The 112374-nt window shown below is 39.8% G+C and overlaps 4 protein-coding genes across 5 annotated transcripts; 2 read left to right on the top strand and 2 right to left on the bottom strand.

Moving 5' to 3' along the window:
• Positions 1-1351: 1351 nt before the first annotated feature.
• On the bottom strand, positions 1352-75309 carry LOC119798635 (Fc receptor-like protein 5). The gene is made up of 6 exons (XM_038308189.1): positions 75274-75309; positions 21402-21670; positions 7531-7776; positions 7262-7456; positions 4311-4438; positions 1352-1562 (listed from the first exon to the last, which is right to left on the bottom strand). Exons 2-5 carry the CDS (start codon positions 21571-21573, stop codon positions 4341-4343), a joined length of 711 nt encoding a protein of 236 aa, XP_038164117.1. The 5' UTR covers positions 21574-21670; positions 75274-75309; the 3' UTR covers positions 1352-1562; positions 4311-4340.
• On the bottom strand, positions 70233-75298 carry LOC119798644 (low affinity immunoglobulin gamma Fc region receptor II-like). Its single transcript, XM_038308201.1, has 6 exons — positions 75274-75298; positions 74854-75123; positions 74529-74774; positions 74285-74437; positions 71112-71275; positions 70233-70363 (listed from the first exon to the last, which is right to left on the bottom strand). The coding sequence occupies exons 1-6, from the start codon at positions 75296-75298 to the stop codon at positions 70352-70354; spliced, it is 870 nt and encodes a 289-aa protein (XP_038164129.1). The 3' UTR covers positions 70233-70351.
• A 2277-nt stretch (positions 75310-77586) lies between the features above and the next one.
• Positions 77587-82788, top strand: LOC119798629. Its single transcript, XM_038308183.1, has 7 exons — positions 77587-77724; positions 78005-78040; positions 78573-78833; positions 78913-79158; positions 79260-79427; positions 81850-82013; positions 82692-82788. The coding sequence occupies exons 1-7, from the start codon at positions 77694-77696 to the stop codon at positions 82692-82694; spliced, it is 909 nt and encodes a 302-aa protein (XP_038164111.1). The 5' UTR covers positions 77587-77693; the 3' UTR covers positions 82695-82788.
• A 2781-nt stretch (positions 82789-85569) lies between these two features.
• LOC119798633 (Fc receptor-like protein 3) lies at positions 85570-89730 on the top strand. 2 transcript variants are annotated; one of them, XM_038308186.1, is made up of 6 exons: positions 85570-85631; positions 85917-85952; positions 86172-86444; positions 86524-86769; positions 88786-88949; positions 89597-89730. In XM_038308186.1, the coding sequence occupies exons 1-6, from the start codon at positions 85601-85603 to the stop codon at positions 89612-89614; spliced, it is 768 nt and encodes a 255-aa protein (XP_038164114.1). In that variant the 5' UTR covers positions 85570-85600; the 3' UTR covers positions 89615-89730. The 2 variants fall into 2 exon arrangements, with proteins under 2 accessions (XP_038164114.1, XP_038164115.1); XM_038308187.1 differs by having other exon boundaries at positions 85586-85631; positions 86181-86444.
• Positions 89731-112374: the final 22644 nt, after the last annotated feature.

Below are 112374 nucleotides of genomic sequence, written 5' to 3'. Positions count from 1 at the left end.
GTCTAAGTCTAAAATGTAAGGAGTAGAAAGTAGAGATATTTCTAAATAACAAATTCGAGGAGTAGAAGTAAAAAGATGTCTAAAAGAAAAAGAAAAAAAAAGACTCCAGTAAAGTATAGATAGGCAACATTTCTACAAGCTAAAGAACTTTGTTACTTGATACCAAACTGTAGATATTATCAGTGGAAGTTATTTATCTTGTCCCAAAATAAAGAGAGTTCTCTCTGTAATGATTGGTTCTCTAAGTTTTGTGCGGGAAAGAAATGATTTGGAAAAAAATATTTCTTCTCCATGGATTTGTTCTTTTATAGTTATGACATTTATTTGTTTTCTTTATGCATTTGAGTCTTAAAAATACCAAACTTGCACATAAAGTCTGTCAGTCTGCATCATTGCAAAACATTAAATCAGATTTTACTATACAGCAATTATTCAGAACTCAAGTTGCCTTTTTACCAAATAGTTTTAACTTTACTCCAGTAAAAAAGCATTCTGGAAAATGATGAATAAAATAAAATACTTTAAAAAACAGCAGATAAATCAGTGACGGAAGAGATGAATTAATATAAAATCTGACATCTAACTAAATATGTCTATGAAACATAAATAATAACAGATTATGATTCTCAGTATAAAGAGGACATTTAGAAACAGATGTTGTTTTATAAAGGCAGGCTTTAACCTTCCAGATTCAGACTGTAGCTCTGAGAGTAGTCCAGATATTTTATAAATGCAGGGCAGAATTATTCTGGTTCTTAAAGCAGAAAAAGGATATTTGATGATGGTTGTTATCTAGTGGATTTTCTACATGTTTGTTGATTCTATATCCTCATTTCTTTCTGTTTTGGCGTCTTTCTCCATTTATTTCTTCTATTTAGAATCAGGTTGCTGCCAGTAGGGGGCAGCATGGAGTCAGACCTGCACCAATGATGTTTGCCTGTTGCTCCTGGATGTGAATAATTAAGCAGAAACTCCTCAGCAGCTTTTTCTAAACCCTCCAGCTGTTTCTAACAGTCATCATGTTCTGACCTGAAATGTTCCTGACATGTAAAGTCTAAATGATCTTTATCTGTTCTCAGCAGGGAGGAGCATCAGTTCATCTGGAGCAGAGCAGCTCTGATGTTCCTCAGAGAGAACAGGACTCTGGAGTTGTTCTCAGAAGCTCTCCTCTTGTTCATCTCCTCAGAGGTTGGTCTGGTTCTAAGTCTTAGTGGAGCAGAGCTGCAGATGATGAACTGGTTCCAAACATCTACAGATGTTTCCAGAAGGTCAGCTCAGCCGGGAGCTGCAGGAAAACCCAGCTGGAGCTGAGATGCTCCAGGATGAAAGACATGATGCAGTCAGACATCAGTGAGGACAAAAACAGGATTTTATTTTCAACCACAGTCACTATCTGAAGTTATATGTACATCAGATTAGATCTGCTTCAATTAAAAAAGGAAATTGATCTTCAAGGTGTCATGGAGCAGCTGTGTCTCTGTTCCTGGTTGCTCTGCAGGTGATTTGTCCCTGATGGACGTCTCCTGTCCTCACTGCTGAGTAAACTACAGATGTTGACATTTCTGCAAAAGAAAAGAGTCGATTAGAGCAGCTGCTGCAGCTGGAAGACTGTTCTTAGTCTGCAGGAGCTCAGAGCGCTGATAGCTCTGATGTCATTATTTAAAGGAACAGGACAGTCAGAGTTACTTCATGCTGATTGGATGTCAGCAGCTGCTCTTTTTTAACTGCTTTAAACAAACTTAATGTGTTTAATGTCGGTTAGTGAAGCACAAACATGATCTCTGCTGCAGAGGGAAGAAAACAAACCGACCCGCCTTGAGAACCTAAATAACCGCCATCAGAGCTCATGGAGGGGAACTCTGACACCTCAGAGTCGGTTTGACCTGAATCTAAACATCAGGCTGCTTTCGACCAATCAGAGCCAACCAAAGTGGTGCTTGTCTACACCACTGACCTGTATTTATTCACTGGATTGTTAATGGCCGAAAAAACTGAACTCCCCTGCCGCCATTTTAGTACTCCCCACTCTCACGAAGAGTACAATTCTAATACACGTGTAACACTAATATCTATCACACACGTACACGCACAGTGTGTGTGTGTGTGTGTGTGTGTGTGTGTAATATTCTTGATATTTAAGTGCAGTATTATTATGATACATTAACACATTAATTCTGTTCTGATTGATTTGTATAATATGTTCTATTTCATGATTTATAGACTTTATAATGACTATGAAATGTGATGGGCCTATTTATTTTATTCTAAGTTAAAGTTAATCTACTGATGCTGTGAAACAGCCAATGTTTTTTTAAAGTGATGAATTTATCTTTATTTTAAAAGTCTTAAGTCCCCCTGAAAATGAGAAAATCATAGTTGTTTGATGCTGTAGCGCACAGATTGTTTACATTGCGACCGGTCTGACTAGGGAGTACCAATATGGTGTCTGGTGGCTTCACCCCACCCTCACTGAAAAAAATAATGCAACTGTTTTTGGCAGTTACTTAATCATATTTAGTTACTTTAACACAATAATTTCATGTTAGCGGGATAGGAAATCAAACAATTGTGTTAAAGTAACTAAATCTGATTAAATAAAGGCCAGAAGTGGTTGCATGAGATCAGTGGTCTAACCTCATTAACAAGCAGCATGTTTTAACAGCATCAGACCAGCAGGTCTGCTTCTGCAGCTCCAGCCTACAGCTGCAGGGTCTCATCAAAACCAGGAAGCTGGACGACCACAGAGAAACTCCCAGAATGAGCAAGAAGAACAGCAATTTCTGTTAAAGATGGCGGCATGAGTGTCTTTATGTCCGCCGCCATGCTTTTATACCTTTCTAAGCAGTGATTTAATAAAAAAGGACTGAACTGTTTGAACTGAGGGACTTTACAGATTGTCCAAACTGAATGAGATCCACCAGAACCGCAGGGGGACACAGAAGCTCTAGAGATGGCTCTCCTTTGGCCACAGACACAGAGTAGGCATCGTAAACATGTCTGTGGGGTGAAGGCAGCGGGATGGGCTCCGTTTCTGTCTGGATTTAAAAAATATCCAAGTTTATTTATAACTCTGTACTAATAAAACTAATACTTATAATTTATTCTGATGTCTCAGCTGCGTGCAGCCAGATGTTAAACCCAATACTGACTGTTAACCTAAAAGGTGAGTACCCCTCCATGTGGTTTATTGGAACCGTTGGTACAGGAAGCCACACGGCCTCCTTCCTATGACACAGTTAAGGCATTAAAATGCTTGACCACACTTCCTGTTAAGACAAATAAATCTTTATATTTAAAACTAACAAGTCTATTTTTTAAATGTAAGGAGAAGAAAGGAGAGATAATTGCAAAAAAGAAGAAAAAGGTTTTCTAAAAAATAATTACTCCAGTAAAGTATATAATGCCCCAAATTCTGCTTAAGTAAAGTAACAAAGTATTTGTGTTTTTTTACTTTACTTCTCTGGTCTTAAGATTCATTCCCATAAAAGGAAACAAAAATGAAACCGCCCCGTCTGCAACTGTCCAGAGCTTCCATCTGTAAAACGTTTCCTCCTCTAGAAAACGTTTTACAGACGGTAGCATGAATGCTGCTTGATTCAGCATTTATGTCCAGACAGATTTCTTATAATAAACTGGGTCATTTTATATTTATTTAAGATTACATTTTAGAATAATCTAATAGCACAGGAGTATTTCAGGCCTCAGGGTGTGAATACTTTACTCTTTGATTTTGAGTCTATTATAAATGTTACATGGAAACATGGACCGATCTGACTGTACTTTGACTTATTTTGACAGGCTTAAAATGTAAAGTTTCAGCTGCAGAAACTCCAGGATAAATATTAAATGCTCAGTGTAAAGAACAGTGGAGGATTCATGGTGCTGTGGGCCTGTGTTTAATCCATTAATACAATAGGAATGCATAAGCAGTTTAAAATGCAGATCCATTTTTATACTAATACTGTGAACTCAGAAGCTCAGTGAAAATGGGTCATTACTGAGCAGCAAGAGGATCTGAAACTTGTGGTTTTATCAAAATGGCTGTTTGGGTTCCATCTAATTCAGGCATGTCCAAAGTCGGCCCTCGAGGGCCGCTGTCCTGCAGGTTTTAGAGGTTTCTCTGCTTCAGCACAGCTGGTTTCCACTGATAAATGATCAACAGGCTTTTGTTGAACTGCAATAATCAGAATCATCTGTGTTGAAGCAGAGAATCCTCTAAAACCTGCAGGACAGCGGCCCTCCAGGACTGACTTTGGACACACCTGATCTAAGTAGTTCTGTTAGTGAAAGGCTGTTGTAAAAGGTTTTACCAGCAGGGGGGGCAGAGCGATGTCTCTGAGTCACTGAGTCTCAGCTCTGTCTTCAGCCATCTGCGCTCTGAAAATCACTTGTTCCTGATGGACGTCTTCCTTCCTCATTCTGGCGTAAACCGAAGTTTCTAAGGAATAAAACACAGATAACCACAGCTGCCACCAGACTGGAAATGTGCAGAAGTTTACATCTACTAAAAAGAAGTGGTCAGAATATTTTAAATCAATGAGACTAAGTTATCTGGGGCATTTTAGCTGTTTGGGGTTTTAGTGCAACACCGTTTGCCCACTGATACCAAACCCACTCTGCCAAGTAGGTCAGACCGTTTGTAATATTCAGTCTGACCTTCATCAAACCACACTGAGATGAAAATTGGGACACATAAATGTATTGTGTGATGAGATAAGATTAGTTCTGATTTTAACTAAGGAGGACAATCCTAGAATCAACAACAGTGAGCTGAGATCCAATCAAACAACATCAAAGAGAGGGACTCTTAGCAGGTACATCTGATCAAGGTAGACCACTGCTCTATTTCCATCAGACCTATGCAGTTATTTCACAGTGCTGTTATCAATCAGACAGGAAGAAATAAAATACATCTGTTTTGAGCACATACAAAGAAAGATGTCTGATTAGCTAAACCAGCCAACTTGGCCCCTATCTGGAAGAAAAACACTGTTTAAATGAAGCTGAGGGACACTCTTTGATATACGCAACCATTGAAACATTTTGGTAAACAGTATGTTTAACTCAGCAGTATGGCTCTTCCTGCTCTCGCTACTTAATAAACAATACAGGTCCTTCTCAAAACATTAGCATATTGTGATAAAGGTTAATTATTTTCCATAATGTAATGATAAAACCCGAACATTCATATATTTTAGATTCATTGCACACTATCTGAAATATTTCAGGTCTTTTATTGTCTTAATACGGATGATTTTGGCAAACAGCTCATGAAAACCCAAAATTCCTATCTCACAAAATTAGCATATTTCATCCGACCAATAAAAGGAAAGTGTTCTTAATATAAAAAAGTGAACCTTCAAAATTTATATACAGTTATGCACTCAATACTTGGTCGGGAATCCTTTTGCAGTCCATTCACCTCTTCTGGTTGTGCAGCGTTTTCTGCCACACTTTTTCCTTCCCACTGAGGTACCTTGATACAGCAGTAGGGCTGGGTACCGAACTTCGGTTCTTTTATGGTACCGACCGAAATGCTTCGGTTCTACAGGGTATCGAAACATGCCTCGTCTTTCGGTACCAAGTTTCGGTGATTGGCTGTAACACTTAACGTGATTGTCATTACATTATGTAAAATAATGAACTTTATCACAATACGTTAATGTTTTGAGAAGGACCTGTATGTGACTGATCATCCTCTGCCAAGCTTGAAGAATAATTTTGTCTAACTATCAAGATTTTCTTTCTTGCAATTCATCAGAGGTAATGCAAAACATTTTTTAACTTCTACAAAAAGGAATCCCTAAATTATTTATAAAGAAAATATTCAATTGCATACTGTTTATTTTTGGATAAAGAGCCTGATGAAAGGGTACTTAGACCTTTGGGTATTTCTCTATCATAGTTCTGTTTTCAATCAATTTAAATATTTCATCATTTTAGTAAACATATTAAATTTATTAGAGCCGTTTTTCAATATGTGTGCTTGTAGATCTCATGTGCTCATGTTCTTATGACACTTCATCAGCCTCATGCCTAGTACTGTTCCAATTCACAAGAAAAAGAAGACCAAGTCCCCGGATGTTGTTCTCGCCACCTCCCATTTTACCCAGCATGCATCAGAGCAGATTTGCTGTTCTTGAGATTTAAAGATATCCCAGCATGCATCGCGGCAGGAGCAGCTTCCAGGGGAGCACGCACGTAGCTCAGAGTATTAAGGTTCTATTAAAGTAGGTTTTAAGATCATTAGGGGTGAGAACGTTACACTTTAATGCATTTGTATATGGCCAATTTATTGAATTACTGTGTAAAAAAAAAAAAACGAAAAAAAAAAAACGTTTCGATGTTAAGAGGACCGTGGCAACCAGCGGACCTCCGCGGCTAACGGCAGCCAGGGCTAACGTTAGCCCGTCTATAGTAGCCCTCTCTCTGCAGAGCCATTTGTGAAGTCCTGCTGTTCTGATAGAGGTTTTTTTGTTTTTTTTGACAAAATGTTCATTTAATTCGTGTTTATCTGACTGTGTTAATCATTATTCCCCCACTAAATTAAAAAGTAATAATTTATTATTACCTACAGACAATTAATAACAGTAGGTGAAATTTAGCTCCAGACAAGTGGTGACGTAACGAGTATCCATCTGCTCCAAGTGACCCATATTCATGCTGTGTGCTCCTGTTCTCCCCAGGTCCAGACTTTCCTGTGTTCTTACCTGGTGAGGACACCAGTCCGTACTCGCCTTCTTGTGAATTGAGAAATGGCCTAAGACTAAATCTATGACGGCTTTAAAGAAAAAAAAACTGTGGTTTTACCTAACAAAAACATCGTTTAGATTTGCTGCATTTAATCGTCCATCTATTTTCTGTCACACTTATCCCAAGTGGGGTCGCGAGGAATGCTGGTGCCTCCAGCTGTTTATGGGCAAAATCAGTCCATCACAGAGAAACACAGAGACAAACAGGACAAACAACCATTCATGCACACTCACACCTAAAGAGAATTTAGAGAAACCAATTAACCTGACAGTCATGTTTTCAGACTGTGGGAGGAAGCTGAAGTACCTGGAGAGAACCCAAGCATGCACCAGGAGAACATCAAAACTCCATGCAGAAAGACCCCGGGCCGGGAATCGAACCCAGATACAAAGCAGCAGTGCTACACAAAGAACCTTCACAGCTGCATTGTTTAGAAAGCTTATCTGATATCTCTACTGGGTTTATTTTACTCCCATTTCAGAATAAAATCCTGCAGTTTGTGTCTCACCTTCATGTTTCCTCTGAATAAGCTGTAGAACCAGTAGAACCAGTAAGAGTAGAGAAACAGCAACATTAAAGGATGTGAAGCACAGGAGGGTATGGAGAAGAGACTGGGAATCAGTAGGACAGATTGATGTAGGAGGAGGAGTGGAGACAGGAGGTGGAGGAGTGGAGACAGGAGGTGGAGGAGTGGTGGGTTCCTCTGAAATAAACAGGAAGTAATTATTTAGTTTTTGTCTCATAATGAAGGTTGAAGCAGAGAGAGAAGCTGCTGACCTTCAACAGAGATCCAGCTGGATGGAGACTCTCCATGACCCCTGATGTTACACCTGTAGAGGCCTTCATCAGAGCTGGTCACATGGTGGAGGGTCATGTGACCTTTGGGCTCAGTCCTGATGAAGGAGCCATCTTTATAGAAAGCAGCTGGGAGGTTGGAGGGAGTGGTCTTTGTTAGACAGCTCAGAGTGACGTCATCTCCCTCCATCACAGGGAGGACAGGACTCTGCAGGATCACTGATCCACCTCAACACAGAGACAAACTACAGCATTTCATCCATTTCCACACAGCTTCATCAACACTAACTCCACAGTCTGATCTTACCAGAGACAGTGAGCTGGATGCTGCTGCTGGCTGCTCCCTCTCTGGACGAACACCAGTAAACTCCACTGTCTCTTTCTAAAACATAACTGATGTTACAGGTAGAACCAGCTGGTTTCCCCCATCCATCTCAACACTGAGTCCTGGTTCCTCTGGTTGTGTTCCTCCATACAATCCATCCAGCAGAGCTGTTGTTCTCCTCACAGCTCAGAGACACAGAATCTCCTTTAAAGAACTGAGATCTGCTGGGACTCACAGTCAGAGCAGCTGAGAGGACTAGAAAAGTGTTCAGAAGTCATTATTTTTTGCAGATTCTTCACAAACTTATGAATTAATGGTCACTACATTTTTAAATAAAAATGTTATCCAGACTATCATACAAATAAAATATTTTGCAGATAATAAAAAGACTTCAGCAGTAATCATCACTGACCTTGGTTGGTTATAAAACACAGCATGAAGCTGAAAACTACAGAAATAAAAACACTGAGGTTAGACTGAGGAAACAGCAATGTTTCAACTTCCTGCTATTTAATGTTAAATTATAGAATGTGACTGATGTGATCAGATAAATACCCAAATATATTTATTTTTAGTTTATTTCTACATCTGTCTGCTATTATAAAGCTACATTTCTTAATTAGAAACATGTGTGGATCAGATATTCTATTACACACATTTGATGAATCTAGACATGCTTTACTGAAATAAAATATTTGTAGTTCTTTTCAATAGGAAAATCTCTTCATGTGTTGAAATTTTAGTCTAACTTATTTTTTCTCTCTTATTTTAATTTTGAGAATCAATAAAAGCCAAAAAGTTAAAGAACTTACAAAGTAAATATGGTTGAGATGTTTTCCTCCTCATCCTCTCAGTGAAATAACTGAACCTTCTGACTTCTGTCTCGTCTCTCCTCCCCAGATAAAGACCGCCCTCTTCCTCTATGTATGAAACATTTTCCCTGATGCCTGGACCTATCTAACTAAATAATACACAAAATAATGAATAAAACAAATAAAACTAGGGTAACACTAGTTATACACACAGAGTGATTAAATTATTTTTTATTAATAAAGAATAAAAAGCTGAACAGCTCCCTCATCGTCATTTTGTTGTCAAACACATCTGTTTTTCATTAAATAGTTTTGTTCAGAGCTTTATGGTCCAGCTGAGCCATTATAGAGCTATGAAACTAGAATATATGTGGAAAAGTTATAAAATAGATTGAACTCTATGAACAAATAATTTATCAATAAACCCAGCCTGTTATAACCTGTATGTCCACCAGAGGGAGAAGTTTCTTCAAACTGCATTTCATTTCAGGTTGATTACCTGCAATCTCTCTCAGAAGCTCTATTTACATTGAACATGTATAGATGTATAGATTTAACTAACTTAGTTTCTTATTTCCTCGTGATGTTTATTGTCTGCCTTAATAAACATGTGAGGTGAATAAAACATCAGGGGGATGAATAGAAAACAGCATCAGCTGAATGGATGAGCTCCAGCTGGGGTCGTCTTCACAAAGCTGTCTGAACCCATTTCAGGAATGTTATTCAGCATTACTGGTTTGTTGTTGTTTGGAAATAATGGGTCTAATTGCTCATTTGTGTGTTTTTTAGATAATCTTAGACCACATGTTGTCATCAAAGTGGGCAGGCAGACCAATAGTATCACAGCTGATGCATCCAGGAGGTGCAGAGATACCTGAAAGAGGCCAATGATGCATCATCACAGGATCCTATGAGCTATAGGAACGACCAAAAGACAATCTATCTAAAACTTTTCTACTTTAGTAGTACAGACCCTCGTTACTCTCCCAGTTTATCCAACTCACCACCAGGTGGTCATCAACTCCAAGTCTCTCTTCACCTAAATACACTTAAATAGAAGTATTTACAAAAATAGAAACACTAAGCAGTAAAGCAACATCTAGAGAGAAAAACTTTGCCTTTAACCAGTTGACCTTTAATGGTGGATGAAGATGAGAAACTCAAAGAAACTGATGGTTCTAGAGTTTTACCAGCAGGTAGTGGAGAAAGTGGGACTCAGAGAAAGTTTAAAGTCTGATTCTAGTTTTCTAAGATCCATCTGCTCCATACAGTCCATCAAGCAGAGCTGTTGTTCTCCTCACAGCTCAGAGACACAGAGTCTTCCTCAAAGAACTGAGATCTGCTGGGACTCACAGTCAGAGCAGCTGCTGGAATGAAAAATTATTTCACAAGTCATTACTTAGGGACCCAGAGTGGCAGTCTCATTCCCACAGACTGCCACTCTGGGTCCTTGAGCAAGACCCTTAACCATGCTCCTTGGGTGCCGCACAGTGGCAGCCCACTGCACCCTAGGGGATGGGTTAAATGCAGGGAGTGAATTTCCCCATTGTGGGACAATATAGGGATTTACATTAAAATAAAAACATTTACAACAAATTAGATCTCAAATATAAGATTTTATTAAAAAGGATCATTCATTCATCTCTAGGTCAAACATTTCAGGTAAAAAAAAACATTACTATTAACTAACGGATGGATTTTATGTTTGAGGACCAAACTTTACATTAAAGACATAAAAATTGATTTTTCCTAGAAGTTAACAGGCTGAGATTCTTATAAAAACATTCAAAGTAAGTAATAAAGGGGAGATATTAGTAGGTGACATATTTAGATAAAACATTTCCTGAAACAAGTGATCAGATCTTATCAAAGCGTTAGTGAAGTCAGACCCTCTCAGCTGCCCACAGCCACTGTGGTTCTTCTCTGGAAGTTTCCACTGCAGCTTGTTGTTATCTGTGGTTCATTAGTGCATCAGTTATTTTCTATATTCTCTCTAAAACCCACAGAGAACATGAAACCACAGTTCTCAGCTATGACCGCCAAAATACTTTAGAGGAAAATGAAAAGACTAAACTGTGACAAAGACATAAACTATTTTATAAACACAGAGAAATGTACTGCTGCTTATTGAGATCAGAAAGGACATGAAATCATAAATAAATTAAATGAACAGAGTCTGTTGGATGCAGCAGTCAGAAGGCAGCAGCTGGAGGTCAGAGGTCAGATGGTGGACTACCTCACTGAGGAGTAGATGATGTCTGATTCTACTGGAAGCTCTGCAGAACATAAACACATTCTGGTTAGAAAACAACAGCTGCAGGTGAATTTAAAACAGCAGGAAGGTTCCAGTCTAACCTCATCAGTCAACATATTAGTCACTACAGTAAAGCAAGAAGGGGCTTAAAGCTGAGAGTTGATGCAGCCCTGCTTCCACTTTGATCCCTTTAACAGCCAGAGCCCCCCTCACTGTCTCTCCACCCTCATAGTTTTCCTTCACCAGTCTAGCATGTAATGCTACGTTCACACCGCACCGCTTTGGGGAGCAAAAAGCTCCTGCTTCATTATTGATGCTTGTCCACACTAAGGTCAGACGTCCAGTAAAATGTGTCCAGATGCTTGTGCTGCTCCTGTGTTCAATGACAGAGAGCAGCTTTGCTATATTTGCTGTCATTTGCTTTTAATATGTTTTTAAGCAATTAAGTCCACCTTAAAACCTTTTCTGTGCAGTCAGTTCATCAAGATTACAATCTTCCTTAAAATATTATTTCTCTTTGGGAGCTGCTCAGACCACATACCAGCAGTGCGCTGTCACATATATATCTCACTTTGAGCTGCAGACAGCCCACTCTCCGTACAGACTGTCCTCATAGTTAAATAAAGCTCCCATGATGCTTTTCAGCAGTTTATGTCAGGGATGCATTATTTATCTTTGCCAGAGGACGTTACACTTAGGACCACTACAATAGGTATGGGTAGGAGGCTGCCCTGTTTCTAACATGTTGACATGACTACCAGCTGGGTCAACCAATCCAACATCAGAAGCAGGCAGGCGCAGCAGTGGAGATTAATAAACAGATAATCCTAATGTAGAATTTTAATAGATTAATAAATTTCCACTATAATTGTTTGTGCTCATATTTAAACCTGCCAGAACCAGAAGTTGAGGAATAATTGTGACTGCAGGTATGGAAAGCAAAAAGTTCACATGTGTCAGGATTCCTGTCTGTGTATGTGTTTTTTCTGTGTTTATTTCCCTTCTTCCACCAGGAGCCGCCTGGTTCTGGTCCGCCTCCCTACACACCTGCTGTGAGTTACCTCATTAACGGAGCGCCCTTAAACGAATAGTACACCCAAAACATGATTAGCCTTCATTTTCTACTCACCCCCATGCTGAACAACACTCTGGAGTACTTTTTTGATATCTCAAATGCATCTGGAGATCTGGGAGGCTTCTTACTGTCTGCTGACATTCAAATAATGGAGGTCTATGGCGCCCGAGACAGAAAGGTCCATAAAAGTCCACAAAAAACGTGTCAATATTCCTCCACACTGCTCGTCCAATGTAATCCAACTGAACTGAATGATAAACATCTTCTGATGAATATATCAATTCAATTCATTTTATTTATATATGTTGGGATCTGGAGGTCTGTCCACCTTTCTCCAGCAGAGGGCGCCCTAGGTCACCTGGAGCTGAAGATGACTACCACACCTGCGGCTCGTTTGCTCATCAGGAGACCAGCATTTAAGGAGAGGCAGAGCAACACTCCAGTGCCAGAGTGTTATGCCAGTTATGGTTAGCAAGCCTGAGCAGACCTGCCTGTCTGATTCTCTGACTCCCCTGAAACCTGAACCAGAACCTAACCTGTTTTTGTCCTCTCTGCTTCCTAGGAAGAACCTGTCTGAACCCAGAAACTCAGGAAGAGTTTCTCAGTCGGAAACCAGCCTGTCTGATCTCCGAAAACCCCTGGAAAGTCAATCTGTCAGTAACCTGCCTACCCGCTCTCAGAAGAAACTGGAAGAGAAACTCAGATCAGAAACTGCAATATCAGAAATCAAGTCTCTGCCTCTACCAAGCCCTCTGCCTTCCTTCTGCCTCTGGACCCTCCTGGTTCCCCTCCTCTGCCGCTCAGCTCAAACCACTGAACAGGTACAGACCTGTACTCATTCAACCAGCAAGCATACTTGGACATCAGCTAACCATTCTGTCCTTCTCTGCAGAGAAACCAGTCGTGACCAGTCTTGGACCTGTATCCCCCTGAATCAGTTCTTTATGAACATTGTGTATCTAAATAAACTGTTGAACTTTTCCCTCTGAGTCCGTGTGTTCTGCATGTGGGTTAGAAACCTTGCTACCAACATGACAGAACACTCTGGCCAACAAACTAACCCAGCAGTCCAACTCCGGAGGATGATAGAGCAACAAGGAGCTCAAATCCAAGGCCACGACACCACCCTACGTGAGTTTAACACACGTTTGGAGCAAACTAACCAGACTTTACAGGAATTAGCCGGCTATCTCCGAGATGCTACTCCCAGAGCGGAGCCAACTCAACTTCCGGTTCCGGAGCCAAACCCTCCTGAAAGGTCTGAGCCCGTTCTGTCATTTCCTGAATTCCCTCCTTCACTTCCTGAAAGGTTTTCTGGCATTTCTAGTAAGTGCAAAGGATTTTTATTCCAATGCAAGTTGATTTTCGAACATTCCCCGTCCAGTTTTCTCAACGACAAGAGGAAAATAGGTTTAATTATTTCTCAATTAACTAGAAAAGACCTCGAATGGGAAGAGGCCAGATTTCCTTCAGAATCCAGTTTCACTTGCACTTTTGAACAATTCTTTAAAGAATTCTCAAAAGTATTCAATCAGGACACCGATCAATCAATTGAATCTCGAGCTCTGTTAAACCTTAAACAAGGAAATTGGAGCGTAGCCGATTTCTCAATCGACTTCCGGGTCAAAGCCGCTGCTTCCGGGTTGAATGAGTGCGCGCTTAAAAGCACTTATTTCAAGGCATTTGATGAAGAAATTAAGGATGAATTGGCCACAATCGATGAACAGGCAACCCTGGAAGAATTAATCAGAATAACTATTCGTCTGGATAACAGACTACGAGCCAGAGCCGAGTCTAAAGTAAGAAGCCATGTTTTTTTTGTACCTGCCCCAGCAACTAACAACACCTCTGTTTTTTCTGTGTCATCTGAAACGGATTCCAGTCCAAGGAGCCGTAACCAACCTGTTTCTGTTCCCGTTTCTCAGACTCATTACGTCTCTCCCTCCACTGAAGCCTCTGAAGTAGAGCCTATGCAGATCGGTCATACCAGACTCACAACCGAGGAAAGGCAAAGAAGATACAAGGGGAATTTGTGTATGTATTGTGGAGAGCCTGGCCATTTTGTTTCTACCTGCCCAGCTAAGGTAAAAGCCGGGGTCCGCCAGAGGAAATGAGGAGTCTGGCAGACCATCTGCAATCTGAAAAGTCTCCTCATCTGCTGTTTCCAGCTACCTTGTTTGTTTCTGATCAATCCCTCACCTTATCCGCCTTTATTGATTCTGGTTGTGAGAAGAATTTAATAGACTCTAACCTGGTTCAACAATTAAACATCAAAACCATTCCTTTGAAAAAACCTCTAAGAGTTTCAGCCATCAATGGAAAGAAGTTACATCAGGTTACACACCAGACTCAGTCACTCGAGCTTCTGATCTCCGGAAATCACAGAGAGACTATATCTTTTTTGTTTTTCCATCTGCCTGTTCATCTCTAGTCCTTGGTTATGAGTGGTTAGAGCTACACAACCCTCACAAAAATTGGGCTAAAAGACATATTGAGTCTTGGTCTACCTCCTGCCATGTTTCCTGTCTCCGTTCCGCAGCACCCTCAATTCAGTCACCGGTGTGTCGTCAGGAGGCTGATCCACCTGATTTATCCTCTGTACCCTCTGACTACCACGATCTGGCACCAGTCTTCAGTAAGGTCAGTGCTATGTCTCTTCCTCCTCATAGACCATATGACTGTGCCATAGATCTGTTACCTGGGGCTCCCCTCCCCAGCAGTCGACTCTTTAATATCTCCAAACCAGAGAGAAACCATGGAGAAATACATTAATGAGTCCTTAGCCACCGGGATTATTCGGCCGTCCTCATCCCCTCTTGGTGCCGGTTTCTTCTTTGTGGGAAAAAAGGATGGATCTCTTCGACCATGTATTGATTACAGAGGACTGAACCAAAATGACAATTAAAAACAAGTATACCTTGCCTCTGCTAGCATCAGCTTTTGAACCCGTTCAAAGGGGCTCTGTTTTCACCAAGTTGGATTTAAGAAATGCCTACCATCTCCTCAGAATAAGAGAGGGAGAAGAGTGGAAGACGGCTTTCAAAACCCCGTTAGGCCAATTCGAGTATCTGGTTATGCCTTTTGGTCTGACTAACGCTCCTGCCCGTTTCCAAGGCCTAGTTAACGACGTGTCGAGAGATTTTCTCAACATCTTTGTTTTTGTTTACATTGACGACATCCTGATATACTCCAAGAATCTGTCAGATCACAAGAAACATGTTCGTTTGGTTCTCCAAAGACTTCTCGAAAACAAACTTTTTGTCAAGGCTGAAAAATGTGAGTTTCACTAATCTTCTGTCACCTTTCTAGGATTTGTGCTCGAGGGCGGGCAGGTGAAGCCATCAGAGGACAAGATCAAAGCAGTTCTGGACTGGCCTACCCCCGACAATCGCAAGCAACTGCAAAGGTTTCTGGGTTTTGCAAACTTTTACAGGAGATTTATCAGAAATTACAGTCAGACAGCTCAGCATCTCACTGCCTTGACATCTGTCAAAAGAACTTTCCACTGGTCTGCTGAGGCTGCATTCAATAAACTCAAGGCTCTTTTTTCCAGAAAGTCAATCTGTCAGTAACCTGCCTGCCCGCTCTCAGAAGAAACTGGAAGAGAAACTCAGATCAGAAACTGCAATATCAGAAATCAAGTCTCTGCCTCTACCAAGCCCTCTGCCTGCCTTCTGCCTCTGGACCCTCCTGGTTCCCCTCCTCTGCCGCTCAGCTCAAACCACTGAACAGATACAGACCTGCACTCATTCAACCAGCAAGCATACTTGGACATCAGCTAACCATTCTGTCCCTCTCTGCAGAGAAACCAGTCGTGACCAGTCTTAGACCTGTATCCCTCTGAATCAGTTCTTTATTAACATTGTGTATCTAAATAAACTGTTGAACTTTTCCCTCTGAGTTTGTGTGTTCTGCATGTGGGTTAGAAACCTTGGTACCAACATGACAATATAGCACCAAATTCACGTCATCTCAAGGCACTTTACAGTTCAACCAGATCATACAATCAAATTGTTTCAAAGTTTTCTATCTAAGGAAAACCAGTTAATTCTATTGACATATTGACTCGAATACAATCCCTCACACTAAGCATGCTTGTAACGACAGTGGAGAGGAAAAACTCCCTTTTAACAGGAAGAAACCTCCAGCAGAACCAGGCACACTATACAGCACATTCTTTTTTATTTTCTTTTTTTGATATTGTAATAATGTGATAATATTTTATTCTTACCCAAGTATTGTGATGCGTATGGTATTGCAACATCCTAGTGTCCTCCCATCTAATTTCCATACAAAAACTAGATGCATCAGACATAAACCAAGCCTAACAGCTGCTGGGAGGAAGGATCTGTGATAAAGCTGTTTAATACATCCAGGTGCAGCTGTCTGTCACTAAAGGAGCTCTAAAACGTGGGATGCATTGCAGAATAGTGAAGCGTTTTTTGCTAGAGTCCTTCTGTCTCCCACACACACACCCACAGTGAGGAGTCATCCTAGCACAGAGCTGGCCTTCCTACCTCAACATATTCAACTATTTCCTTTAAGCTAACACACCAACAATTCATAAAAGTGAAAGTCAGGAGTGAGCAAAGACGTGCTGAAATTGTCTGTCTAATCTCTGTGTCGTTGGGACAACGAATCAGGAGCAGTTTTACCTCTGGTTCCTTGTTTTCTGGTCTTGACTTGTCCATAAATGAGCCCCTCTGTTCTCACACCAGAGTAAAATGGAGATGGTGATTTCTCTGTAAGTAGATACAGATCAAATGAGTTCAAACACTGCACCTGTAGTATTACCACCTTCTCCAGAGGCTGATACTAATGTTTTTAATACCATTTATGTTATACTGTCCATAGAGTTTATTTTTCTTTTACGCATTTACAGCAAAAAGCTGAAAAAAAGGTTGCAAGAACTGCGAAAACACTTTGACCACAGAGCTTCACAGCACAATCAATTTAAGCTGACACTTTTAACCACATAGATAAAAATGAACATCCTGTCACAGTACACAGGCTGAGACACACATCTGCAGACCACTGTGCAGTGAAACCATCACCACTCGCAAACAACAGCCCACCAACACCTACAGGAGGAAGGTGCAGCTGTGGTTTAACATGCAGAGCTAGAAAACAATGAACTGGAACAAAGGCTGGGGGCTGAAAACACATTTAGAACCATCTCAAAGGCGCTTTTTAAACAGATTATTACTCTAAAATTACTTTATGAATACAGAGTACTTAGGTATCTTAGGTAATCTATAATTATTATCTAGTATTATGATCATAATAGACAGGGTTATGGGTGGGACAAGTTTCCCCCACTTTCGATATCTGTGCTCTATGTCTCCTTCACTTTTTTTTGCTGCTACAGTGGCTCAATCCCTTAATCACACGTAGTAATGGGGTTTTCTGAGGAGCCATTAAATGCACAGTAAGCATACATTACTAATCACTTGGATCAGGACAGGAGACCTGCTCCTAAGGCTGTGCCTTGCCTCAAAGTGCCAGGATGTTCAGGAAGCAGCCTGTCCAGTAAAAGGCTGAAAACTATAAAGTTTTTTTTAAACAAACCTTGAAATTTGAGTAATGTTGTTTCATGCAGATAAAGATAGGTAAATCACTTGTTAACAAAGACCAGTATATGATGTCAACCTAACTTGTAAGTTTGTAGTGAGATACAGAGTCCCCGTGTAGAACCTGTGCTTATTATCGCTTTACCACATATTTAAAAGAAATCGCTATTGCCACAATAGAAAGATCTGAATCAGGACGAATAACGGCCAAAAGCAGTGATGCTGAGTCTTTAAAAGAAAAGGTAGTTAAAGATATTTATCTACGAGCAGAAACCAAGGGGCCTTTGGTGGTATCTCCTCTGCATCAGAAGGGCGGGCGAAGAGTGTATTCAAACCGTTGGGGGATCACACTTCTCAGCCTCCACAGGAAGGCCTTTGCCAGGGTGCTGAGGAGAGTCCAGTGGACTGTCCAACCCCAGCTTCAGGACGAGCAGTGTGGTTTTCGTCCTGGCTGTGGAACAGTGGACCAGCTTGACACTCTCTGCACAGTGGTTGAGGGTGCTTAGGGGTTTGGTCAACAGGGTTTACATGTGTTCTGTGGACCTGGAGAAGGCAATCAACTGTGTCCCTCCTGGTGACCTCTGGGGGACGCTTCAGGGGTACAGAATCGGGGCCCTTTACTAGAGGTCGGGCCAGTATTAAGTAGAGACTCCCATACATTTTTCTCCTCAGACACCTCCTCTAACTCTGCTGGGGGGGGGGACAGCAGAGAGACAAAGTCCCTCCGGCGTATCCTGGTCATTCCCTGGGCCACCTCCCAATAGGATGTGCCTGGAACACCTTGTGAGGGAGGCAACCAGGGGACATCTGGAAAAGATGTCCGAGCCCCCTCTACGCCTCTAGATGTGGAATCAGCTGAGATGTGGATAGCTTACCCTATCTCTGAGGGACTGCCCTGCAACCTGAAGAGAAAGCTCATTACAGGCGCTTGTATCCAGGATCTCATACTTTTGGTCATGATCCACATTTCATGACCGTAGATGAGGGTAGGAATGTATACCGATCGGTAAATCTGGAGATTTACTGAAATCAGTTCACTCTTCACCACAACAGACTGGTGCAGCTCTGCATTATAGCAGCAACTGAACTGATCAATCCATCCATCTATCAATCTATTCATCCAATTTCTGTCACACTTATCCCAAGCGGGGTTACGTGGGGTTGCTGTTGCCTCCAGCTCTCTACGGGTGAGACGCGGGGTACACCCTGGACAGGTTGCCAGTCCATTGCATCCATCTATCAATCTCCCTTTTAATTCTTCCCTCACTCTTGAGTAGGACCACAAGATAGTTGATCTCCTGAAGTACTTCCCAGAGGGTACTTCGGTCGTTGAATGCCTTCTCCAGGTCAACATCTGCAAGCTCTACACGCTCTGGAGGGTGCTGGAGGGTTCATAGGAGTTTGTCCAACTAGTCCACATGTGCTTTGTTGACCTATCCTCACCTATGGCCATGAAAACAAGATCCAAGCGGTTATATGCAGCTGAATTAGCTTTCTCCACAGAGTAGATGGGCCCTCCCTTTAAAATAGGCTGACGAGATCGGTCATTTTGGAGAGGCTCAGAGGAGAGTCAGCGTCAACTGAGGTGGCTTGGACATCTTTGTCGGATGCCCCCTAGATGCATCCCTTGGGAAGTGTTACAGGCACATTCCACTGGGAGGAGGACCAGGGGACAACCCAGGATACTCTGGAGGAGCTGGGGAGGTGTCTTAGGGGAGGGAAGACTGCTGATATCAGAGTACTATTATATGGAGTATGATTTTTTTTTGTTCCTGTGATAGAGGATTAGATGTAGACACCCAAATATAACAGATACATTTGTGTATTTCATTCCATTTTTAGTTTTTGTGGTTTTTGCTCTGACAGATATTTGATTAAAAGTTTTAAGGATTAACAACAAAGAGACTTTGTTTCTATAGTTATCTTATGTTTTAGTACAGTAATCCAGAGAGAGAGAGAGAGTATTTTTAAAGACTTATTTTATTAAGACATTTTCTTTAATTGTTAAATATTATTTTGAATTATTTCTTGCCTTCTACATTATCTGTGTTTTTAAAGAAGCAGGTATAGGTTCTACCAGGTCAGATTAAAATTAAAAAAATTGTTTTCCTGGGTTGTTGGAGCCTGTTGTTTTGAATGAGTTTTGTGTAGCTATGGTTTCTCTCTTGTAGGAATCTAATTACTTTACTAAAAAATCATGTCTGTAGTGTCGGCCGTGATATAGAGTTAAGCTGCGTGCATAGAGCCCCAGAGGAACTGATAAAGCTGTAGAGAGCTGCAGCTGTATATTGCTTCTTGCTCACTGTAGCAGAAACTAACTGACCTAGATTTTCTAAAACCACAGGTGGAACATAGAGACCCACCAGCATGACTGAATGCATTGATCACAGGAATTAAAACAAAGGGTAATCAGAGTTAGAGCATTTAACAAATGTATTAATTTGGTAGGATTTTATACCTTTTACAAACCAAAATTGAATGTGGAAATGTAGGTATATCATGCAGGAATGAAACTGAATCCTTTCTGATTGAGCTCCTTTTATCAAATATGAATAATTTCATAAAGGCTGCAGCTTCTAAACATGTTTAAGTTTCTAATCTTTCTTTCTTGTACTTTTGGGGCAGTTTATATTCTGCAGTTCGTCTTTCTGCGGAAATGTTTCAATCAGAAACGGGAAACTGGACGACCACAGAGCTGCTAGCCTGTTAAACAGAACAACCACAGCCTGCAGAGACAGACGCTCCAACATGTTAACCTGGGTCCTCACTGACTGCTTTAAACACACCAAGTCAGTGGATTAACTGGACTCGATCAGAAGAATTAAAATATTTAACGTCTGACTGGTTGAGAGTTATGCACCTTTATACTATAGTGACCAGGAAGAGGTTTTTACGTGTTCTTTAGACTAAAATGTCAACCTAGTCTGATGGCAAGTAGTCATCATCATCATCATCATAATCATCCTCCTCACCTCTGCTGGGTTTGACTTCATGCTGCTGAATTTGAGTTATTTGGACGTCGCTGTATATGATGTCATCTCCTTTATCAGCTGAAATAAAACAAATAAATAAAACAACATCAGTGCTGCACAAAATCAATAACAAATAAATTAATACAATGACTGAAATGCCTGACTTTCTATTAATAGTAATATTTTGTCTTAAAACAATAAGGTAGATTAAGTATAAGCAGCTTTGGGTGAATAATGTATTTTTAATTCAAGGCATTTAACCTTCTGACTTGTGAAAGTGTTTCTTCACCAGTAGCACCAGTAAAAACACCACACATAGAGATGCAAGAGGCAACAAGATGGCAGGAAGAGATGAAGGGGAGGCAAGATGAGGAGAGGCAGGTGTGGTTCGAGGTGCAGAGGCGTTGGTGGTGGGTGGAGCTGAAATAAAGATAATTCTTAAGGTATCATTAAGCTTTGAATGATGAGACTTTATGAACTGAAGTCAGGAAACAAAAAGATGAAGATCAGTGATCCTGACCTTCAACAGAGATCCAGCTGGATGGAGACTCTCCATGACCCCTGATGTTACACCTGTAGAGGCCTTCATCAGAGCTGTTCACATGGTGGAGGGTCATGTGACCTTTGGGCTCAGTCCTGATGAGGGAGCCATCTTTATAGAAAGCAGCTGGGAGGTTGGAGGGAGTGGTCTCTGTTAGACAGCTCAGAGTGACGTCATCTCCCTCCATCACAGGGAGGACAGGACTCTGCAGGATCACTGATCCACCTCAACACAGAGACAAACTACAGCATTTCATCCATTTCCACACAGCTTCATCAACACTAACTCCACAGTCTGATCTTACCAGTGACAGTGAGCTGGATGCTGCTGCTGGCTGCTCCCTCTCTGGACGAACACCAGTAAACTCCACTATCAAAGCGATGTAAGGTGATGTTACAGGTAGAACCAGCTGCTTCCCCCATCCATCTCCACACTGACGACTGGTTCCTTTGGTTGTGTTCCTCCATACAGTCCATCCAGCAGAGCTGTTGTTCTCCTCACAGCTCAGAGACACAGAGTCAAACTGAAAGAACTGAGATCTGCTGGGACTCACAGTCAGAGCAGCTGGGTGGGCTGGAAATGAAAGTCTGTCTTTTAGGATAAAATATATATTTTTTCATTAATTGACACAGTAAAACCAAAATCAGCTATCAACAATGTGGCACCCATGACCACCAAATTGTCCATAAGGAACACATGGGGTGCTGTCAGGATCTTCTGGAAACACCATAACTCACCAGTGGGCAAAGTTTTAAATTGTATCTTATTCTGTCGCTATTTTTTTTTATTATGTTTAAAGATATTTCAAGGTGAAAACAGAAAAGTATTAATTCAGAGAAACATTATAAATATGTTTATTATGCAAGAAGTTTAGCTGAACGGTGACTGCTTTAGTTTATAGATCAGTATTGGTAACCCTTCATATGACTTATAACCCATCAAGTACTGTAGTTCTAAGCCAAAAAAAGGTTGTGACCACTGACCTAAATCAAATAATCTATATACAAAACAAAGATATTTAATGTTTTAATTCTTCCTTTAGAAAACCCAGAATAAATATTTAATGTTCATCTAAGAGACCATTCAAGAAGTTCAAGTGAAAATGTTTCTAACCTTTGTTTGTTCTGCAGCACAGCAGGAAGCTCAGACCTACAGAAAACACATTCAGACGGATTTAAATCAAAGTTTATATTATGATATTAAACTGATGTCTGTGATGTAGAAGTAGACATCTAAGAGGTTCTTAATGACCAAGTTCTACTGTAGTTTACTATCTCTTTCTAAGCTAGGTTCATGTGTTTAGTTCACAGTTTAACATAATCTTTATGTTGCACATTTCACCTCTTTCATTAACTCAGTCTAACTTGTTTCTCCTCCTTCTGTTCCTCCATCAATCATCATCAGAGCAGCCAGTAATAATCTTTCTAACTCAGATGTTCTGTACTTACAAAGCAGCAGGCTCTGAGGTGTTTCCTTCATGGTTCCTCTCACTCATCTGACGGCTTTTCATTTCTGGCTGGAAACACAGAATTAAGCCCGCCCTCTTCCTTTACGTAGACTGGTTCTCTTTTTTCATCGTGGTGCTGAAAAAACTGTTCAACACCACAACAATCATCATAACAAAAGCTTTAAAATAATCTCAGAATTAAAAAAAAAAGATGTTTGTTGTTGGAATCCTGCAAAACTAGCAAGTTGAAATACTAACCTGGTTGTGTCTTAGTGGGGTATCCAAAGTCTCCCTGATATAATTTAGGTTTATCCAACATTCCAGAACAAAGCATTAAGAACAGTAGGTGGCAGTGGCGGCTGGTGAAAAATATTTTTGGTGGGGCTGATATAGCCTAGTGTATGTCTCCAACTAATCCAGAATAAGAATTCAAATAAACAATTGGACCATAAATACAATTTAACAGTAGTGATTTAATTTACTATATATTAACAGTAACAGTGATGATTTGGGTCACTGTGACGGGGTTCTTTGGCCGCCAAGAATCCAGGCTCAGTCGGTTACCGGTGTTGGTGATTTATTGTGCTCAAAAACTCAAAACAGGGTGCAAAAGAAACTAAACATATACAAGATCCTCTGGGCCTCAGCCTCCCTCCAGTTACCAGCAATGTAAAACAAACAAATAATTTTTACAACTTCATTCCTTTACACAGATTCATTGACTTATTCAATTACACCAAACTTTTAAACATAAAATAAAAAAAATAATAATCTGATAAACATTTAGCGAGTCACGTGTTGGTGACGTCACTTCCGCATTCCAACAACTCTGGCGTTTTAACCGCTTACTGAGCGTTGCCTCGGGTTTGAACCCAGCAAAGACGCCGCCAGACTGAAGATGACAAGTCCCCGTAGCATACACACGTACACACCCACACACACACACACACACACACACACACGGTTAACCTCACTGAAATATTAAATGTGCACCCTCAATACGCCAGCAGGTACGGAAGAGGATTAGGGCCACTGGAAAAAAAAAAAGTTAACTGATTTTTTTTATTTTATTTCAGTATAGTATGGGAAAAAAGTCAGAATTGTTGGGATCTGGAGCTGTACCACCTTCCTCCAGCAGAGTGCGCCGTGGGTCCTCCTGAGCTGAGCCTCCAACACACCTGTGGCCCATCTCATCATCAGAGGATCCACCACTATATAACCTGCCTTCAGACCTTGCCTCAACGCCGCAGTGTTGATCTAGTTTGGTTAGCAACCTGAGCCTAGTAAACCTGAGAATCTTTACTATCTCTTGTAGAGATAAGATTCTAACTCTTCCTTGTTTTTGCCTCACAGGAATCCTGTCTCTCCTTGAAGCTCTGGATGAGCTTAACCTGCCAAGCCTGCCCTCCCCTCGTGAGCCAAACCTGAAGACTCTTCTCTGGATTCCCCTGCAGCTCTTGGTTAAGAGCTGGAAACCCAAATCAAGGTCTGCCCTCAAAGTCAGAAGTAAGACGCTGAAGCAGTTATTGGACTCTGCTGAACAAACAGTCTCTGGATCCAACAGTTACCTCTCTCAAAGAGAAACCCGGACTCCTTCAAGGCATTATTCAGCAAACTCTAAGTCTCATGACTCATCAGTTCCTGTGCTAACTGAACTATCATCCCTGCAGACTCCAGTGAACCTGCCCCCAGGCCTGAACCAGTTCCTGTTGCAATATTCATGTGCTTGTGTAACAATAAACCTTGTTAAACTTTTCATCAGCCTCCGTTTGTGTTCTGCATATTGAGTTTACTCTGTAACCAATCATGACAAGAATTCTGACTTTTTTCTCAGAATTCTGACTTTTTTCTCAGAATTCTGACTTTTTTCTCAAAATTCTGACTTTTTTTTAGAATTCTGACTTTTTTCTCAGAATTCTGACTTTTTTTTATTGTCAGAATTCAGTCAGAATTCTGGGATTAAAGTCAGAATTCTGAGAAAAAAGTCAGAATTCTGAGATTAAAGTCAGAATTCTGAGAAAAAAGTCAGAATTCTGGGATTAAAGTCAGAATTCTGAGAAAAAAGTCAGAATTCTGACTTTAATCTCAGAACTCTGAGAAAAAAAAGTCAGAATTCTGAGATTAAAGTCAAAATTCTGAGAAAAAAGTCAGAATTCTGACTTTAATCTCAGAATTCTGACTTTTTTTCCCATGTTGAACTGAAATAAAATTTAAAAATCAATATACTTTTTTTTTTCAGTGGCCCTAATCCTCTTTCGTAAGCAGGTAACCAGGAACAGCTTGTGTGTTTTACAGTTTTTTTGGATTGCTTAAGCACGATTTTCAAAACAGGGCCCGTGTTTTCAAAACACTACACACAATTAGCACAACCACACACCCAATTAGCAAAACACTACAGACCCTTTGCATAATTAAACACTCTTGTAAAAACTATACACTTCTGTTTAAAAACCACACTTTGTTACCATATGAAACACACACGTTTCACATTACTATACTCTGTTTGCACGAGTTACACTCTGCTGTGATAAACCTAAAACACTTTTAGCACTTCTACTTCCCTATGATTAGAGTTCGCTACCATCAACAAAGTACAAATATAATGTAAATTTACCAAACACTACACAAGACCAATGTTGCAGACTGAAGAAACTCATTTATTTCTCAACACGCCCAAAATGTTGACATGGAGATTCATAATACTGTAACAAAATGTCACTTTACGTATTGTACTGTAATTTTACTGTAAAAAACAAAACAAAAACTAGACATCGTCTCTTCGCCTAGCTGGATCTGGCCAGAGAATTTCATCAACATCGCAGGCAATGTTGTCATTAGCAAGACACCTTGGAAAGAAACGTCTTGAATGACGAATCCATCCTTGAATTGCTGCTACCTCCATCTGCTCACAGGCCTCCTCCATGGCCTGGATGAGGGGTACCTCAGCCTGGAGACAGAGATCATATACCTTCCACCGCCATGCCGAGAAAAACTCTTCTATAGGGTTGAGAAATGGAGAGTATGGTGGAAGATATAGGACGGTGAAATGTGGATGTTGCTGAAACCAGTTCTGAACCAGAGCAGAGCGGTGGAAAGACACATTGTCCCAGACAACAATGTATTGCATATGATCGGTTTGATTTGCTGCTGTTATGTTGTGCAATTGGTCCAAGAATGTAAGTATGAGTGCTGTGTTGTAAGGGCCCATATGGGCATGGCGGTGGAGGACCCCATTCTGTGTAATGGCTGCACAGAGTGTTATATTATCCCCACATTGCCCTGGGACATTGACTATAGCTCTGTGGCCAATGATGCTTCTTCCCCTCCTTCGTGTTTTCGTCAGGTTGAACCCAGCCTCATCTACGTAAATGAACTCATGCTGGATCTCCTCTCCATCCATTTCTAAAACTCTCTGAAGAACAGTGTCAGGCAAAATTGTGTTCAGTGTAGATCTAGTATACATATCACAGTACAGTAAAAGATTATTAGACAGTATGCAAGATCACAATGCTTAGGTGAATACATACCTCTGCATAATCATGCCGCAGTCGTTTCACCCTTTCGGAATTGCGCTCGAAAGGCACTCGATAAATTTTCTTCATTTGAATATGGTTTTTTGTTAGGATGCGTGCCAGTGTTGATGTTGAGACCTGATGGATATTGTTGAAACCGACGTGGTTATTGACAATGTTAGCTTGGAGCTGTTTGAGGGTTATAGCATTGTTGGCCAAAACCATGTTTACTATCTCCCTCTCTTGCCGTTCTGTGAACATAGGAGGCCTTCCCCCTCGTTGTTCCTGACCCTCAATCCTATGTAGAAAAAAAAACAGTAAACAATAGTACAGTAATTTCTTAGGAAAAGGTAACAGAAGTGCTGATAGTGCATAGAATACAGTACTGTAAGCAGTTGCTGAAACCGTGCAAATGTTTTTGATATGATGATATTTTTACAATACCTATTTTCCAGTCGAAATGTTCTTATCACACTTGCCACTGTGTATCGGCTTAGATTTGGCTGTACTCTCAGTCCAGCCTCCCTCATCGTCAGCCCGTGATTGACAACGTGGTCAACCAGTATTGCACGGATCTCATTTGTCAGATTCGGTCCTCTTTGAGCACGTTCTTGTCTTCCTCTTACTCTACCTCTACCTCCAGCATGGCCTCCATCTCTTCCTCTTCCGTTGATTCCTCCTCTGTTGATTCCTCTTCCTCCCCTTCCTCCTCTTCCTCCTTGTCCTTCTCCTCCTCCTTGTCGTCCTCCTCCTTGTCCTTGTCCTCCTCCTTCTCCTCCACCTCATCCTCCACCTCGTCTTACTGTTTCTCTGACTCTTTCCATTGTGCTTGAAGACCGATTAACTCACCTGCTGCTTTTTATAGTGCTTATACACCTGATTGGTGTGTCTACAATTAAGCAAACAAGTGTTTGCACACCTGATGACTGTGTTGAATCAGTTGGTTGGAAGATGTGGTAATTTGACAGTCAGTGCTTTGGTATTGCAAGGAAGTGACTTCATAATAGATTTTGTGTGTAATGTATGTTAAGTGTGTTTAGTGTTTTGCAAATCACAGTGTGTAGAGTTTTGCAACAAGTGTGAGGTTGACAATGTGCTTATAGTTGTGCAAATAAGGGCTGATGTTTTGCTTCTTGGGTGTAAGGTTTTGCTAATAGTGTACTACTTTTAACTTTAGTGTGTAAGCAGTCCAAAAAAACTGTAAGTTAATGGTCCGCTACTGGGCTCGGCGCGAGCGTATTGGTCCTCACAAGCACAGTATAACAAGAATGTGTGTGTGGCACGCAAAGTAAGAGAGGTTATTTTAAGTGACGAGGTGGATTCGTCACAGTCACAATAACCATGACATGAAATTTTCATACTCTACAACAGGGATGTTTTTCTGGCAAACGGGTAGATAAATAACAGTGACGTGCGGTCAGGGGAGGCAGGTGAGGCAGTGCCTCACCAGCCATCATGGAAAGAAAGAAAATATATAATCATAAAGTAATTTAAATTGTTATATTCATCCGGTGGTTTGTACTAAAAAATATTCATTTTTCATGTAGCTTCACCAATTTCGATTTTTATTTGTTCAAAATCGCTGAATTTTCTTATTTTCCCATTCAAATGCTTGGAAGCGATGCCGGTGAGGCAGCAGCGAGCTCTGCCTCACCTTGGATTGCGCAACCCCTGGCTCTGCGCTGGCTGCAAAGCGGAGAGAGCATGTTGCTGTACGGCGTCAATAAAATGGTTTAAACAAATGTAATATGTGAACTTATTTCTAATAATTTGGCTTATGTATATAATGTACAGAGCTTTTTGTCACCAACTGTGTTTGTGTAACGTGTTTCGTGTAATGAGCGATTATAAACGGCAGAGAACAAGTTCGAGGTGAGGCAGGCAGTTCTCTTGCCTCATGGCAGGGGGTGCTCAAGAGACTGAAAACATAAGGCAGGAACAGGACGGATCAAGGAAGGCTTTCTTCCCTGGCAGTGATCTCCATTGAGACAGAGAGACTTTTAAAACTGAAGGAAGATAAGGAGGACTTCTATTCATTTATAAGTAAAGGTAAGACAGTAATAACATTTATTTTGTTTTGTTTTTTAAGGAAATGTGTGTTTTGTGAGCTACAGTTTGTATGTGTAAGGATGCAGAAGTGAAACATAACCTGTAAACTGCTGTCAATCTATGCATCTATTTGCAAATCTGATTCTGATGACGTCAGTGCCTCACCAGCTATGAACCTCACCGCACGTCACTGATAAATAAGGATCTTTGGTGGAAGCTGCACCTCGCTCGTTACATTTGCCATCGTCCCTCTAATTGTCTGCACCTGCGCATTGGGTGCAGAAACCTGTTAAAGGGCAGTATTTTCAGAGCCCCAAGACCATAAAATTCTGAGACGCTGATTGGCCATTAAATTATTAAATTCACCTAGCAATAGTACATGATTGGCATTTTCTCTGCACATGTGGGGCAGTCTGATCAGCGCCCCAAGACAGAGATGGTAGGAGTCTGTCTGTGGAAATCCACAAATGAATGACAGTAGGTAGGGAAATGTAGTTTATATAATTTGTTTTGCTTATAGGTACACACTTTAGAGAGTAAAACTGACATTTATGAGTTAATTTCTAAAAATATATTTTACGTTTCTCTCTTCTTATCAGGGAGGCAGTGCCCCAGCGCCCCCTATGGGCCGCCCGCCACTGGTGGGTGGACTTTATCTTTCGGTATTAATGGCCACATGCCCACCTCTGCTCCATTATTGTGTGGTGTCATGCAGTGCTTATTGTTGGGCCCTCTGCTTTCCATGTTGTACCTATGGGAAATAGGGGATTTCTTTTCACTGCAATGCAGATGACACACAAATATATGTCCCACTGATTAAAATGGACTTCACTTTAGTTTCTGCTATTATGCTTGGAAGATTTGAAAGCCTGGATTTCCCCAAGTTTATTAAAACTCAATGCAGACAAAAAATGAATGACTGACAATGAATGCGTTCAATAATCTGGCACCAAAACTCTGGATGAGAGGTTTATGCAAAGGCGGTGAGGCAGGTGAGCTGAATGGAAAGATCATGGAAGGATACAGGTGATGGTATGGAGGGTAATTAGTGACAGCTGCCTGAAGGGAACAATAGGACATTGCAAGATGAATATTACACATCTGGCTTATTACAAACTCTTCCATTCCATGACCGTGGCCCAAACTTTGCCATGGATTTCATGACTGGTTTACCCAGCTCGAAAGGCAACACCTTTAATCTGACAATAATGACAGGTTTTCTAAGATGGTGCATTTTGTTTTTCTGCCTAAACTCGGCAGACCAAACCAGATGAAAGTGCGCATTCAGCTCGGCAAAGAACTCATGCTCTTCCTCAACACTGAAGTCCTCAGACATTTTTCTTTTGTTGTTTCTTTCTTTGCACAGGTAAACAGCACATTTCTTCTTCTACGCTTGCATTATCGGCAGAGCAGACACTGAATGCGCACTTTCATCTGGTTTGGTCTGCCGCGGTTTCCGTAGGCTCGTGAACGCGCTTTTAGGAAATCCTATACACTACTGTTTATGCTCTAAAAACATTCTAAATAACCTTGTTTCGAGTAAATTCTGGACGCTACCCACTCAGGACACTTGGAATACATTGGACGAGCAGTATGGAGGAATATTGACACGTTTTTTGTGGACTTTTATGGACCTTTCTGCCTCGGGCGCCATAGACCTCCATTATTTGAATGTCAGCAGACAGCAAGAAGCCTCCCAGATCTCCAGATGCATTTGAGATATCAAAAAAGTACTCCAGAGTGTTGTTCAGCGTGGGGGTGAGTAGAAAATGAAGGCTAATCATGTTTTGGGTGTACTATTCCTTTAAAATATTACTTCTTATTTGAAGGACTCGCACCCTCCAAGGTCCACAAGGTTAGTGCTTATTTGATAAGACATGTTTAATGTGTGTTCATGTGTTTGAAATGCTTGTGAAGACCTTTTTTCTGTTTGTCATTAAGTCTCTGTAGCTTACGTATAACGGGCGGATTTTACGTAGTATCAGCCAGTACCGTAATACTTTTTTTAATTTTTTTTTTTTTTTCTCTTCTGTGCTTTGCCTAGCTCTTACCTTGGTCGGTTAAAAGGATTATTGTGGACAACGCTGAGACTCTAATAAACAATAAAAACATCAGTCAAGTGCTGACCATCATTCGAGGGAGATGCTACAGTAAGTGTTTCACCTGCACCTGCTTCAAAGAGCTGCTTACACAATCTACGGATAGCACGGCGCGAACAGCAGTGAGTCGTAGCAAGTGTAAGAAGGAAGAAATAAAGAAGCTACAAACGGAAATAGAAGAAAGTAGAGGCTTACTTCATCAAGGAGAATGCGAAGGCATATAAAGGCAGGAATTAAAGAAGTTAATTGAAAGCAAAGAAAAACAAATAGCCGAACTTAAACATGAAATGAGTGAAAAGGGGGAGGAGCTTTTTTCACCGCGACGTACACAACGTCTTCATAAACCTACTGAAAGAATGCAGGAATATCAAATGGAGGAATTAACTAAAAAGGAAAAACGTATGCTCAGCCTGTATGAACAATGGAAAATTCTAATTAGAGCTTTCAGAGAGAATTTAAAGAGAGACATATCAGAGTCTGAACTGGCCACTATGGCAGATGATGTGGAGAAAGGAATTAATGAAATAATGAAACCTTATGGATAAATAAGAGAAAGAGTTACACCAAGCACTGAACTTAGAAGAAAAAATTGATGCATGTGAGGCTGTAACAAAAGACATTATGAAAATAGTTTTAGAGCGTCTCTCAGCAATAAGTGGAGATTTTGATGAAGAAAATGAAAGGCGCCGTCTCCACCAGGAACTAGCCCATGACTATGCTCACTCAATATATGGAACTGCCTCTCAGTCACGAGCTAGTCATTCCGACTTCATAAGCGTAGCTGCTAAAAGAGCCGAAGCAGCCGCTGAATTTGCTGCTAAGGAAGCTCAATGCAGGGTAATGCAAGAAGAAATAAAGCAAAAGGAAAAAATAAGGTTAAGAGCAGCACAATTGAATTGGACATTGTTGTGGGAAAAAAGTATTCAACTATTCATCCTAGTTAAATAAACGGAGATCGATGGATTTCACTCAGTCGGCACATTTATTCAGATCTTTGCAAAGAGAGAACAGTCATCATGGCACAGCATTCTGCTCTGTTCTTATCTGGGCAGGGTTCGTCCCCCCCTACTTACAACAATGGAAAGCAGTCAGAGTCATAACAAATTACAAACACTTTGCTTAACAGTAACATGTTATGAATAAACCTTGAGAAAGAATCTGGATTGTTATGGGAAGAAGCAATGTCTGGTCTACAAACAACATTCTACAGGGAATGGTGTGGCCTTGAGAGAGAAAGAGACTGAGTGAAAACTTTTATAGTGAGTAAATATGAATATTAATATATAATTAGAGAAAGATATACATTTTCCCACAACAGTCCACCCTTTCGATTATAAAAGGACATCATCCTTGTGTGATCGATATCATAAAAAAAAGGAAAATTTATGAATATAAAAAACTAAGAAACTAAAATTGTGAGTATATGTAAAGAAAGCTAAAACTAAGAAACTGAATATATGTAAAGAAAGCTAAAATCTAAGACATTAAAAATATTAAAAAAATAATAATAAGAAGAAAAATAATGATAATTAAAAAATAATGAATCAAAAATCCACAACTGCATTAAGTCGGTGGACAATGTTAAATGATTATAATAGATGGAAAATTATGGAAAGGATTATGATAGCTAAATTATGTTGCCAATAAAAAGAGCCCTGGAATCACATCTTAGTTGGCAAAAATATTTACTGTTTTTCCCCATTATGATACTTTTATGGTAAAATATCTATTTGCTGAAAATTTTAATTTTTAGTTCTTATCATTATCAATTACCCTTTTTGTTTCCCTGGAAAGAGAAAAGTTCAAATCAGTCAAAACAATAGATCCCTTCATGTCTACAAACTGTAAGTCAAATTATTAATCTGAATTTAATTAAAAGTAAAAAAAAGATCAATCTCTATGCAAAATGTTAAAATCAGAACACAAAGATGTTTCACGCAGATGACGAGTTCAGCTCTTCAGAATCAGGGTCAGTCAAAGCTCACATTGAAAAGTTGGAGGATTAAATCTCAGCGCTCCTCTTTCCCAATGGTAGCTGAGATTACCCGATCATCAGAGTTCATTCTCTAATCCAGAAATCTCTGCCAATACTGACCATCAGCCATCAGGTGGTCATCTAACACTTGGACTTTCTTTTATTATCAAGAAAAGTAATATCAAACACTTAGATACTAAAAATGTTAATCTTTGATTAAAATACAACACATCACAACACATTTCCCTTCTCATTCATGTTGTATGATTAAAAAATCAAAAAGCCAAAACTGATGTCAGACATCTTTAGGTGGGCGTCTTCATCTTTCTGTTGATGTTGGTCCCTTATACAGGCGACATTTTGTACGCGGTTCAATGGGTGGTCTGCAGAGCAGCTGGTCCTCAACACATCAGGTGGACTACTGATGTGTTAATTAACCAATCAGAGAGGATTATTCTGCCCCTTTATTCTGATTGTTGAAGCTTTTCCTGGTTCCTTCCAGATGAGCTCAGATGAGCTCTGATCACTTTCTTTTGATGACTTTGAGCCACACCTCCTCCTGCTGAAGGATGGAAGGATGGCTGAGATGGTTCCCCATCAGGGTCTCCAGGCTCCTTGGTCCCTCTGTAAAGCCGTCTCTAAGGGAAAAAAATGTCTTGTAGGTCATTTTAATGTGTCACCTGTCAGTCCCAGTCTGGCGAGAGGTCAGTGGTCTGGCCCGTTCTGTGGTCCAGGAAAGGGTCGACCTGTCATTAGCTCATATGGAGGAAAACTGGGAGTCAAAGTTACCAACATGCTGAATTAAAGGAGCTGAGGGAAGGACAGATCAGATGTTATCTTACCCTTTCACAAACAATAGTAGATAAAAAATAAGTTCATGTAGCTTAAAGAACTCTAGATTAAAATTTGAACTTTAAACTTTGTCACAAATCATTGAATTATTCCGTAATTTCAAACTTACCCAGTAAATGTACTTCCTTAGTGTTCGGTACCCTTATCACTTCTGCACCTGCAGAAATCCAAACAAGCTTCTCCTCAGCAGAGGAGGGAGGGAGGACAGTGTGTGTCAGTGGGCTGCAGCAATGTAAACAAGGGGAGACGCTGCAGCACAGCCTTCTGTTGCTTCCACCAGACATGATGTGTGTGGAAGAAGAAAATAGGCTTTCCATCCGATTTCAAGAACGATGTTTCCAAGGCGAAGCAAAATCAAAGAACCAGAAACAAGAGTTTCATGAGGTGAAGAAACAGCGAACCAGGGGTGCAAGAAGCTGAACCATCAACAAACATCAACAAAGCTGGTTTTTCCCAAACGCACATCAGACAGTCAGGCTGAGGTGTTCAAACTTCATCCAGCAGTCTAGCAGTCGTTTCTGTCCTCTGCTGCTAAGAATTACCTTAATAGATCATTTTCCTTTATAAGGCCATTTTATTCCCATATTTATTTACTTTACTGGTTTAGTCATAATTTAGTATTTTATTTAGGTTGTTTATTTATTCTGCTCTCAATTATCAACCCAAATTCCACATGGACTGTTCCAGATGGAAAAATAAACAGCATCTATTTTGATCCTTATTAGTTTAGCTTTGCTGTTTTTCTCTTGTTTTATCTTCTTTCCACCCTTTTCCTCATCAGAACAAATCACATATGTTCTGTTGAAGAAACAACAACATAATGTTTCAGTCAATTTAACCTCCAGATATATCTGAGCTATGGATTCATTGAGAATAGATCCTTTTAAAGTCTCCACCATTCATCTTAATGTAGGAATCAAATCCTGTTATTTATATCCTCTATCATTGTAATCATTATTATTAATGTTATCGTTATTATTATTATTAAATAATGTTATTATCATCATTATTTCCAATTGAGTCATTTGAACACGGTGTAATTATTAACCAATACTTATGTTAAATAAATTTGCATATTTGTTCCAGATCAGCTTAAGATAGATTTACTTCTTAAAGAATTGTAAATAATTTAAAAGCAAATTCAATCAGCCTAATTTATTTTTATACAAGCTATTTACGCTACACACATATAGATTTATTTACCCTTAAAGCTTAATCTAAATCTTAAAGAATTAAGGTTAAAAAATTAAACTTTAGCATTTAGCATTTAAATAATGACACAGGTCCTTGATTATTTGAAGAAATGCCCAATTATTGTTAAACAAGCAAAATCTGTTCATTTGATTTAATTTTTAAAAATCTGTCTCATTAAACTTTATTAGTGGTGATATTTGAACCTTATCTCAATCCCCTTTATTACCAATTTAAACAGCTGTGCATTATCTTTAACACATTTAACTCCTGCTTTGTTTTGAAAACAGGTTAGGGGGAAGAATGAGCCACAGAAACTAGAAACTGTCCTTATTTTACAGTTTAACCTTAATTATTCCCTCATTTCTATTTTTACCAAGACAAAAAATAACTAAACTATAATTTCACAAATGGACAACATACAATAGTTAGAGTGGATCCACAGACACTACAGACAACATATAAGACAAACAAAACACAAACAAATGGCCATAACATAAATGATTAAACGTAATTGTTGCATGCAAACCTTCATGTGTGTCAGGCCCTTTTCTGTCATTGGGGGGGGGGGACCGTTAGCCCGCCCATCTTTACCGAACCTCCTGTAACTGGGTCACCGGTAAAATGGACGCTTTTCAGTCTATTTATAGGCAGGTACTTTAACTCTAGTCAATAAACAGCGAATCAGTTACTATTCTGCTGTAAGCCAACCATTTATAACTTTATGTCAGGTGCTATTTCAGTCCTAATTCTGAAAGTTAGGATGTTTTTCTTTGTTTTTATCATCCTTGATTTAAATCCATTAAGCAGGTTTTAGGTTTTATTTATTTTAAAACATACTTGTTTTAAATGTGCCAAAAAAAAAATATTATTAATATTTCACTCTCTCAGGAAAATATGCCACTTTGATTCAAATCTTTCAGGAATTAATTATTTATTTTTGAAATCTATAATTTTAGTTAATAAACTCATAGCTTTTATATAGTTTAGTTGCATTTTCCCAAACTTCATCCCATATATTTGGTAAAACTGTAAGGTTTATTTATTTTAAACACTTAAGGGATGAAAATTGCTGTTTTCATTGTTTATATGTTTTAAATGATATACATGTGTATTCATATTTTTGGAGGAAAGGGAAATCACATTCTCTTAGTTTTTCATTTAGTGAAATCTAATTCAGATTAAACTGACACATAACTTTAGATTTTATCATACTGGATTATATTATTCATTCTTTTTCCTCTATAAGTTGCTGTTTGGTTTACATTTTCATAAGTCAGAGCAACCATCACCTTCTCTCTGTCTTAGTCAGAACCTCAGACATTCATGGCACAGAGACAAAGCAACATACCACAAAATCATGAAGAGATGAAGCTAATCTCTCCGAGTGGCTGCTGTGGAAATAGAGAATTTGGTTTGTGACTAAAACCTGTGCGATTTTACTACTACTGTGTCAGACCATGTTTGGACCCTTTTCTCTCTCTGGATTTGCCGAAGTTTTCATATCCAGGTCCGTCCATAACATCATGGAACATGGTGACAGCAGGAAATGAACAAAACGAGACCCGTCCTGTTTTTAAACAACCACAGGCCTGATAATAAACGTTTTGTTTTCCAGTCCTGAAGCCGACATAGGAAAAGGCAGTTGCTGCTGAGTTTTTCTCTTTTAAAAAGATAATTTTTGGTTTAGATACTTAAGGTTGGTTCTAATTTGATCAGAAATTACTCTAAAACAATCATGGTTTAGTGAAAGCCAACCAGGCCGTACATTATCACCCTCATTAGACATTTTCCCAAAGATAAAGTCATGTCAGTCAGAAAGTCTGTCAGCAAGCATTTTCTTCATTGCAAGATGCAGAAAGGAATCTAATAAGAGAAAGTTATCAATTTTTTCTTGAATAGTTGGAAGTCTATGGAAATGGAAAATGAAATAAAATAAAAGTAAAGAAAAGAAAATATATAATCGATCACTTTACCCTTTACTGATTTCTGCCAACAGGCGGTTTCAGTCCTGGAGCTCCACCACCTCAGTCCAAAAGGTCAGCCACTCCTCAAACAAACAAAAAAAAAAAATATTCACTAATTAAAAAAAAATAATTTAGCACCGGAGAGAAGGAAAGCCTTATGTTGGTGCACCTCCTCCGCGTTTCCCCACAAAAAAAAATTCCCCAGTGTCTCTGTCCTCATGGTTTCTGCACACACACACATTGTGGCGCAGGTTGCAGCTCAGGTGAGCTATTAGGGTCAGGGGTTCAGAGCAGATGAAAATCCTTTTGTGTTGCTTTCCCCAGATTTTAACCCATCATTTCCATCCGGTTGCTGTGTCGGTGTGTGTGCGTTGGGGGGTGGGGGGACATTGATGCTTGAAGCAGGCTGTCTTTCTCCGGTGGGCTGATAGGAGGGGGGGCATCTCCTCCAGGTCTGAATTCCACAAGGAGCGACTCCGATCAGGGAGTCCATGTTTGAAGGGCAGGGAGTAAAAAAAACAATGATTAGTTTAAGTTTCAATATTTCAAATGAATAATAATAATAAAAAAATAATAAAATAAAGTTGTTCATCTTTACCATATAAAAGAAGAAGCCTTTTCAGGAAAGGAATGTCATCTCGTCAGTCGCCCCACTTCATCCTTCAGTCACTTTAAGTCACGTTCCCGTCTCGTCACAAACTCTTCTCATCTAATTTTCTCAAATTTTGTTTTTATCATCAACCTTACTTTTCTCTATTTAATTTTGTATGTTTTCTTTATTTAATTTTAGGTTAATTCCTCCATTTCATTCTATTTTAAGTTTTTAAACTTTTAATTTGACCTTATTTTATGCCCTACTTACTTTTTTTTCTGTAATAATATAATAGTTTTTTTATTTTTAGCTATGAGTTATTAACTTCCTGTAAAAATTGAGAGAGTTTTGTTTCTTTAAAAGCACCATTGAAATTAAAATTCATTATTATAACTTAGTATAGTGTAAGTTTAATATGTAATACAGTGTAAATATGTTTAGTATCAGGTTTAAACACTTTTTTTTGACTTCTTATTTTAACCCATTTCTTTTTGAAGCTGAGAGTTTCTTTGAACTCTCCTTTTAACCATCCATCATTTTAAACAGTTTTTTTTCTTTTTTCTTTTTCCCTTTTTTTGCTTTTTTTTTCCAAATCTGTACATTTCTTACCTTACCTTCTTTTAGCCTCTAACTTTTCATGATATCTGTTTATCTTATCTTTAACATTTTTGTTTTTTGCGACATTAAAAGAACCCTACTTTCTTTGCAATTGATCAAAAATTTCTCCTTGGGCAGTTGACAATTCCCCGGAACCTTGCCTTTTGTTCTACTACCATACTGTAGAACTGCAAAACCTTTCCCATTATCTACAGGTAATATAACTCTGCCCGATATGCAATTTCACTCTGCCAGAGACACACCAATCCTATGGTGCTGACCTGGATAACTGGGGGGGATCCCACTCTAGATTACCGACGTCTCAGTAAAATTAAGTACCTTCTGGTGGCACCTACAACCTTCCTCTCAGTCTTAGAGAGAGCCTCACGTTCCTATGCGAGGTCTTTAGGTTCACAGGTGGAACAAAAACCTGAATTGCCTTTCTGCTCCCCAAAAAGAAAAGTTATCTTTTATTTTGTATGTATATTCTTTAGCATTATACTAATTTTAGTGCATTAAAAATGATTAACCTATTAATCTTTAATTTAGTTTCTTGCTAGATTATAATTTTGATGGAGAAGAAGAGGACTTTGTTTAAACAAATTTTCCAGTATTTGATTTCTAATTATCTTTAAATCTGTAAACAACCTGTTGTTTTGTAATTTAGTTTTTTAAATTTAATTTAAACTGTGCCGACAAAAGATTCATCTCACCGTCTCAAAAAAAATGGTTCGTTTTGATCCTCCTGCTGACCTCCAGGGACCTCGATGCCAGAAGTCCTCACTCCCTTAACCTTCTAACCGGGGTATTGAGGCTGGAAGACTGCTTCCTCCAGGTGGTACCTGACACTTCTGACAATCGCTGTCCTCAGAAAAATCAGTCAAAGAGAATCCTGCATTGACAACGCCAAATTGTTGTGGGAAAAAAGTATTCAACTATTCATCCTAGTTAAATAAACGGAGATCGATGGATTTCACTTAGTCGGCACATTTATTCAGATCTTTGCAAAGAGAGAACAGTCATCATGAAGCCTTCATGTCACAGCATTCTGCTCTGTTCTGATCTGGGCAGGGTTCGTCCCCCCCTAGTTACAACAATGGAAAGCAGTCAGAGTCATAACAAATTACACACACTTTGCTTAACAGTAACATGTTATGAATAAACCTTGAGAAAGAATCTGGATTGTTATGGGAAGAAGCAATGTCTGGTCTACAAACAACATTCTGCAGGGAATGGTGTGGCCTTGAGAGAGAAACAGACTGAGTGAAAACTTTTATAGTGAGTAAATATGAATATTAATATATAATAGGAGAAAGATATAAATTTTCCCACAACAACATACAGAGGGCTCACTTAGAGCGCCTACAAGCAGAAAGAGACAGGGATGTGGCTCGTGCCAGACTTGAGATTTATGATCGAGAAATCGAACAGGAAAGTATGTATCAGCCTACACAGCCAGACACCAGACAGCTTACTGTCCACACACATGCAGATCCTCAATCCCTTCACACAGTTAGGCCAGCACCCCCAACTGATGCCTCCTATCTGGCTCAAGCAATTCAAGAGAGCATAGCCACACACAGACTCCCAATTCCAACACCTACAGTGTTCAGTGGTGATCCAATCCACTTCATTGAATGGAGAGCCTCATTCCAGTCGCTCACTTACCAAAAGAATATTTCCTCTGCTGATAAACTCTATTAATTAAAAAAATATATCAGCGGCGCAGCTCAAAAATGTCTTGAAGGCACGTTCTACAGAAGTGATGAGGAAGCATACAGAGATGTTGGAATAACCTTAAGCAAGATATGGGCAGCCATTCTTAATCCAACGAGCTTTTAGAGACAAGCTGTCAAAATGGCCAAAAATTCAACCTAAAGATGTTGAGGGGCTAAGGACATTTTCTGATTTTCTGAACGCATGCTTACAAGCAATGCCCCACGTGAGAAGCCTAGAAATATTAAACGACTGTGAAGAGAATCAAAAGCTGATGCTTAAAATACCAGATTGGCTGTCGACTTGTTGGAACCGTCAAGTCACTAAGATCCTCATGGATGGTAGAGAGTTTCCTTCCTTTAATGAGTTTGCCAACTTCCTGTCTCTGGAAGCAGAGATAGCGTGTAATCCTGTCACTTCTCTTCATGCTCTCCACTCATCTAATGAAAAAAAAGGGGCAAAGGACTTAAAGGGAAACAAAGCTAACGTTCTCAGCACACAAGCGGCTACAAATGATAATTCGTCAGTTAGCAATGTAAAGTCTAAACACCCCTGCATGTGGTGCAAAAATGACAAACATCAACTACATAAATGCCCAAACTTCATTGAACAGTCTTTAAATGATAAACGGAAATATGTGAAGGAAAAAAGGTTATGTTACTGTTGTCTCAAGCCAGGTCACAATGCCAAGGAATGCCGTTACCGTCTTACCTGTGACGTATGTAAGGGCAGACACCCCACCTGTCTCCATGATGACAACTACAAGGCATGTGAAAGGCGAACTGGGCAACATTCTACAGTGAACATAGATTCTAACGCCACAGAAACTACAGAAGTCAAAACCCTCATGTCACTGCAGGAGGACAGTCATGCAACACCTCCATGATTGTTCCTGTTTGGGTGTCTCTGGCCACCAATCCTTTAAAGGAGAAGCTCGTCTACGCATTGCTGGACACTCAAAGCAACAACACATTCATCAACAACGAGGTGAGCAATGAGCTGCAAGCATGCATGTAACCTGTTAAGCTAAAGCTTACCACCATGCTAGGAGAGAACATGATCGTGAAATGTGAGCGAGTAATTGGACTCAGAGTGAGAGGCTACCATTCAGGCACCCACATCGACCTTTCTCCTGCATACACAAAAGACTGTATTCCAGGCAACCGCGATCATATACCTACTCATGACACTGCACATCGATGGCCTCACTTAAGTTCCATTGCTGACAAGGTTCCCCCTCTTCTTGCCTGTGATGTTGGACTTCTGATCGGGTACAATTGTCCTAGAGCTTTAACACCTAGACAGGTATTAACAGGAAAGGACAGTGAGCCGTATGCAGTTTGTACGGATTTAGGTTGGAGCATTGTGGGCAAATCAATACCAAGCTCAGATGAAGCAGAGACTAGCATGTGTCACAAAGTCTCTGTAAAAGAGCTTCCTCCAATAACACCAATGGATGTGATTAGCACACTAGAGTCAGACTTTAAGGACATGAAAGGGGACAATCTAAACAGTATCACAAGAAGATCTTGTTTTCCTGGAAAAACTGAAAGAAGGCATAAGACAAAATGAACAGGGACACTACGAGATGCCATTACCTTTTAGGCACGACCACACCTACCTGACAATAGGAAACTCGCAGAAATCAGACTTAGTCACCTGCGAAAGAAGTTTTACAGAGATTAGAAATATAAAAGAGACTACACATTGTACATAAAAGAAAGCATAGAAAGAGGTGACGTGGAAGAGGTGCAAACTGATGGAATTCCAGGGGAGCGATGGTACATCCCCCATCATGGCATATACCACCCAAAAAAGCCGGGCATGCTGCATGTTGTATTCGACTGCTCTGCGAAGTATTGTGGCACAAGCCTCAACAAACATCTTCTCCCAGGGCCCGATATGATGAATAACCTCACTGGTGTGCTCCTACGGTTCAGACAGCATCCAATTGCACTTATGTGTGACATAGAGAAAATGTTTCATCAATTCAATGTGCCTGAACAGGATCACGACTACCTGCAGTTCGTGTGGTGGAAAGAGGGAGATGCCAGCACAGAGCCTCAAGACTACCGAATAAAGGTCCATCTATTTAGCGCAGTGTCATCCCCTGGTTGCGCAAATTATGGGTTGAAGAACCTTGCTAATGAGAACAGACACTCACACCCAGTTGGGTCACAGTTTGTGGCAAGGGACTTTTATGTAGACCATGGCGTCACAAGTGCGGACACGGTTGAAAAGGCCATTCGATTGGAGCAAGAGGCAAGGGAGATATGTGGCAAAGGGGGGCTCCGTCTCCATAAATTCATCTAAAACAGTGAAGCTGTTCTACAGAGTATACCCCAGACATGGGCAAACTACGGCCCCCGGGCTGTATACGGCCCGTTAGGCTTTTTAATCCGGCCCGCCGAACTTGTCCAAATTACCGTATTTTCACGACTATAAGGCGCACATAAACGTGTTTTTTTTCCCCCTCAAATGTGCGGTGCACCCTTTGGTGCGGTGCGCCCTATGTGTGTTGTAACTGCAACTTTTGAGACCACCTCATTGAGGAAATGATGAAAGAGTGGCTGAGGGAGGTGAATGTAAGGAGACCAGGTGGTTTTTTCCACTCATCACCATCGCTGTTAATCTGTGACTCCATGCGTGCCCATCTCACAGCTGATGTGAAAAACATGGTGAAACAAATGAATGCTGTGCTCGCTGTTCAACCGCTTGACATCTGTGTGAACCGGACGCAGCAGAAGCAGCGAGTTTACATGCAAAGTCAATGGTTGACGCGGGTATAGGCGCAGCAAAAGGTCCCGCAGCGCGATTTGAGCAGCAGGCGCAGCGTGTCGGGAGCGTTTAAGCATCTGACACGCCGCCAACGCGCTGCTGCTGCTCGAGATGGAAAAATTGAAGTTTTGCTGCTGGAAGCGCCGCATCAACCAATCAGTGAAGCTGATCTGGGAGCTGACAGCGAGAAAGACACATCGCTCTGATGACATATGATATTAGGGCAAATGAAAAGGGCTGGATGGATGAGGAGATGATGAAAGCGTGGCTGAGGCAGGTGTATGTAAGGAGACCAGGTGGTTTTTTCCACTCATCACCATCGTTGTTAATCTGTGACTGCATGCGTGCCCATCTCACAGCTGATGTGAAAAACAAGGTGAATCAAATGAACGCTGTGCTCGCCGTTATCCCGGGAGTCTGACAAAGGAACTTCAACCGCTCGACATCGGTGTTAACCGGCCGTTCAAAGTAAGGCTGCGAGCGGCGTGGGAGCGATGGATGACCGACGGAGACCACAGTTTAACAAAAAGTGGAAGGCAGCGCCGGGCAAGTTACGCCACAGTTTGCGGATGGATTGTTGATGCTTGGACTAACGTGTCTGCTGGCACTATTGTTCGAGCTTTCGCAAAAGCCGGCATGATTTCTGAGGAGCCGCGCGGCACGGAAAGTGACTCTGACAGCGAAGAAGGGGAAATTGGCATGTCTGATTTAGCTCAGCTGTTTAATTCAGAAACAGAGGATGATGACTTTGATGGGTTTGATTAATACTTTGTAATAAATACATGAATAAAGCACAATCATACTCAGTCCCGCTCTATTTTTCTACCTGAAAACTTAATTCAACAGCAGCCTCTGGGCCGGGTCTCCTCCGGTTTCACTGCGGCGGCTGGCAGGTGTTTTTCATCTAAATAATCTAAATCTTGCAGCTATATTTGCTGTGATCAGTGGGAATAAAGTAGTTTTAATATGTTTTTAAGTGAGAAAGTCCATCTGAAAACTTAATAATTGCAGTCAGTTCATCCAGATTATCATCCTGCCTATACTATTTCTGTCGGAGGCGCAGAATTGCCACAACGAAACTAACTCCAGACTTTGATGCACTGGCAAAAAAAGGAGAACAACAACACTGTTCCCACTGAAATGTGAGTTTTTCTACTGTGTTATGAAAAAAATAGCAACTTGCGCATTTACGCACAGCAGCGGTACAGTAGCTTAATTAACATGCCGCACATCGCTCTCATTTTAAAGACCCCTTCCTTTCATTGGGTAATAATATGTTCTGAATGTTGAAAGTGATTCCATTGATTTTTTTTTCCACTAAATTTTGATTTCTTTAAATTTGCACCTTCAATTGTCTGTTTTTTTTTTATACAGTTCAATCCCCAGGTTTAATAAATTACATTGCTTGTCCAAATGCTCCTGGCCCGGCCCTTCTGTCAAATTTTAGAACCCATTCTGGCCCGCAAGTCAAAACGTTTGCCCACCCCTGGTATACCCTCATCAGAACGGGGCATGGACAAAAGAATTAACTTTCTCAGACACCCAGCTAGAGCAAGCTCTTGGGATTCACTGGAGCATTGAAGATGATAGTTTTAGATTCAGCAACACTCTGGCAAACCATCCAGGGACACATAGAGGCATATTGGCTACAGTCGCCTCCATATACGACCCTCTCAGATTCCTGTCGCCGTACGTCCTTAGTGGAAAGAAGATTTTAGAGGGAAATGTGCCAGCAAGGTGCCAGCTGGGACAAACCCCTACCTGAAGCACAGAAGCCACGGTGGCAGAGTTGGCAATATGACTTTGCAAACCTAGAAAAGATCCATATAGCTTGATGTCACGTACCTCTTGATTTCAGAGACATCATAGAAAAGGAATTGCATCACTTCTCTGATGCAAGCACAAATGGATATGAACAATGCTTTTATTTAAGAGTTAAAAATCACAAAGGAGAGATTTACTGCTCTCTGGTGATGGGGAAAGCTAGAGTTTCTCCAACAAAGTTAACAACAATACCAAGGCTTGAATTAACAGCAGCCATAGTCTCAGTTACTGTCAGCAACTTGCTCAGAGAACAGCTTAGCTGTGCTAATACAAAGGAGTACTTCTGGACTGACTCCAAAGTAGTGTTAAGCTACATTAACAACGACTCCAGGCGTTTTCATACGTTCGTTGCCAACAGGGTCCAGAGGATCCGCAATAGCACAAGCCCCCAGCAGTGGCATTACGTGCCAACAGATAGGAATCCAGCTGATGGAGCTTCACGAGGAAGAACAGTGAATGAACTGATCAAATCAGAATGGTTTTCCGGTCCCAGGTTCTTGTGGGAAAGTGACATACCTACACCTGAAGATGTGACACCAGATTTGGAGATAGGAGATCCGAAAGATTCAAACACTGCAGACATCTGCGTTACTGAAATTAGAACCAGTAAGCATTGCAGACCGTCTGTCAAAGTTTTCATCATGGTCCCGGGGCATCAAAGCAGTGGCCCGTCTGATTAGGAGAGCTAAGCAGATAAAGTCAAATGCGCCCTCTACAGTGAGTGAACAAAAAGGCTCAGAATGTGTCATAATTAGAGACCTGCAGAGACAAGCATATGAAAATGAAATTGGACAATTAAAGAAAGGAAATCAATTGACAAAAGGCAACAAACTACATCACCTGGATGTCTTTATTGACACAGACGGCATTGTGAAGGTTTGAGGAAGACCTCTGCTTTCATCTCTCTCAGGCCCCGTCCACACGAAGTCAAAACGAACACGAAACGCTAATATTTTCCAGAACGTTTGTCGTAAAGACGGAGACGTAAAATAAATGTCATCGTCCACACGAATGCATGAAAACGCTGCAAAATGTATGCCAGGCCTGTAAGTGGCGCTGTCGTGCCAAAGCAAAAATAGGCGACGAAATGTTGGGCATGCGCACTAATATTTATACATGGTTGCCCTGCGGGTCCATTTTCGTGGTTCAGTCAAATTCAGGTGCTGAACTATGTGGTCGATATTGCTCTGTTCTTCCTGGAGATATTCCAGAAGAAGAAGATTCTATTGTAAGCCCGACAGCAGGGTGAGTAGCATGAGCAGCAACCATTCAACACAGTACGGCACCATTGTTGTTGTGATACTGTGTCGCGCATGCGTGTTTATAGCGACGCTATGACGCATGCGTGTAAAAAAAGAAATGCGGTTAGAGCTTAAAGATGGAAACGCGAAAACGGCGTTTCAAAATCTTTCCACTCTGAAGGCTGAATAAAAAAAAGATCGTTTACAGACCCCCAAAACGCCGGCTTCGTATGGATGATAGGCTGGTTTGGTGAAAAATTTGTGCGTTTAGGCCAGGGTTCGGCTTCGTGTGGACGGGCCTCAGATTTATTTAAACATCCCATTATCATTCCTCAAAACCACCATGTTACTAAACTAATAGCACACAGGCATGAAATAACCAAGCATCAAGGCAAGGGCTTCACTGCAAATGAAATCAGATCCAGTGGATATTGGATTCCAGGTATGAGCAGAGTAGTGTCTTCATTTATTCGTCAGTGTGTCATATGTTGCAGACTTAGAAGACCAGCAGAGGGTCAGCGAATGAGTGATCTGCCGGAGCAACGTATGGAGCCTTCCCCTCTTTTCACTTATTGTGGCAGGGACTGTTTTGGTCCCTTTGTCAGGATAGAAGGAAGAAAGCAACAAAAACGGTATGGGCTTCTCTTCACCTTCTTTTGTTCACAAGCTATCGATTTAGAAATGCTGGAAGACATGTCCACCGATGTTTTCATTAAGGGATTACGATGCTTCGTCGCCATCAGAGGTGCTGTCCGTCAGATCCAGTTTTGATCAGGGCACCAATTTTGTTGGAGCCAAGAATGAGTTCAAAGCAGCCCTCCAAGAGCTTGACACCAACAGATTAAACACGTTTCTATCACAAAGGCAATGTGACTTTGTAATGAATGCGCCCCACTCTAGTCACGCAGGTGGAGTATGGGAGTGCCAGATCAAAACAGTCAGAAGTGTCCTCAACTCTACACTGGCAGTTTCCTGCAACCGACTCAACGACTCTGCACTTCGAACTCTGCTGTATGAAGTCATGGCTATAGTCAACAGTAGACCCCTCACCGTTGAAAATCTACTCAGTCCAGAGCCTTTGACTCCCAATCACCTCATACAAATGAAGACCAGCCCAGCACTGCCTCCACCAGGCATGTTCCCAAGAGAGGACTTGTATGGCACAAAAAGATGGAGACGCGTGCAGTATCTAGCGGAACAATTCTGGAGCCGCTGGAAACGAGAATATCTTCACAGCATTATGACAAGACAGAAATGGCATGCACCGAAAAGAAGTGTGAAAGAAGGTGATGTTGCGATGGACATTGATGAACTATCACCTAGAGGTGAGTGGAGGCTGGCAAGGATTACTGAGGCTGTGAAAGGTAAAGATGGACTTGTAAAAAGGGTGAAAATCTCTGTTGGAGATAAGAGACTGAACAAAAAGGGTGAGTGCTTAGGTAAGCCCTCCACACTGGAACGTCCAGTACAGAAGTAGGTACTGTTGTTAGAAGCTCCTTAAGCCGATGTTATGTTTAAGCTGAAAATGAGAAGAAGTTACCGTTAAGATCATTACAAATGTGAAAATTATTTGTAATTCATTTAAGTAATGAAAAAATCATAATTTTGGTGGGAGTGTAAATGACCCGATTTCCAAATAAGTTACAAGACATATTACAATGTGAAATTATTATAAGTTATTATTTTTTGCCTCCATTAATTTTGTGAATATACAATGCTTTACATTTTACCTTGTTTTAAGGGGCTTTACTTTGAAAGTACGTGAAGTTTTTAGTTAGTGGCTACAGCGAGATACGGAGAAGAAGAGGCTGAGATTGAAATGTAGAAAAACAAGGAAAGATAGTTAAAATATTACTTCTTATTTGAAGGCCTCGCACCCTCCGAGGTCCACAAGGTTAGTGGTTATTTGATAAGACATGTTTAATGTGTGTTCATGTGTTTGTAATGCTTGTGAAGAACTGTTTTCTGTTTGTTATTACGTCTCTGTAGCTTACGTATAACGGGCAGATTTTACGTAGTATCAGCCAGTACCGTAATACATTTTTTATTTTTATTTTTTTTTCTCTTCTGTGCTTTGCCTAGCTCTTACCTTGGTCGGTTAAAAGGATGAACAATGCTGAGACTCTAATAAACATAAAACCATGAGTCAAGTGCTGACCATCATTCGAGGGAGATGCTACAATATATATGTATATATACACTCACCAGCCACTTTCTTAGGTACCCCATGCTAGTAACGGGTAGGACCCCCTTTTGCCTTCAGAACTGCCTCAATTCTTCGTGGCATAGATTCAACAAGGTGCTGGAAGCATTCCTCAGGGAGTTTGGTCCATATTGACATGATGGCATCACACAGTTGGCGCAGATTTGTCGGCTGTGTCGGTTGTAGACGCCAAATTCTGGCCCTACCATCCGAATGTCGCAGCAGAAATCGAGACTCTTCAGACCAGGCAACGTTTTTCCAATCTTCTATTGTCCAATTTCGATGAGCTTGTGCAAATTGTAGCCTCAGTTTCCTGTTCTTAGCTGAAAGGAGTGGCACCCGGTGTGGTCTTCTGCTGCTGTAGCCCATCTGCCTCAAAGTTCGACGTACTGTGCATTCAGAGATGCTCTTCTGCCCACTTTGGTTGTAATGGGTGGTTATTTGAGTCACTGTTGCCCTTCTATCAGCTCGAACCAGTCTGGCCATTCTCCTCTGACCTCTGGCATCAACAAGGCATTTCCGCCCACAGAACTGCCACTCACTGGATGTTTTTTTCTTTTTCGGATCATTCTCTGTAAACCCTAGAGATGGTTGTGCGTGAAAATCCCAGTAGATCAGCAGTTTCTGAAATACTCAGACCAGCCCTTTTGGCACCAACAATCATGCCATGTTCAAAGTCACTCATATCACCTTTCTTCCCCATACTGATGCTTGGTTTAAACTGCAGGAGATTGTCTTGACCATGTCTACATGCCTAAATGCACTGAGTTGCCGCCATGTGATTGGCTGCTTAGAAATTAAGTGTTAACGAGCAGTTGGACAGGTGTTACTAATAAAGTGGCCGGTGAGTATGTATGTATATATATATATTAGGGATGGGACGATTTATGAAAACCGTCCGAACCTTTCGGTTCGACTGTCTCGGTTCGGTTCGCATGTGTTGCGTTCGGTTCATGCGCTGCTCCTTTTTCTCATAGGCGAAGCGTTTACACTCCAGAGCAGAAGGTGGCGGTACTGCGACCAAAGCCAACAGCCAGTAGTAAACAGGAAGAAGAAGAAGCGAAGCAGCGTAGCCGGGTGTAGCAGGGAAAAAAATCAGTTGCTGTGGAGAATTGTGTGGGTATGGCAAGTGGGAAAGAACAGGAGTTGGAAGACGCGCCAGCAGCACTTTATAGGTCTGCTGTATGGGACCACTTTGCATTTAGAGTGACCTACGATGATGGCGGAAAGAAAGCTGTGGATAAAAGTGCAACAGTGTGCAAGCATTGTGCAACCTGTTTTGTTTATGCTAACAGCAACATGACCAACATGTCATGCTAACCCCGAAATCCCTCATACTCCGTCAGCAACCCCCGCTGCGCTCCCTTGGAGATGGTAGAGAGCATGCGCGAGATGATTAAATTCAAAGCAGCAAAACATACGGAAATGATCCAGGGTTTCCGCAAATCATTTAAAAAAAATTACAATCCATTATTTTTGGGGGGATTTTTTCATTAATTTCATAAATTTTTATGGGATTTCTGTGTAACAATCAACATATACCGAATCGAACCGAAAACCGTGACCACGAAACCGTGAATCGAACCGAACCGTGAATTTTGTGAACCGTTCCACCCCTAATATATATATATATATATATATATATATATAGAAGACCAGTAATACATTGCAAAATTGGGTAAGGAAAGACCACCACTTGTCGTGAACTGTTGCAATAGAGAAAGCCTCAATCTGGGGGCCTTATTGTTCCATAAAAATGAAGAAACCATCTGATTCAGGGACTTGAAGAACTGTTTAGGCAAGAATAAAGGGATACATTGAAATAAAAAAAGAAATCTAGGTAGAACATTCATTTTAATAACATTAATTCTGCCAATTAGTGAAAGAGGGAGAGAGTTCCATCTCCTAGACTAGGGGGGCAAAATTCTGAGAAAACATTGAGGGCAGAGTACGAGTAATATAAACTCCCAAGTACCTAAACCCTGAAGGGCTGAGTCTAAAAGGAATGTCAGATTGCCCAAGTTCCAAAGCCAATGAATTTACTGGGTAGCATTCACTTTCAAGAAAATTAATTTTGTAGCCAGAGAAAGATCCAAACTTTTTAAGAAAATCCAAAATTGGAGGAAGACTGTGTAAGGAATCCGAAACATATAAGAGAAGGTTGTCTGCATATAAAGAGAGTTTAAATTCAACACCAGAGCGAATAATTCCATGAAAAGAAGAGAGGGATCTTAGCGCAGCAGAAAGAGGTTCAATGGCTAACGCAAACAAGAGAGGAGAAAGAGGACAATCCTGTCTAGTACCACGTCTCAACGGAAAATAATCAGATTGGACGGAGTTAATGACGATACAAGCTTGAGGAGATGCATAAAGTAGTTTGATCCAGGCCAAAAACCTCCCACCAAAACCAAACCTATCAAGAACGGCAAACAGGTACTCCCATTCCACTCGATCAAAGGCTTTCTCTGCGTCGCGAGAAATTATCACCTCCGGAGACGTGGGGGAATGAACTGAAAAAATTGCATTCAATACTGTACGAATATTAAAGAACAAATGACGACCTTTGATGAATCCATTCTGTTCATGCGAAATAATCTGAGGAAGCACCTTCTCAAGCCGAGTAGCGAGTATTTTAGCTAAAATCTTAAAATCCACATTTAAGAGCGACAGGGGCCTATAAGATTCGCAAGCAGTGGGATCTTTATCCTTCTTCAACAGGAGAGAGATTGAAGCCTGAGCCAAGGTGGGGGGCAACAGGCCACGCCCCAACAACTCATTATAGATCTCGAGAAGAAGAGGGGCCATCTTGTCTTTGAATTCGGCAGGAAATCCGTCTGAGCGGGGGGCCTTACCACTCTGCATATTATTGATTGATGTAAAAATTTCTTCCAATGTAATGGGCGCATCAAGTTCAGAAACCAATTTATTTATCCTAGGGATGTCAATATTCTGAAGAAAGGCAAATAACTCATCCGAGCCGGATTGTAGTTCAGATTACAATAAAATTTCTTAAAAATATCACTGATAGAAACAGGATCGGAAACGCCTACAGGCGCCAGGAGCCTACTTGGTTTTTCTCCATGCTCATAAAAAGAGGCTCGAGATCGAATCAAGAGACGCTCCGCATCAGAAGTTGTTAGGAGATCAAGTTCAGTTTGAAGATCCAGTCGTTGCTTCAGTAAAGCGAGTGACGAATTAGTGGCATTTTGCCTGTTGATTTTCTGAATTTTTGATGATATTTCTGATATCTTAGCATGTCTGTTTTTAGTAACATTAGCTGAAAAAGGGATAAACTGACCCCGAAGATAGGCTTTTAATGTTTCCCATAATAATGAGAAAGAAACTGTGTCGCTCTTGTTAAACGTAAGGAAATCATCAATTGTTGATAGGATAAATTTATTGAATGTTTCATCTGATAACAAGAGACTATTAAATCTCCAACAAGGGCAAGAACGGGGTTTATTCATGAAGCTTATATCAAGGCTTAAAGGGGAATGATCAGAGATAATAATCGGATGCTATTCAGAAGATGTGACTCTGTGCATTAAAGAGCCATCAATAAAAAAATGATCTATACGGGAATAGGACTGGTGTACCTGAGAGAAAAAAGAATACGTCTTTGTTAATGGGTTACGTGCCCTCCATGGATCTACATATCCATTTTGAGTCATAAAATCCGAAATAGATTTAGACATATTTGACTACGTAAAGGCTCGAGATGAAGAGCGATCTAATACTGGGTTCATTACACAGTTTAAGTCCCCAGCTAGAATCAACAAGTGAGATTCAAGAAAAGGAAATGTGCTAAATAGATTATTTATAAAATCAGGATTATCAAAGTTTGGTGCATAAATGTTCACTAATAAGACAGGGGTATGGAACAGAGTACCTGCAAATATAAGAAATCTGCCATTCGTGTCTTGCACTACTTTTGATGCTGTGAAATGAACCTTCTTATTGAATAATATGGCTACTCCTCTAGCTTTCGAGTTGAAGCCCAAGTGGTAAATCTCCCCAACTCATGAATATTTGAGCTTGGACCAATGTCCATTCTGCAGATGTGTTTCCTGTAAAAATACTATATCAGGGTCTAGGCGCTTCAGATGAGAGTTTATTTTAGATCTCTTCACTGGACTATTAAGACCTGTGACATTCCAACTCAGGAATCTAACAGGAGCTGAAGAAGCTTTCAAATCAACGGACATGTGACCAGTTGTTTATAACAGAAGTTGAAGGATATTGCCACCCCCTCCATCCCCAAGAAGGAACAAAAAAAAAAAAAAAAAAAAACACACAAAAATAAATAAAAATTTAAAAAACAACAACATATACAGACATTTTCCCCCGCCCCTTGCTTGCACTCTGCCCTTCCCCAAATGAAGGGACCGTGCAGACTCCAACAGGAGCCACTAGAAAACTTATCCTTACAGCCAAACAGCGCAACAACAACAAAAAAAAACTCTCTGTGATACTAGGCGAGTCCTGCAGAATCAGCAGAATAGAGAAAAAAATTAAAATATACAATATGCACCTTTCTAGGAAATCAACAACACCTACAGAAAACATCCAATATTTGAAATACACAAGTAAACTGCAACCATTTCGAAATAGTCTGTTTTTTCTTTTTTTCTTTTTTCTTTTTTCCTTTCCTACTTCCCATTTCTCCTTAATGTGAAAATATTACTTAACCAGACCAAACAAAGTCCCCAGAATGTGAAACAAATCTTTGTAATTATTGTTCTCATTTGGTAATAGACCCGATGTAGATATTGGCCTCCTCCGGAGAGGTGAAAACTTGCGTAGTTCCACCATGGGTAATCCGCAACCGGGCCGGATGAAGCAAGCTGAACCGGACCCCCTCAATGCCACGGAGCCGGCGACGGCAGTCTGTAAAGGCTGCTCGTGCTCGGGCCGTCCTGACAGTATAATCAGGGAAAACGAAGTTAGTCATACCGTTCATCTTGATCTGCTGCAGCTCCCTTGCCTTCGACAGGATTTTCACACAGTCAGTGTAGTAATGTAGCTTAGCTACGATGGGGCGAAGGCGTTCACCTGCCTTGGTTTTGTGGATTGGGATACTGTGAGTGCGGTCTACCAACGGTTCCTCCACGAAACCGAAGGCTTCCTTCAGCAACCGAGAGACCACAGCCGTCGAGGCCGACAAAGGGTCATCCTCCGGGACTCCAATGATGCGGATGTTCTGACACCGGGACTCCAAGTCATCATATTTATCCTCCAACTGTGCCACAGTTTTAGTAAGGCTGTCTATTGTCTTCCGAAGGCTAACAATGTCATCAGTGCAGGTGGATAGGGATTTCTCCATCTCAGCAACCGTTACGTTTAGCCCAGTAAAACTCTCCTGCACCGCAGTGAGGCCAGAGGACAGTTCCTTCTTGAAGGATAGCAGCTCAGATTTAATCGAAGAAAGACTTTCACCAAGACCAGCATGAAACTCTGCTTTAAGTATAGCGGTAAAGTCCTCCCGGAGAGCCGCAAGCAGCTCCTGTTTAAGGCTGCTGGTATCACTAATTGCAGCGGCACAGGCCCGCTGCCTCTGGCCCGGGAGACGACTCAGCACAGGTTGAGGACTCACCACGAGGACCCGGCCGCAGATGGGACTGAATAGAATTTCCTCCTTTAACAGGCTTCGGTGGCATTTTAGTATCCAAAAAAGAAAGATGGTGTTCACTGTATAGGTTACGCATCGCTTGAAGTCGAAGTCGAGAAAAAGTGCCAGGTAATAATCGAACAAAAAACAGCTAACCCCGCAGGAGCACACCAAGACACAACTTACTCCACCGCCATTCAGCCGGAATTTTAATCTTTTCTGCAAATGTACCCGACTGTAATGACAGATTCCAGATGCAAGTCAGAGCCTGAATAATTTCCTTAATTACCCTCTTAATTACTATCAATGCCATCACAGTCAGTTGACCTCTTGTTTTTACATTTATTGACAATTTTTATAATTTTCCTTTCTTTCACATTAGTAAGAAACATTGAATAAGGATATCTGCTGATTAATGTTTTATTCTGAGCTCCAGTTGTTATTGGATCCAGGATTTTTTTCTGTCAGTTGGGGTCAGACACTCACAAACTATTTATTGAAATTATAAACATCCTTAATGTACTCAAGATTTTTATCAGTATTTTTCTTGATAAAAAAAATTCAATACATTCCAAATCTCTTTAATATTTTTTCTTATCTCTAATAATTTACTGTCATAATCCTGTTTAGCTTTTCGTAGAATAGCGGTTAATTTATTCTTATATTTCTCATATTTATTCTCTGCCTCCAAAGGCCTAAGCCTCATGAGATCTCTATATAATTGGTTCTAATCCACTTGACATATTTTTTTTTGTATTGTATTTTAGTAAATATACTATCTATTAATATGGCTCTGCATGATCCTGCTGGGTCTCGTAATTTTGGGAAAAGGGCTGAAACTGTACATGGTATTAATTAACTATTCGGTAGGTTTATATTTGTTTGAGTTAAGTAGATCAATATTAATGTCCCCACACATGAAGAAGACCTTCTGAGAAGTAACTGTGTGTTTTTGCTCAAACCATTCTCTAAATATTCCCTACTATTAAAACTAACAATGACATTTTTTGAGTTCCCCATAAATATTTCAAATGTTAAACACTCAAATGCATCTTTAGTCACTCTGGTCATGTTTTCTACTATTTTATACTTTAAGTTTTTGTCAACATACGCAGCTACTTCTCCCCCAGCTTTCCCTTCTCTATGGATGTAATTGATGTCATAACCCTCCAGCTCTAAATCAACTCCTTCCTCATGAGTGATCCATGTTTTAGAAATGGCTATGATGCTTAATGGCTGTTTAAACTGGTTCAGACAGCCTTTGATGTTGTTAAAGTTTGCATTTAAATTTCTGCTGTTGAAATTTATGATAGAAAACTTATCTACTTGAATTATCCTGTTGAACTGATCAATTCTAATAAACAAGATGATGATACATTACAACCCTTCCACAGGTTAACTATATTAAAAATTATACTGTTTATTTCATTAAACCTTTCAACAACTGACACAGCTTTTTAATTTTCATAATAAATCTTTTGTTGTTTTTATGTCTAAGGGTTTTGTTTCCAGAAAAACCTTCTGGCAATGTCTGGTCATTTTTATTGGACTGGCGAGTTTGTAAGTTTACATTAACTCTCCTCAGAGGCCATAAATCTGCCACTAGAGAAAAACTCTCATTCCTGTCTACAGAGGCTGTGTTATGATTGAAAAATCAAAGGTCACTCAGAGAAGTAATCCTGACTTTGCTTCAAAGCTGTGGTTCTCAGCCTTGTTCCAACTACAATAAAATAAAACCTGTTATTTTTCTCCTTCTCTAAAAGTTGTTCCTGATGAGCAACAAATGATGAGGCTCCAATCCCAGCTGGTTTCCTGTCAGCTGCAGTCACTCATGGATCAAAGTCAAATAAATACTGAGAGGAGTGTTCTTCCTCTCTGTTCGGGAGGCTGGTGGTAGATTCTCCTAGAATAAATCAAGACACTCCAAAAGATTCTCTTTGGATCCTTCACCAAGCTCATGGGCAAAGAACGGATTTATTTTTCCAATTCCAGCGTCATTCAAAACACAGTCACATACAACTTTATGTCACAAGAGCATTACCTAGAAATGGTAAAGAAAATATGATATAAAAAAATACTGCTTTGCCTAAATAAACATGAAACTAAAGTAGAAAAAACAAAAAAACAAAATACTTCATCAAATGTTAATTCTGAATGTACTTCATATTTCTCTGTAATACTTCAAATCACACCTGAGCCTAAAGTGTCCTTAGGGATCCGATCATGTCCCCAGAGCCACAGAAAGACAAACATTAATGATCATTTTACCCAGAACACCATCAGAGGCAGCCTGTAGATTGGATGGGCAGCTTAGAGCTCTCTATCTTTGGACATATTGAAGAAATACATGAGTAGTAAACAGGGCTACCAAGAATCAGTGCAGCTAAGCTAAAACAATCACTGAACAGACATTTTCTAAAACTATTACAGATTAAATCCCCTCAGTATAAAAACAGATATTTTACTCAGATGTCAGAACATGACTGACTAAATTCACTGTATTTAAAATCTTTGCATTTGTTGGATCAATGTCCTGCTGAGTAATACGACTGGAATAATTAGATGATCTGAAAGATAATTTAAGGCTTTAAAAAGGTTTATGACTTTATGTCCATTTAAGGCAGATAACTGGGATCTGATCACTGAGGGCAGATTTTATTACCAGCTCTAAACTGTGTTACGTCTGGTCTCCAAACTAAAGGGTCTGAAAAAGGCCAAAAAGGATTAAATGTATCATTGTTACATTTAAATCCATTCCTTTTCACTCCAACTCATTGTTCAAGAAAAGCTATGTCATCATCCTCATCATTATTTTCATTGAATATAGCAGAAAGTCATTAATAAAACACTGCATCTGTCAAAGCAGAACAGCAGCAGGTAACAGACCTTCCATGCTTTACATTAATCAGGAGGAGGTAAATATTTAACAGTTATTTTATAGAATAGAAAAGCTGCAATAAATAGGATGCAAATGACGTTATAGACCTAAGGCATTTAGTTTGTATCTATACTGCAGCCGGATGATCTGGATTCTTCTTCTTTAAGCAAACTGGTTTGTTTCTATAGATTAGAAATAAAACACCAGCAGCAACAAGGAGACCCAGAATGATCAGACCAACAATGAGTCCTATGGATGTGTCCTTGTTCCCTCCATCCTTCTTCTCTGTGTCCTCGTCTCCTGCAGAGAAAGATGAATGAGCTGAGATCTGATTCTCTGTCATTAACAACCAGGAAGCTGCTGAAAGCTGTGATGCAGAGACAGACAGACTCACCTTGGAGACGGACGTTCAGATAGATGCTGCTGATAGGCGTTATCTGACGACTTCCTTTATACAGAACTCCACATTTATATGTTCCATTATCATTAGTCGTCACGTTCTTCAGAATCAAAGAAACATTTCCATCCTTCAGCTGTTCGTCCAGTAGATCCACACGGTTCTTATAAGATGGATGCTGGCTTTCTCGATCAATCTGTTTATCTTTATAAAAAAGAACAAATTCATCCCCCAGATCAGTTCTGCTCCACTCTAAAATTGAGACAGGTTTCCCCTTCTCAGCTCTACATGGTAGAGTGACAGTGTCTCCAACTGTAGCTGTGATGTTCTTCTGATCTGCAGGAGAGAAAATAACAAAGAACAGATCAGTTACAGATCTATGCTTTCACTACAGCATCAGATCGACCACCATATATCAAAGAGAGGACACAGATCTCTGCGGTGGACAAAGAAAGGACACTGGTCAGTTAACTTGGACCCAACACTGAGAAATGCTAGATGGATTTGGAAAATAGAGATGAAGTTGGTTGGTTTCAGATTTACTGTCATTTAAATCACAGAGAAGATGGCCTTCCTTCTTTATTTGACTTTGTTATTTCTTTTTTGTTTTTCCCTTTTCCTGGCATTTCCAAAAAATATGGATCCAGTAATTTCCTGGTAAAACCTGTCTAAGATATGATCCTTTAAGGCTTCTACTTTTATTTAAATGCAGAGCTGTAGTTGTTAGTTTGCACTTCTTTTTATAAAACTGGCAGTCGTCTGTGTTTCCTGTGTGAGTCTAGTGATGATTATTTTTGCAGCATTGATCAAGTTATTCCTTCACATTCTAGGTGAACTTGTACATATTCCACTCACTGGACTTTAAAATGTCTACTTTCCTCCCTCCCTTTCCTCCAGAAAACCCTCCATAAACTGCAAGTAGAAAAGAGCAGCTTGCATCATTACATCATCTACATCACTTTAACTCCACTGGCTCCCTGCGAGGCCGACAACAACCTTGTCCTTTGGTAAATACTCATGGGCGTAGGTTTGCATACGGACATGTCCCTACCAAAATTCTGGACCGATCTACTTGTCATTCTAAGTGAACAACATGTTTATAATTTACAATCCAGCCTTGTTGCAGCAGTCACTTCTTTTCCTGTTGCAGCTCCTCTGCCTGGTAGCTGCTGCTGTTCTGCACCAGGCAGGAACTCAGACACAGTGCTGTTATACCCGCTCTTTCCTGTCCCTTAAAGTCAGTAACTGTGCTGTTTAACTTCACTCTCATTGGTTGTTCTGCCTTAAGTTCTGCTTCTCTCTTCCTGATTGGCTGTTTTCTATTATGCATTTCTGCGTTATTGAAGCGCAAAATTACAATTTTATTCACGCTGGAATACCGCAGATGCTACAATTAATATTGGGCTATGAAACTGTTGCCATATAATAAAATATTATCTGCACTAAAACAGGAGAAAGCTGCTTGTTGCAATTCTGTAAAGAAACAGGAGAGAGTTTGGATTTGTGGAACATCTCAATATAATATTTAATTCTGAAGAATAATAAATTTTATCAATAAAAAAACTTTTTTTTCTCTTTTATAAAACTAAATATTCTGAGTCAGATGGGAGTTCTGAAGATTGCTGGAAAAATTAACAACCAAAGACTGTAAGCTATTTCTGATTCTTAGCCACATCCAACTGAAAAAAGAAAATCTGAGTGTTTCATTTTACAACACTTGGTCATTTTTTGACGATGCTTGTGGCAGTTCAGGTATAAATAGCAGGTTTTATTACTTTTATAGAGTATAACAACCAGATGACGCCTAAACATCTGCTATTTTTGGTTAGAAAGCATAATTAGGGTTCCACATATTAATACTGACATTTAATTGACTATTTCTAGTTCTAGAAATAGGATAAAGACAATCACAAACAGAGGAACAATATTTACATTGATTTTATTTAATATAGATTTCCACACAGTCCATTGGTAAATTAGTACAAACATTAGTGTCTAGTGAAATGCTTCAATCTGGCTCCTTATTTTGGATACTGTTACATTACAGATAAGATAGTGTTATATTGTCTTTAATAATTGTTCAAAGTGATTTTATATTTGAATAAACTTAGGCTCATTCTTAGTGTTGATGCCACTAAAGAACGAAAATAGACATAAGGCGCTATTTTAACAGTCAGACAGTGAGCAATATAGGATGATGATAAAAGGTTGTGCTACATTTAATCCTTTAATATTAAAAACGCACTTCTGTAATAGTAACATTAAATGATTATGGGAAACACAGATATCCAATACTGACAGAAGAAACCAATTTTAATCTAAAATGCAAAATTTTGATATTATTACTGCTCTAAGTGGGTCGCTCAGTCAGCTAAAGGCATGTTTTACAGTCTCTCTACTCCAGTTAGCGATTCATCAATTACTGAATTAGTTGATGATTATTTCAATAATCGATCAATCACTAGTAATATGATTAACTGTTTCAGCCCAAGATAAAATACAACAAATGGGCTACACAGAGTAACGACAGCCCAGATGCACAACATTTATTGTTGTGCATGCAACTTTTATAGTTTTATATGCGTAGTGTCGGTTCCTCTTCTATTTCCCATGAACATGTAAATACAATACATTATTTTACCCTCCCTTGAATGTATTATTTTGCTTTGTTCCATGATACAGAGAGCATTTAAAAAAAAAGAGTGGGTTTTACCTCTGCACAAGTGCTGCCAAAAGCAGAAACATAAACAACAGATAGGAATAAAAAGAAGGGGGCCCAAGAAAGAACCCTGAGGAACTCCATATGATAAATTCAGTGTGGCTGCACTGCATTCAATTTTAACTGAAAAGCCGAATCTCACCCCCTGCTGGTAAGCTGAGTGGGCACTGACCCCCACTGGGTTAGCATTGATGATGTCACCAGTGCGATGGAAATTAGGGAAGTAAACAATGGAGAGCATTATGTAAGCAAGTCAGGGCACAATCAGTGAGCTTTATTGTTTCAATCTTTTATCTGACTGAATCCTTCTCCCCAGAGCTGCTCCATGTTTATAGAATGTAAACAGAGTCTTTTCAGCTTGTTAGATAAGAAGCAACTGACACGGTGTGTTAATGTCTTTATGTAGCGTTCAATGGTATCACGTAATTTAGTGGGTTAACCAGGCCCTGGTGTTCCCACGACATGCCGATCAAAGCCAAGGCGATTTTAACAAGGGTCGCTTGCCAAGTCCTTTGACACAGGTAGACTCGTGTATGTGAGCCATTCCCAGTGCCACTCAAAGTTCCCGGGTTTAAAGAGGTCATTGGGTACACTGGAAAAACGATCTAGAAATAAGTAAAAATATCTTAAATTAAGTGTATTAATCCTTAATTTGAGTAGGTAAATGAGATGATTTGCCAATGGAATGAGTGTTTTTACTCTTAAAATAAGATAATTAGATAATATGCACTCGAAATAAGACAAACCAATTGTGTTTTCTTATTTTAAGTGTAAATTGTCTTGATCCACTGGCAAAATCCAAGAACAAATGCACTTATTATAAGAAAAAATGACTTATCTAGATTTCTATTTTTTCCAGTGTATTACTGAGGGATGTTCACTCCACTGAACTTAACTTGTTGGCTGATCCAAGGAAAACGTTAAACCACGACTACTCTCATTCATGCGATCTGTAGCCAGTTTCTTATGTTCTTCAAAAGTCAAAATGACTGAACACAGACGCACCTCAGGCTGGCCTCAGACTTGCGGATGTCTACTTTGCGGACCCGCTCTACTCTCTTTCTGATTGGCTTATGTCCCAATTCTGCCAGGCTTCTTTGGTCTATAGCAGCTTCTGTTTGACACCTGAAATATCAAAGATCTCAGAGATCTAATTTTCCAATTGACAGAAACTGGTCAGAGCGAGGGAGAACTATTTTACTAACATTAACATACTAACATAACATACTAACATTTTATTAGGCTGAATTATTATATATTATACAACTCTGCATTTATAAAAAGCATTTTGAATGGTTGCTGAGAGAAGTATCGGTTACTAAGGGGCAGATTAGACTTCTGCAACCGCACGCATCAAATGTCGCTTAGGTCTGGTCTCAAACCAGTTTTGCTGGTATGCTTCTGCACCGTCAGTCTGGAATTTCTAGGGCACCACAGCAGTTTCCAACTAAAGCGAAAGGGGGAGCCTATTCAAGAACTCGCGAGAACTTTGGCAGACGGTCACAAGAACTTTGGCGGCAGGGGCAGGAGTGTTTATTTTCTAAAACAACAATGGCACATCTGGAAGATATCACAGTCACAGAGATGGATATAGAGTTGCTAGATATTGAAGAGGAACAGGTTCTGTTAATGGAGCTGGTAAAAAGACAGATTAACCTATCGTCGTAGTTGTCCATTGCAGTTGTTCCTCGGTTTTTAAATAAAGCTGCAAGCCCCTCCACCTGCACTGTCTGTTATTTGGAGGGTTGGCTCTCTCTGTCTCCCCATCAAACGCACGCTCCCCCTGCCCCGCCCCCCAAAGCTGCAATGGGAGAAGTCCTCCTTCTCTGTCGACCAAGCTCCCCGCCTCAGCTGGCTCTCCTGCTCCACTCTGTCTCTCAGACTGCACCTGGACATCTGCCATCTCTCTGCTTTCTGCTCTTTTGTAGTATTTTTGTAAAAGACAAGGTGTTTTCTCCCTTACACTGGCTAGCGGATGCTGTATTTTAAAATCCCACTGATAAACATATTGCTTCTTACCAGGCCCTGAATGGGTATCATTCTTCTGCAATTCCATTCCTGGACCAGTTCCTGACTCATCCTCAGTTTATTTTTAACATTCACTCATAAAATCACTCAAGTCTTTGGTGTCATCCTCAGTTTTTTTCTTATTTTCTGTGCGCCAGACTTCTGAAAACCTGCAATTCCTAGTTTGCAGCGAAACAAACTTCAAAAGTTGCAGCCTGCCGGTCAAACCATTATATGTTGATCTGCCTGTACTCTTAATGATCAGAGTTTACATTCTGGCCCCCCTCTGTCTTGGACCTGGGACAATTGACTCCTTTGTCTCCCCCCTGTCGGCGGGCCTGAGTTCACGTGGTTATGAATATATCTGGTATGTAATGAGTCACATGACACTCAGTGGATCTGACGTCACTGGTTGCTGGTTTAGTTATTTATGGAGAACAACTCTGGGCAGGTTTTGCTGGATTGTGTTGGATGTGTTGAATAAAGTTGTACTGAGGTTTGTTCATGTTCACACAGTAAATATTACAATAAATTAATTAATTGGGCGAGTTGTTGGACGATGTAGCGGTTTTTAACAGATGTTTAGGCCGGAAACCCTCGCCTCTACCTGCCAATCACTGTTCGCATTAAGGCAATAAACAGGCGGCAGCGTTTATGGGTATGTACTTCCGCCTTGGCTGAATGACTCTGATAGATTTGCTCTATTTGGAAGCAGTCTGAGATGTTGCTGATAGGGAGGACTTGATGTTCCATCTATGGTGACATATGGGATTCATTTGGATTGAATTAAGAGCCGATTCTTAGTTTTTAAATTGTAAACAAAGCTTAAGACCGTGTTGCAGCGCTGGGTGTGGGCATCAAGTCACTGTATGAATAACGGAACATCGGGAGTTCATGTTTATGTGTGGAGATTTTATGGGTTTGATGTTGAACCTCAGCTCTCAGTTTACTTCTTTTATATATGATTAGTGTTATATTTTTTAATACGGACGTCCCTGCGTCCATCCGTCTAACTCATCCACATAGAATAGAAACACGGCTCAGATCGGTTTCTGTTAATAAATAACAAACTCAGCCCAGTTTAACTACCGGGTAAAAACTTACCAGAAATCGTAAAGATGGAGACAAAGAGCAAAGTCCATAAGAGTAACGGTGCATTCGATGAAGCCATGTTCTCAAGTTTCGATTTCCTTATTGATGCGTTCAAGGGGAACTCGAAAGTCAGAGTACCGCTATCTGCATCTAGGGCTGATCCAGTGGTTTCTGTCCTCCAACTCAAATATTAATAGATTAAATAATTTTTTTTTATTCCAACTACTAATCTCAATGAAAGCTTCAGATGCAAGATATTCCGCTTAAAATTAGTATAATATATACTTTTATTCGCCCTATTTCTCTATGATCTGATGACAGTGCTGCCGTCGCCACGACCACCCGTAAACAAGCCATATGACGTCTATGGTAGCGTCACATAAAGCGGAAGTAATTTCCAGAAGCAAATTGCCCTCAGATGAGTAATTAAAACCTATTATTTTAACTGAGGCGATAAACGAAAGCAGCAGACGGTCCCCCTATTTTAAAACACATAGAAATTAAGATTTATCAACGTTTATCAACACAAACAGTCGATTTTGTCGCCACAGCAACCATTAATTTGACTTATTACAGTCACTTTAAATTCATTCATTAAGTTGTCCAGATGGTTTCAAAGTGTCACTGGTTTTATTTAACATTTTTCCCTAACATATCATTCCTGGTTTCTAAATGGCTTTCTCAGATATTTGTTGACATTACTCATGTGCACAAGTATGGATGACTAGATGTGCTCTTACCTTTAAAATTCTGATAAAGAACTTTTTATTGTCTTATTTGTAAACTGCGAAAATGCCCAAATCAGTCAAACCCCTAAACTCTATGCAGAAATGTTGCAAATAATTTGCTTCATGAAATTATTTACAACAAAATGCAAGTAATTCCTCATCTAATAAAAAAAAAAAAAAAGAGTAACAAAAGCTCCATAATTAAGTTTTGCTTTTGAAAAAATCCCACTCTATGACTACAGTCCAGGATTATTTTAAATCTATATCCTCTTTAGAGGGGCTTTTTTTCATTTCCAGCAGTGCAAACCTGATGATATTCTACAACAAAAATGACTTCTGGTTTCCTATTTCAGGATCTAAAGTCTAAAATATAAATATTTAGATGTCCTAATGACTCTTATTTCAAATATGAAGCTTTTTTTAATTTAGTACTCAGCTTAAAAATACTATTTCAGACAATTATTAAACTCACCTGTAAAGTTTCTTGGTTATCTACTGATCAAAATTTTCCATACAGAAAGCCCCCTGTCTTATCGCTGTTTGCAAAAGGAGCCGATAGAAGCCGCCAGACCTGCGACTGCCTGAGACAAACAGCTGTTGCTTGGAGGCTGAAAGGGAGGCTTGGCTAGCGTGAGTTATAAACCTAAAATTAACACCCTTGCAAAGTCACCTCTTATTATTGCATCTGATTGATCCAAATCTTTTTGAGCTGCTGTTGGACGGACGGAATGGACTGAAGACGGGTCTGCAGAAAACCGGACTGAGACGAAGGCCTTCACTCCACCGAACCAAAACAGCAACATTATCCTTCCTCCTACTTTCCATCTGATGATTAATAAGTGCTCTGCTTGGGTGAACTAACATATTACTTTTAGGTATAGATAATTATCCAATGACCATTCCTTGCTGACCAGACTTTTCCTTTAAACTTTGAACATCCTTCAGACCTTGAAAAGATTCTTAAACCCCTCTCCACCCTTTATTTGATTATTTTTGCTTATTTTTTAGTAGTGTTTAGTACCTGCATAGTCAGTAGGTATAATACAGTTTGATTGTAGCTAATAAAGGTAATAGTGTATTTTAAGTTGTGGTCTTTTGTGTTTATTTTACACAGTGAACGATTTATCACTCAGGCTGAATTCACTCTTCTTTCAGTTGCATCCGAATGAACAGAGACACATTTATTTGGTTGGTGATTAGTAACTCTGCTGATGGCCATAGCCTTAATTACTAAATTGGTGAAAGACAACTAGATTTTTAACAGCCAGATTCAGGAGTCCAACCTTTTTAGTGAAGAGGCAAAAAACCCTGTTCAGTAAGCAAATTACAATTATAATCATTCAACTGAAGATAATTAATTAGTTGAATGACCTATTAATGAACTATAACTTCCAGTTGTAGTTATTTATTATATTTATAATCTTCTGGTAAACTCTCACAACACCAGCCTGATAGATACGATAGTCTGGAGTTTTATTTTAGGCGTTGGATAAACTATGAAGAGATTCTGTTTTGTCTTTGTTTAGCAATTTAAATAAAATGTTAACAGCCAGGTATAAATGATGACCTGATGCACTGTTGTGTGCAGGACTGTGCTGTAAAATAACACCTGCTTCTGTTCCACTGGTGTTTTTCTCTAATATTTTAAAATTTCAGCTTAAGGAAATGATGCAAATATGTGATCAGTACAGAGGGATCCAATTAAGCAACAAATAAGTGCATTTATTGCTTTTCTCATGGTATTATGCATAAGGCTCCATAATATTGTGGCCTACAAAAAACAAACAATGAGAACAAGACTCCATGAGTTAGTTCCACTGAATGACTAAAGTCCAGGATTATGTCAAAACTATATCCTCTTTAGTGTTTTTTTTTTTTTTTTCATTTGTCTTTTTGCAGCAAACCAATATGACAATATTCCAAAACAAAATTGATTTCTGTGTTCATGTTTTGGGATTTAGACCCTCAATGACTTTTCTCTCTGACATGAAGCATTTTGTAAAATATTATACAGTTTTCTTTCATAATCAGGTTAAAATCCCATTTCAGACACACATTAAATTAAACTTACCTGTAAAGTTTAATGGTGATCCGCTGGTAAACGTATTCTCTACAGAAGGACTAAGAGTTGTGTTCCATGTTTCCTGCTGCTCTGACTCTTGTTCAGTCTATCCACACCTTTTAACCTAGTTTGGACTCCACCCACACCGTGGCAGATTTCCAAAACACTCCCTAGTTTTCCCTGCTTCACCTGCTCCATTCTTTGTTTGCAGATTAGATCTCTGGTAAAGACAATAAAATTACAGCATCTACTAAACCAGAGCCTGCAACATAATTGCCATTAATTCAACAAACATAACTGTGACTTTTTCTAATATTTCCCAAACTCAGTGTCCTTCAGTTGGTTGATTTGAAAGCTCTGTTAATACAAGTAAAAAGATTTTCACGCATTGGGGCAGAAGATACGTTTCTTTTTTTGCAATCTATCCTCGCTGATGTTGCCAGAAGTACACTGCTCTGAAAACACACCCTTTCGGCGGGGGTTTTAAAAACCCTAGCTTCACATATTGGAATCCTATTTTGCCGAGGGCTCTGCGACGCTAGACAGAAGCCTTCCCAGCTGAAGGCTATGCTACGTAGCAACCAAACCCCTTAGGAGAAATCTGCGCTCGCTGGACCGAGTCAGACTGCCTTTTGTCCTGCGATTCAGAAGGAGCTGAACGCAGTGTTTTTATCCTTCTTGCGCTTGAAACCGAGTTTAACGCAGTGTATCCCAAATCCTGCTGCAGCAGAGACAGAGTCTCACTGCCAAACAACGGGGGCCCCGATTGTTGTTTGCCGAAGAAGCCGCCAGACCGTGACCGGCTGTGAGACGGGAAGCGCTGCTACAAGTTGTGGCTACGTGCTAACCACTGTAGCTAAAACGGGAGATATCTCATGCCAATAAATAACTAGCTGTACCCTTGATTTGAATGACCTATTAATTAACTAATTCCAAGTTCTAGTTATTTGATACATTAATAATCTTCTGGTAAGCTGAATGGCACAATACTTCATAAATTTCTTCATCTTAAACAGTCCAAAAAGCAGACACAGACATGCTTTTCAGATCGTTTTAACATATGGCTGCTTTGAGTTGGATTTGTCAAAATCTTGGCACTGATGCCTGGCTTAAAGTCACAGGGAAGTCATATTTAAATGTAAAATCATACTTTCTTAAACATGTATAAAAATTTACTCTTTATCAGACCATATTGTCCCATAAGTTAGAAAATTTCTGTTTAAAAAAAAAAATATTGTCTTAAAATCTGTGTACTGTTTCCCGTTATTTTATGTAGGCCACTTAGTAATATGTTAACCTGAACACCAAAATTTGCCCAATCAGATATCAACGATCATCTGTCAATCAAATGGTTTCAGTGGTAGCACCTTGATTCATATGCTGCAGCTAATATACGCAACCTTTAAAATAAGAATCCTTTCCTTTCCCATTGAGTTGCGTCCCAGTGTTCACGGGGATGGACGTCTGTGTCTTCGGCAGGCGTAGAGCTAACAGAACTGGCAGCGTTGCGAGGCAAGGGCTCAAACATGTACGGCTGGAAGCCTTCTACACCAAACCAAGCTTCTGTTGCCCTGGCGTCCTCTTCCACAACATCTTTGTCCCCGCTTTCCTCCTCTAAATCAAAAATGTATGACAGAGGAGACTCATCCACGACCTCCGACAAAAAAACTCTCCTCCTCTTGCATGTTTCCGCTGTCCATAGCGTTCCTTGACAGTGTCCTTGCCTGACCTGGCTTCATACTCCTGGACGTCTGTGCCTGACCTTTCCTGTTATGATCTGTATGCCTGACCTGTCTCCGGACTCCTGCTTGTTCTTCATGGATGCAGCACTTTGGCAGCACCCGCCGCATTTGTTGGCATCCTAATGGTTGGATCCTTCCTTGTTCTCTTGGCATGGACTGATCTTGTAAACCAGAGTTTCCAGCCTCAGACATCCTAAGCACTGCAGGTCAGAGAAACATAGTTGAATTCTGACAAATCACCAATCTATGGAGCTCTGACAGTAAAACTCAGAAGATCACAGCAGGATGCATTGATTTTTTTTTTGGCAGAATTGAAACCATGATACCTTTTTTCTGGAATGAGGACTTGATGCAGAGTTTGGGCTGATGATGCTCAAAGCTCTGCTTATCTGACTGAAATGATTTTGTTCTGCAGCATATCTGCTTTTAGCTTTTTAAAAATCATATTTAACAAAAGTGAAAAGGCTCAGTGTAAGTATTAAATGACATTTTCTGGTGTTACTGCATCATTTTTTGGTATATTTGCTATTTAGTGTTAAGTTGTGATTTAGATCTAAAGTGTTTGGAGTCTTCAACAAGACTAACTCTGTGTCTTTTAAATGAGAACAACTTGTTTTAACCATCATTAAATATTATTTATTCAATTGATCAAGTTACATTTAAACTAGTAAGAGGCAAATACTGTCTAGATCATAACAGGGACTGTTTAAATGTTTTGGTCCCCTTTTACTTTGCAAAGTTAATTAAGTGTCGACTGAGTGAAATCCATGGATTTATTTAACTGGAGTTAATAGTTTAATACTTTTTTCACCCAAAGGCTGAGTAAATGTTTCTAAAAGGTGTTTGAATAGAATCTGATGAGGAACCTGTTTTGTGTTCACCTCCTCCATCAGAACATCCATGACCTCTACACCAACCCGCTGCCTTCACACAGGAAGAAGGAAAATATCTCAGGGAACATTCCTTTGCTCTAAAACATGTCTGAGTTTGTCTTTGTAACCAGAAGGAGACTCTGAACATTTTACCACAAAGACATGAAGACTTGAACAAGTTGAAACTGATTTAGCTCTTAAGACTGAAGAGCATCTGTTTGCTTTCCTCCTCTCCTCTCAGGTTTATTTGATTAAAATCAAATAAAACATTCCAAAGATGTGAAATACTTTATCTAATTGAAATGATAGAAAACAAAAATTTATGTTTAGAAGATCTTTCATGGACTTCCTCTACAGCAGTTTCAATCTCTATCTCTATGACTGTTTTAATACAGATGAACCATCTTTTATTGAATGTTTTCAATAAAACAGTTGACAGTTTGTATTTTCAATTCAACATTATTATTAAAGGTAGGATTTAGTGAGATTTTACACACAATACATTGACAAAGGATCTAGTTTATTATACAATGTTGTCATGATCTGGCCTGTTTGCTCCTCCCTAATTAGTAATTCCTCTCACCTGCCCTCTTCCTTCCCTGCCTCAGTTATAATTTATTCCTCTCACCTGTTTCCTCTGGTTTATATTCAGTTCAGCCTGACCATTCAGTGCCAGATCATTACTTGTCTTTCTGTCAGTCTGTCGTTTCAGTTCCAGTTTTAGTTCATGGATCATGTCCTGGATCCTAGCAGCCAGTGGAAAAAGGGTTTTTGTGTTTGTCTCGTCTCCTGATCGTCCACTGTTCCTCCCCCGCGGAGTCCTCTGGGTTTTTGGCTCAATATGGGGGGGAGGTTCAGTTTTTATCCAGTAAGCCTGGCTCCAGGAAAGAGACCAGTTTAAAGTCCTGCTTCAAGTTCCGGTTCCACGTCCTGTCTCGGCTACCCTCTTCCACTGAGCCTACCTGTCTGCACCTGATCCTGTCTGCTCCTGTGTGTGACCACCTGGTCATGCTTCTGGTCCCAGTCAGACTCTGAACCCTCCTGTCCCGGAGCTCTGTGAAAGCCTGGAAGCCTGGATCCTGCTACCTGTTCTGTTCCTGCCTGATCTGCAACCTGTTCTGTCTGTTCCTGCCTTATCTGCGTCCCTGATCAGGATCGGCTTCCCCCAACTCCTCCGGAGCTGCAGCACTGGGGACACTCTGGGTGACGCGAGCTGCGTCAGCTGTCAGCCCATCGGCTGGATTGCACCCCTCAAGGGGTATGGACTGAACTGCTAAACCAGGTAACTGACTCACTGAGAACATCATCTTCAGTCAATTGATTGTGGTCACTTACCTGTGTTTCTTCCCTGCAGTGTCTGAGAGCCTCAGCTCCACTTCAGTTTTTGTTTTATTTAATAAACGTTTGAACTTTCCTACTGACTGTCTCTCCTTGAATACTGGGTCCATCTGTCCTCGGTTCATGACACGATGTATTTTGTTATTGGTTTGTAGAAATTGTAAGTCTTTATTTATTTATCTAATATGTGTGATCAGTTTTTTTCTCCCCTGCTTCATCAAATAAAAACATTGAGTCTTGATTTTACCAGCAATGACAACATTTAGATGTTATCTATTAATCTGGATATTATATAGTTAGAACAATGTAGCCAGTTCTCCAACAGTCTTCAGTTGTACTGAGGCGCCACCTACTGGAGGTTCTGCATTTAACAGTTTGAGTCTCATTTCTACCTGAAAAGACTTCAACTTGAAACTGTTTTATCATCTGAAATCTAACCTCCACATTCCTCCAAATTAAACACATTAATTCAGAAACTGTTTTCTCTGATGTTATTGTGGGAACCTGACAGCAGAGGAGAAACTGACCAAAACACTGAGATCAGGTTTCTAAACTGAGGCAGATGTGGGACCCCATCTCCATCTCTCCTGAAACGCCTCTTTAAGATAAAGACAAACATTTCTCACACCTGAATGTGGAGAAAACTGGATTCTTTTTAGGTTGATCAGCATAATTTTAGATTAGGTTTTAGTTGCCTGATTGTTTAAGCAGAAATTGTAAAACATGTCTGGGCAGCTGTTTATAAAGTTTTTTTTTTCTCTCTTAACCATATTATTTGACCAGATGCTGGTCAAATGAACCTTCAGAAACAGGAAAACAGATTTTATTAAAGTGTTAATGAGGTCAGAGCCTTTCAGCAGCTTCAGCCACTGTGGTTCTTCTCTGGAAGTTTCCACTGCAGCATTTCTCAGTCTGTGGTTTATTGTTCTTTGTTTGCTGCTCTACAGATCAGTGGTGCATCAGGTAGCAAAGACCAAACAGGAACACATCAGTTATTTTCTATCAGCTCTCTGAAACCCACAGACCCACAGGAGGTTTGATAGCGGAGCTCTCATTAGTCTGTTAGTGGAGATGACAAAATACTTTCAATAGAAATAATTCACTGAAGACACTAAACTATGTGAAATAAACCTTTTATTCTACAAACTAAATATGGAAATTTCAAACTTAATAATGAGTTGATGAAGTAAACAGGTTGTTGGATTAATATGTTGGTGAAGATTCTCAGTCATCCAGGTCAGAGTCGTTCCAAAACAGTAAAAAAAACAATCCAGTTGACTTTGTTTCCAAGTTTGAGGAAGTTTCGATTCCCATCCAGGAAGCTTTTTCAATTCAATTGATGCAACCCCCAACCTCATACAGGCGACCAGAACATCTGTCCTGTTCAGCCAGGCAAACAATCCCCCCTAATGACCGCCCTTTCAGAGGCATAGACCAGTATTGGGTACTGCATGCTAACAAAGATCCCAAATGACTCCAATCCTAAGGGTTCAATTTGCATGTTTTCTCAGCCATATCAAGGCTTTTGTTTTGGTCCTCTATAAAGCCTCAAACTCAACGCTAATTCTCACATTTTAAATAGAAAAAGCTTCCTGGATGGAAAGAGAAACGTTTTAAACTTGCAAACAAAATCCAGTGGATCTGGATTATTTTTTTTTTTTTTACTTTTTTGGAATGAATCTGTTGGATGAAGCAGTCAGAAGGCAGCAGCTGGAGGTCAGAGGTCAGATGGTGGACTACCTCACTGAGGAGTAGATGAGGTCTGGTTCTACTGGAAGCTCTGGTGGAAGAGAAACAATCTGGCTATAAAAAATGTAATAAAGCTGCATGAAATCATTTTACAGCAAGATAGAATCATACATATTTAAGATGAGAGCTTTTAGCTTATAAAATATATATCTAATCTAATATTCTACTTTGCCAGATAGCAAAGAACTGGAAAATATACAGTATTGAACCACTGCTCTGTAACTCTAGGCCACTAGGGGGCGCCAAACTATTAACTTGCAGGTTTAGCTGCTCTGAAAGCTACTGACAACACTGGACTATAGATAAATGCACCAGTCTCCCTCTGGGTTCTGGTTCTGATAGGAGACCACTTTGGACCAACAGACTGAGAAATAATCGAGTTTTCAGTTAAAGGCCACATTCATCCCTCTAGATTAATAGATAATAGAATATGTCTGACAAGATAAGGCTCAGATCTATTTTGCTGTCAAACATATTTTAAAGGGGGTTCAGTTTGCCATTGGGGCTCTGGGTCACATGAACCTTTCAGTGATGAATCTCTCCAGTTATAAAGGAGAGTTTTTAGAACAGCAGTCTGCATGGAGCATCAATACACACCAATGTTCCTCTACTGACCAGGGAAATCATTTTATTCATCTCAAATTAAGCTAATAGTTGGACCAAAAATAAAAATGAAAACTAGGAAAGCTAACTTAAATTGAAACCATCTATTCTTTTTTAGGATGTTGGGTAGCAGAAGATCTCTGCAGCTCTGCAGACATGAACATGTCCCCTCCTACCTGCTTGGAGGCCTCTGCTTCCATCAAGGCTGTAGAAATAGATCTGGCTTTGGACAGCAGCTCTGTTCCTGGATCAGTGGTTCTGTATTCACAGACCGACCAGAACTTGATGTCTTCCTCCCTGAACTCTGTCCTGAGGAACTGAGAGAAGGTTTCCATCCCATCTGACAGAAGAAAAACACAATGACAGAAACACTGTTAATGCTGAGAGATGAACAACAGAGAGATCAGGTATAACTGGACCTGGACTATTGTATGGAGACAGTTCTGTTAAATACTTTACAGGTTTCTGGATCATTGGATCAATTAAACTGGGATAAAGTTATACTACTTTTTTTAAACACTTCTTTGATCTTATTCACTTTGCTCAGGCTAATTGTAAGCCCACAGCCTGCCATATGTTGAAAGGGCAATATTTTTTGCCATTACTGTTACACAAGTGATGGCATAAGTACGGGGGGATGGTCATTTATGAACGGTGATGATTTGTATGATTTTTTTTAAGAAGGGGGAAGCCACCCCCTCTCATCCCCCCAACTTGAGTTTTTTGTATTATTTAGTTATAGATTCACAAAAGCTGCAGCTTCTAAACATGTTCAGATTTCTAATCTAATTTTGTTGTTTTGTCGCCTGTCAGTGGAAACGTTTTGATGATAAAAAGGAAAGTGGACGACCACAGAGCTGCTAGTCTGTTAAACAGTACAACCACAGCCTGCAGACACAGACGCTCCAACCATCTCCTATTTAAAGACGTAGTGGTCCTCCAACAGTTCCTGAGCAGCCACGTGACTGGGTGACGGTACACAGGAAGCGTAGTCATGGTTCTCTGCCCACTCATCACCACCAACCCGTCCATGTTTCTAACCAATGTTTGTGAGTGCATCAAGCTTAGTGATGCATCCACTGAGAAGCCCACTCTGGTACTCGGCAACTCCATAGTCAGAAACGTGGCTTTAGAGACACCAGGGACCATAGTCAGATCTTTGCTGGGGGCCAGAACCGCTAACCTGACAACAGCCAGATGCATGTCTCGCTCCGCCTAGCTCCACTCACATACATCTGGGAACCCGCTCATTGAAAGTGATTTCCCCAACCGAATTTATGGTCTGGCCAATCAGGACGCAGGGCGGGTGTGTCCTGCATGTGACGTAGTGGAGAAGCGAGTTCTGTACGTCGTTCGTCTTTACCTTTTTGGTTGGCTTCTTTTTTTAAAATAAGTCTGCTGTGCACAATGTTGCCTTTTATCCGCACATTTTCATGGCACAAACGACATTGATCATTTACCGACATTGCGCTGATTCCACTGTTGCTATATCCAAGATGTCGGCTGTTCTGTTTTGTTTTTTTCCTGCGTCTTTGTTTTTTTCTCAGAGCGTCACGGGTTAGCTTCGGTGTGAGTGGTTGAAATAGCATGTCGATAAAGATGACAGACAAGTGGCTTATCCAATCATATGCAAGGAGTTTTGATAAGGCCCAGCCTTCAGTAAAGGCAATTCCTATGGCGGGTTCCCAGATGTATGTGATTCGAGCTAGGCGGAACGAGACATGCATCTAGCTGTTGTCAGGTTACAGAACCGCAACAACCAATCCTACCTGAAACTGCTGACTAAGGATAAGGTTAAATACAGTATGATTGTTATTCACGCTGGTCTAAAGCGTAAATATATGTAAGCAGAGACAGCAGTTGCTTTGGGCCCATAACCTCTTAGGGGCCCCATCACTGACACCTGGTAGACCCCACATGCAAATGTAGACTAGAACATATCTTTGCAGATGTAATAGTGCGAAAAATTGCTCTTAAACCCACCTGTTACTGAAGTGGATGACCCCACCAGACCGTAGTTATACCCCAACACATGCTGTTTAAACACGACACCATCAGCAAAGCAGACAGTGGTACTTTTAATTACTATGTTAATAACTGTGTATAGTTCATTAGACGGTTGGTAAAAAATACACTCATATAATATGTTTCAAATTAAAATGTATTTGAGTATTTTATTTTTTACACTACGACTTAGAATTATGGTTAATCCAGAGCGCAGATTAAAACCATAACCGTTATGTAAAATGTGTTAGCGACTATGGATACCAAAAAGAGGTACTTAAGCGGATTCCAGAAAACAAAAAGCAAATAAAGAGCTGCTGGAAGAATGGAAAATACTTCCCAAAAGAAACACGTTCTTTCAAAGAACCGAAGATGGAGAGGTGGACGTTGGTGCTGCAGTGAGTAAAGATGGCGACCAGGAAATTAATGGAGGGAGCGTGGGTGAGGAGGGGGGCTGTGAAGCTCAAGGTAGCCCCATGAGCCTGATAAGACTCATTTTAGAGCACAATATATTAAAGTGTGTATGTATTGGGCAAGTTCCGGGTTGGTTGTCTACAGCGGGGTGGGAGGGGTGCTAAGGGATGATGAGCATCTCCCTGAAATAAGTTTTTGAAACTTGGGATGTCTGTAACATGTGGCGGTGCGCTGTCACCAATGCTTCCATTAAAGGTGCGCTGTCACTATTTTTCCGGGTTATGTGTGATCATATACTACTGAGAATTACATAATTGTGTCTTTTTAGCCGATTTATGAAACTGTCACCGTATCCTGAACCTTTATCACGTGTTGTACTTCATATGGGGCCCACCAAGATAATGTTGCTTACTGGACTATTTTTTGCTGTTACGCCAATAACACTGGCGGTAATGACACCTGGTTACGCCGATCGGAGTTCACTAAAATTAGTGTTGCTTCGGTGTGTAAGTTTGCCATAACAATGTGGGACTCTGTAATTTTCTCTGGTCCCCTCCCTGATCTGACCAGTGATGACATGTTTAGCCGCATGTCGTCATTCAACTGCTGGTTGTCTAGGTGGTGTCCTGAAAACAACGTGGGCTACATACCAAGTTAGCAAATAATCTGGACTGGATGATGAGGATTAGATTATTTAATGTCTGATTAGAGGAAGAGTTTTATGCACATTTATTACTAATATAACCAGGTAGAGGTTTGTGTTCATGATTTTAGACTGAAATACTTACCAAGTCTGATGTTTTCAGACATGACCTCATTAACACCAACATCCTTCATCATCATCATCATCATCATCATCCAACAGTAAGTTAAATCTAGCATGATCAGCTTTAGGTAAATAATATAATCTTAACTTAAGTTTCGTTCAAACCTTTTGACTTGTGACCATTTCTCTTCGCCAGTAGAACCAGTAAAAATGCAACACATAGAGATGCAAGAGGCAACAAGATGGCAGGAAGAGATGAAGATGAGGCAGAATGGAGAGAGGCAGGTGTGGTTGTAGGAGCAGAGGTGGTGGGTTTCTCTGAAATAAAAACATTTCAGAAACTATAACCCAGTTAATAAATGATAAAATTTAAGAATTCACCACAGAGATGAAGATCAGTGATCCTGACCTTCAACAGAGATCCAGCTGGATGGAGACTCTCCATGACCCCTGATGTTACACCTGTAGAGGCCTTGATCAGAGCTGGTCACATGGTGGAGGGTCATGTGACCTTTCGGCTCAGTCCTGATGAGGGAGCCATCTTTATAGAAAGCAGCTGGGAGGTTGGAGGGAGTGGTCTTTGTTAGACAGCTCAGAGTGACGTCATCTCCCTCCATCACAGGGAGGACAGGACTCTGCAGGATCACTGATCCACCTCAACACAGAGACAAACTACAGCATTTCATCCATTTCCACACAGCTTCATCAACACTAACTCCACAGTCTGATCTTACCAGTGACAGTGAGCTGGATGCTGCTGCTGGCTGCTCCCTCTCTGGACGAACACCAGTAAACTCCACTGTCTGATGTGAGCAAGGAGCTGATCTTACAGGTAGAACCAGCTGGTTTCCCCCATCCATCTCCACACTGAGTCCTGGTTCCTCTGGTTGTGTTCCTCCATACAGTCCATCCAGCAGAGCTGTTGTTCTCCTCACAGCTCAGAGACACAGAGTCTCTAGGAAAGAACTGAGATCTGCTGGGACTCACAGTCGAGGCTGGAAGGACTAGAAAAGTGCATCAATCAGTTGAGCTGATTCTTAGTAAAATTATTATTTTATCATCATAATATTTTAAACAAATATTTTATCCAAACTATCATTCAATCTAAATCTATAACTGTTGCTAAAAAGACTTCAGCAGTAATCATCACTGACCTTGGTTGGTTATAAAACACAGCATGAAGCAGAAAACTACAGACAGAAAAACACTGAGGTTAGACTGAGGAAGCAGCAATGTTTAAACTTATTGTTTCTTTTAATGTTGAACGAAAATATAATTAATGAGCACAAATAAATAAAGCAATGCATTTATTTTTAGTTTATTTCCATACCAACATGTTCTGATAAAGATACAATAAATCAAACAGACAAACTTTTCATTTCTACTCCTTACATCCATTTTAGTTACTGCATTCATGTCTAATCATTATATCTACCCTGATCTAAATTTAATTCACACATTCATGCCTGTTATGGCAACAGATCCAGTATCTGGGCCATTCCTGAGACACTAACAGTAAAGGATGCTTGAAACTGTCTACTTTTAACATCAAATATTTATCTATACAAATATGAATAAAAAATTGATACAATTCTGTTTTTTCTTCTTCCAATTGTTACACAATTCACACGGTCAAAAACTATATTACTCCGTGTCTAAACAGTCAGTCCAGAGTTTTTTACAATGTGGCTCGACAGAAAGCGAGCCTTTCAAAATAAAACCAAACCTCTCAATAAAATGATCTGAAAATATATCAGTCCCTTCACTGAGCACGACAAAAATGAAAGGCAAACCATAATACAAATAAGTTAAATATTTTCTATTTATGGCTCTAACAATTCCTCTAAACTTACCCCTACAGGTGGAAAATGGGTGTCGGCCATATAGGACCAGACTATGGTCTCATGAATCCTAGTTTATATGAGAGAAAAGAAGATAAACCAAAGAACTTACAGGATAAATGTTGTTCAGATGTTTTCCTCTTCATCCTCTCAGTAAAATGACTGAACCTTCAGACTTCTGCCTCGTCTCTCCTCCCCAAATAAAGACCGCCCTCTTCCTCTACGTATTCTCTACATGTTCTATGGTAATAGTGTTAACCAAAGCAGCCTCTACCAAACATTAACAGACAGAGAGGAGATGACGAAACATAATCCTGTGAATAAAGGTGAAAGCTGAAAGGCTCTGTTTCAAATATCACTGTCATCTCAAAGGTAGAAGTTTCCCTCTTGGTCTTTCTGTCAGGAGATTCTTTGCTTTCCAGGATTTTTCCAGACCTTCCAACCACATTGAAACATGCATGTTAGATTGATTAGTAACTGAATTGGCCTAATGCAACCCAGAGTGACTTTTATTGACAGCAACCTGTTCACATTGTCATGTCTGCTCTTTATCAGTCTCCGCTGTAAAAGACTCTTTTGCACTGAAACTGGAAAAGAAAACAACAATGGATGATATTACATCCAATGTGAAAATTACAGTGGCTAGCAGGTGTAAATGCACAGTAAAGGAAGGAACAAGCTACAAATACATGATTGATGCAGAACTAAAGAAGCCTTAGGAAAGCAGTGATGGGGTTTTCCCAAACAGATTCAGATTCAGGACTAAAAGATGTTGTCCTACTCTGGCCTATATAGAACTGACTCTCACTCCACCATCTGATAATCCTCCATATAGATCTTCTGACCTAGAAGGAGGTTCAGTCTGAAGCCAACAGATGGCAAAAAGCACTAACAGCCATTCAATAGTTTCATACAGCTTCAGAACATTCAGTCTATTTATATAGCACTAGTTAACAACAAGTCATCTCAAACTGCTTTACAGAGACAATTGACTCAAATCATCCAGACAGTCTTTGCAGGATGAGCATCTAGAGACAGTAGACATTGTTGGCTCTTCAGCAATCCCTCACATCACCTTCATTACAACTGAGCAGCTGACTAGGAGTTTTTAAGGAGACAGAAGCAGGACTATAGAAGCAGTGATCAATAAAACCTTCCTATATTAGAAAAGGTAACGGTGAACTAGCTCCACAGTAGCAGTAGCAGTTCTAAATTGGTATTCAGGTTAAAACAGGTAAGAGAGATCACATCGAGTTAGACACAGTAAAAGCTGAGTCCATTCTAAGAAAGAAACAGGACTAAACACTGAAAATCAGGCCCAGCTCTATCATCTATAAACAAAGGTGTTGATGGCAGCACATTTAACAATAGCAAATACAGCAAAAACAACTTAATTACAGATTAAAGTCATCTTAGAATGTAGGAGAAAATCTCTTGTATGAATGAAGGACATTGTTCTGCTCTCAGAAAGAACAGGACATGAAATTATGATGGTTTTCAAACCTTTGAAATCTTGAACATGTGAAAAAGAATAAATAAAGATTTCTTTGTCAAAATATATATATTTTTTTAAGTTATGCATTTTAGGATTATTTTAACAGTGGTGTGATGATGCTGGTTTCTCAGCACAGCAGTGAAGAGAGAGATAAACCAACCAACATGGAGGAAGAGGGCGGTCTTTATTCTGAGTCTATAGCCAGAAATGAAAAGCCGTCAGATGAGTGAGAGGAACCATGAAGGAAACACCTCAGAGCCTGCTGCTTTGTAAGTACAGAACATCTGAGTTAGAAAGATTATTACTGGCTGCTCTGATGATGATTGATGGAGGAACAGAAGGAGGAGAAACAAGTTAGACTGAGTTAATGAAAGAGGTGAAATGAGCAAGATAATGCTAACCTGTGAGCTAAACATGTAAAATCAACCTAGAAAGAACTAGAACTGGATCATGGAGGTCTCCTAGATGTCTGCTTCTACATCACAGACCTCTGTTTAATATCATAACTATGAACTTTGATTTAAATCCGTCTGAACGTGTTTTCTGTAGGTCTGAGCTTCCTGCTGTGCTGCAGAACAAACCAAGGTTAGAAACATTTTTGCTTGAACTTTCTGAATGGTCTCTTAGAGGAACATGGGACATTTATTCACGTTTTTATAAGGATTATAGAAAACAATAAATATCTTATTTTTTAAAATAGATTATTTGATTTAGGTCAGGGGTCACAACTTCTTTTAGGCTTAAAGCTACTTCATGTGTGCTGAGTTATGTGAGTAGTTACCAATACTGAACTACGGACTAAAGGAATCAGCTTTCAGCTAAACTTCATCCATAATAAACATGTTTTTAATGTTTATATTAATGTCTACTTTTCCGTTGTCATCTTGAAATCTCTATAAATGCAAGTGTCATTACAGAAAGGGCAACAGAATATATTAATATTTGCCCACTCATGAGTTATGTCATTTCTAGAAGATACTGAGGGCACCCCATGTGATCCTTGAGCCCTTGGTGCCCATGGGCACCACATTGGTGATCCCTGATGTAGGTGTAACTGTGTTCAATAATGAATAAATATATATTTAATCCTAAAGGACTTTTATTTCCAACCTCGCAGCTGCTCTGACTGTGAGTCCCAGCAGATCTCAGTTCTTTACCAGACAGTCTGTGTCTCTGAGCTGTGAGGAGAACAACAGCTCTGGTAATTCTACTATATGGAGGAACACAGCTGAAGGAAACAACAGGTGTGGAGATGGATGGGGGGAACCAGCTGGTTCTACCTGTAACATCAATTGGTTGATACCATTAGACAGTGGAGTTTACTGGTGTTCGTCCAGAGAGGGAGCAGCCAGCAGCAGCATCCAGCTCACTGTCACTGGTAAGATCAGACTGTGGAGTTAGTGTTGATGAAGCTGTGTGGAAATGGATGAAATGCTGTAGTTTGTCTCTGTGTTGAGGTGGATCAGTGATCCTGCAGAGTCCTGTCCTCCCTGTGATGGAGGGAGATGACGTCACTCTGAGCTGTCTAACAGAGACCACTCCCTCCAACCTCCCAGCTGCTTTCTATAAAGATGGCTCCCTCATCAGGACTGAGCCCAAAGGTCACATGACCCTCCACCATGTGAACAGCTCTGATGAAGGCCTCTACAGGTGTAACATCAGGGGTCATGGAGAGTCTCCATCCAGCTGGATCTCTGTTGAAGGTCAGGATCACTGATCTTCATGTCTTTGCTTCCTGACTTCAATTCATAAAGTCTCATCATTTACTGACTGGATAATAACTTTAGAAATGTCTTTATTTCAGAGAAACCAGAAACAAACTCTGCTCCTCCAACCACACCTCCTCCTCCTCCTCCTCCTGCCTCCTCTTCATCTCTTCCTGCCATCTTGTTGCCTCTTGCATCTCTCTTTGTTATGTTTCTACTGGTGTTACTGGTTCCACTCATCAATAGAAATCTTCACAAGTCAAAAGGTGAGAAATAAACTTTTGATTTAATGACTTTTTTTTTTTTTACCAAATTGGTTTGAATGATTATTCTAAGTTACTGTTTAAAATACAGGACGTCAGACATCTTAACATAGTAAAAACCAGCTTTGATGATGATGATGATGATGATGATGATGCTGATGATGATGATTCAGTCTAAATCATGGATAAAAACCTTATTATCAGTCAGATTATTGTGATGATTTGATTTTAGCATCAAAGGAAATATTCCTGTTCCTGAAAATCTCCCTGGATCCTGATCTGGTTCCAGTCTGTCAGATCTGAGCTCTACCAACCTGCTGGATGCTGTGGAGCAGTTTGACACCTACAGATCAGTTTGTTGATGTTAAACTGGAGGAACTCTGTTGATGCTGCTCTAAACTATTTTCACTTTCAGACTTTATTCTACAAATAACACTTTAAGGCTAAATTTACATATTTAAATCAAAGGTTTTCACTTTATTTTATTTATTTCCTTATCAGACATTGAACAATATAATCCTTATCTCGCTCAGTTTACCTGGTGATTTCATGTCTATGAAGGAGTCAGTGAGGAAACAGGTTAACATGTTGGAGCGTCTGTGTCTGCAGGCTGTGGTTGTTCTGTTTAACAGACTAGCAGCTCTGTGGTCGTCCACTTTCCTGTTTATCATCAAAACGTTTCTGCAGAATCTAAACTGCCCCCCAGAAACAAATAATAGAAACCTAAACATGTTTATAACTACATAATAAAAGAAAGTCAGTCAAAAATAAATTTGTTTCATTCATGCATGAGATAAATTAAACATTATAGTCATTGCAAAGCCTCTAAACATGATTAAAATGATGTATTTATATAAAACTAAACCAAAGATAAATGTTAATTTAACAGGGTCAACATTTTAGCAATAAAAATCTCCCAGGTATTTAAAAATTGAACAAAAATTAATGTAGTTAATGTTAAAAGTGAACTTGGACATTACTTTTATAAGGATTTCATAAAATAAGTAAGTTTTCTAGTCTCAGAGATTTTTGTGTTTAGGGCAAAGCAAGTTGATTTATTGCACGATTAACTACAAAGATAATTCAAAGTGCTTTACATGAATTAAACAGTGAAATAGAATGAAAATAAAAGCAAATAAAATAAATAGATGATAAAAGCAGTAAAACAAATAAAACAGATGGATCAGAACCTTAAAATAATAAAACCTCAGTTAACAGTTTAACTCCATCAGTCAAAGGCAGCTCTAAACTAATGGGTTTCTAACTGTGACTTCAGAGAACTCAGGCTTTCAGATCTTTTCCATTTCAATTCAGTTTATTTCTATAGCGCCAATTCACAACACATGTCATCTCAAGGCACTTTACAGTTCAACCAGATCATACCCTCACACTAAGCATGCTTGTAGCAACAGTGGAGAGGAAAAACTCCCTTTTAACAGGAAGAAACCTCCAGTAGAACCAGGCTCAGTGTGAGCGGCCATCTGCTGAGGCCGACTGGGGTTCAAGGAGACAGAAGCAGACATAGAAAAAGCAGCTGTAAAAGGCGGCCCCGTCCAGGAAACACACAGTCAGGCAGACGAGCTCCCATGTCAGAGGATGAGGAGAGCACATCCAGTTAGTCACTGTCAGAGAAACAGGACTACACTGAAAAACAGGCCAAGCTCCAACATCTATAAACAAAGGTGTTGATGGCAGCAGCACAGATGATATTTCTCTCCAGGATGGAGTCACAGTCTTCTGGGAGTTTGTTCCAGATCAGTGGAGCATAGATGCTGCTTCTCCATGTTTGGTTCTAGTTCTGGACGGACAGAAGAGGCTGGAACTAGAAGACCTGAGTGGTCTGAGAGGCTGATACACTGACAACAGATCTGTTATGGATTGAGGTGCTGATCTATTGAGTGATTTCTAGACTAACAGAATGATTTTAAAGTCTATTCTCTGAGCTACAGGGAGCCAGAGGAAGGACCTCAGAACCGGACTGATGTGATCTACTTTCTTAGTTCTAGTGAGAAAACGGGCAGCAGGGTTTTGGATCAGCTGCAGCTGTCTGATGGACTTTTTAGATAAACCTATGAAGACACTGTTTGACTCATTCCATTTGTTCAGAGGGTTAAACCTTAAATAGCAAAACAATCTATAAATATATCTAAATGAAGAAAAGGAATCATCTCAAACAGTACATAATTACTACCAAACACTCGTCTTTTTAGCTTAGAGACACCGTGAGATAAACAAACAGGAGAGGCTGGTCCTTCTCTTCATCACTTTGGGTTTAGATCCAGGCGATGGTTCCTGAGTTCTTAAACCAAGATCCAAGGCAGAGCTTTGGACTTTCAGTCTGACCCAGTTAGATCTCCTCTCATCTCTCTGTTGTTCATCTCTCAGCATTAACACTGTTTCTGTCATTGTGTTTTTCTTCTGTCAGATGGGATGGAAACCTTCTCTCAGTTCCTCAGGACAGAGTTCAGGGAGGAAGACATCAAGTTCTGGTCGGTCTGTGAATACAGAACCACTGATCCAGGAACAGAGCTGCTGTCCAAAGCCAGATCTATTTCTACAGCCTTGATGGAAGCAGAGGCCTCCAAGCAGGTAGGAGGGGACATGTTCATGTCTGCAGAGCTGCAGAGATCTTCTGCTGCATCAGGAGCTGAAATGATCAGAGAGCATCTAGTGTTCTGATCCGTTCCAGCTGAAACATGGAGTCCCTGTTAGAAACATGTCTGTGGGTGAGGACTAAACCCTCCATAGTCATCAGCTGGCTGGGAGCTGAGCTTTAAGAACAATCATCAGGTGGAGCCTGCTGAGGTCTAACAGCAGCTAAAGACGCAGCTGAGCTCCTCAGACTATTAGCTCTGAGATAAATGATCATTAATGATTATTATTGAATGAGGACTAAACCCTCCATAGTCATGAATTAACTCCACCTGCTATGTGGCGACCTCTGACCCAGTGAAACCTCTAGGTGGGACCAGTTTACTGTGGTTACCAGTTAGAACTGCGGTAGAATAACACCCCCCCAACATTCCTCAGAGTTAAAGAAGCATTACATTGAAATTGATTTGTTATACATTTTTAGAAGATCTATGAACTTTAAGCTTCTTATTGTAAATTTCTATTTATTTGCTTCATATGACAAAACTGATCTAATTAATAGATCTGATCTTATATCAGCTCTAATCTTCAAAATTTAAGGTTTTCTATGTTTTCATTTTAAATGTTTGACCTGCAGTGTTGCTTCATTCTAACCAGAGGTTGTTTATGTTCCAGTAGAACCAGACCTCATCTACTCCTCAGTGAGGTAGTCCACCATCTGACCTCTGACCTCCAGCTGCTGCCTTCTGACTGCTTCATCCAACAGACTCTGTTTACTTCATCTTTTTATGTTCAAGTGTTTATTATCTCATTCAGGTTGAACCCATCATCTAAGTCTGAGAAAAAAGAAAAAAAACGGTCAGTGTATGTAGAATAAAAACATAAATTTTTAATGAATTTTCTTTATTGAAAGTATTTTGTGTGGTTTATCAAACCAGGTGCGACAGCAGAGTTTTCACACCTCCTGTGGGTCTGTCGGTTTCAGAGTAGAAAATAACTGATGTGCTGCTGCTTGGTTGTTTCTACTTGATGCACCATGTAAGTGAAGAAAAGTAACCGCAGACTAAAAAATGCTTCAGTGGAAACTTTAAGAGAAGAGCCACAGTGAGTGTGGGCAGCTGAACGGTTCTGACGTTTTTAACCCTTTGATAGAGCTTGTTTCCAGTTTCAGGAGGAGTTTTATCTAAACATGTGCCGACAAGCCTACATTTTCCTCACTTAGTCTGAATTATTATTTTTTTTATAACGGCTCAGGTATAGCCTGTTAGCTGCAGGTTCTGATAAAGATTTTCTACAGAATACAGAGGGACTGTCAGGTTGAATTAGTTTTTAACGTTTTGCAGAATAAAAATGGACAGGTGCTTGAACCCCTAATATTGGTAAAAAAAAAAGTAGAATTCCTTAATATGTCATTAAAAACACCCATATACCTCATAAAAATGAAAAAGCACAGACAAAAAATGCATAAAAATCACATTTCATCTTAGAAAAAAGGATGAACATGTGGATTTGTTTATAAAGACGGGGCTCTACTAAGTTTAAACCCTGGATGAATAGTGCATGCTGTAGATGGAGGACAGAGTTACCTTTCCCACTGTTTCCAGCTCCTTTAAATGTTTCTTGATAGATTTCCAGGTTTTTTTCATTCTCTGTGAGTCTCTCTGTAAGGAACAGGCTCTTAAAGGGTCCTGCCAGGGTCAGAACAGCAGGATCCAGTATTTGAAGCAGAAAACAGTTAAATTTCACAAACATTTTATAGTTAACTGAACTGAAGTGAGCAGCGTCTGCATCTAACCCAGGAACCTCTGCAGGAGGAGACAACAGGTTAGTGACCACATTGTTCTGGAAGAGGATGATAATGAACATGTGAGTCACTAACCTGGTCTTACACTTCAGGCTGAGCCCAGATGGTGAGGTTGGTTCTAGCAGGTCAGCTGCCAACGTGGAGCAGGAGTTGCAGCACAAAGAGCCCCAGACGCTGATGTATCGGAGGTTGGACGACAGGCAGGAGATCAGAACCGAATAAATGAAGGAAGACAGGATGATCCAAAGGGTGAAGCCAAACCTGATGTCGATGATATGCTCAATAGTCAAAGCCTGCAGGTGAGAGATCGAGTGAGGTGCTGAGGGAGAATCCAGAATGGAGTCGGGTAACAGTTCCAGGTACGGTACACAGACTGGCAGAGATCTGGCAGGAGTAAGAAGCAAGTCGGGCAAGCAGGTCAGACTGGGACAACAGACTCAGAGGTCGAAGGGCACAGCAGGTCAGGATCAGGTAATTAGACTACAGGTACGCTAGAAAACTTCTGCCCAATGGCTAGAAAATAATCTGGCACTGATGACTGGTCTGAAGGCTGGTTAAATAGAGACTAGTGCAGGTGGATTGGATGAGTGGTAATGAGAACTGGGCGGAGCTAAGCAAGTGCGTGAAATGAGTAATCAGGCCAGACATCAGTACCAAGATCATGACAGGGCCTTCATGAATGCTCATCTTTAAACTGGACAATCATATTCAGAAAAGATCTTAACTAATTAACAATCTCTCCAGTTTCTACCCGGAAAGTTGTTTAACTCGACTCCCCAAGACCTGACTTTGAATCACACACCATTAGTGAGCTTAGTCAACCAACAGGTATCAAGAACACCTTAAGAACTCCTCACAACTTCATGGAGGTCCAGTGGAATGCCAGCCTGGAATGCCAGACTGATAAGCCATACACACGGTGAAAAACTGATAGATCTCTATTTTAAAGGCGGGACTAACAGGGTCAGCCTCAGTAGGTTTTAACAAATCAAATGACTATGGGTGACACAGAAAAACTTCAAGCAACAAGCTCTGTTTTTCATTTTGCAGTCAGTGAAAGATGTCAGTGTGTCGAAGAAACTCTCCAGTGACCATACCCTGCAGGGTTTAACCAACAAAATCTGAGAATATAAGGTTTATAAGGTATTGAAAATTAGGCTAGATGATGATAAAAAGCAGAGAAAACATAGAATATTGCAGGATAGTCATGTATGAATGAAGCATATATTTTGTCTTTTTAGAAAAGGTTGAAAACAACATTTTGTTGCTCAATCTTTTAGAATTTTGAACATGTGCATAAGATAAAATTTTCTATGTCCATAAATGTTGATAATGTGCTTTTTAGGATTATTTAGACAGTTACAAAATGTTGACAATACACTGCTGGTCTCTCTGCACCATCATGAAGGCACCAACCTGCACACTTTATTCTGTGTCTGTAGTTGTGTAATTTCAGATGCCTCATTATTTATCAGTCTCATAGATCCGAGTTTCCCCTGTAAACTCAGGAGAAACGTTGCTAACAGTCTATTCTGCAGTTCTTGGGTTAGTTAGCGCCACCTGACAATAATCAGCAGGTGATAAGAATGAAGATGGAGCTGTCATCCACCATGTTGAGTATAATAATGATGATGATGATGATGGTAAACCACTGTTCTCTCAGGAACAATCAGAAGAGAGAGAGAGAGTCCAATCAGGACTCTCCTATAGAGGAAGAGGGCGGTCTTTATTCTGTGTCTTCAGGAGGAAACAAAAAACTGTCAAATGAGAGAGAGGAACCATGAAAGGAGCCCAGCAGAGCCTGCTGCTTTGTAAGTACAGAACATCTGAGATTAAGAGATTATTATTACTGACTGCTGAGCTGATGATTGGTGAAGGTGGAGGATAAACAAGTTAGAGTGAATTAAGGGTTTAAAACTTGTAAGATAAAATATCGTCTTAATATGTGATCTGAACACATCAATGCAGTTACTAAAGAACTACTAAACCAGAACCAGATCATCTCCTGCATGTCTCCTTCTACATCACAGAGATTAGTTTAATATCAGAGCTTTAAACATTGATTTAAACCAGTCTAAATGTGTGTTTTTCTTTAGGTCTGACTGTCTTGCTGTGCTGCAGAATAAACCAAGGTTAGAAACCATTTTAGTTGGATACTTGGATGCTTTAATTATCTCTTAGCTGTTGGTAAAAATGCTATCTGGTGCTTTCTGCAATAGATATTATAAACCAGAAAAAATATCTGTGCTGCTTTCTGTTTCTCAATTAATTACCAACTACTCCACAATCTCTTCCGTAACCTTTTGTGTTTTTAATATTTCAATTATTGCAATCAGTAAGTTTAATATCAGTCCTTCCAGCTGCTCTGACTGTGAGTCCCAGCAGATCTCAGTTCTTTGAAGGAAACTCTGTGTCTCTGAGCTGTGAGGAGAACAACAGCGCTGATGGATGGACTGTATGGAGGAACACAACCAGAGGAACCAGGACTCAGTGTGGAGATAGATGGGGGAGACCAGATGGATCTACCTGTAACAACAGCCACCTCCTCCCATCAGACAGTGGAGTTTACTGGTGTTCATCCAGAGAGGGAGCAGCCAGCAGCAGCATCCAGCTCACTGTCACTGGTAAGATCAGACTGTGGAGTTAGTGTTGATGAAGCTGTGTGGAAATGGATGAAATGCTGTAGTTTGTCTCTGTGTTGAGGTGGATCAGTGATCCTGCGGAGTCCTGTCCTCCCTGTGATGGAGGGAGATGACGTCACTCTGAGCTGTCTAACAAAGACCACTCCCTCCAACCTCCCAGCTGCTTTCTATAAAGATGGCTCCCTCATCAGGACTGAGCCCAAAGGTCACATGACCCTCCACCATGTGACCAGCTCTGATGAAGGCCTCTACAGGTGTAACATCAGGGGTCATGGAGAGTCTCCATCCAGCTGGATCTCTGTTGAAGGTCAGGATCACTGATCTTCATCTCTTTGTTTCCTGACTTGAATCATTTCTCTTAATTTTTCTTTTTAATGTCTTTATTTCAGAGAAACTCACCACCTCTGCTCCTCCAACGACACCTCTTCACTTCACCTTGTTATCTTGTATATCTCCTTTTGTTGTTGTGTGTCTACTGGTTTTGCTGGTTCTACTCGTGAAGAAATATCGGCACAAGATAAAAGGTGAGAAAAAATTATCTTGAGTTCCTAATCCCACTTTTATCCCAATGATGCCTAATTTAAGTTGCAGCTTTTTTTCCAAGATATTTAATCAAGTAGAAAAACAAGTTCAAAATGTTTAACCATTGGTTCAGTTAATTTTCCCAGCAGTGAACAATATCAAGAACTGGATTGAGGGTAATCTCAGTTTGTTTAAGCTAATAGAGACATTACGTTACATACATTGATGTTCAACTAACTCAGCAGCAGAAAGTCAAACCCAGCAGAGGTGAGGATGATGATGGAGGCTGAGGTCCAGCCTGAAAACATCACTCTCAGTGGATTTTTGTCTAAAATATGTTTTTGAGCCAATGTTTTCTAATGTAATTTTTCTTAAATTAGAAAGTTTAGTTTTTTTCAGTCTGCATTGATCAACACTGAACAATCAGAGCTTCTTTGGACACCAGAGTGTCCTTTCTTGCTTGGTGTGTTTAAAGCAGTCAGTGAGGACATGTGTCATGGCGTCTGTCTCTGCAGACTGTGGTTGTTCTGTTAAACAGACTAGCAGCTCTGTGGTCGTCCACTTTCCTGTTTATCATCAAAACGTTTCTGCAGAAAACCACCTGCAGAATCTAAACTACCCCCCAAAATACAAATATTAGAAAACTAAACATGTTTATAGTCTTTAACTATAATATACTCAGTCAAATATAAATTGTTTTCATTAATGCATGAGATACATTCATATATTTATAAATAACATATGTATTTATATAAAACTAAACTGAAGGTAAATATGTGTTAAACAGGGTCAATGTTTTAGCAATGAAAATTCCAAGGTGTTTAGAAATTAAACAGAATTGGATAAACTTGATTATTAGAAATTCCTTTTAAAAAGGTTCCATAAAACAAGCAAAATTTTATTTATTGCATAATTCAGTAAAAAGATAATTCAAAGCGCTTCACAAGAATTAAACACTAAAATAAAAGGAAAATAAAAGCAGAATAAAAGCAAGTAGAGATGAAAAAATGATAAAAGCAGTTAGTAGAACAAATAAAATAGTTGGACTGCAAACTTAAACTAGTAACACCTCAACAGTCAAATGCAGCTTTAAACTAAAGGGTTTTTAACTTTGACTTCAAAGAACTCAGGCTTTCAGCTCTTTTCCAGTCTTCTGGGAGTTTGTTAAGATCAATGGAGCATAGATGCTGCTTCTCCATGTTTGGTTCTAGTTCTGGACGGACAGAGGAGGCTGGAACTAGAAGACCTGAGTGGCCTGGGAGGTTTAATCAAGATTCAGGATTTAAAACTTCTTTATTTGTCACCCAGCCTGGAGTGGTTCTCCAGTAGGGAACCACTTCAAGAAAAGAAAAAACACAAAGACAATATACTGAAATACATAGATAAAGGAAAAAGATGCTGTTGCCAAGATCCTTTATCACATAAACTGTTCTCTACTCCTTTGCTCACCATTTACTGTGTGCCTCTTCTTCTACATTAAAATATATAATCAATTATCACAGAAATTTAATCATTGTTTTACTTTAATTACCAATTTGCTACATCTCAAACAGTATGTAATTACCACCAAACACTCGTCTTTTTAGCTTAGAGACACAGTGAGATAAACAAACAGGAGAGGCTGGTCCTTCTCTTTATCACTTTGGGTTTAGATCCAGGCGATGGTTCCTGAGTTCTTAAACCTAGATCCAAGGCAGAGCTTTGGACTTTCAGTCTGACCCAGTTAGATCTCCTCTCATCTCTCTGTTGTTCATCTCTCAGCATTAACAGTGTTTCTGTCATTGTGTTTTTCTTCTGTCAGATGGGATGGAAACCTTCTCTCAGTTCCTCAGGACAGAGTTCAGGGAGGAAGACATCAAGTTCTGGTCGGTCTGTGAATACAGAACCACTGATCCAGGAACAGAGCTGCTGTCCAAAGCCAGATCTATTTCTACAGCCTTGATGGAAGCAGAGGCCTCCAAGCAGGTAGGAGGGGACATGTTCATGTCTGCAGAGCTGCAGAGATCTTCTGCTGCATCAGAAGCTGAAAATGATCAGAGAACATCTAGTGTTCTGATCCGTTCAAGCTGAAACTGAAGCTAAAGACGCAGCTGAGCTCCTCAGACTATTAGCTCTGAGATAAATGATCATTAAGGATTATTACTGAATCTGTTTTTACATTTGAAGTCAAACTATAGCAGAAATGTTTGACTATTAGTTCAGGTTTAGATCTGGAATCAGAGTAGATGGATAGGAATGACTTTATCTCCTGGTAGTTATCATAATAATGAGAATGATAGAAAACCCAGAGCGCATTAGAGAGGAAGGAGCAGGAACCCTGAGCTGATAGAGGCAGAGGAAGGAGCATCCAACATGGAGGGAGGTCAGCAATGAAGCTCAGAGCAGAGAGACACAGATAGAGATGAAGGACACTGGCTGCTGTGATGGACAGGTTGGAATTAAAGCTTTTCTACTTCATCTATGATTTCCTGCTTCTTTAGATTGTTTCCATGGGATCAAAATGACTGACAGCTCTGATCTAATGAGTAAATATATTCCTTAGTTTTGTATTGTGTTGTTTTAAATAGTTGACCTGCAGCTTTATTCTCTGTATTTTCTTTCCTTCTAACCAGAGTGTGTTGATGTTCTAGCAGAGCTTCCAGTAGAACCAGACCTCATCTACTCCTCAGTGAGGTAGTCCACCATCTGACCTCTGACCTCCAGCTGCTGCCTTTTGACTGCTTCATCCAACAGACTTAGTTTACTTCTACATTCATGTTTCCATCATCCTGCTGTTAGAACATTTCTCTCTATGTAGAACTAGAGCACTCAGAGAAACCAGACCAGATCCAGATCACCACCAAAGTTTAATGGCTTCTAAGTTGGACTAAGACTCACCAATGGTGAACATTTCACAACAATTTGGTCTTAACTGTTTATTTAATCAAACGGTTCTTTGGCAGTTTAGTCCTTTTGACAAATTCTCTTTTCAAAAACTATTTTCTTTGGTTCAGATTATTAATCCAGGTGTGATAAACCTCCTGTGGGTCTGTGGGTTTCAGAGCTGATAGAAAATATCTGATGTGTTCCTGTTTGGTCTTTGCTGCCTGATGCACCACTGATCTGTAGAGCAGCAAACAAAGAACAATAAACCACAGACTGAGAAATGCTGCAGTGGAAACTTCCAGAGAAGAACCACAGTGGCTGAAGCTGCTGAAAGGTTCTGACTTCACTTTTAGAAACTTTCCTTTTAGAAATTTAAAACTGCCTTAGGAACAGCTAATTAAAATAATACTGTGTATAAATCTGTTTTTGCATCAGTATTTGTTGTCAGCCTTTTAAATGTAAAAAACAACATATTTTCTCTTTTAACAAATCTGCATAATAAAATAAAATATACAAACATAGTTTTAGTCTTTATTTAAAAAAAGGCATCAGTCAAATGACACCAAACCAATGCTGAGGAGTTTTGATACCAGAGAAGATCCACAGAGACAGACTTTCACTCTCTGCAGGGTGTTATGTCTAAACTTTATAATCAGAAAAACAAATTCCATAGTTTTGTTGAAATAATGCGACAAAATGCTGTTATAACACCGCTGTTATACTCCTAACATCAAAGATACTTTATTATCATTAGTTAAACCACTTTTGTACAATCATTTAACTTAATGAGCCGATGTCAGATGAATTTGGATCTAGAGTCATGATTCAACAGAGGAAACAACAAAGGACTGAACACACATCCCTGAGGACCTCCTGATCAGTTTATTTATTATTATTTATTTTCTCACCAAGAGAGTTTTTCATTTATGCAGAGAAAATATCTTCATCTGGGGTCTGATTGAAGAGACTTAATGTTATATTTGGACAAGAGAAGGTGACAGCAGGTTGAAATTGTTTCCTAGTTTAGTTACAGAATCTAAAACAGTGTTTAACTGTTTAATTTCTCTTCTTATACCAGATTATATTGGATAAAAAACAATAATCTTGTGTGTTTGATTATATAACCTATTCAAAATGAGATCAAATATTCAGTGGTATTTCTGTGGCCCCTTAGTGATAGTGTCACTCCCCCTAACGGTAGGATTGTGCATTACAACAAATTAAAAGGCCTAAATAATTATCATTTTATAGTAAAAGGAAATATAATAATCTATTTGGGTTTTTCTTAAAACTACCTAAGAAATATGTGCTTTATAAAATTGTTTATTTTAAATATTTATTGATTTTTGTGTTTTATGCATATTTATTATCTCTCTAAAAAATAGAGCTAATTAATTCATCTATCAAGGACACACATGGGGATGGGTCCCATGCAAAGCACTCAGGTTGGGTTCACCATGATCTCCTCCTTATAAAGCTTTGATCCATGGCAGAGCTGTGTATTCACTGCATTTGTCTAGTTTTTGTTTCTAAAGTTCAGTTTTTTTCCTTAATAGACCTCTCTGTGGAAGCTAAGCATGACAAGGGTTAATTTTCACTCTAAGAAACTTCTGCCATGAATTAGATGCTTTTTGAGGCTTTCAGCACAAACTGAATTACCTGAACTCAATAAAAAGTTTGAAAAGAGTCAATCACAGCATTTCAGTCCTCCTGTGGTCTAAAATGTCCTGTGCTAAGTGTACCAATTGACATCTTTATACGTCTTTATTATGGACGTTCCCTGAGTTGCTCAGAAGTCAAATAATGAAACACCATTAGGGCTCAAAGCTGGGGTCCCTGTTGTTTCCAACATGAGAAGGCAGAATGATGGTATCCCCAGGTTGGCTGCCATCATTAGGCTGAAACAACAGTCAGAGATCCTCCCCTATGGGAGCGGGGAGGTATGAAGCCTCTTCTCCTCTTGGATGAACTCCAACATGAAAAGCTGAGCAAATTTTTTAGGGATTTTTGAACTGTTCTCTGTCTGATCAATCACCTCCAGCCTGTTTGTCAGTGGAGACCCTACCAGGGGCATTTAAGTCCCTGAGAATAAAGCCTCTGGGTGGTTCAAGAATGGGTATTTTTGGTGAATGGAATTTAAAAAGGTTTTAAATGACAAAAAATAAATAAAATCCGGAATATATACTTTTATATTTTTTAATATATAATGTGAAACTGCTAGATTAACATTATCAATACTGTATTTTGTCTTGTAAAAATATTTGATTTTATACATTTAATATTCACAAATCTAGGTGTTGGATATTAAAAAAAAAACTCACATTTTCTGCAGGATTTTATATTATAAACATATATATATATATATATATATATATATATATATATATATATATATATATATATATATATATATATATATATATATATATATATATATATATATATTGAACATTTTTGTATTTAAAAAAAAAGTATGTAAAACTTTTCTTTTCTTCAGCAGTAAAACGCCAAGAACATTTTCTCTCCATAATGAGAATCTAATGACCTGCAGGGGGCAGTAGAGTTCAATCTACCAGTGCAAACTTCCTTCATCAGCAAAATTAAAAAGAAACTCAAAATGTATTTACTTCCCCTGGTGTTGTGAAGCGGTGCTATATAAATACATTAAATAATTAAAATTATTAACATTTGATACCCCTAGGTTAAACTAATGTAAACATGTAATATATATAAAAAAAAACAGACACGACTGTGCTCCTCTATGGAAATAATTTATTTTAAAGAAAAATTTCAATGATTGTTATTTTTTCTACAGAAAAGAGATCAACTAAATCTAAAAGAGAAATATTTGATCTGTAGAAAGAATAAAAACAGCTGTGGTTGAAACATCTTCCTGTACGTCAACATCTGTAGGTCATAAAACAGTACGTCTAAAATTGACCTCCTTAGATCTTTTATTTTCACTGAAAATCATCTGTGAGGCTTTAGTCTGATATTTTCCTTTTTCAGAAAGAATTGTGACACAGTGGCTACAACTAGTAAAGAAAGATCCAATTTCTTCTCTGAACCCTGAAAAAATAATAACAGTCCAAGACGGTATACATCCAATCAAGGATTTTTTCCTGGTCTGCAGTTAATAAAGCTTTAGAAATTGACAGCAAACACAATGTGATTAGTCTCGTTTTACTAAGAAATGGCAAAAGAAAATAATCCCTTTATCATGTCTGAAGAAAGAACTTGTTTCCCTCTGATCCACACAGAGCTGCTGTGTCCTCCAGGCTGATTCCACCTGATATCTGATTTTTAAAATTAATCTGGATTATTCATGTTACTGGATGACCCAGTGAGACACCAGCAGCTAGATCTATGCTACTGGGCTGCTGGGTGACATCTTTAGAGAGTAGATGATTTCTGAAACTTGTAGAAATTCAGTATATAGAAAAGTTCTGGTCAAAAAATAAAATTAAAAAACACCTGGAGGTAAACTGTAATTTGTAAAAGAGAAACCAGTTCCAACCAGGAGACAAAGACGTGAGATATTTGAATTCGTTTTTTATTATCCCAGCAGATGACCTGCATTATAGGAACATGGTGACCTTTAAACCCCACCTGGTTTACTGATGGTCTTCATATTTTCCCCTGACAGAAAACTAGTGAACATCTGAGTAAGATCCAAATTAATTCCTCACTCACCCTCCTTTCCCATGGATTTAAAGGTCATCTATTGGTCCGATGTGCTAATTTATTAAAATTAAATAAAAAAGAATCCACGCCTATCTTCAGTAGTGGATAGTTGATCAGGTGGGTGTTACTATAGCAACCAGAAACGGTCTCTGTCTGCAGAGATGATGGATTTCTTACAATCCAGAGCTGAAGTCTTCTGTTCTCTTGAGCGAATAAACCACAACTGTACTGATGTCTGTAACAAAAAAAAACACAAAAATTACTCATGAGCAAACATTAGTTTCCTGCTTCAGATAAAATACTAGGCAGGGGATAAAAAAAAAAACTCTTGCTGATAATATAATTTGGGGGAAATGAGTTTGTCAGTAGTGGGGGGAGCCACATAGTTCCTATTTTCTGTGGTCAAACAGACCACAGAAAATCATAAACAGAAAACAAAGAAGGAACCGTTGGCTGTTTACTGCTGATGTTTCAGAAAGACGGAAGCTGCATAAGGAGATGATATGGAATGTGGAACAATATTTTTCCTTGGCCTATTTGTGAGCTAAAATGTTTGTGCCAGAAAAATCCTGTACCAGCCTTTATGTTGTATTGTTTAAGGTAGGGGGGGGGGGGGGGGGGGGGGGGGGGGGGGGGGGGGGGGCAGAAAGCAGATGCCCCAATACTCTAAATAAGGGTGAAGGGAAAGTCATGAGAGATAAGAATGAGTTCACAGCCTCCTTCATGCTGTGAACAGAAGACCTGTTCTGAGTTTTTATCTGGTTAAAATGTATGTCCTTGATTAATTAAATTGTTTTTTTCTTGGGAATGACCAAATTGTGTGAGAAAGATCTTTATGCAGGGGGTGGGTTCGTCCCCTGGGGGGAATGTGTTTGCATAAGGTATAAATGTATGTACTGAAATGCATCAGTCATAGAGAGCTCTATCTCCCTCTGTCCAAGGACGTTAAATACATTTGAACATTACTTCTTGCAAGAAATGCTTCCGCCTCAGCTTCCTAACTTCACAGGAGACAAAAACAATTAGAACCAAAAGTAATGTTACCTCTGCTTTGTTCAAGAAATATCAGTTATGATGAATCTCTGTAAATTATATAAGATCAGAGTTTTTTAACTGTCTTTTCTAGAAAAAGAAGAGACTGGAGATTGGTTGCGATGACCCAAATAAATCGAGCATTTCTGTTTCTCTAAGCAGCCTGACTGTGTGCAGTCCAGAAACAGAACAATTTGCTTTGGATCTCACATGTTTCTAACATTCTGAGGAAACACTATTAAGAATCTGTGTACAGTAGCTGAGACAGTGGTGGTATTGATATTTCCTGATCTTCTCCTGTTTCTGTTCTTGTTGTGCTTGGAAGATTGGCTTTCCCAACAGTGGGAAGTTTTCTAAATAGTTTTCTTTAACCCAATCACCTCACCCTCCATGGAAGAGGCAGTTAGAGAAGTCCTGGATCACAGGTTCACTACCACAACAGAGATCACCCAGGAAGCTAAAAAAAAAAAGCTCCAATGGGCCACAAGTAGACATAAGTCACCAAAGATGCTGAAATTTTGGGTTTTAAGGATAAAAATCTAGATCTTTTAGCCTACCCTGTGTTGTCATGTAGGTTCTTTGTAGGTTAAACTTGAATTTTACAGGATTTATTTAATGTCAGGAGTTATTTCATACTGCAGCAGCCTGGACTGGATGCCTATCTTGTTTCGCTTCTTATCTGTTTGATCAAGTGTAACAGAAACCTAAAAAGCGACATAACTCCTCTATAGTCAGTATAGTTGATCTTCTCTAGGTGTTCTGAAGTAGGCCACAGCTTGCACTAAAATGCCCAGTATTTCAGGCAGCTTGAAGCGCTTCCTGTTGTTGTTCTATTTAACCCTGCGGTCATCCACTTCTCTGTTTCTGTTTTTGATTAGATTATGTAAGTCACAAAACCTGCACTTTAGAATTATATCATGATTCTCCTTGTGTTCTGGTTAAAGGGTTTTACTGGATTTATAGGGACAGTGAGGTAAATGGACAACTGAACAGAAGAAAAATTCCTTTGACTCTTTTTTTTTTTTATGTTGTGTTTTGCTAATACAGCTCTGGGATTCGATGTTTCAGAACTCTGAGTTTTCGGTTTCAAAATGGCTACTATGAATTAGTTAAAACAACTCCAAGTAGAACTATTGAGAGTTTAGCACGTGTGCAACAAGCCATTATCATTGAAACTCTGATTCAACGAGTCATCATGACAACAGGCAACAGAAGGCGTGTATTTAACTTCCCTGGAACCAGAGATTTCAATGCAGAAATACTATAGAAAAGGGAGAATGTGTTTAAAGGACAGAGAAACAGTGATAAAGCTGCAAAGGAGAGGAGGACAGTGAAGAAGGTTGTTTCTCGAGTTAATGCGTAAGTTTATATGAGTGTCTATGGCAGGCCGTCTTACATTACATTTATTAAAAGCACTTTCCTCTCTTTGTAGATCACTAAAATAAGATTCTTTCTGATTAAAATCGCACTCCTAGACTGAACTGTAAGATATATTTTTTAAATTAAATTTTTATAGCAGAAACTGAATTTTAGAAAGTAAAAAAAAAAACAAATGATACTAGTAAGAATTAAGTTACTAATTAATATATCTAGAAATGTTTACAGATTTTAAGTGGCCGTTTTGAGATTCATCAGCTTGACTGAATATGTATTTATGATAACTTAAATACATTTCTTTATAGTCATAATAATACAATACTGTTCACGAGCAATAGGAATATGGAGATCTGAAATTAATTTCTAGACACCCAGAATGTTTATTCTAGATATTGAGCATGTGAGTTAGTTTTAAATGGTCATTTAGACAAAGAAATGATGTTGTTTTTTTTTCTCCGAATATCAGGAATACATATTCATTAAAACCAAAACATATCAAAACGGCTTCCCATAGCCTGTTGTTACTGCAATAACATTACAGGTTTATTTTTTGAATGGTAGTGAAACAATGTATGTATTTAAGTGAAATCATCTGACAGCAGGTGAAGATGAATATAAATTAAAGCATGGCTCTAATTTATGGAACCTTTTCATCATCTTATGGGGTTCTTCAATTTGATTCTGTCTTCTTTTATACGGAAAATACTAAGTAGTTGTTTGCAGCCGCACTGCAGATGTTATCATCCCAATAAATAGTTGTTATTACTGGATATCAGTCCCATAGAAAGGCTTCAGATTGTACCTGTACATTCGGAATGAATCCTACCCCTAAAGTAATTACTTCCCCCCCTGTGGAATTAATTAATCTTTTTATGAGTAATCTGAAAATAATTTCATTTGTTCTTTATCTGCATGTAACTCATATTAAAAAAATCTCATATACTGTTACTGAGTTGTAGAATCTTCTCCCTATAAATATTTAACTCTCTGTGAAAAAAATGCAGATCATTCTTTAATAATGCCCTCGTCAAACAGACATGCAAGGTTTGATTTTAAAACCTAAAGTATCTAACAGACCTAGTAAATGATTTTTTCTCTTTTTATGCACAAAACTACAACAAAAATCGACTAAATCACAAAATAAAACGGCGTGTTTGCCTGTGAGGAGAGCGGAGACAGATGACGCTCTGAGTTTACTGAAGAAAACCTGCTGCTAAACTCTGGGGAGAATGTTGCTACGGCGACTGAAACAGGCTGATTAAACCTGCTTCATCAAATGGAAAACTGAGTTTCCCAGATTTCAGATTTAAATTTGAGTTTTTAGTGAACCTGCTTCGTGAAACGGACCCCTGGTAAAACATCCTGAAGGAAACTGTTTGATACTCTGTGATCTGAAACTTTTTGAATCTCAAATAAGGCAGTCGCCACTCTTCCACCAAACTGGTTCCAGTGCTTAACTGGTGCTAGATCTTACAGTATTTGTTTTTAAACCTCACAGGTTCTTTGGTTTCCATCAATATAAAATTTAAACTTACCTTTGCTTGGCATGGTTTTCTGAAGTTCACCCACGAAGAACTTCATGTGTACATGTGTCATACAATCGTCTCCTTTATCTGTTGTAACAGATAAAAACCATAAGTTTCATGGGTTTTCTTTGGTCAATAACTCTTAGAAAGAGTTTTTGTTTTTACTTATGGTGAAAATGAAATAATGGATTATTGAGTCAGAAGCCAGCAGCATAGTTTAAACATGTGGCTACATTTTTATATCTCACCATTTGTCTCGTTACCCAGACGTTGCCTCACCAGTAAAACCAGTAAGAGCACAACACACAGAGATACGGTCGATAAGCAGAGGATGATGGACCCAGGGACAGAGGTTATGGTCTCCCCTGAAATAATAATTGGTTTAGTTCTAAAGCAAAGACGGTCTTTTAACTTTCAGCAGAAGAAGAGTTTGAGCTTTTTGGTTTAAATTGTTGGTTTTCTCAACCAGGAAACCAAAAACTGAAGCTTAGAACTTTAAAGCAGACTGGTTCTGTACTTACAGAGCAGAGGCTGCATCATGGTTCCTCTCAGGGCCTGGGATGTTTCTCACTGCTGTTCTAGAAGGCACTGAAAGCCTGCCTTCCTGCTCTGGGTTTCAACGTCTTCTCTCTCTCTTAGAGGGTGCTGAGACGACCCATCACACATCCTCTCTATCTGTACACATGAAAAGGATTATCACAATCCACTTTTTTACCTTCTCATCAAAGTAAAGGAACCAAGGTAACATTTAGAGACTGGTAGCAGGTAAAATAGTGGCTGGCCTTTGAATCCTGGTTTCTATCTGATGGTTCTAGATCTGCAGACTTTATTAGCTGTTGGAGGTACTGACCAACACAGAAGCCAGTTAACTGAGTGACATTGTTCAAAGCGTTCATGCACAAACTAATAGAAGATTAAAAGAGCACTTATAGGTGCATTAAGATCATCTAAGGGCCAAAACCGGAATTAGATCCTGTCTGACTCATCTGAAGGCCTTCAAAGGAAAGTCTGCGTGAAATCTGCAGTCGTCAACCATAAGATCTGGACCAGATAGGGCAGAAAGAAGATCATCTGCTCACCAAAGTTTCCATTCCTGTGTTTTGCATCATCAGTTTCCTCTGTATCATCAGTTTAGGAGAATTATGGTGGACAGATAAATTCTGTTATTATAATTTGATTTATTTTTTTACTAATGGTGTTCCTTAACTCTACGAATTCCTATAAGTCAAACAAACTCTAGAGAATTTGTGGACATTCAGTTGTTTGGTCACCAGTTACCACTGAGCTCTTTAAATGTCTTCTTATAGTCCATATATGGGAAATCATATATAAAGAGGATGAAAGGAACTGCTTGGAATCTAAGGACCAGGCTGAACATGTAGACCCTCTGCTGTTTATGAGAGAAACTTGGAGAGATTCTGAGAAATTGTTAGCAACATAGAAAACCACCGCCAGATGGCAGCAGTGAGAGCATCATAGTCTGCTGGGTTGGCAGAGCCATGAGGTCACAGGTTTGATGCTCTTATTGCAAAAATGTTATATTATTGACTTTAATCTGTTTTAATCTACCTGCACCAAGATATCACCTACTCTAACAATGTCCTGTTCTGTGACAAACATGACTTTTTCTCTATGTAACACATCCAGAAACAAACATATGGAAATAAACATATTTTATAACAAACCAGAGAAGGGGATGTGCTTGTTTGTTCAAATAATGCTGATTCATATCTTTTTTTTTTCTTTTTGCTTATAATTGTCACGGCCGTCACTGTCATATTTGTGTTTCCCTTTTTTTCTTTATTTTTCCTCTTTCTAACTTCTTTACTTAGGCTGCATGTTCCTGTGTAGGGACCCGCCTACTTCCTGGTTTCTGGGGATCTGACCTCAGTCCCAATCATTGGTTCCCTCGGTTCCACCTCAACCAATGGCTCGTCACCTCCTGCTCATAAGGAGAGCTCACCAGTTGATTGAGGCAGCTTGTCACAGCCAGTTGACTTTGTTGCCTCGTGTGAACCAGACCTCGTTTGCAGTTAGCAGCTGCGTCTAGTGGAGTGGCTCATTTGGGTTTGTGTTTAGCAGCCTGTGTCAGTATCTATTGTTGTCTTTTGCTTATGTATATTTACTAGGTTAAGTTTAGATAGATGGTGGAATGAGGGCCAGAGTTCTCACTGATTCCCACACTGAGTTTTCCTGTTAGTTTCATTAGGTGTAGTGGGTGCTATGATCTCTGGGTTTTTCAGTAAGAATCTCCTCTGTTTAAAGGTATAGTTAGGCACGATCCTCCTTTTGAGGATTTCTTTTATTTAACTTTATTTTCACAGCACCCCCATCCACCCTCCTTTCGTTTGCTTATCGCTTGCACCTCTTGTTACCAAATAAATTATAATTTTATCAGAACCGGTTTCTGCCTATTTATTTATGCCCCCACTCCCCTAGACCAACAGAGGGTTGTAAAAATAATCAACACATTATACAAATTATTTTTTATTTACATTACGTCTTTCATAATACGCAGAGTGCATTTAGAAATGAAAGCTAAACTAGAGTAAAACCTGATACAGGAGCATCAACACATTGCATGGATCAGTGGATTTACAGGGATTCTAAGAAGTCTAGAGTCTTGCTGATCAAACTCACACTCCTTGACTGAACTGTAATATATATTTTCTAAATTACATTTTTATAGCAGAAACTGAATTTTAGAAAGTCTTCCCTTATGGTGCTGAGGTGAATGAAGGGATCAGTGAGGTGGATAGAGGTCGGTGACGGCCCACAGAAGAAAAAGAAGAAGAGGATGAGGATGAGAGGACGATGCACACATATATTTATACAGCTGTTGGATTTGGCTGCAAGAATCAGAGGGGAGCATATTTCAAAATAAAGGTACCAATATTTAATTTAGTAAATTTTGCAAGGTTACTTTGAATAGTTTGTTCTCTCTGGACTTTTAGTTTCAACACTGCAACTGTCATTAAAACGCCAAATCTAAGTCTTGTTTAAATCTTTCTAAACAAAATGCTAATGTTTGCGTATTTCCTTTAACTATGCCCAAAAATTTGTGAATCACCACAGCAACAACTGACTCAGCAGGGTGTATTACTTTGGACCAGAGATGAGCTGCCTTGCTTCAACCATTTCAAATAGCAAATAAATACCAACATTAGAGATAAAACAGCTTTATTCAGCATTTCATCCATTTCCACACAGCTTCATCAACACTAACTCCACAGTCTGATCTTACCAGTGACAGTGAGCTGGATGCTGCTGCTGGCTGCTCCCTCTCTGGACGACCAACACCAGTAAACTCCACTGTCATGTGAACAGGAAGCTGATGAACCGGCTGGTTTCCCCCATCCATCCCCACTCTGAGTCCTGGTTCCTCTGGTTGTGTTCCTCCATACAGTCCATCCAGCAGAGCTGTTGTTTTCCTCTTAGCTCAGAGACACAGTCATATTGAAAGAACTGAGACCTGCTGGGACTCACAGTCAGAGCAGCTGGTTTCTTAAGGGGAAAACAGAAGCCAAATTGTAAAACAGGCGAAAAAGTTCTGTTTTCTTTTAAATTGGGTGGAAGTTTACCAACCTGCATCATGTGTACAACACAATAATGTGGTCAGAACTGAAGAGAAATCCAATGAAAAGTGTTTATTTTATTACTCACATGGAACTTCACTCTATAACCACAGAAAGAAAAGGCTAAGATAACCTCTGATAGAGATGTCAGACTGTAAAACTGTTCTTTTTTGAACTTCTAATAAAGTTCAAAAAGTTTAAACAATTGAATAAAGAAGACTTAATAAATATCTGTTCACTTTTCATGATGATCTGATCCGAACCTGCCTACTTGTACTCGATCGGTTTCCTTCAGACAGCAGATCAATGCTCTCTAGCGTCTGTCATTTCTGTGCGGAGAGCCTCCTCCTTGAACGGATTCTGCTGCCTGCTTCCTGCCTCCTCACTGGGTTTGTTCTGCCATCTTTTTTCAACAGCATTTCTCATGACGATAGTTACAAAAGTTGCTTTTGTTAAAGCAGGCAGCATGGAGCGGTACTCACAGAGCAGAGGAGATGAAGAAGAATGTTTCCATCCCTTCAGTCGGACTAGTCGACGTGTTTTTGTGGCGGAACAGCAACTCAACTCTGTTCCTGTCACTGTGTCATTGTGGTCTTCTTCACCTCACTGTTGTCCTTCACCCACGGCACCTCCACCCTCTGAAAAAGAGCTTCTGTTTGACAGCCAGCATCAGATAGATTTAACTTGGTATTAAACAGATGATTTGAGTTTACCCCATCATTATGCCCTGCTTTGGTTATTAGAATAGTTTAGTATTCAGCTAAACTCTTTATGAAGAGCACTCTGTGTTGTTTCACACATCGGCTGACGCCTTCAGCATGACTCTTTCAAATGAAACTAAAATGGAACATGTTGCATGACTGCTGTAGAGAGCAGTTCATTGATGATACAGGTCAAACACAACGAGGGGGTGAGGTTATTTACAGGGAAGTAATGTGAAGCAGCAAGTATTAAGAATTTTGTTTCAGTTATTTAAAAAACAAAAAGCACCTTCTCTTCCCTCATCAGCTGCTTACAAACTTCTACCTAAAATGTTCTACTATCCCCTACTGTATCTCTCCGTTATGGATCTCAGTTATCTCCAAACAGGTTATTTAATAATCCTATGGATGGATGGATGGAGTATAGTATTAAACTATTTAACTTTTATTTAACCCCATAGAGGGTTTAAAATGAATTAACAATGTAAACGTTTTTAGCTACTGTAGCATCCAGCAGTGAGTCCTTTCAGTTATATTAAGACAGCTGAAGGTTTTCTTTGTCATGTTTCTTTTAAGGGATCTGACCCACATGCAGGAATCCACTCAGAGAACCAGAGAAAAGGTTTAACAGGTTAATTGAGAGCACGATGCGTGGATCCAGAGTTACTCAGAAGGCTGGTGAACCGGAACTGGAAGTGAGAAGGGAAGTTCAGAGTTTAGTTCAGGTTGCGTTGGAAACTTGGGCGACTTGCAAAAACATAGACTGAAACGGGACTCACGTTTCCAGAAAAAGGTGTCCTTCCCAGAATCCAGTCGCTGTGGATTATTCCAGAACTTGGTTGACTCATTGGAGGGTGGACAGGTTTTACTTAGGCTTGATTGGTTCCCTGAGGAGCAATGGAGCTGACTGCCACTTAGATTTCCAGGAGAACTTGAACGGCATGTGTGGAGATTTATCCCCTGCTCAGTGTGAAGCTCAAACGATCCTTCCAGGGGGAGAAGGCCAAAACATCCAGTTTGCAGGATGACTTCCTGACTCAGAGAAACAAAAACTCAGTTAGACTCAGCTAAACTCAGCTTGGCTAGAGTACCTAAAACTGGCAAACACTCTGGCGTCGACGTAGTGGCAGTCAGAAGCTTAAGAGTCCTCAGATAATGAGCCAACCATCCGCAGGTGTGTGGAAGGACCAACGAGAACCGGGCGCCACCTAGTGGTGGAAGGAGAAAACACAAACAACACAACCCACACAAACTGCATTCCTAGCATTTTATTTTTTTTTTTTTTTTTAGACTTGACAATAACCACTGAAGAAGTCCTTTATAGTATTAGAGCCATTACATCCTTTATGTTATCTCCTGGAACCTTTTTTTTTCTAATTCCACCAAGAATTCAATGGTCTGTTGTCATCCAGATTGGACTGTCTCCTAATCTTTACCTCCTTCCATCAGCCTATATCAGGTTATGTTTAGAACTTCGGCTTGGCTGCTGCAAAGCATTAATATAACTTCCTGTCAGAGGAAATGTGTTGCTCAGATAAACGTTATCTAAAGCCTAAATCTGTCCGTGGAAGGAGGAGCCTGCTAAAGAGGCAGAGCTTGCTCCCCATATGGGGAGGTTACAGGCCTCCATCCGCTCATCTGGGGTATAATGAGGAACATTGGCACTTTATGCCATAAGAGTGGAAATAAAGAGTAACTCTGAAGGTCCCGTGTAGTGGGGGTGGCCACCCCCCTCCACCCAGCTTGTAGAGGAAAACAGCTACAGCTTCCTGGTTTCTCCTTTCATTCATGTACCTCAACTGTGTGTTTTTTTCTCAGATTATGTTATCCTCTCTCTGCTCTCTCTGCTCTCTGCGCTTTAAACAGACCTCTGAGACGATCACAGAGCAGGTTTATTTATACAGAGACTAGATTCCACACAGTTGGATTCTATTCATCATCATCAGTCATTTAGGTCAATGTTGGATCATTCAGAGATCCTCACTGAACTTCTAGAGAGTTTGCTGCTCTGAGAGTAAAAGGCACGATGAATCCCCCAGTTTCTTCAGTTTTTTTATTCAGTAAAAAAGTATAAAATATCCAATATGTTCATTTCCACTTCATGATTTTGTCCCACTTGATGATTCTTACAATTTTATATCTCGATGTTTGAAGCTTGAAAAGTGAAAAAAGTTAGAAAAGTTCAAGGGGGCTCAATACTTCCCCAAGACACTGTAGAAACAAAGGCATTGATGGCGGCAACACAGCTGATATTTCTCTCCAGGATGGAGTCTCAGCCAAACAAGAACAGACCAGATGAAGCTACTATGATGATAAAAAACCAGAAAGAATTTAATGTTACAAGTTGAAGTTACAAATACTGCAGAATGGGAGAATAGAGATAGAATGAAGCAGAATAATCAAAAGTTACCCCTCTTGTCCTCCAGCACCCTAAACATTGCATCATAAATATGGAAAATAGCTCCGGATAGCCAAACTATTTTGCATGAGGTATGAGAGGTAGAGCAAAGGAGAAAACAAAGAGAATATTGTAGCAGTGACATTTAGAAGGCCAGTTTCAAAACATAAGAAATAGATGAACTTTGGTGTGTTCACTGCAAATTAAAAAAAGAGGAGGAAGTTGTACTTACCCTCTGATCTTCCCATTTTGTGTTTCATAGAAGAGGCCTTCGTCTCCATAAGGGAGGGGAAAGTAGGAAATGTAATATTCAAAAAAGACATTTGGTCAAAACTTTCTAACAGAGTCTATCAGCTGATGGAGCAGTTTGTTGCTCCATACAGGTTTTATCATGCGATCCATCAGCTGACTGTGTCTGAACAAGCAGCAAAATAGAGCTTTACTAGTCTAGAAGCTCAATTACTCCTCTGATTGCTCTGATTGTCACAGGTCACAGTCAGCTGGAAAATACTAACAGTAAAGGTGAATTTGAATTGAAAAAGCTGCCTGGGTGGGAAGCGAAATGTCTTCAAACTTGGAAACAAAGTCCTGTGGATTGCTTTTTTATTTTATATATTTTTTTGGAATGACTATGACCTGCATGACTGAGAATCTTCACCAACATACAGTTAAGGTGAGATTTACGTTCAATATTTTTTTCTTTGTTAAGATTTTCTAATCCTTTTTCTGTTGAAATGGAGCAGTGGGTGAAGCTTTATTAACATTGGATAATGAATCTTCATCCCTTCACTAAGATTCAGTCACAGATAATAACACTTTATGTTTTATTTCTCTCAGCTTTTACCAACTTTAATAACTTCTTTAAGATATTTTAAATGTCTCTCAACTTTCTAATGAATCATCTGAAGCTGTTTCAAGGGCTCTTTGATTAATTTACAAGATTCTATTACAAATTAATTTAACATTTAAACCTAATTGGATGTACGTTTCAGATCAGACAGTTTAATGGTCAAACTGGATCCAGATTTGTTGGGAATATTTCTGTTCCTCTTTGTTGTGTTGGATCATATTCTTATTTTTTCTGGGGTTTGTTTTAATACCAGCTTTAGGTAAGAAAGTTATGAAAGATTTTGGCTTTGTGTTATTTAGAGCAGATAGAGAATTATTCTGATGTTTTTGGTTCTGAAAAGCAAAGGTTTCAATAAAGGGAAACTGTTAGATGACTTAATCTACAGTCCACATCTAGAAATTTGAAAGTTCAGCAGAATTTGATAGAAATAAAGAAGCCACTGTACTGAACTGATGCTTGTTGGTTTTCCTATTTTCCACTTTTTACCAAAACTTGAAACAGACTGGGCCAGTATCAGTTCTCCATTAACTGGTGGTCTGGGTAGAACCCAGCAGTCATTTCTTACAGAGTTGAATAAAGTTACAGACCACGTTTCCAGCTGTCAGGTAGTGATTGTTATATGAGCAGACCAGTCTTTGCTTTTTGCTACCTTGGTTAATCGCAGCGTGGCGCTGTGTCATCCTAAGATGAGCTTTATCGCTGACGTCGAATAATTTGCCATATTGCAAAATGGCCGCTGACACACATGTCCTTTACATTTTGCTCTTAATCTGCTTCATCTTGTGTCTTTCTGCAGGTGAGTTAATCTGTCAAGTGAAATACAATAGTATTTTAATCTTATCTTAGAAAAGAGATTCAAGTTTGCTTTAGTGTATCATTAGTTTGCATGTGGCAAATATGTCGTCGACGATTCAAACCACGGGGTGTGGTCACAAAACATTAGATTAAAATTACTCAAGCAGGAATATTCAACATCTAATCTGGTTAAAGAGAATCAGATCCGTACGATATAACTTGTCTGTTTTCTGCGTGGGTTGAGGCCATTTTCGGATTTAATGATCCTGAACCGACATCGTAGTATTTTGGCCCGTCAGCAACTTAAAGCTCAGCCTCTCAGCTAGGTTTATAGTTACAATGAACAAATCACTGATTGAATAAATAAATGAAAATAATTTTTGTCAGATAATTCTACACAGTATGAAACTTAGTTTTGTGTTATGTGTGTGTATGCACAAATTATGCAAATGCAATCTATCTTCCTCATTTCTTGTTTACCTACAGATCCATGCTCATCTAAATCAAACATGTGAACATAGAAATCAGTATATTGTACATTGAAATAAACACATTCACAGTATCTGTTCAATTTTACCGTAACCCTAACCCTATGCATGCGCATGCTTGTGTAAAAAGGATTTATAAAGCTTCTTCAGAAGGAAATTATGGTTAATATCAGGTGTAGGTGGCCCCAGACTCACCCTACAGGGCCCTGGATAGAAAAAGGGGCAATGTGAGCCCCATTATCGAGAGGCACCCCAGATCACTGGGACACAATGAGTCCAGAAAGAAGGATAGCCGCACACACCAGAGAAGGGCAGACAAGAGCACCTGCAGCCCGACCCCCGGGGGCAAAACCCCAAAGGGGCCCTGTCCCTAAAAGGCCCAGCCCTGGAGGCCATAGTGCCGGGTTGCCAAGGGGCCAGAGCAACAAGCCCATGTGCTCCCCCAGCGACCGCTTATGCCCAAGGTGGATCCGAACGAGAGCCAAGGGGTCAGGGGCCGGGGCTTTCAACCCTCCTAATTGGGGACCCCACAGGGCAAGGATGCAGGGCATGCTTATACACTGGAAAAAATCTAAATGTAAATAAGTCATTTTTTCTTAAAATAAGTGCATTTTTTCTAGGATTGAGGAGGTAAAACAGACATATTGTCAATGGAACAAGACAATTTATACTTAAAATAAGAACATACAGTTGCATTGTCTTATTTCAAGTGCATATTATCTAATTATCTTATTTTAAAAAGTAAAAATGCCAATTCCACCTCTTTTACCTACTCAAAATAAGGATAAATACTTCATTTAAGAAATTTTGTACAATATGTGTCCTTTAACAATACACTTTTTTAAATGTATTTATTTACAAAAAAAAATTCTTAGAACATCTTGTTTTTTTATTCCCAATTTAAGGATACATACTGTATATGAAATCACTGGAAAAAAAATCTAGATAAGTCAATTTTTCTTAAATCAAGTGCATTTGTTCTTGAATTCAGGAGATAAGTGAGAAACTTTGCCAATGGAACATGACAATTTATATTTAAAATAAGAAAAAACAATTGCATTATCTTATTTCAAGTTCATATTATCGAATTATCTTATTTTAAGTGAGTAATAATGGTCATTCCGTTGGCAGATATTATTTACCTACTCAAATTAAGGGTAATTACACTTAATTTAAGACATCTTCACTTATTTCTAGATTGTTTTTTGCAGTGATGATACTGGCTATTCTTTTTGAAGAAATAATATTAATGAGAATAGGATGCACGTTTAACTAATGCAGCATTTAAAGGGATCAGACATTTAGTTTATTGACTTGGAAAAACTAGTGATCTCTAAAGATAAACCTCTGTTACATGCTTTGCCTCCCTGGACCTGTTTACAGACCAGTGGTGCAGCAGACCTGTTAAACATCTTTTTCCATGTTGTTTCTTTTCCTGCAGATCAGACCAACATCACGACTCATCCTGAGACACCGTCATTCTGCCATGCAAAGCTGGTCCTGGCAATGCTGTCTTAGTTGTACAGTGGAGCAGAAGTGACTTTGTGATAGAGGATGTTTTTCTCTTGAGAGATGAGCAGATTGATCTGGAGAACCAGCATCCATCCTTTAGGGACCGGGTGGATCTGCAGGATAGACAGATGAAGGACGGGAACCTGAATCTGGTTCTGAAGGACGTGGTGACGGATGACAGGGGAACATATGAGTGTCGAGTTGTTCTCAGAAGATCAAAGCGCAGAAGGAGAGGCTCTCTGCACACTGCTCCCATCAGCACCGTCCACCTGGATGTTGCTTCAGGTGGGTCTTTCAGTTCTACTGGGGATCAGAGCCTATAGCACCTCTCTGATTGCTGGTGTATAGTAAGCCCTTCAACTCAAACTGAGCCAGTGTCATAAAAACATTATACTATCATGCTACCTGGTAGCCAGAGGGATTCCCATCTGGCAGTGCCAGTCATGCCCCTCTGCTTAGGCCAGTACATGTTGAGGTCCATCTCAAGTTTGCCAATGCCCAGATGGAAGATCCAGATCAAGACTGGGAGAATATCATGTGGCTAGTTTAAACCAAAGTAGAACGTTTTGGCAAAAACCCAACTTGTGTTTGAAGTAAAAGTGGAAAGGGAAATACTGTGAAGCATGGGGATGGCAACATCATGCTTTCAGGTTGTTTATCTGCAAAGGGGAGAGCATGATTGATCTCTATTTAGGGAACAATGAAAATTCACTTTTATTGTACAATTTTTAGCCTAACCTCTTGAGTGAGAGCATTGAAGGTGGCTGGGTGTTCCAGCATGACAATAATCCCAAACACACTGCTTGGGCAATGAAGGAGTGTCTCTAAAAAGCTTTTTACGTTCCTGGAATGGTCCAGCCAGTCTACAGACTTCCACCCCATAGAACATTGGTGGAGGGGTGAAATATTTAGTTGTTTGAATACACTACAGTGTGATTTCGATTTTAAGACCTCACTCCTTCGTGGTCAATCCCCCATATTAATGTCTACAAAAGCACAGATATAACACCTTTTCCAACAATAAGGTTTAATTTTAGCCAAATGAAAATGGTACTAAGAAGAGTACAGAGAATCAAATATACTCCCTATCACTAGTTAGACCTGAAGTAGCCTCTTGGATGAGGGCAAAAACGTCTTCTAGAAAACTTCACATCCAGTTGGCTAAACGTAACCTTTCAAGCTTGACCATGACCTGGATGACTGAGAATCTTTACAGACATGAAACAAAATAATGGTAATTATAAAAACTCTCCAACAGTTCTTGGTCACATCAATTATGGCGTTGACCTTTAATTTGCTACAAGGTAGCATCATTTGTTGGGGTTGGATTTCTCCCAATGTCAGGTTCAGAACTCAAGGATCCAGTATTCAGCTCAGACAGACAGATTTTTCAGAACTTTTACTGAAAAGAGAATTCAGGTGCGCAACATCAGCGTGTAAGGCAAGAACCTCTGCTGGTGGAGACAGCAGGTTTGTGACCACGTCTTTATGCAAGTGGATGATCACGAACGCGTGGGTCAATAAATTTAGTCTGAGTCCAGAGGTACAGGATGGTAACAGCCTGTCTGCTGCCAACGTGGCACAGCAGTCGCTGCTCTTATCGGAGGACAGGCAGAAGATCAGAACCAAACAGGCAGATGAAGCCAGGATAATCCAGAGGGTGAAGCCAAAGCCGTGTCGGAGACATGTTCAGTTGTCAGAGCCAGGAGGTCAGAGATCAGCGAGGAGCTAAAGGAGAATCCAAGACAGATTTGGGTCATAGTTCCAGGTACAGCACACAGTGGGGCCTACAGGCTGGACGAGGGCAAGCAGACTCGGTGGTTGGAAAATGGTTCCGGTCATTACATAAGCAGGCAGGGATCAGGCAGGAGTCAGAAGACAGGTCAGGCAAACAGATCCAGATGGGGACAGCAGGGCCAGTGGTCCAGAGGCAGAACAGGTCAGGATCAGGTAATGAGAACACAGGTACTCTAGAAAAAGTTTCACCTATGGCTCGAAATAGTCTGGCACTGATGACTGGTCTGAAGGCTGGTTAAATAGAGACTAATGCAGGTGGATCAGATGAACAGTAAAGAGACCTGGGCGGAGCTAAGCAGGTGTGTGAAATGAGTAATCAGACCAGGCATCAGTGCTGAGATCATGACACCAGTGTGAGTAAAAAAGTTTCCAACAGTGATGTGAGAATGTGAACATCTCAGATCACGTTCTGTTTACAGTATTTTCTGAACTAAACGATGCCACTGATTATAAGGCCCAGTGTTAATAAACAGTCTGTTCTCTGTTCTTTCTTTCATAGATTAGGCCCACCGGACTATAAGATCATTATCTATCTTCAACTCTTTCTATAACATTGATTCATTAATATTGAGTTCTCTTACAGCTGCTTCGTTCCCATGTTTTTCTGTGTGTTTAAAACGCTTGAGTATAAGGTCCGTGTCGCACACAGCAATATTGTAATGAAGCAAAGTATGTCTTGCTTCGCCATGGTACTGACTACAGCAGCCCTAATGCTGCAGACGCTGTGGATTTGTAGTTTGCTAAAACATTTTCATGCAGCGCAAAATCACTTTGGGTCAGTGAGCATAACCAGAAGGAATCCACGTATAGGCGCTAACTCTTTAAAAGATTAAAGGCTTCCGAGTGTGCTTTATAGTATGGTACTAAAGTTATGTAGATTCAGATGTTCTGAGAGCAGTGGATGGTAATCTTCAGTCATCTCCTACCTGAAGATCAAACTAACACCTACTTCTGTTTTGCAGGAGTCAAGAAAGGTGAAACCAACAATGGAGACAACCTTGGACATCTTGGATTAAAGGCAGCCTTTGTTGTGATTTTCATTCATTTTCTAATCTAAATACATTTAGATTTTAATTCTTCATCTCACTGAATCATTGTCTGTCTTCTTCTTAGTCGTAATGTTATAATCACTTTATATCTCTGTACATTGTTTTAAGGACCCTTAACCTCTTACAGTCTTACAGGTGTCCATCATATTTACAGGAAACATGTTGAATGAATAAAGGATTACTTGTTATAAAAGGAAAAACTCTATTGATTTTGAGATAATAAAGCTTTATTTGCAATTGCCTCGGTGACTTTTTGTTATGTGTAATATTGGCTGATTTAATTTTAAAAATAGTTTTCTTTTAAGGTTCAGTGATTTATCTTTGTGTTTCTGTTGGGTTTGTATTATTTCCAGTGTTACAATTCTACAAAGACTTTGCAAATAATTTCATTTACATCTAGATATCTAATAATTGTAGCCCAAACGTTGTTTTTTATATCATAAAAACAGGCTGAAAGGTGATTAATATATAATCATAATATAACTTTTGCTTTATTTCCTCAAATTGTAAACATAATGTAAGGTTAAAACTTTTACTTAACCTTTATTGAATATGTTCTATTTTTATTTTCATAATTAACTGGACCTTTATACACACATAGTTTTAACTGTAAAAGAATAATAAGAAAAAAGTACATGTATGCCCATATTGCTCTCTCTCTTTCTGAACACCACACCCAGCTGGTCTGATGGAAGCCTGATGTGTTCTAGGACCAGCTGAGACACACAGTCCCTCAGTTGTGTCCTGGGTCGTCCTCCCAGTGGAGCGTTCTGTAGGTCTTGGCAGCAGGAAGCCAGCAGTATCACGTCATCTCCAGAAAGAAGAGATCAAATCTGCTTGTCCCTAAAACCAGACCCCCTTACAGCCCATGGCTTATCTAGAAACTCTGTCCATGAAGGTCATGAACAGAGCTGGTGACAGAGGGCAGCCCTATCAGGGTCCAATATGCACCGTAAACAGGTCTGACCTATAATACAGACCATACACCTACTTCACTTGTACTGAGACCAAATGGCCCCTGAAGGCACCACACATGGCACCATAAGGGTCACACTGAAAGGCCTTCCCCAGGTCCCTGGTGTCAGCCCTCCTGGAGAAGCTGAGAAGGTCCATCTTCTTTATCTAAACACACCATCAGGTTCCTCTTACAGTGAAAGGGGGCCAGAGATAGATTATGGTTTTGTTTAGTTTTTTAGCAAACACATGAAAAGTTTGGAGTTAAAAAACAATATGAGGACTGAGAGTTGATATCCAAGGAAGAAAAGGTTTTATTTTACTCTGCAGAGGAGAACAACACGACCGGCTGAGTGCAGCTCAGTATTGATTTGAGGCTGCAGCATGCCAACCCCTGCATAAAAAGGGGACTCCCCACACATTAACATTTCCCAAGAGAATCACTTTAGTTGATCAAAGGACAGAGATGACAATTGTTTTCTAATCACACCAGGACGTGAGAATCTTGACATGTTTCCTCCCTTATCTATCCTAGGGGGAAACTTCCTTTCACACTTCCTTCCTTTCCTTTCATCTCAACAAGGCTTCTAAGTAATCAATCATTTCAGGAAAAAATAAAAGACAGACTTTAACCTCACTCACAAATAGGTCAAGGAAAAACACCATTCCACAAAAGCAAATTATAAAGTAGGCATTAGCATGAAGGATCTTGCCTAAGGACCAACATGGATTTGAACTCAGGGGCTCTTGTCCCTTTAGCTAGCCAGCTGATAACAGCCATCTCCAA

Source organism: Cyprinodon tularosa, unplaced genomic scaffold (assembly GCF_016077235.1).
Source record: "Cyprinodon tularosa strain WSP-4 unplaced genomic scaffold, ASM1607723v1 ctg631, whole genome shotgun sequence".
Taxonomy (NCBI): domain Eukaryota; kingdom Metazoa; phylum Chordata; class Actinopteri; order Cyprinodontiformes; family Cyprinodontidae; genus Cyprinodon; species Cyprinodon tularosa.
This window is presented reverse-complemented; position numbering and strand designations above follow the sequence as displayed.

Bases quoted from the DNA above. Each gene is read 5' to 3' on its own strand.
- LOC119798629 (XM_038308183.1), top strand. From the start codon at position 77,694: ATGAAGGAAACACCTCAGAGCCTGCTGCTTT. The intron at 77,725-78,004 runs GTAAGTACAGAA...TGTTTTCTGTAG, and splicing joins ACCTCAGAGCCTGCTGCTTT to GTCTGAGCTTCCTGCTGTGC. The intron at 79,428-81,849 runs GTGAGAAATAAA...TTCTTCTGTCAG, and splicing joins AAATCTTCACAAGTCAAAAG to ATGGGATGGAAACCTTCTCT.
- LOC119798635 (XM_038308189.1), bottom strand. From the start codon at position 21,573: ATGGACTGTATGGAGGAACACAACCAAAGGAACCAGTCGTCAGTGTGG. The intron at 7,457-7,530 runs GTCAGCAGCTTC...TGTTTATTTCAG, and splicing joins CAGCTGGATCTCTGTTGAAG to AGGAACCCACCACTCCTCCA. The intron at 4,439-7,261 runs GTGAGACACAAA...TTTATTCCTTAG, and splicing joins TATTCAGAGGAAACATGAAG to AAACTTCGGTTTACGCCAGA.
- LOC119798644 (XM_038308201.1), bottom strand. From the start codon at position 75,298: ATGCTGTGTTTTATAACCAACCAAG. The intron at 74,438-74,528 runs GTCAGGATCACT...TTTTTATTTCAG, and splicing joins CAGCTGGATCTCTGTTGAAG to AGAAACCCACCACCTCTGCT. The intron at 71,276-74,284 runs GTTTGAACGAAA...TTCTTCTGTCAG, and splicing joins AAATGGTCACAAGTCAAAAG to ATGGGATGGAAACCTTCTCT.
- LOC119798633 (XM_038308186.1), top strand. From the start codon at position 85,601: ATGAAAGGAGCCCAGCAGAGCCTGCTGCTTT. The intron at 85,953-86,171 runs GTTAGAAACCAT...GTTTAATATCAG, and splicing joins GTGCTGCAGAATAAACCAAG to TCCTTCCAGCTGCTCTGACT. The intron at 86,445-86,523 runs GTAAGATCAGAC...CTCTGTGTTGAG, and splicing joins CATCCAGCTCACTGTCACTG to GTGGATCAGTGATCCTGCGG.